General features: G+C 30.9%; 18 protein-coding genes and 1 long non-coding RNA gene across 21 annotated transcripts; 11 read left to right on the top strand and 8 right to left on the bottom strand.

Moving 5' to 3' along the window:
* The first annotated feature begins 6,140 nt into the window (after positions 1–6,140).
* On the top strand, positions 6,141–7,689 carry LOC114177036. The gene is made up of 3 exons (XR_003603096.1): positions 6,141–6,422; positions 7,334–7,378; positions 7,517–7,689. It is a non-coding gene; the product is annotated as an uncharacterized LOC114177036 (long non-coding RNA).
* Positions 7,690–28,473: 20,784 nt separating this feature from the next.
* LOC114175446 (WRKY transcription factor 23-like) lies at positions 28,474–30,646 on the top strand. The gene is made up of 3 exons (XM_028060205.1): positions 28,474–29,101; positions 29,521–29,664; positions 29,872–30,646. Exons 1-3 carry the CDS (start codon positions 28,548–28,550, stop codon positions 30,383–30,385), a joined length of 1,212 nt encoding a protein of 403 aa, XP_027916006.1. The 5' UTR covers positions 28,474–28,547; the 3' UTR covers positions 30,386–30,646.
* A 5,369-nt stretch (positions 30,647–36,015) lies between these two features.
* Positions 36,016–46,741, bottom strand: LOC114179738 (flowering time control protein FCA). 2 transcript variants are annotated; one of them, XM_028066163.1, is made up of 20 exons: positions 46,220–46,740; positions 45,331–45,401; positions 45,138–45,216; positions 43,006–43,088; positions 42,860–42,911; positions 42,291–42,358; positions 42,030–42,096; positions 41,676–41,755; positions 41,533–41,597; positions 40,884–40,940; positions 40,615–40,780; positions 38,352–38,429; positions 38,050–38,259; positions 37,720–37,926; positions 37,209–37,412; positions 36,932–37,129; positions 36,819–36,857; positions 36,632–36,697; positions 36,500–36,545; positions 36,016–36,317 (listed from the first exon to the last, which is right to left on the bottom strand). In XM_028066163.1, the coding sequence occupies exons 1-20, from the start codon at positions 46,449–46,451 to the stop codon at positions 36,310–36,312; spliced, it is 2,076 nt and encodes a 691-aa protein (XP_027921964.1). In that variant the 5' UTR covers positions 46,452–46,740; the 3' UTR covers positions 36,016–36,309. The 2 variants fall into 2 exon arrangements, with proteins under 2 accessions (XP_027921964.1, XP_027921963.1); XM_028066162.1 differs by having other exon boundaries at positions 37,720–38,259; positions 46,220–46,741.
* A 5,470-nt stretch (positions 46,742–52,211) lies between these two features.
* On the top strand, positions 52,212–55,784 carry LOC114177172 (GPN-loop GTPase QQT2). Its single transcript, XM_028062427.1, has 6 exons — positions 52,212–52,414; positions 52,696–52,825; positions 52,933–53,159; positions 53,531–53,821; positions 54,926–55,131; positions 55,235–55,784. The coding sequence occupies exons 1-6, from the start codon at positions 52,343–52,345 to the stop codon at positions 55,518–55,520; spliced, it is 1,212 nt and encodes a 403-aa protein (XP_027918228.1). The 5' UTR covers positions 52,212–52,342; the 3' UTR covers positions 55,521–55,784.
* Positions 55,785–57,966: 2,182 nt separating this feature from the next.
* Positions 57,967–63,149, top strand: LOC114177171 (galactokinase). Its single transcript, XM_028062426.1, has 13 exons — positions 57,967–58,282; positions 58,445–58,623; positions 58,752–58,798; positions 59,201–59,295; positions 59,468–59,550; positions 60,184–60,252; positions 60,778–60,963; positions 61,438–61,572; positions 61,745–61,879; positions 62,090–62,160; positions 62,365–62,442; positions 62,592–62,733; positions 62,829–63,149. The coding sequence occupies exons 1-13, from the start codon at positions 58,120–58,122 to the stop codon at positions 62,937–62,939; spliced, it is 1,494 nt and encodes a 497-aa protein (XP_027918227.1). The 5' UTR covers positions 57,967–58,119; the 3' UTR covers positions 62,940–63,149.
* A 5,543-nt stretch (positions 63,150–68,692) lies between these two features.
* On the top strand, positions 68,693–71,010 carry LOC114177360. Its single transcript, XM_028062670.1, has 4 exons — positions 68,693–68,987; positions 69,175–69,810; positions 69,978–70,122; positions 70,248–71,010. Exons 2-4 carry the CDS (start codon positions 69,285–69,287, stop codon positions 70,291–70,293), a joined length of 717 nt encoding a protein of 238 aa, XP_027918471.1. The 5' UTR covers positions 68,693–68,987; positions 69,175–69,284; the 3' UTR covers positions 70,294–71,010.
* Positions 71,011–72,073: 1,063 nt separating this feature from the next.
* Positions 72,074–72,666, bottom strand: LOC114177361 (cell wall / vacuolar inhibitor of fructosidase 1-like). Its single transcript, XM_028062671.1, has one exon. The coding sequence runs from the start codon at positions 72,664–72,666 to the stop codon at positions 72,106–72,108; it is 561 nt and encodes a 186-aa protein (XP_027918472.1). The 3' UTR covers positions 72,074–72,105.
* Positions 72,667–75,256: 2,590 nt separating this feature from the next.
* Positions 75,257–76,475, bottom strand: LOC114177362 (cell wall / vacuolar inhibitor of fructosidase 1-like). Its single transcript, XM_028062672.1, has one exon. It carries the CDS (start codon positions 76,077–76,079, stop codon positions 75,537–75,539), a length of 543 nt encoding a protein of 180 aa, XP_027918473.1. The 5' UTR covers positions 76,080–76,475; the 3' UTR covers positions 75,257–75,536.
* Positions 76,476–77,202: 727 nt separating this feature from the next.
* Positions 77,203–79,054, top strand: LOC114177359 (peroxidase 40). The gene is made up of 4 exons (XM_028062669.1): positions 77,203–77,737; positions 77,824–78,015; positions 78,164–78,329; positions 78,433–79,054. The coding sequence occupies exons 1-4, from the start codon at positions 77,504–77,506 to the stop codon at positions 78,816–78,818; spliced, it is 978 nt and encodes a 325-aa protein (XP_027918470.1). The 5' UTR covers positions 77,203–77,503; the 3' UTR covers positions 78,819–79,054.
* A 221-nt stretch (positions 79,055–79,275) lies between these two features.
* Positions 79,276–80,517, bottom strand: LOC114178733 (cell wall / vacuolar inhibitor of fructosidase 1-like). Its single transcript, XM_028064792.1, has one exon. The coding sequence runs from the start codon at positions 80,101–80,103 to the stop codon at positions 79,570–79,572; it is 534 nt and encodes a 177-aa protein (XP_027920593.1). The 5' UTR covers positions 80,104–80,517; the 3' UTR covers positions 79,276–79,569.
* A 447-nt stretch (positions 80,518–80,964) lies between these two features.
* LOC114178732 (cell wall / vacuolar inhibitor of fructosidase 1-like) lies at positions 80,965–81,735 on the bottom strand. The gene has a single exon (XM_028064791.1). The coding sequence runs from the start codon at positions 81,670–81,672 to the stop codon at positions 81,130–81,132; it is 543 nt and encodes a 180-aa protein (XP_027920592.1). The 5' UTR covers positions 81,673–81,735; the 3' UTR covers positions 80,965–81,129.
* Positions 81,736–88,373: 6,638 nt separating this feature from the next.
* Positions 88,374–90,473, top strand: LOC114179013 (prostatic spermine-binding protein-like). Its single transcript, XM_028065194.1, has 2 exons — positions 88,374–88,978; positions 89,907–90,473. The coding sequence occupies exons 1-2, from the start codon at positions 88,625–88,627 to the stop codon at positions 90,138–90,140; spliced, it is 588 nt and encodes a 195-aa protein (XP_027920995.1). The 5' UTR covers positions 88,374–88,624; the 3' UTR covers positions 90,141–90,473.
* A 1,982-nt stretch (positions 90,474–92,455) lies between these two features.
* On the top strand, positions 92,456–98,551 carry LOC114179119 (protein REDUCED WALL ACETYLATION 2). 2 transcript variants are annotated; one of them, XM_028065343.1, is made up of 16 exons: positions 92,456–92,820; positions 93,055–93,146; positions 93,616–93,756; positions 93,872–93,928; positions 94,016–94,088; positions 94,625–94,783; positions 95,038–95,187; positions 95,279–95,534; positions 95,617–95,738; positions 95,918–96,004; positions 96,093–96,181; positions 96,280–96,342; positions 96,516–96,572; positions 97,223–97,319; positions 97,389–97,547; positions 98,096–98,551. In XM_028065343.1, the coding sequence occupies exons 1-16, from the start codon at positions 92,788–92,790 to the stop codon at positions 98,099–98,101; spliced, it is 1,641 nt and encodes a 546-aa protein (XP_027921144.1). In that variant the 5' UTR covers positions 92,456–92,787; the 3' UTR covers positions 98,102–98,551. The 2 variants fall into 2 exon arrangements, 1 of the variants encoding a protein (XP_027921144.1); XR_003603432.1 differs by having other exon boundaries at positions 92,788–92,820; positions 97,228–97,319.
* Positions 98,552–100,751: 2,200 nt separating this feature from the next.
* On the top strand, positions 100,752–101,495 carry LOC114179538. The gene has a single exon (XM_028065909.1). It carries the CDS (start codon positions 100,968–100,970, stop codon positions 101,406–101,408), a length of 441 nt encoding a protein of 146 aa, XP_027921710.1. The 5' UTR covers positions 100,752–100,967; the 3' UTR covers positions 101,409–101,495.
* Positions 101,496–102,405: 910 nt separating this feature from the next.
* Positions 102,406–105,002, bottom strand: LOC114176906 (serine carboxypeptidase-like 26). The gene is made up of 10 exons (XM_028062101.1): positions 104,702–105,002; positions 104,506–104,613; positions 104,335–104,427; positions 104,158–104,250; positions 103,977–104,065; positions 103,568–103,849; positions 103,331–103,488; positions 103,145–103,240; positions 102,740–102,845; positions 102,406–102,652 (listed from the first exon to the last, which is right to left on the bottom strand). The coding sequence occupies exons 1-10, from the start codon at positions 104,985–104,987 to the stop codon at positions 102,506–102,508; spliced, it is 1,458 nt and encodes a 485-aa protein (XP_027917902.1). The 5' UTR covers positions 104,988–105,002; the 3' UTR covers positions 102,406–102,505.
* An 899-nt stretch (positions 105,003–105,901) lies between these two features.
* LOC114179350 (beta-glucosidase-like SFR2, chloroplastic) lies at positions 105,902–110,191 on the bottom strand. Its single transcript, XM_028065669.1, has 10 exons — positions 109,826–110,191; positions 109,084–109,396; positions 108,728–108,866; positions 108,385–108,551; positions 107,743–107,964; positions 107,253–107,421; positions 106,943–107,176; positions 106,699–106,848; positions 106,484–106,613; positions 105,902–106,303 (listed from the first exon to the last, which is right to left on the bottom strand). The coding sequence occupies exons 1-10, from the start codon at positions 109,995–109,997 to the stop codon at positions 106,113–106,115; spliced, it is 1,887 nt and encodes a 628-aa protein (XP_027921470.1). The 5' UTR covers positions 109,998–110,191; the 3' UTR covers positions 105,902–106,112.
* Positions 110,192–112,334: 2,143 nt separating this feature from the next.
* On the top strand, positions 112,335–114,966 carry LOC114176144 (transcription initiation factor TFIID subunit 9-like). The gene is made up of 2 exons (XM_028061082.1): positions 112,335–112,747; positions 114,511–114,966. The coding sequence occupies exons 1-2, from the start codon at positions 112,484–112,486 to the stop codon at positions 114,778–114,780; spliced, it is 534 nt and encodes a 177-aa protein (XP_027916883.1). The 5' UTR covers positions 112,335–112,483; the 3' UTR covers positions 114,781–114,966.
* A 13,734-nt stretch (positions 114,967–128,700) lies between these two features.
* Positions 128,701–131,302, top strand: LOC114175015 (gibberellin 2-beta-dioxygenase 2-like). Its single transcript, XM_028059768.1, has 3 exons — positions 128,701–129,068; positions 130,178–130,532; positions 130,970–131,302. The coding sequence occupies exons 1-3, from the start codon at positions 128,701–128,703 to the stop codon at positions 131,216–131,218; spliced, it is 972 nt and encodes a 323-aa protein (XP_027915569.1). The 3' UTR covers positions 131,219–131,302.
* A 305-nt stretch (positions 131,303–131,607) lies between these two features.
* LOC114175014 (alkaline/neutral invertase A, mitochondrial) lies at positions 131,608–136,819 on the bottom strand. The gene is made up of 6 exons (XM_028059766.1): positions 135,727–136,819; positions 134,896–135,061; positions 134,486–134,697; positions 133,340–133,833; positions 133,021–133,069; positions 131,608–132,298 (listed from the first exon to the last, which is right to left on the bottom strand). The coding sequence occupies exons 1-6, from the start codon at positions 136,516–136,518 to the stop codon at positions 131,972–131,974; spliced, it is 2,040 nt and encodes a 679-aa protein (XP_027915567.1). The 5' UTR covers positions 136,519–136,819; the 3' UTR covers positions 131,608–131,971.
* Positions 136,820–143,450: the final 6,631 nt, after the last annotated feature.

The raw sequence follows: 143,450 nt of genomic DNA, 5'->3' as shown, positions 1-143,450 counted from the left end.
TTAAAGGCTCACATGCCCTTTTGGATGAGGCAATGGCCTATATGAAGGACTCAACATGTCACTTTCTTTAAACTCTTACCCTCTCTCTCTTTCTGTGGCTCAGAGCCATTAAGATACACGAGTGCTCTGGTTTCATCGTTTTCGGTGGAAGCACTCACCACCCCACATCCCTTTGTTAGAATCGTAGAATGGCTTGGTTGGGTTGATTTGTAAGAGGACCACACCAAAAGTATTTAAAATTTTTGCATGTCACTTTTCAGATTGTGGAGGGTGATTCTGAAAAATAGTGAAAGAGAAAGGAAGAAAAACCAGAGAATCTTGAGAAAAAACTCGATAGAAATGGAAATGGGTCTTTGTTGTTGTGTGTCCACATCCAGCACTAGCATAAAAGTATGACCATTTACAAAGCAAACGGCAATGGTCACGACTCACCAATGAATCTGGCGTTTCCTTAATCAAACTCGTGTCACCAACTTCCAACACAGATGTTATTATCATTCTGGAAACATATTCATGAAAGGAGAGGAAAAGATGAATAAGTAATAACAAAGTAAAAAATAAATAAAATAAAATCGATTCCCTTTGTGTTGTCCTTTCCTCCGCTGAAGATTATATTCGATTAACTAATTAATTCACCTAACAGTGAAACAATTATTAATCCCCTTTTTCTCTATAAATCACGAGGCCATTGTAAGCTTTAATAATGTGACAGTGGTATTTTATAAGAACAGTAATTTATAATGAGAAAATCATAGCACTTTTTGACATGAGACTGTTGACTACTATCAAACCTTTTTTTGCCACTATGTGTTTTAGTGCTGATCAAGATTTGAGATTATATTATGATGATAAACTTCATAACTCTTTAACATTACTTGAACTATCACGTTTTACTACTTAAATCAATGACTATTTGGCTGAATAGTGGTACATGTGTAATATATATTAGTACGAGTTTTACCATGACATTGATATGTATTTGTAATAGCATAAATATGGATTTGTTATAATAAATCACTTTATCACAGCACGCAAACAAAAAATTAGACTAATAATAATAGAACTTTAACATAGGTCTTTTATCTTTTGTACTTCAATATATCTTAAATGATGATAAAAAAATTATAACAATTACATTAAATTATTATATTATAGTAAATAAAATTTATTTATACAATTGCAGTGATAATATATTAAAATAGTATTATACATAATAAAAATAAACAAAAAATAAAAACAGTAAAAAAATGATCAAATGTGTCTTAAAAATAATTTGAAAGACTTTGCACAAAAAAAAAATAAATCTATAATAATTAAGGGTATGATAAAATGAAAAATACCTTAGAAAGATTTAAGAATTTTTTTTAAATATCAACATAATCGATGATTGAGAGATAATGAAATTTGTTTTAACGAAACAAAAAAGTTATTCAAAAGAACAAAAATTAGTAATAATATAATAAATAAGATAAATTTTTTATATAAATTGATAAATGAAAGGTTTATGCCATCGAATACTTAAATTGATAATGTTAAATATTTTTATGTGAAAAATATATAATAAATAAAAATATTACAAAATATTAAAAATATTCAAATGTAAGATATAACAAATATTTAATTGACACACATCATTTAAACTTGGATGAAAATTGTGATAAGACAAAAAATATATCAAAGATACAAATGAATTTCATGACAAATCAACATAAAAATAAAAAATATGTAGTATATATATATATATATATATATATATATATATGTTATGAATATTTTAAAAATTTAAATGTTCACGAATATCATAATAGATATAGGAAGATGAAGTCGAAACGGATATATACGTATCATTTCCATCCGCATACTTATTTTTTATACTCGTATCTATATTTAATCGGTGCAAAATTTTCTATCCAAACAATAACAAGTTCAAACGATACACACCAAAATAAATTTATTTAACATTAGAACATGATAAACTGAGAGAGATTTATTATTGTGTGAAATAGAGTGATAATTAACGAAAGAGGGTGGGGCCCAGGAAGCATAAAATTATTGATGGTGAGCATGTGACATATACCCGTGCCTCTAACCAATTACACTAATTTATAATCACTAGCTTTGTGGTCTCCCACCCAAAACATCTACGATCTTTCAATTCATTCAACACTTAACCAATTTCCTTATTTATATATATATATATATATATATATATATATATATATATATATATATATATATTATACTTTTTTTACATTTTTTATAATTTAATTAAAATAAGTCGTAGAAAAACAAGACAAATAAAAAAAACAGAGAAAAGTTCTGTTGAGAACTTTCTTATTAATAACAACAATTAACAATTTGACTTTAGAAAGTAACAACTCAAAACAATTTGAAGAGTAATACAACTACTCTATTGCTATCATGGTTGAAATTAAAAAAAAAATGAATGAAAATAGAAATGTCTCACATATTCTAGTGATTGATTAATAAAACGATTGCATCTACTTATTGCATCCTCAACGAAAAACTGATTGAAATACTTGAACAAAATTACCACTCTACTTATTGAATCTAATTTGCTTTTCCATGGTTAACAAATATTGTATAATTATATTAAGACAAGAAAAAAAAAAGCAACATAGAAAAACCTAATAGACATACATTAGTTATCTTCTCACCGTTAGAACTAGGGATATGACAACAGAGTGAGACGGTAAGAGTTTTACTATCTCATATCCATCTGTAAAAAAAATCAATTATCATTCTCATACCCAAACTCAAATCTAACGGGTATCAAACTTTTGTTCCATTCCAATCTTCACCGAGTAACGAATATGATCTCGTACTCTTACCCATTACCGTTTTCTTACTTTTTTAATATTAGTTTTAATTAATTTTTATAAAATAAAAAAAATACGATAAAGGAAACATAATATTATCAAATATTCAATATTATGAGGATGATTGTTTGTTTGATATCAAATACTATGAAATAAATTATAATTGTTTACATTTTATATTAGAATACCAAAAAAAAAATCATGAAAATAAAACATTTATTAAAAAAACATTAATGAGATCTAGTTGATAAAATTTAAAAATATTTTTAAAAAGTATAAAAGGAAAAACAAATATTCAAATTAAAATATATTTTGAATGTTTATTTACTTCAATTTTTTAAATTATAATGAATATCTTTTTTATACAGTAATAAAAGTTATATTACATCACTTGATCAAAATGACGCAAATAATAAATAATAAACATAATAATAAAATTTTAACATAGATCTTGTATCTTTTGAACTCCAATATACGTTGGATGGTGATAAAAAAATATTAATGGCAATTATATTAAATTTTTATATTGTAGTAAATAAAAATTATTTATACAATTATAGTGAAAAAAATTAAAGTATGATTGTAATGAGTTAGAAAATAAAAAATAATTAGATAAAATATATCGAAATAGTATTTTACATGATGAAAATAAACAAAAAATAAAAATATTAAAAAATTAACAAATGTGCGTCTTATAAACAATTTGAAGACTATTGAAAGGAATCGCACAAATAAAAACAAATGTATAATTAAGGGTATGATAAGATGAAAAATATCTTAGAGATGTAAGAAAAATTTTCAAATATCAACATATATACTCAATGGTTGGTTGAGAAATAACAAAAATTGTTTTAGCGAAATAGTTATTCAAATAAAACAAAATTTAATAATAATAAGTACAAATTTTATTTTATATTAACTAGTAAATGAAAGATCTATGCTATTAAACACTTAAATTAAGAGTATTAAACATTCTCATGTAAAACATGTAAAAGAAAAATATACAATAAATAAAAATATTAAAAAATAATAGAAATATTCAAATGTTAGACATAATTTTTTTTAATTGACATATATTATTTTAACATAATTACATAAAGGTTATGATAAAATAAAAAAATATATTGGAGATGCGAATGATTTTCATGACAAACCAAATAATTAAAAGAAATAAAAAAATAGAAAGTATATATATATATATATATATATATATATATATATATATATATATATATATATATATATATATATATATATACGGTTACTTAATTAATTGTGAATATTTTTAATAATTTAAACGATGATGGAGATATGGCGAAGACAAATATTTTAGCAGGGATATGTACATTCTCATCCCCATACCCAATTGAAAAAATCTGGGATTCCTCATATTCATACCCATACTCAGTCAGTGCGAAGATTCCCGGTCAAAACGAGGACGAATTCGGACAATACTCACAGGACAAATTTATTTATCATCTCTAAAATTAAATAAAAATAAGATCCGAATGTGAATCGTGCCCTCTTAACTAGATTTGGGGAATATATTTCTCAAAGATAAGCTAGAACGGCGTGAAAAGTTATAATATCTTTTTCTGTCTCTTAAAACCAAAGAACGAATAAAAAGTTTATAAGTACTATGTTGTGGATAAAGTTAGCATCGGTTTGAAATATTTGATGAGGTTGTAGAAACGCAACACATCATGGTCGCAAATGGAAAACAAAACAAGAAGACACAATTGTTTAGCAATATACTAAAAAAATGTCCTTGTCCCTCACATGATCACCACTATATAGTCGTATATCATATTGAACTACTTTATTTGTGATTAGTGGAGTGATGAAGTAGATAGTGAGTCACGCATCCTTTTGTAGGGATAAGATAAGACTTGTAACTTATTTGAACTTCATAATAGCCCCATTAATGCTTCTTTTTTCCCACTAATTCATTGCCATCGTTTTTCAATCTTATCATTCTTAATAAATCACCATTTTCTACTTGTTCGGTTCAATTCAAAGCCATCGCAATGGACCCAACTAATTCAATGTTCTATATTCAAGGATAATCACATGTTTTTGAGTTTGGAAATTGCTTCCATTTGAATGCTCTTATGAAAAGGAGACACATACCGAAGAGAGTGAAAGAAAGAGAGACATAACATAAGATGGAGAGTGATTCAGAGATTCCTTAGAATGGAAATGTAAGACATAGATTATTAGAGTTAAGGTTGTTTTGAGACATGATGTGGAATTGGATTGAATGACCAGATATTCTCATATATTCATTCACTCAATCCTCCATTTTCATCTCCATGGACCCACACACAACCTTTCTCCTCTTACACGTATATGCTTCATCACCCACCACCCTTGAATCTATGTTTCATTCATTTTCTATTTCGAATAATAATATTTTAACAATTAAATTTTAACAATTTTTTTTTATAATTTGAAATAATATTTTTTAAGTGATCGAAATATAGAAAAAATAAAAATAAAAATCACTTAAAAAATTTCATCAGAATATAAAATAAATTAGTTGTCATTTTCTATCTCTCATTATATTGGGTGGGTGACTCACTTTCACTTGAGACTTTCTTCATATAACAATAACTGAAGTTATCGATGGACTTTTACTGTGAGACTTGTCTTCAAATTTGACTTAAAATATATCATAGGCCCACTAAGAAAACAGACCCAGAGTAAACCCATAATGGATCTCACTGGATCTTCAACCAATATAGTACGACCTTTTCTTCCTGCACCTCCTTCATTACTACCTACATCCCATATTAATATTATAATTGGGATTGGAATTATGTAAATTTTTTTCATATTTTATTCTTAAAAATATTTTAAAGTTACAACGTAAAATTTCCAGATAAAAAATATTAATATAAGAAAATGAAAAAAATATATAATAAAACAAATAAAGAAACAGAAAGAAACGGAAACAAGAGACTCTATAGCAAATAAGAAAGTATCTATCTATATTCAACTTACAATGGAAGTGTATATACAACTAAATTTATAATATTTGATTATCTTATTCTCTCAAAATATAATTTAAGTACGTATAATAAATAATTTATTTAATTATATTATTTTTATATAATAAAAAAATGTGATAAAAAAGGCCAACACAGGCTGATGTGTTTGGTTTTCATAGTTAAAATGATGAATATTTTTCATTTAAAAAAAAAGTGATTATATATTTGCGCAATTTTTTTAAAGTTTTAAATTTAAATATAGTTTATGAAAAAAGCTATTTTATTTTACTTTCCTTTCTGAATTTCCTTGTAGAGAGAAGTTTTTCAAACAAACCCATTATCCTAGTGTTTTTACTTTACTTTGAATGAGTAGATTGCAACAGGATGAGTGTTGAGAGGATGGAAACAGCGAAAGACCCAAAACAAACGAGTTTTGGCATTATATTTTCAATTTTCTGAGTGTGGAGATGAGGTAACAACTCAACAACAATGACTGCTACTGTTGCGAGTTGTTGCTTATTCGCCCTCAGGAGAGGATGTTCGGATTTATCTCACTCATTCAGGCCTTGATGCCAACTTTTCTCCAACAAAGGTTTCTTCTTTCCCCAATAATCAATGCAGTATTGTTATTGAAAATGCCAACTTCATTTCTTTGGCTTAAGAGGACTTTTAGATTCTCAAAACCTTTTTTTTTTTTCAGTAGCTATTTGTTGCTTCATCCCTCAATTGATTTTTGTTTTCCTTTGGAATTTTGGTATTGGATTGATGAGTATGATTAAGGCATTTTGCAAATGTGTGAAATTCTCAAAAACAATTGTCATGCTGTTTTTTAATGTGAATTTTATACTGCATCTGATGTTAGTCTGTTGTGCTTAATTTTTCATTTTTGGGATTCACCAACTGTGCACTTTCGTATATTTTTCTTCATATTTTTATTTCTTATAGAATGGGTCTGGAAACAGTTTCAGGTTATATTGCTCTGAATGATGGGGCCGTTAGTTATTGTACAATTACTAGGTTCATTTCTATTTCCTCGATTTTCTGTCTATCATCATTATTGTACATATTTGTTGCATCATGGTAGTATAAATAAGATAACAGTTCGGTGTCTTTTTTTCACAGAGCCATTAACCTAAGTATAATAGGTCATCCTAAATCATTCTGTATTTACAGTGAGTGAATTTTGCAGCAGAGATACTTGCATTGTTATTATGTTAGTTCTACAAAAAAGTAGGTTTCTGTTTTGAGTACATACTTGCATAACTAAAAACTCATTTTTACTGTTAAATATGCTGTATAGGTGAGTTCCTGTTTCCTAACAGCATAGACTTCATAGTACCAGGTTCTTAAATCATGAAGATAAGAATTTCTACTCGGATCAGTAGCTTCTAAGTGTAAAATTTTGTAAAAATATGAGTTTGTATTGGTTTTCTCAGTACCATTAATATCATAGTCCCTGTCACGAATATAATAAGCTGAAAAACTTTCTAACTTTAATTTCAGGCAATTGCTTTCTCTTTTTTAACGGCATTGGCTTCATATTTCCAGGTTCTTACCTGACTTAAATCATAGAAATAAGAACGACTACTTGAATCTGTAATTTCAAATTGTAAAAATTTGTATTTTGTGTTTCCGTTTTCTCTCCATCCGCACTTACTACACAATTTGTTTGGTTGTGTTTGTCAGGCAAAGATACCAAATATTGATTAGTGCTTACATGTTGCTACATTGCAAGCAAAGAGGGGTACTGGTGAGGTTTAATTGGACCCTGTTTTCTCATAAAGTCGTATATGGCTGTAGTGGTTGCTCAAGTAAAAGATATTTATTTGTATTTTATATCGAGGAAAGAGTTTTATATATGAATAGCAAATTTATCTTTTATCAGGCAGCTGAAATGAAAATGTATGCCTTTTATTCTAAGCATTTATATATCCCCCACCTTGTGTACAATGCTTGGTGTATTTTTATTACATCCTCTAGGCTTCCTCCTGGTTCCTAAACTCCTTGAGTAAAGAAGGCATATGAAAGGAGGGGGTGGGGGAGGGGCATTGGTGCCCTGTGTGGTACCAACCAGCTAAATTAGGCACACTGGAGCAGTACTCAAGCCTCATACGCTTATTAAAATTGGTATGTTTGGTATCTGGTTCGTGCCTACCTGTGAAGATTCAATATGTATTTGTAGGTACAAACATGTATGACTCACATTGATTAGATGGGCAGAGGTTGGTGGATATTGTATGCATCCAGTTTAGCTGTCTTCCATGAAGCAGTTGCGAGCTTGGGTTGTGACATTTAAATGTAACTAGTTCTATTTATCGATTCTAGTAAGATTCAACTTGCTTCATCTTGTAAACTTTTAAGAAATAAAAAGGGTGGGATATTGTAGATGTCCCGTAGTTCCTTACAACAACAATCAAGTCTTTTCCCATTACGAAGGATTGGCTGCATGGATCAAACAACAATCATGTTTATGGACAAACCATCGAGTTTTAAATGATGTTTACCTTGTTGATTTTTAATGTTTGCCCAATGATACCATGGTCAATACAGATTAGTATTTAAGGATAGATATTATGATAGATCCATAAGAAGTGTATGACAAAGAATAGGCATAGAGAGGGATATGGATGTGGGTCGTGAAGGAAATGGGCGCCAACCAGGTTTATGGGTGTGTGAGAGGAGAAGGGGAAAGGTATTGGCAAGAGCAAGGAAGGGAGAGAAAAAGGTAATGGGTAGGAGAGTAACAGAATTACCATGTGGCTGTGTTCAAGGGGAAGAAGTAGGAGTGAGTGGTAATCGTGCAAGTTGTGGTAGAGAATTAGTACTGGGGGGAGGCATTGACAAATTAACAATTGGTATGGAGTTGAGAAGAGAAGTTGGTTCTTTCCCGTGGGAGTGTCATGGCATTTTCACTTATTTTCTATCCATCCATCTTGTAAAGGAGCTCTGCTCCAATCCACCGTTATTTGCCTGATACATACTGTAAGAGGATTCATCCTGTGACTGAAAACTACTTTAAAATTGATTTCAGTTTTCTTTGGTTCTATCTCCTCCTTATCTCTGGTTCTTATCATATTTCTCCCTTGAATGTGTAGTGTTGCTGCTTGTTTAAACATTTTAGCTTTATGAATCTCTGTATTTTGCCTATCTTTTTTTTTTCTGGCTATATTTTTATGTTATGAAGTTTGTAACATATGAAAGAAAATATTCTTTATCTTCAATGATATTAGTCAAATGCTTATCCTTAACATTCTTTTCATCATCTCCAACTGGTAATTGAAAGTCTGCTTTTATGTGTATACCCGGATACCCAGCATAACCACGATGCCATGACTAATTTCTTTCCCAGCAATCAACATGTATGTTAGAGGGGCAAGAAAATACATGAGTGTTATAGATTGTGTTGAGTTCACTGTTTTTCTTTCAAATTCAACCACTTGCTAGATTCTTACACCGTTCTGCACATCTCGCTGATGGAATAGACCTTTGTAGTTGGCTTTCATGGTTGGTATTTGCCAGGAAGAATCGTGCTCAATACTGGTTTAGTCCAAAGGATTAGAAGGTTTTTAGTTACAATGATGTTGATACTCATTTTCATTTTAAAATTGTAACGGGCGTGATACTTTCTGGTTTACTAATACATTTAAAAAGTTTTACACCATCAACGAATGGTAGTTCTGGGTCATTTTCCCCTCCCATATTTGATCAAATTACAATTGGTCGCGTGTATGATTGGGATACTCATCAACAGAGAATTCAACAAGCTGGTGCCTAACCCTTCAAGACTAGCAAACCAAATCTGATACATGCTTCTAAACTTAGGGAATACATACATGTTGGTTTAATATACTGGTATCTATAACGTTTGGAAACACCAGTATCACTGGCATACCTTTTGTTTAAATCAATTACTTCCTGCACCCTATCAAATTTCTTCTCCCACCCCATCAAAATGCTTCTGGAAAATGTCTTCCGTAACGAAGAGATTATTTGCTTTCCAGAAAAAAAATTCCGGAAATGATGGTGCAGGAAGTGATTGCCTTTGTTTAATTTGTAGTACTGGTGTAAATCTTATTTGTATGAGGAAACTGTTATTTGAAATCAAAATCTGGGCCTGCAGGGTAGTAAAAAAGGCCCCACAGAATCATAGTCTGAACGAAATATGTGAGTGAAATAATGCAAAAATGAAGGAAGAAGTCATGCAGTCCAATATTGTAATACAGGGTAGGGCTGAGAAAATCCTTTGGTACGTGATGTAGACTTGAGAAGTGGTCTAATAATACAAACTGTGGAAAGTAACGACGTCATAGGAAAGAGGTTAAACCAGAATCTTAGTCTTAATGATCTTATGTTTTGAATGGTTGAGTTAGGTAAAGTGGCACTGTTATTCATGTGCCTAAACAGGATTCGTTGTTGGGTTCTAGCTTGACACATGGTTGAATATTATATGGTTTGTTTGCAGGCTAATTAATTTCATGGGCATAGACTCTTCACATGGGGGACCCATAAACAACGCTCAGTGTTCTCACAAGTCAAAAGCTGTATCAGCCTTTCGAACAAGTCTTCCTTTTTTCTAATTTTTTTTTCTCCATTTCTTTTTGTTTTTCAGTGGCAGATACAAAACTTTTCGCCGAATATCTGCACCATTGCCTCAGCTTCTTTTCATTGCTATTACTCTTGCCATCATTATTATTGTTGTTGAGAAAGACGTGACTCAACACAACCCTAAACTTTCATGCAACAGAAGATAAACACATTACAAAGTATGCTTTGTCCACATTCATTTCCGTGCGTTATTTCAGAGGCTCATCTCATGATCGAGACACTGAAATTTACGTAACAAGAGGCTGCTAACTGCACTAAATCTGAAAATAATGTAGGTTCATATCAACCTCAACAATTAATTCAAGCTTATTTACATGTTTATAAACCTCTTTGAGTTATTACATGATCGAACACCACATCCTTTATGAAGAAGGCATTGTGTTTAGAGTTTGAGTTGTGTCTACTTTAGATACGTTGAAAACTGGTTGTTTAAAAGTTAGTGCCGGTCCAAGTTTGTCACCTACTTGTATTATTATTTAAGCCGTGAAGTCTATCCTAGATTCTGTGTGGGTGTGATTTGGTTTGCTTTTATGGCTTGAAGCCAACTATTGAATGAATAGTTTGTGAGGTATATATTATTATATTTATAGGGTAAGAAAGTTGACAAAGGCTTCGTGGGCCAATGATATGTCACACCTTATGAACCAAAAACTTATCTAGAGCTTTTGGTTGGTGAGGCTCTTGTACCTTAAAAAAAAATACAATGGTTAGGGTCAATTCCATCTCTGTCAAAGAACCATGCAAGGCATAGGTGTGGTTGACCTTATTAGACGGGACTTTGGCCCATTTGGTGATGGTCCAATCCTTCACAAAAAGTCACCCACCACCTTCCCCTTCTCATCATCAATTTTCCACCGTTTTTTTATTTATCTTTTAGTGCCGTTTTTCTGATTCATTCTGCCCTTCAAATTCAGCTGTTTAACCTTCATAAATGTTAGTGTAGTCCACAACAACCCGATTATGGCAATAACAAGACTTTGAAGTTTGAATCAGTCCTTTAATGTGATTGAGGTTTGAGACACTGAGAAAGATCTTATCACAAATTTGTGTTTATCCCATCAGAAACACTCCAAACTCAGTTTACTTAAATCTTGGTAGCAAGTACCACTCATTCTTCAAGTGGGTCATGAAACGAAGAGGTTCATCAAGTTTCCAAATTGGAAAAACCATATAGATTGGTTAAATTTGTAAGTTTGAGATGTTCATGTTTGTATTTATGCAGTAGTTACATTCAAAGTACAAATCTATATTTTTTATTGATATATCCTGCAACAGGTATCTTGCTCAATAAACAAAATTTCATATCTAAAAAGAGATTTTGAAGGGCATATGCTTCATAATTATGTCACTTTCATTACTATTACAGGAAATTGTTGAGAAGGACAATCTGATTAGCGTGGCTTATTCTGAAACACTAACTATTCTTCTCAGATTAAATGCATTCTCATTACAGGGAAAAAAGAAAAAAACAAAAACAAAAAAGTCGCATACGATACGTACCAATAATGCTACATATGCTAGTGCACATATATCCAAGTTAAGATATTGTTACTCGGAATTATATTTTATCCAAAGTTTGGAATTAACAACACCCACATATTTAGGGTGAAAATAAAAAAACAAACAGGCATGTATATCTTGCAAATAATTGAGACACGAAGTGACACAATATGCTTTTTTAGTGTAAAAAGAAAACAGTGGAATCTTTCTTAAGTTGTAATCAACAATCATATTATTTGGCGTAACTTGTTTGAATACCGATAAAGAACACAACGAACATTAACTCATAATACGCAACGACAGTGGGGTATAAAGTAACCTCCCATATACCGGTATTTGTTTATTCCTAATGTTCTCAAGAATTTAAAAACCACATCTTCATTAATAATCTATATTCCTACCTCAATTTTTTTTTTTGGATATAAATTAGTAAATGGACATTTTGTGATGCTTTACATTCGTAGTAGTTTACTTCTACTTGCAATTATTATTATTGACCAATTGTGTCGTAATTAAGGAACGAATTTTAGTTCAATGTTTCAAAATTGACTGTTCAATCACCGAATTGAAATATGAGTAAATGAGTTTCCACAAAAATTTTATAAATCTTCGTTGAAATAATATCATTAAGATTAATTACTGTATTAAATGTATTGTGTATTTTAAAACGTAAAATTATTTTACGATTTTTGTCTTTTAAAAGACGTTTTAGAGAGTAAAGAGAGAAAAAAAGTACATCTGTTGAATACACTAGAACAAGAGCATCATCTCTTGAAATGATTTCACATAACAATATTTTGTTCTTAAATTTTTTACCTTTTTATTTCATATAAATCAACTTCAATTTATTTTTGATTCACTAAATACTTTTTGCCATATTGCCACCACTGCCAGCAAAAATCTACAAAGAGTATCGGACATTAATTCTCACGTGCTCGATTCATCAATTATATACGAATTCTAGAAGAAGAAGCAGAGTTAGCATGGTTTAAACTACTTTAATGGCGAAGATTTAAGAAAAGTTCTTACTTTTACTTTTATTTCCTGTTTCTTCATTAAAATTTTCTTACACACATCTTTAAACACTAGAAAGTAGATTACAAATATAAGGCTTTATCTTGTAATGATGTAATTAAACAAATAAATAAATAAATAACACTAGTAAACAGCTGAGTTTAAAATATGTTGTAAATGGGGTAGGTCACACTATGTGTACTTAGTTTCTTTTCAATGATTATTTGGTTCACTCTATTTTTTATTTTAACCTATTTTTGAAAAGATTTTTTTTTATATTTTAACCTGTTTTAATATTTTTCAATAGTTGTTATTTCAAAAGTAGTTCTTGTGATTCTTCCACGTCTATGTATGTTATCCTCTCCTTTTTTTAAATACCATAAATTATAATATTTTTATTCTATCCCCCACGGTGGATAATTAGTATGTGCGTACTCCATTTTTTTAATCTGGGTTTTGAATTTCAAATTTGTGTTCCATTTTTTCTCTTTAATTTATAAATATTTTATTTTTTTTCTAAAAATGAATATAAATAAAATTTGATGACAATTATAAATCCAATTTTTCTCTAAAGAATGCTATATTTTAAAATAATTAAAACCAATTTTTTTATTTCAGAAAAACCGAAAACATAAATTTCTAAGTATATATTTTTTTCACGATACATATTAAGAAGGCATACTTTAGTGTTGATAGACAAATACTTGGAGGGGCTAAGGTATAAAATGAATTAGGTTGTTTCCAAGAATCTAATGACATAAATCAAGTTTATTGAGTTCAATTGATTAATTGTTGCTTTTAATTTAAATCCAAATAATTTATTATCATTACAATTATCTTTGAGTTGTTTTTAATCCAAATCAAACTTGTCTTATTTGATAAAACATTTCGATTCTTAAAATTTATACATTTTATGCAAACTTGAAAATTTTGTATTCTTATTTCATATAATCATTTTAAAAATTGAACTTTAATTTTGTTTTTTTATAGGGATTTGTTATTTAAGAAGATGGATGAGGCTTTTTGCTTTCAGACATTAGAACTGATTTGTGTAGTTAGATTCGAAGAAAAATGAAATACTTTTATCCTTAAACATATAGGGAAGGGAAGACACATCACCGATACATATTTACTAAATACCCTTTAGTTTTTTTTAAATTCCAATTTAACAAGTATGATTTTACTTATTATTAATAATAATAGTAATATTAATTATATTAGTAGTAATAATACTGATAAGAATAACATTAATAATAATATAATAATATTAAAACTAATACTATTAATAATAAAAAAAGTTAATAATAATAATAATAATTATTATTATATTTTATTTTATATAAATTTTAACTATATGACTAAAATTGTAATTTAACAATTTTATCTATTAAAATATTATTTTATATTTATTACATCCATCAAATTATTTACAAACTTAAAAATTTAATTTTCAAATTCCTTCACTCTCATCTCTTCATTCCTTAAAACAAATAATTTCAATTTTCTTTTTACATCCCCTCAAATTCATCTATTTTCCTCAAATTCATTTTTAGAAGTAAATACATTGTAAGTTTAATTCAACCCTACAAAATCAAATTGTAAAATAAGGTTCATAGTCACTTATATATTGTAAATTAGTCTTACTTAAGATATTGAGTTTATGAGTCTTCAATCTTATTTGTATATATGAGTTACTAAGACTAACTATCAATTTTAACATCAATATTTTAACATCAATGGTCGAATTTTCGGGTGTGTTCACTTGTGAAGATTTATTTTGAGGAGAGGGAGATGATAAACTTAAATTTGGAAGTATTAATTATTCTTCTAAACATAATTTTAAAAACCGTTTTTTTAAATTATCAAAATTATGCAACATTATTAGTGATTATTTGCATCATTAATTTACACAGATTAAGAAAACATCTTGTGAGTTGACTTGAGTTAAGAAAACAAAAAAAAAAATAATGAAGGGCATTATAGTAATCTTATAAAATCACCTTGAAATCTCTGCACATGAAAGAGAATGAGAATATAATATAATTTCTTTATTTTTCTCTCTCTTAAATCCTTACAAAACTGAATAATTCAATTACTTTCAAATAATTTCTATTTCATCCTTCTGATTAATAAATACTCTCAAGTGAACATAATGTTAAAAAAATTACTAGAAAAATACAACACAAAAGAATCATAATTCTAACTCCTATAAAGAATTGACTATACTTCCGATCCAAAACCTCAATAAAAAAAAATTAGCATACTTAAGTTTGTTATTTTTAGTTAAAATGGAAGAGTTAGATTGAGTTGAATATGAAGTGATAATTTAAGGTATGTATTATGTAAAGATGGAAAAGAAATGGAAAGGTGAAAAAGTGGGTTGGATTTTTACGTTGTAGGCGTTGATGGGATCCGTGGTTTCCAGCATGGGCATGGCTTGAAAAAGCACACATCCACTCTCCAAAAAATTGCAGAGACGTGCACGCAATACGATATCGTTTCTCACTTTCTGCTCTCTACGCGTTCTTCTTCTTTTATTTTTCTTTACCCTCTTTCATCTTCAATTAACGTGCATTTCCCATTTCCAAATACATTCTTTAATAACTCCAATAATATAAAAATATAAATCTGTTGACTTTGACTTCCCAACATCCCATTCCAACTCAAGAACCGGTGTCAGTATTTTAATACTAATTGAAATTGAAACTTTGAAACTTTGAAACCCAACTTAAATTATTGGGCATGAATGAAGACACTATTTAAAAAAAATTTAAAAAACAGAAAGTGTAGTATTTTTTTTTTGGGTTACGGAAAAGAGAAAGATATGGAGAAGAGGTAAACAGAATAGAAAATATTCCATTGCAAGAGGCGCCGCAATCATCGCTGCCGTGTTCTTATTTCTAGAATTCCCCGAACCACTCGTGTTTTTTTGGCACCAATTTATATTTTTTTTCACAAATAAATCCATTTTAAAATAATTATCAAAGAATTTCATATATGAACAATACTCAGGGAAGCATTTGAAATTGATAATTATATCTCTTTTAATTATAATTTTACATATATATTCTTATAATACAAGTGTCATCAATTATTCCGTAACAGAGATCAAGTGGATCACATCACAATTGAACAAATCGTTATGTTACACTCTCAAGTAAAAAAATTGTGGCATGACTTATAGTTAAAACTTTTTGACCAAGTAATAAACGTTCAATCTATCAATTAGTATCAAAACTAAGATAACGAATATACAATTCCTAATAGATAATAATAGAATAATTGCTAAAGAGAAGATTGTTGCTTGATCTAACAATTATAAAGTGACTTTATTGTGATAATTTCTAGAATTTAGATGAACAAAGATAATATTAGACCCCACTAAAGCTTAAAATAAAATAAAAAATAAATAGAATACGGCAAATAAAAACCTTTTACTTGAAATTGTTCTCGATCAACATCATAAACATCTCGCCTCCAAAAATCTTAACCTTGGTTTTTATCTTATACATTTTTCAACCTCCTCTTTTTATTACACTCTTTCATGTTACAACGCATTCTTATTGTAACCACTTAAAAAATTCATTAGATAAATATTTTAAAAGAATATCATATATCAAAATTTTGTACTTACAATTATTTTCCAAAAAAGAAATTAGTAACTTTAACTTTTCATTGTACTTAGAAACGCATAGGAACGTGACACCATCTCTGCCAAGTTGAAAATAATATAAGTAGTATAACATTATTCTCCTATAATAATAATATTTAAAACTTATAAGTAACATATTAGACTAGGGATGTCAAAAAAATTTGTACCCGTGGATATCTGCAGATAAAACCCGCAACGGATAGGAAACGAATATTAAAAATGGATACCCGCTATCCGCGGGTACGAGTATTTTTTTGATACCCGCATGTTAACGGGGCGGGTACGGGTATGATAGTATTCGTACTCGTGGATACCCGTACCTGCTAAACTTTAATTCACAAAAGTACCCTTATATATATATTAGTAAAAAATATTTTGACATAATTTTTTCTAAGTTGCACATCTTGTCTTCTGTCTTCATTCTTCAAATTTCAAGTATCGGTATGTTGTCTTCTTCCAAGTACACCCTTTGACATCCTTCTCTTTCTTGTATTTGAAATTGGGCATATACATCAAATCATATATAGACAACAACGTCTATGGTATGCTTGTTGTCAAATGGTGGAATCAAAATAAGAATACTTGACACGTGGCAATTGAGGTTAATTATTTGTTTATTTTTTAGGAATCAATTAGAGAAAGTGGACTTTTTGATCAAAACATTACTTAAGGAAATTTCATTGTGTTGAACGTATTTTATATCTACTTTTATAATTATTTGGATTTGTATGAACTTGAGTTTATTTGAACTTTATTTAAAATTTATGACAGAGATGTATTTTATTTTATTTGAATTTATGATTAAATATTTGTTTTTTAAATAATTTTGTAAATATTTGTGGGTACCCGTGGATACTCGCGGATATGAAAAAAATAAGCGGATACCGCATAACGAATACCCAACTAATATGGTTACGAGTACAGGACGGATATTTATCCAACGGGTAGGGTACGGAGGAGTTACTACCCGTACCCTACCCGCTCCATTGACATTCCTAGATTAGACTAAATAATTGACCAGGTAAAAATAAATATTTAAAATTAACTTTAACTCTTTTAAGACGAATGTAATAAGATATTAATATTTCCGCATGACTCACTTTTAGATCTTTAATCTCTTTTTCTTTTAAAAAAAATCGATGTTTCTTTTAATAAGTATTAGTAGCCTATTTTCGTTATCCTTTCGTTAAATAAATTTTGAAGAATAAAATTCACAAAATAAATAAAATGTCTTTAATCTAATTTGGGTTACAATAGTTTTTGTGATTACATAATTTTGGTCTCCATAAAATTGTAATTATATATTTAGTTTTCCAATATTCTAAATGAAGTTATTTTTTCCCACCATGACATGTCTAAAATTTATTAAACCCTTACTATTAATATCTTAACATAACTAATTTATATTACTATTACCAATAAATTTGTATTGTTTTCTATTAATAATTTGATAATCACATGTTAATAGTGAACTTAGATTATTTAATTTTAAAGATTTGAATCATCACATTTATAATCAACTTTTTACAAAGAATCAGAATTCTGCATTCCAAATACTACACGAACGAAAAGTACATTGTAGCCCAGACAAGTATATTTATCTTTATGCGAATACAAACTGGATGGCTTAATTAAAAGCATGACATGACATAATTAATAATTAAATCTAGTCTTGCAAGAATATCTAGAAATTACTATAATAGAATTAGCATCAACAAAATCAAATAAATATTATAAGATAATAATGTGGATCATGCATATTGGTTTACAATCCACTATATAATAAGATAATCAAGTTCATCATTCTAAATAGTTTTTTTTTTTTAATTTTTCCAATATTTCATAATTCATTTTAATGTCTAATTTTTTTACGATATTTTCGTTCTTTACTTGTAATAAATAATAAATAAATAATCTTTATGATGGTTTCTTTGTAATTATTATATTAGTAATAAGATACTATAAAGTTAAGATTAAAAGACTGTAAATAACTTTCAAGATTTTCTTTTAATTTACTTTAACTAACTTGCAAACTCGCAATTATGATCACACCAAATCTATTAACTTGTAATTTAACATGTTACTTTTAGGTCAAATATGAATTAGACTAAAAGGAATCAAATTGACGTGCATTATATCACCATAAGAACTATCATATTTAAGGAAAGATTTAATTAAGTTATAACTTTTTTTATAAAATTCGAGTATTTTTAATTAATTTTTTATTAAATCTCTGTTGTTTATTGGATACTTAATATTTACGTATTTTCAATTTAATCTCATCTTATTTATTTGTTAGTTGAATAATATGATTGTTATGTTATTATCATAATTCCTTATTTTCACGTATTTGATTAATAAAGTAATATTACAGTTAATGTTAAACAACAAGTGATGAGGTAAAATAATAACCATATTATCTAATTAATTAATGAAAAAAAATTAAATAACAAAAATTTAATTAAAATTATAAAAAATTTAAATACCTAATGAATAAAAATATTTTTTTTTTAATTTTTTAATTAAAAATATACTTAAAAGTTAATTAGGTATTAAAGGAAATAGTTATTTATATCAATACACTTCTGTGAATATTAATTAGTCTTTTTGAGGGATATATATATATATATATATATATATATATATATATATATATATATATATATATAACCCTAAAAGGAAGCAGACATGACTTTCCAACCTTGAAACTAAATTGATGAGTTTTCTAAATCAAATTAAAATGGATGCCCCCACTTATAATAACATGACGTACGTCTTTTTAGAACACTTTCTGTACAATTTTTAATTCAGTATTAGCTTTGTATGAATTAGTTTTCGTACTGAGTTCTATATATCACTGTTGGTCAAAAGTTGTTGAGTTGACCATGAAAACAAATAAGACAAATTCAACAAGAGAATAAACCTTATTAAGAGATAATGTTCGAAGAAAATGTTTAAAAATATCATAGATTTCGAGATCATCTAAATCAATTATTAAATTAAGTTTTGAGATTAATTTGAGGCACCTTATATAATTAATTTTTAGTGAAATATTTGGAAGGAAAATGGAATCAGAAATATGATATAATCTAGTGTGGAAATCATGGATGGTGACACACATCTAGAACACAGCTTTATATTATTAAATCACAAATGGGTTTGGTTAAGATGTTTGGAAAAAGATTCTGACAAATAAAATATATTCGAATCATAGCCATTAAAAAAAAATTAACCAGTTTGCTTTCACATTTGCTACAGCCTGATCAATATTCAAATAAGAATAATGTTGTTCAATGAATAAACCGTTTCTAAAATAGCACTCTCATCAATAACTTTAGGCAAGTTACATGAACCTCAGTAGAGGAATCACAGAACCTAAATCATCAAATATTCTCCAATGTTTTTTTTTAATAATAAAAAAAACAAGCGAGACTAATAAATTCTATGCATTTCAACAATTACATAATGGTCGGTCATAGAATAAGGATAATGGCAGTTGGAAGTTTTAAAAGTTTTAAGATTGAGAGAATGAAGTTTTGTATTAATGGGTCTATGGTGTAATTTTCTTCCAATATTAGAATTTCACAAATATTTTTTAGTTAAAAGTGTAACAATATTCTAAGCGTTATAATTTGATTTGTGACTCAGTCCACTAACTTCTGTTTTGGGATAATTAATGTTACCTGCAACAATTTATTTTTGGAGAAAAATGCATCATCAATTAAAAATATTACCATTTCTACCTCCAATAATCAGTCTATTACCAGAAAAATAAGATTAACACAAATAACAAATATAACCTGAAAACTCCAAATGTGAAAAAAAAAAACTACAACAGCAAAAAATAATCACTTTGTATAAATTTGTACAACATACATAAAACACTCTCAACCTTTCGATCTAAGTACACTCATACTTTTCACTAATAACATCTTACTACAAGAGTATAAGAAAAGTCAAACACTGACTTAAAATATATTTAACTTTAGGTAAGAAATATCGTAAACTTAAAACTCATTATATAATCACTAGTACCTACTTCCTAACTTATTCAGAGCTATATGAGATTTTTTAAGACATCTCAACATATTTTCACGTCAAAACTAAAACCGGTTAAAAGAAACATTGCAACTACGCATATATGATTAAACTACAACTGCATGTTCCAAGTTTCATCAACCTAAGTCAACACAATAGCTTTTATGTTTGGGGCATGTATAGACGTAAGAGAAAGGGAGGAAAAAAAAAAAGAAAAGAAACCGATAAAAAAATAAAGGTACGAAATTCAGACATTTTTAATTCTCAGCCGAAAAGTGGGATAAGTAAAATAGAATGAAAATGCTTGTTAAATATTTTTTTCTTTTTCATTTGTCAGCAGTTTTGTAGTGTAAGCCAAAAATATTATTTTAAAATATAATTGGTTACGTTATTAAAGTAATAAATTGCGAATATAATTAAAGGTGTTGCTTTCTCTTGTATTTGTGTAGTTGAACAAAGAGAAGAAAATATTGAGAAGGTTGACGAGAAGAAGCGATTTCATATAATGTTTCATTTGGGATTATCCTTTATAGCGACATTTTGGACGGTATCTCATAGAAACCGCGGTCAAACACCGCAAACAGAACTTTAAATCCTATGTCGGTTGTTCCCATGTGATGTACAATCCAAACAAACAACCGTTTGTACACAATCAACAAACCACGCGCCGCCCAAAGCCACGGCGCTGCCACCTTCCCACCCTCCACCAACTAGCACCAACATGTCAAACCAATACCGTTAGAACACTCATATACGTCTTGTCTTTATACATGTATGATAATTTACGGAAAAACTATATTTTAATAAACTAAAATAAAAAAATAATATTAATTTATAAATTGGTATATTTTGAGAGAGGATAAAAGAATGTTGTTGCTTACGGTAATCACGCAGTGGATGATAAATACACGCTTTCTTATCTTATATTATCCCAACAAAAACAAATCACAACACTACTTTTATGAACATGGCATTCAAAAATTTAAAGAAAGAAAAAGGAATGGTGTGCATGATTAAAAAAGTGTTAGTTTATGGACATAAAAGAGATTGAAAACTTTGATAAGATATAATAGTATTAAGAAAAAAGAAGAAAAATACAAAGAGGTAAGGTTAAAAAAATGAAGAGTATAGTAATTGAAAAGAAGATGAAAGCATATATGGGTTGTGAAGAGTGTGTTTGAAGCAATGATAGAATATACCAAAACCGCGTAAAGTGCGTTTCCTTTCGATCTCTCTTTCGCTCAATCCCACCCGTCCATCGAACACGTAAGAGCTACGCACAATCTCCTTCTGCCACGTGTACTTCCACCGCACTCATCTCCGCGCATTATATTTTTTGACAAAATCTTTTATTTACATTTCACGCCTTTTAAATACATTTATAAAATAATAATGTGATTTCGTTTATTTATACTGAATACAATAAAATAAAATAACAATCATTCACCTAATTGAGAGGCCCATTAAATTTTTGAAGAGCATTTATTGCTCTAAACATTGCGCCTCTGTTACGAAAAAAAAAATAAAACTCAAAATGGAGAGGGAAAAAAAAGAGTGAAAAACTAATATTGGTGTATCTTACTATTATGAAATACAGTAAATAAAATAATTCATAAATTTGACATTAAAGTTTGGGAGTTCTATAAATGGAGGTAGTTTTTATGAGGAAAGGGTGATGTGGAAATGATGTCATGGAAGGCACCGAACTCCTATGAGACGACGACGGTCTTAACAAGTCACAACTCACAACGTTGTTGTACGTGTTACATGTTAATTTGTTTTTCCTATAATAACTTTTAATTTTTCATTCTTTTTTTAGAACTTTGGAATTAAAGTAACTCTTTCTCGTTGTCTGCATGAAGACTTCTTTTTCACAGGAATGCCTTTATGTTTAATCATTTTCTTTTCTGACAGTTAAAATTTAAATTATTCGTTCTTTGACTCAGTCCAATGTTTGATTCAAAAGTAATTTAATTTATAGGTCTCTGCTATAGATCTTGCTGCTTCTTACTATCTCATCTTGTAAACGGTTTCTGCTTTATTTTTAAATCTATTTCCCATAATAATTTTTCACTATTCAAGCTTTATTGTCTTTTGAGTATTACTTTCAAAATAAGTATTTAAAAAAAAGTGTTACTCGTCTTCTTTCTTTCAAATATAATGTTTTCTTACTTAGGTTTAGAAAATAAAAATGTTCAGGAAGATAAACATTTTTACATGTAAGCAGATTTTAGAAACAAAAGATATTTTTGGAACAATAAGACGAAATAAATAAACAGAAAGAAAGTGAGATATGTAATAAGTAAAGATGAAAAAGAAAAAACAACAACTTATATAATAAGTAAAAATGAATGTAGTCGTGTGATACGAAGCAGCATTATTGATTTGAATTTTGAGTTATCAATAATGATTACTATCTTTCCTATTATTGACTTTTCTCGTGTCGAATTGTATTTTATGTGTTACAAATTTGGTAGTGCATTTTAGCCAGATGTTGAAAATGTTATCATCTGGATATTAATACCTAAAATATATATAGTATAATGTTATTATTCATCTTTTTAGTTATTTGATAAAGTTTGATGATAACTCTCAATTTTGTTAAAATTTAAGTGTCGGTCTAAGTTTTAGGCTGGATAAAAATAAGTAAATGAAACATCATATAAGGATGAGAATGCATAAACTCATTGTCTTAAGATCTTGAGTTGAGAATAATATTAATATCTTATGTGGTTGAACTTGAATTTTATTGATGTTGTATATCCTTAGTAAATCTCTCCCTCCTTATATCTAACATGTTTCAACGTGTTTTTTTTTCTCGCATATAACTTTTGAATAATTAATTTTACAATTTCTGATATTATAGATTTTAGTACATCCCTTTAAATACCAAAAAAATTTATTGGTCTATATTCACATAAGATATATTAATAATATATTAACTTTAGTTCCTGAATTTTTGTAAGGTTTGTGGTTTCTAATTTTTTTGTCAATGATGTTAGATTTTTTAACTTTTAACTATTCGTGATATTAAAGTTGATTGTTGTTTTGATCTCTTAAGTTGTAATGATTTGTAATTTTGTTAAATTTTTAAATTTAAAAGCTTATTGAATCACTATCCAATTATATTTAGTGACAATTAGTTGTTATTTTTCCGATAATGTGAAAAAGTCACATATTTTTTATTAATCACTTTCTCTATATCATATCCAAAAACCAATTGTCACTAATATTTAAAAAACTAAGAATCAAATTTGTGTGAACAAATGATAATAAATTACGAATAATGCAAAATTAATTAACCAAGATGATGTCAAGAAAATATAGAAATCAAAATTTGCAGATTTTAAAAAAATATACAAGGTTAAAAATTATAATTAGGCATGAAATCTCTTCTTTTCCATAAGATGCAAAACTAGAAGTGTGGTTGGTATTTTCTCGATTATAGGTGACTAAAATGAACACCAAATTAAATTTATATATAATATCATATTTAAGTTAATAAAAAAAGATTAAATATTTTAATTGTCAAAAATCATTTTTATATCAAAGTATACAATAAAATCGATTTAGAATTAAAAAATAATAATATTTAGCGCAATTAAATGATCTTATCTACTTTGATTACAATTTGTGTTTTGCCATAAAGCACATACGCGTCTTTCCGGTGCTGTAAATCACTAACTCTCATATCAACACATATCTATATTATATAAAATAAAATACATAGACTTTTTTATTTACAGATTTTTTTTTTTTTATTAAACAATGTAAAGTATTAAGTAAGTGTGAATATTTTTTTTTTCTACAATGTCGGTTGACAAGAATCCAAGTTAAGTTAATTTAAATTTTTAGTTCCAACAAATTTAATTCCAATCATCCTAAATCAAAATCTCTAATGATTTTCGTGGGTTTGCGATTTACTAATTCAATCAACTCAAACTAAATTTACGCGCTAAAAGTCTCACGTCGTTTTTTACGAAATTAAATTAGACTTAAACTCCATTTTTAAAAATTTATAATATACCTTTTTAATTATTATTATACACGAAGTTTTACGAATTTCTTCTTCAGTTTATGTATTAATTACGATAAAAAAAATTATGTTAATTACTTTTAAGGACAGGCACTCTTATGAAAATAATTGGATCGAAAATTCAATTTCTCCCGCTCAGTCACACTCGTCTTTGTTCTAATCACAACTTGCATAAAGTCTGTAGAAAACTTCAATTTTCCAGTTGCAACACTTTTAAGTGTAACTTTTCTCTTATCTCTCACCATCATCAATTTTCCTGGTTATTGTTCATATTCTTAATACTAGTTTTATTTATTTTTAGTTTACTTCTGTGTTTGTCTTGGATCAATTGTTTATTTATTGAAGTAGATGATGAAACCTATATTTTGGAAACAGAATTAGGGTTACAATAAATTCTGATTCCAATTTCTTTTAAAATTCTTCAACCGAAATATTTTTATTTAATATTGTAAATGATTAATTAATTGCAACTATTTTTTCTACAAATATTGGATGATCATCGTTAGTGTGAATAAAATAATACAGGACAGCTTTCAACAAAGACGTTGTTATAAATATATACGTTAAGTTAAATCGTACTCTCCACCAGTTATTTTTATTTTTTCCACTTCTAGAAAAAAAAATCTCTAAAATTCATAAGATATGTATTGTTGCTTTTTATTGCACTCTTTATCCTATAATAACTTTTAAATAGTTTTTACATATATTTGCTGTTTTAAATGAAAAGAGAGATGACTAAATGAGAAACTATATAACTATTTTAATAAAATAAAAAATGTACCACTTTTTTGTTTTTACAAGACAATCTTAAAAAATACATAAAAGTCAAAGAAATGATAAATGAATTTTCAGATGTCATCATAATTAATATGACAAAAATTCATAGTGATATATAATATGAGTATGTATGTGAATATTTTTAAGAGATATCAATTAAGAAAATAATAATGATTTTTTAATGCAACTTAACTATATTAGTTTAATTAGTGTCTTAAAACGTTTAGTGAGCGGAATCCATGTGATGAATAATTTTTTAGAGTAATACATTTCTTTAACTTTTTCTTCGATAAACATTTTTTGTTTGTTTTAATTTTAAAGTTATTTCATTAAAGTTCATAATGACGCAAAAATTTTCTTTACATTTTCACATTTAAAGTAGCATTTTATTTCTTGTAGTTTTCCCATAACATGTTATGGTTCTCACCAAAATTAAACAGAGTGAAAATAAATGAAAATGTGTTCATAAATGAACTTTTTATTTGGAGGATCTAATATCATATGTTTGTACACGAAGAAGGTAATACAATCAAGATTTTATAATCCAAAACTTGTAATAAAATCAAAATTTCCAGAGCCTTTAGTTGTATTGATCACCAATATTAATATTAATAAATATTAAAAGTATTTACCTATTCATCCTCTATCTCATGGATGAATCTTGATTAAAGTTTTGAGACGAAAGTAATACAATTATTTGATCATTAGATTGAATAATTAGTATAATACTTTAAGATAAGTGAAAAAGTATAATCTATTTTGTTTTCATTTTCATGAATAATTTTTCTTTTATCACTTTTAGACAATGAATCTATTATTTTATTCTTGATCAAATAATGGATTGAGAGATAGATACAATTTGTGAAAAACAAAAAAAATAATGGAAAACTAAAAAAACAATAGAAAAAAATAAAAAATATCTTAATAAATATTTGATTTAATTATTTTGTTTATTTTTATTTTCGTTCAAAAATGTTAAGTTGGTCCTCTACTTTTTTTAGTCTCAATTTGGTATCAAGTTTAGAAAAATTGATGCAATTTGTTTTTTTCGTTAAATTTCTTGAAACAAATAAATGATTTTTCATTAAAATTGAAGTAATTAGTAATTATGGTTTGTTGGTATAATTTACATAATCCTAGTGTTAATTATGTTAGAAGTTCTTTTATCCAATTCAATAAATTTAACTAAAATGATTAATATACATCAATTTCAAAAGTTGAAATGAAATTGAGTCTTAAAAATCGGAGTACCAACTTAATATTTTTTTTTATGAAAACATTCACCAAAAGAGTAATTAAACCTAAATATTTTTATTCTTTATTATATTTTATTTTATTATCTACTTGTGCCTTATAAAAGAATAAAATACACATAATTTAATTTTCATCAATTTCTAAAGTATACTACCCATAATTTAAAAAAATTCAAAAGCTTTTAAAATTTTCAAAAATATATACAAATTTAAAAAATATTTGGGCCATGGCCCTTTCGTGTCCTTAAGATGATCCGTCACTTGCATATCCAATTTATCCCTTATTAAATTCATATTAATCATTCATTACAAAATATGAAGAAAAAAAAAAGATATTGAATTAGATAAAATTTATCCATTTAATTTTATTGAGGCTTCTAGTGATTCATCCATTCTTTTTCAAAATTCAACTTATAGTCCCATTGATACTTAACAAATATAAATGAATTCAACATTTTTTTCGCAATAACGTTTTTGTTAAATTATTTTTTAAAAGTTAAAAAAAGCTCTGTATTATAAAAACCTTAAATTTTTTAATTTCAATATACATTTTAACTTCTAAAATGATCTATTTAATAGACGAATTGAATATCCATTAATGAAAAAAAATATTTAATGGTTGAATTTTTATGAGTAGAAATAGTTTCAATGATTCAAAATCTATCAATAATTTATTTTCATCTGAATCATTTTGATGCAAAATAAAATCTATCTATCAGTTTGTCACCCTAATAAATATGCACACTTAATTTAGAAATAGTTTTCATTCAATGATTATCTAATTATAACTATTCTCTGTACAATTCATGGTGTGATAAAAATAGTTAAGGAGAGCTATCAATACAAAAGTTAGAAAGTTTTCAAAAATATATTTATTTTTCTCCCAACACAGCTTATCTTAAATCCATTAAATCAAGAGTGACATGGGAATAGAACATTATATTAATATATTGCATAACCATAGTTTACAATATTTAATTAGGGTGACACTACAAATCGTAGTTATTCATACTAAATAAAATGTAGTGAAGATAAATGATTTTGGAAAACAAAAAAATTTAAATAAGATTTTTTTTTTAAAAGAAAAAAAAATGAGAAAGGGAAATGAAAGAGGACAGCACCATCACATGCTACATCAGACCCTAAACTCCTTTTACTTACATCCCACGTGTACACTCCCCCGTTCACACTAATTCCGGTTGCCAGTCAAATATACGCGTTCAATGGGACCCACCGCTGTTCCTCTTTCGCAGTAAATGCTATCGCGATCCACTGTGAGAACGAAAACCGCCACGTGTCGGTCACTCCTTAGGTGGGAAACCTCCCCCAGCCAACCTGTTCTCCAAATTCCCTACCCCATTCACACACCCAATTTTTTTAATATTCTTTTATTTAAACAAAACGCCCTTATTAAATTATTAATCTTTATTGAAAATTGAAATATCACATAATTGAAGATTGGAGATTGATTAATTCTTTAATGGTACTTCAGTTTCTTTACATTCATATATACAATTCTAATGATGAAATGAAACTCCTGGTCAAAAGCTTACAAGACATGGTCTGTAACTAATCGTTTTAGGTTTAAAAAAATAATATTTTTGAATTAAGTATTAATTGTGGTAAAAAGATTGACTAAAACGTTAGAGATGAGTGTGTGAGAGCATTGGACAGTCTGAATAAAATAAGGCTAAAAAAGCAAAAAATAATAAATGGGGAACATTGTTTTTGGGGTTTTTGAGAAATATTTTTAAGCAGAGAGAGAGAGAGAAAGAGGGGGAAAATGAGGAATATGTGCAAAGGTTTTTGTTGATATATAGCACCTACGATAGATTAAAAGCAATGGAGGAGAAGAGAGAGAAAGAAGCGAACTCAAAGTCATCATCATCATCATCCACCATGGCAAATTCTGTGGCATTTTCCGACGAGATTCCCAACATGCCCATCACCATGTCCTTCCCTTTCTCCCCTGCTTTCTCCACCCTCTTCGACATCATGCCACCTCTTCCACCACCACCATCTTCATCCTTCGCTCACGATCCAAAAGCTTCAAACTTTCCCTTCATGGACTTGCTGGGTGTGCCTGATTATACCCCTTCCTTATTCGACTGGCCGCAAAACACCGCCGTCACCTCACCGCCACCGCTGCCAGCCCCCACCCAAATCACCCACGCGCTTCCCTCGCCGGCCAGCTCCAATGTCCCCGACGGAGGCTCCGAGGTCCTCAACACCCCGCCGTCGCCCAACTACTCCTCGATTTCCTCCTCCTCGAATGAGGCCGCCGCGGCCGCCGCCAACAAAGCAACTGGAAATGAAGATGAAGCGGAGGAGGATGAAACGGCAACGGATGCAGCGGGAAAAGGAGAAGACCAAGATCAAGACAAGTCTAAGAATCAGTGAGTAATGATGGTGATGAAAGTAATATTAATAATGGAATTAGTTTCTTAATTTTAATCTGTTTCGTAAAAAAAAAAAAAAATAATGGAATTAATTCTCTATGTCACTGAATGTGCTTGTGTGAAATAATAAAAAGTTATAATAAGATTAAACGAGGATAAAGTTTGTTACAGTTACAAAGACAGACAGGGTTGCTGAGTGCTGAGAATTGATGGAGTTTCTCTGTCTGTGTGTGTGTGAGTCTGTGTTTGTTCATTGAACTTAAAATGGGTTTTCGTTATACTGTCATTTCTTTGCTATCTCATCTTCAGATTTTGATTTGTTGTGTTTGTTTGTTATATAAATAAATAAAGCCGAGAAAAGAAAAGAAAAGAAAGATGTTGATTATTTGTTTTGGTAATTAAATTTCCATGGTTAGGCCGAAGCCAAAAAAGAAGCACCAAAAGAAGCCAAGAGAACCAAGATTTGCGTTCAAAACAAAGAGTGAAGTGGATCACCTCGACGACGGCTATAGGTGGCGCAAGTACGGTCAGAAAGCCGTCAAAAACAGCCCTCATCCCAGGTAACACAAATAATTAATTAATTAATTAATTGACTAATATTGTACATGTAGATTTCATTTATCAAATCTTGATTTAAGTAACATTGATTTGTTCTTCTCCCCTAGAATTATTTTGTTCTCTCATTTTATTATATATGCGGTGCTTTGGATATTGGTACTTTATAATTAAAATATTTCTTGCGGTGCACGCAAAATAATCAACAACAGGAGCTACTATCGTTGCACCACCGCGGCATGCGGCGTGAAGAAGCGCGTGGAGCGTTCCTCGGAGGACCCTACGGTGGTGGTGACAACCTACGAGGGGCAACACACGCACCCTTGTCCCGCCACGTCACGGGCTAGCCTCGGGTTCTTGCACTCCGAACCAAATGCGTTCGGACCCAGCGGTGGACTCTTCATGCTGCAACAACAACAACACCAACAGTTTCGTCATGACCAAGCACAAGCACAAGCACAAGCTCAAGCTCAAGTAGCAATGTTATACAACTCGAACAGTAGCAGCACCTCGTGTTCATCATCACCTCTGAATGTTGTTAACTCAGGTAGTTGCGTAAACAAGTATGGCAATACGTCGTCGTTGAATGCGTTCCTTCAGAGGCAAGAGAATGAGCGTGGTTTTGCGGTATCGAGTATGGGAGGTCCTCAGGGTTTGTTCAATGGGCTTCTTCAGGACATTGTTCCAACGCAGATGATGAGTGAAGAGAGGGGCGATCGTGTGTAGGTGATGAGTAGTATTAGTATTAGTAGTATTTCATCATACAACTTTTGACATTAATTACTTCATTTTAATTTTAATTATTTTGCTTGTATATTAATTATATTATATTACTATGATGCTATATTATGATGAAAAGTGAAAAGCTCTATGGCCTCTCGGGGTTACCATAGAGAAACCTCACTTCAACTGGCCCGTGCTCATATATATGTATTCAACTTTTTGTTCTTTCTTTGTTTATATTATCGATTATTAGGGTTAGGGTTTTTCCATAATGTGTTGAATTAGACGCATAGTGTATAGGTATGATGAGGGAAATTTAAGAAAGAAAGATGAAAGGGTATGGAAAAAGTTGCAACATTATTACTGGAACAGTACCCTTTAGCTTTTTGTGTGTATGATGGCCTTTCTCATCATCTTCCCCTATAAGCTATATACAAAGATGGGGTTCAGCCATTCAATGATGATGTGTGTTTCCTGAGAGGGAAATATCTACACCATCCATTCTTTCTTCTTCATACCAAAACATCCATCATGTCAGATACTGGTGTCCACACACACTTACATACCCATTCGCCATGCCACTAACCCTATCCCTGCTTCCAAATTTTTCACTCACTTCTCATTAACATAACACAAATCTGCTACAACTTCATATAATCTCATATCTGTCACGCCTTTTATCTTGTTGGATTCACACATAATCAGTTAATTATCTTCTTTCTTTTATGCTGCTTTATCTAATTCCAGTGATATTCAATGTTTGAAAAATTTATTTATATTGAACCGATCGAATATTTTTTGTGGAGGCTGGGGATAGCAATGTGCTAATTGTTTGTAACCGTCCAGGAATATGATGAAGGAAAAAGATAAATCATACAACAAGATTCTTTACAAACACTGCATGAACTGCTGTATCAAGATTTTATTAAAAAACACATTAATTAATTCCACCTCTCTACCATCTATGACCAATGTATAAGATTTTAATCGCTAAAATCACCCTCTTTTATATTTTCATAATTCATCGATGGGTCTGGAAAGAACCCATGATTGAGCCAAGTTCATGCATGTTAGTTTAGGTTGTTAAAGTTTATAAGTTTTTATCTTTTGTATTGACTGCTTTAGGTTTTTTAATCTTCACTTTTCTTGATCATACCTAAGGGTTATAATTTGTGATACTCTTTTCTGATAGGTTTTTTATTTTCTGACAGGTTTAAAGTGAATTTAATATAATGATGATTTTAAATTTGCCAAAAGTGTGAGAATATTTTAGATTGATCTGCTCTAAGCTCTTATACATATACTTGAAACTTGTTAGTAAAAGATTCTCTCACTCTGTTCCTTTCGTTCATACTAAAAATTATTTGGCAACCTTAGATAAAAACATGACACAGTTACAGTGTTAGCTGAAAAAGAAATTAAGGTTTGGTGGAAGTCTAACATGTGAATGGTTTTGAAATATCACTGTTGAAACTACTGTTTCTTTTGATCTATTCCAGGTTAAATTTTAAGGTTTCTACTTTCTACGACCATGTCATGTTTGCAACTATATATTGTTGATTGTAACATCGTTGCAATCAAATTAAAACCATTGTTTGGTAATTGGCATGCAAGTGGTAGTATGGACACAATAGCAGATAAGGAAGAGGAAAATAAAAAGAAAGCACTTTAGAAAAAAAAAAATGTATACAGAAATTCCATATGATGAAGCTTTACCCATTTTTCCACGATGTCGTTGGTGAATGAATATTCTCTGATCGAAGAAACGAAGAAAAATATTTTTTGTGATATAAATGAAGGTGGATTTAAAGCGAGACTTTTTTTGGTATTACCCAACTTTCCAGCCATGAAAACTTTATGTTATGGAATTGTAAAAGGAAACAGAAAAGTCGTATCTACTTGTAATCCAACTGTTGCAGTGGCAATTAATTTGATGCTTTATGGAAATCGAATCAATGAAGTGAAAAGAGGTGTAGTCATTTGCATCCAACCCATATGATTCGTTGCAAGCATCTCAATTGAATCCAAACTCAGTACAACCAATAACTCATTCACTCTTAATTACTACTTTACAATTTCAACACTTATATTTTTTAAACAGATATGTCTAAAATTCACCTTTTAATATGATATTAGAACTAACATTTTAAAAAATTTATCCTAACAAAATTTTCTTGGATAAATAGTTTCATCTGCTATTTTGGATCACTATCGGATCATCCATTTATTATAGTCTCACACACAATATGTATATATCTCGACATGAGAAGATGGGTTAAAAGTCTCACATTAATTAGATATAAGACAATTTTATAATACATAAGTGAGTGTAAATCTTATTTTACAATATAATTTTGTGGGGTTGAACGACAAAATATAATTTTTTTCAAAAAAACAATATAAAAGAAACCAGTTAAAAATCGAGTAAAATTAAGTAATTTTTATGAAAAAAAAAATCCTTCTACAACAATTTTTATGAAAATTGTGTTCTCATCCATTTTCATTCCAATTCTTAAACTATTCATACCCTCATATTGCTCTGCATTTGAAGCTCTAGAGAGTTGTGTGTGTTCATCAAAATCAAACAGGAATCAGATCCTTATAGCTAAAGATTAAGGTTTGACTCAAGTCATTATGATTTGAGGTCTTAGAGAGGAATAATTTGAATGATGTTTTAGAAATGGGAGGAACAAAGTAATGAGACATTTGACATGGGAATAACGATAGCAACAACAAATCCAAATGAAAAAAGTATATAGAAGTGAAGTGAAGAAAGTTTTTTGGCTTTATATTTTAGTTAAATTAGCGGGTATATTTGGTTAGCTTATATATCATCCATGAACACCCATTAAGATAAGTTTAAAAAATGGTGGAAAACTTGGGTGATTTATTCACCCTTTTACAATTTCTTTATTCCTTTCTTGTTTTGCAAGTTTAGGAATATGTCGGACAGAAGAAGTGTGTGTTAAAAATGTGGCAACCAAGGACTTAACTTCTTCATGGAAAACTCTTAAACTTTGGAACCCTCATTGTCACTTTATCTACTTATGATTCCCGAAGAAAATAAAATAAATAAAATAAAATTCCCCAAACAAGGGAGAGGATGGATAACAATGAGTTCTGAGCAAGAGATTAGACAAAAAGGTGGATGATTCTGAATCATTAGAATATTTTTGTGCCAATCTCCCATTGGTAGTTCGAATTATATATATTAAACTGCTAGGGAACTAGTTGGTTACAAATCATAAATTGTATTAAGCATGTTAACAATGATTAGATAAAGACTTTTCTTGTATCATTATTCAATATTAAATAAATAGATGTTTTAGGAAAGAAGAAAAGAGGTTTAAAATGGATGTTTATAGTGATATTATTTGTGCAAGATGATGGATGTTAATGATGATATTATTTGTGTATTTAATATAGAGATTTAGTTGTAATTTATCTTTCGTCTTGCACAAATATGATGTAGAGAATGATTTTTTAATGTTTTTACCAAGTTTGAAATACAGAAAGTGTTGTTTTAATATATTAAAAATCCTTTTAATATGTTAAAATGGTCTTCACATTGTTAGGTTTCTAAGGAAACATGTTTAATATATTAAAATATATTTTAATCAATAACTTCATTTAAACCTTTTACATATGGAATTTCTTGGTAGAGTAATATCTGAAAACACATTTTAATAAATTAAAATCTCCGAAAGATTCTTCCTTAGTAATTTAAATGAATTCAAACCACAAATAAATTTATTAAAATTAGTCACTTCGGAGTTTGTTTCAATAAATTTAAATTAATTTTATAAAAAAATTTGACATCTTAAAAAGTGGAATTTAAGTTTAATTCAACTTTACAAAATTGACTTGTAAAGTTATATTTGCACTCATTTATATATCGTAAACTTATTTATCTCTATTTCATGTGGATCTCCAACATACTTTTCTCACGTCAAAACATATATATTTTGAGTGTAAGATTAGACACTAATACGTGATCCAATAATAGTTTAATAGCGTGTGACACGATAGGTCCAACAAACAACAAATCTCATTAGGATGAACTCAAACTTATACTCTAATATCAAGTTAAGAAATACTTTAAACCTACCTCAACCTTACAAAATCGAGTTGTAAGGTGAAGTTAGCACCCATTTATATATCGTAAATTCATCTTACCTCTGATTGATGTAGTATCTCTAACACAGTCTTATAAAAGAACTAACTCAGTCTATCTTTAAAGATTGAATTTTGATGAAAAATTTGAATCATTCTAAACATATGAGAAGAGCTTTATAATTGAGGAAAATATTCCATTTGAATTGTTCTATAAAATTAATTATTTTAAGATCACACAGTTAGTGATTCGTATTAGAGATCAATGGAAGGGAATGAAAAAACATTGCCATAGTCCCGCGACATTGTGGAAGAATATATGTTGGAAAAAGAAAAAAAAAGTTTAGTAAGGAATATGATACTTGTAGTGTTGTTGATATGGAGACATAAAAACAAGGTTGTATACTTTAATTATCAACCAAATTTGTGTTGAGACCCTTCATAATCTAATCTTTTGAACCCTACTAGAAGGTTTAAGAATAATATATCATTCATAAATTTTGATGATAACAAACACTTTGAGTATTTTGTCTGTTTCAATGTGATAAAATTATCCGATCACTTTAATGTGTGTTTTTGTAGCAGTTCTATGATATATTAGACAATTTTATTTTTATTCCAGAGTCTCCTCATAAGCAAGCTAATAGACCGTATATATTCTTATTTGAGTTTGAAGTATAATCATGACACTTAAATATTTTTAGATAAATTAATTGTTTGAAATAATTTCTCAACAACTATAAAATCTACAACTAAGGACATATAAAGAGCTTAAGAAAAAGATGAATAATGCAAAAGTGTGTCAAACTTATAGAAATCTTAGTGTTCTTTATGGATGAGACATAACCTTTGTATCTTTTTACTTCTAATTAAATCTCTTAAGTTGTCTGCTTAAGAGAGAAGCGAAAATAACTTGAACTTAAATAAATGAATATAAAAACATGTTATATTGCTTATTCTATTTGCTCCTAAACGGTTTAGTCTGGTTTTTTGCAAAAATAGTCTTGGCTCTTTTCACCCCTTACTCCTTTTTAGAGCCAATCGAATAATTTGGAACAATAAGTATTGGATTATATGAAGTATAATTCTTGATTGTGGCTAAAAGGAGTGATACAAAGCTTTAGAGTCATATTTTATTATTGACATTTCAACCAATGTGTTCCTTAATATCAATCTTGCAGGTCACGAGAGGATGAATATAATATAATAATTATGTATGGGAATATTAAAACGAATGATAGTTCTCTTCTACAAACTTTGGAGAATGGGTTGTATAAATGTATTATGCTACTACTAGATATTTATAAACATTGTAATATGATTTCATGTGTTAAGTTGTGATTTTGTATATTTTGTTCCCCTTTTATTGTCATTTGGAATTTTAATTGATGAATTAAATTGGTATTGAAATAAAATCGAAATGGTATGTATACATGCTTAATAATGGACATAAGATGCTGAAATTTCTTAAATTTGAATTATATACACTTAAATTTTATTAGGAAGTATGAGTGGAAGCATGATTGTAAGATTTGGGAGTTAAAATATATATTTAAGCAAATATTATGGTACAGGAAGATGAGGGTAGGGCATTTCTCTGCCATGTTTAGAATCCCACATCGGCAGTAAGTGATAGTGAAACCTCAACAATGAGGACCAAAATAAATTGTTACATGTTACACATCGGATCAAAATGAAGGCGCTGGTGGCCCTCTGCCTTTAAACATCAGATAACACATTCTGTTCCACACCCGTTTTAAAGACTGCAACATCTTTAAATGTTCAGCCTCAACTCAAGCTCAACCCATCCATCTTCATACTCCTGGAGGTCAAAAACCATACCATATGTTACGATTCAAATTATTATAGAAATATTAATTAATAATCCATACATTGCCTCCTAATCTCGCCATCCATGTCTCCAACATTCACGCCTACTCTAAATCACATTAATTTAACAACAAAAAGGTGACATTGTTCATAGGCATGCATTGTATCACGTACCTGAAGGCTTATTTTTCCACATCAATTCTTGTGTAGAATGAACACCCTGAAATTGAATCAGGAATAATGATAACACATAAGGGTGCATAACAAAATGGATGACAAGTATGTTGAGTGAAACCTATAACATACCTGTGAGTAACGTCCTGGATCACCAGCTGAAATAATAGTTGGCTGTAACTGTTTATAACCAACTTCCTAAAAGCCAAACAATTTTCAATCATACACAACAAAAATCAGACACTTCAAAAATAATATAATGAGCGGGATGCATAGCTCTTATTGTCATTAAACAAAATTTTGACAAAAATAGTGTTACCTGAACATTTTGAGGGCCTGTAACGCCATATGCCTGGAACTAGAACAGAATATGGGAAAAAGAGTCAGTAACACAATCACCTTTCAATGTACGTTAGTGTCAGAGATGCTTACTGAAGAGGACAGAGGAGGCTGTTGTGCTTGTTGCTGGTGAAGAACTTGTCCTTGGAGATGACTCTGAGGCTGAACCTGTTGGAACTGTGGAATCTGATGGACAGGTAGTACCAAAGGCTGTGACTGAGTTTGAGACTGCTGAACAGATACCCTTTGCTGTTGCTGTTCAAATAACGTCAACTCCTCAGGTTTCTCCCACTGAAGTTCCCGGTACAGGTCAGTTCCACAGCTATGTTTATTATAGCTAATATAATGGTAACTCAAAATAAATTCCTACCCGACTTTCACCAGTGACACTATTATAGTAGTACTTGAAGCCCTCAGGAGATATATGTTCTGTCCAATTACATTTGGCGAGAGCCGAGTTATGGTTTATCGCTGGTAAGGCTGAAGTAGCAAGTTTGGATGAAGGGGCGTCTGCAGCAGGTGCAGTTGCATGAGTGCTGGCCACTGTTTGTGCTACAGTCCCAACCCATTGAGACTACATCAATACAAAATTGGCACATAATCGTTACTTTGACATCATCCTCTAACACCAGAAAAATAATGATAAATCCTAGCATCATGACAAAACAACGAAAAATATTTTATATTTACAACTAGTCCAGTTTGACACTAAAAAATCTAAGTCTAGTATAATCAATTTAAGCAATAGAAAAAAAAGTGAAGAAAACTGATTTTTTAGTACAACTAATTAGAACTAAACTTCACAAGATCAGTCCGATCAAAGCAAATGGAGCAACAATATAGATCAAATGGAACAGCTAATAGAATTTAACCAAAAATACCTGCTTTTTAGTAGCTTCTGCATTTTGCTGCAATGATAATGCTTGACTAGAAGGCTGCATCATCTGCAGTTGTTGTTGAAGCTGGGAGAAGGCCTGCTGAGATGAATGAAAGCTTGCTTGCAAAGTCTGTGTCTGTTGCGATAGCATCTGAACTGTGGGAGAAGGGGATTGCTGAATAGCCTGTTGAGGCACGGAGGGAGGAACTTGCTGTTGATTTGTAGCTAACAAAGTATTAGATTGCATGCTGGTGTCAAGAGGAGCCTGAGGAAATGCAGCAGACAAAGCATTTGGTTGAGTTTGCGGTTGAGAAGTTGGAAACTGTCCACTTACTCCATGTATCTGCTGAGATTGAAGAGGACCAGCAGAAGGAGGAAGATGTGGCTGGCCATGCTGTCTAACAGATGTTTGTGGGTAGGGAACTGGTGCTTGAGGGTACAATTGATGGGATGGTGGCAACTCCTGTGATGATTGAATAGGTTTCTGCAAGGGTGATATTTGTTGATTGTGTGGTGGAATTTGTGGCATGGGCTGATTGAAATTCTGAAAGCAAAACAAAATTACTTGTTTCAAGATGCCAAAACAGGAAGTAAACCTAATTAATATCTAATCTCAATCTTAGTACACAGATATACCTGTTGTGACATTGATGGCATAGACTGAACTTGAAAACGACCATCTATGGGGCCTCCCAAGCCAGTCATAGGACCGCCCTATATTTGTTTAAGTTAGGTATAAGCAACAGATGCCGTGAATGTTGTGAAGAGCAACATACAGGTACTAGAAAAATAAAGGTGAAACATCAAAGTTAAATATATTAAAGGAAAAACACTAGCAACACACTATTTACAACATCCAATGGTTAGGCGAAATACAATCAGTCCCACTAAATAATGATGGTTTCACTCTCCCTTTAGCAGGCCCTATTTCCCATTTAGTGAAGTCCTTCTGTATTTAACCTAATATTATGTCAAAGTAATAAAAGGGGAATGGTGGGTGGCCGGCCATCCACAAAAGTACTATAGCAAGATAAGGGTAGTGGGATGACCACTATTTTCTTTTTTGTTCTTGTATTGATAATTTAATTCAATATATTTCTGCATATTTATGACATAAGAGAATAAAAGACCCTAAGACCCAACCTATCATCTGCAATCTAGGGCAACCCATATGGAACACCACGCACATGAAAAGGTGGGAGGTGGGAGGTGGTAAAACAGGATGCAGCAGAGAATCATCAATAGCAAGAACCAAGAATGAGGTTGCAGAGTTTTTGTCTGGTTACAGTAACAAGGCCCAGGAGGAGCAGTGGCAAAGCCGCAAAACTCCTTGTTTTTCTGCGTTTTACCTCATGAATGGTGGAGTGTTAGTCATGTGACCAGGTGCTCTGCAATAAGTGTCTCAGGAGTGGTATGGGGCTGCTCCACAGTGGCACATGATTGTCAAACTCTTAAATTAAACTCCCACTCTTGACAATTTTATGATACTGGGACAAAATACGATAAAACTTGCTATCAAATTCTTTTCCCAACACACTCAAGTAAGCTGGTGTAAACTCAAGAGCTAATAAGTGAATTGGTTTAAAATCAAATGTAAATTTTGACGCCATAAGGACTGTTTTAACAGGCTCAAATGATTTAAAGACAGTGTTTTGCATGGTTATCTAACAAAATGTTCTTACGTTAGTAACTCATGGTTTTAACAAATTATATATGATCTGACACTTATGTTGCTTCATCTTATTTCCTACTAGTAGTATCGCACTTTATTATTGTCGTTTGCTACTACGCTTTATTATGAAGTTGAAATTTAGACTTATTGTTGTGTTAATAGTACTATGATATGCCTATATTGAGCAAGTATATGCAAGCTCCACAACTTTTACACCACCAAGTCACAAGTCTGCACCTTACTGTTGCTTCAAGCTCTCCCTTTTGACTATGTTAATTCAATTACTTAAGGTAAGAAAACAGCAGTTTCGTTCTTCAGAAAGTGGAGTTTTGCGAAAAATAGAAACAAAAGTCAGCCATAAATGCATTTGAAAGTAAAAGTGAATAATGTGCACTACACACACACACATAACATAAAAGTCAAGCATTTAGTTTCTGTAGTTATTCACATTAGTTGATGTTGTTAGTACGATATTAAGTATTTAATAGAAGCTTTTAGAGGATTCTAAAGATCTATTTGTAATCATTACTTTAGGATTAGAGTTCTCTATACATAGAGGCTGATGTATTGTTTCAAATCAATCACTTGAATAAAAGTATTCTTTCATTCAGAATAATCATTTTCAAGTGTTGACAATAATAAATAGCTATGTTCCTGATCTACATGTCTAAACTCCACAGTAGGCTGCAAAGAGCTAACAGTTTAGTAGCAAGAACACATACCATCCACAGAAGAAGCAAAGCTAAAACAACAATAAGAATTCAAAAGAAAATTGTTGAAAGTCCTACATCGATTAGAGATAAGACAATATCATACTATATAAGTGAGGTGCAAACCTCACCTTACAAGCCAGTTTTGTGAGGTTGAATTAGATTTAAACTCTACTTCTAACATGGTATTAGAGTCATTGTTCAAAAAGCCTATCCTAGCGAGATTTTTTGGACATTTTGTTTCACCCGCTATTGGACCGCTAAGGACCACCCATTAATTTTTAGTCCTATGCGAGATGTATATACATCGGCGTGAGGAGGGTGTGTTGGAAGTCTCACATCGACTAGATAAGACATTTCATACTATATAAGTGAGATGCAAACCTCACCTTACAAGTTAGTTTTGTGAGGTTGACTTAGGCTTAAACTTCACTTCTAACAAAAATCTTAAAAAAGAACCGGAGAGGTATTTTGCATTGGAAATTGGGATTTAGGATGAATAAAAAATTGTACTTACCGCATTTGTAGACAATGCCATTTCACCAGATCTTGGAAGCATTGGTGGCCCCATGCCATGAAGACCAGCATTAGTTGATGGCCCCATATTTGGGGGTTGCATTGGTCGCCACGGATTAGGGGGAGGCATTCGATCACCCATAGGATCTGAAACATTGGATGGAAGTCTGCAGAAGGAATTAACAAAAAAAACAGCATAACAAGTCTTGACTAAAAGAATTCAATAGAAGAAGCAAGAGATAAAAGGAAAGAGTAAAGGTGGGAGGATACCTTGAGCCTGGTGTATCAAATCTAGGACCAAATCCTGGGCCTCCAAAGGCCTGACCCCTGAAGCAAACCAAGCATAATTTTAAAAATCTCTTGTTCACTTGAATCATAGCAAATCTAAAAGCCACACGGTCAGAACAAACTTATATTTTGCATCAACATACAGCAACTGATTCATATTCTATCCACACGTGTCAAGAATATCCTTATGTCTAAGCTCCTTATATAATATAATTCAAGTACAAAATCAAAGAAAAATTCCTTCCCAACACGCTGGAACAAAAAGTAAACAATTGTCAAGGAAGAATGAACTTCTAGGTGTAAGACACAAGGAACATGGAAAAATCTCCTCTGTCAACTTATACAGCCAACAAGCCTTGTTTTAGACCACTTCCATTAGAACAGTGCCTCCTCAAAATGTGGGCTAACAAGACTGCTGAGAACAAACGTACCAGAGCATTCAAATTGAAATTGTCAATTAAAAAGAATACTTCTGGCCTGGGCTTGATTTCATATTCACATCAGATAGCACAGGTAAATTTATTGGTCAAATTTAAAAAGTCCATGGTTCAATGCTTGGTTTAATTAAAATTATCATTAGCCTTGGAATGGACTTTTATGATTAGGTATTGTCAAATTAGCAAGGACATACCTGGAATCTCCTTGGCGAGGCCTTTTAGGATCAGCAAACCGAACAATTAGTGCTTGCTCACAACCCTATGCATAAAAGTACAAGATTAACCAGAATGCATTCATAAGAATTATTGAAATGAGAAAAATAATTTTTTTCCATACTCTCATTGTGTAGAGTCCATCAAGTGCATTAATAGCTGCCAGAGCCATATCTCTGTATGAGTATTTGACAAAACCACATCCTTCAAACAATATGGGAAAATATTATTTGTTCAGTATTGCATCAAATCAAACATGAACATACAAAGACACAAAAAGTAATTCCAGAAAAATAAAATAGAATGCTTTCAGACATAGATGAGAACAATAAAAACCACTCATTGCACCAACCAAATTGTACTTCCCATAAGAATTACGAAACAGAGAAGCACAGAAACCAACCCCTTGCCCCCTATGGATCCACACCCATCCCCTAGCTAGTTTACAGCTAATATCAGATATTGGTAGAAAATATACCACGACTTTGTTTCTTTTCATCACGCATAAGATAAACATCTTCAACCCGACCATATTTTGAGAAAATCTGGCGCAAGAGAAAGTAAACACCCCGAATTAGTTTCATGTTAATATTAACCACAAATAATAATACTAGCAATTAATTAACCACAGCTATTTTCCCATGTACCAAAGTTCCCTTTCGAACCACCACACAAAAATAACCATTGAAAATAGTATAACAGCCTCTAATGTAAAGTTTGACAACAGAAAGATACATACTTCCTCAACTTCCTTTACGGAAGCCTGCTTGTTCAGAGAGCCCACAAATAACTTGTACTCAACTGCACCTATTATATAAATTAAGTTGCATGACCATGAAACAGTCAGTACAATCATTAGATGACTAATAACAATGATGCAGTCACAGATACAAAGCCAAATCCATGCATAAATTCTCCCCCCAGAACAACCTAACAAGAATATTGCTAACTTTTCTACTTTATCAACTATTTAGCAGTTGTAAACGTATTTTTGGAAAAACAATATGTGAAACTATACATAGGATGTATAGTACAAATGAAAAGGGACAAGTATTAAGTCCCTAACTTCAATTGATAAACACAATTTTCCAAACATAAAAGATGTTTCAAAAATTTCATCAGATTTCACAAGACCACCCCCACCCCCCTCATGCAGAAGATTTTTGACAATTAATTAGTAAACAGGAAAAATCACAACTATGATTATCATGACATTAGCAGTATTTCTTAAAAAAACCCTTGTGCATGATATACATATGGTAGTAAGAATCAGCAAGCTTAACAATGTCAATAAGTATAAATATTTACCAAGGCGTTCCCGTTCACCGTCAGCATATCGCACTTGTATAGGACCAACACCCTAAATAATAACATACATGCATTAGAAAATAACTAACCAATAACTATAACTTGTCCTGACAATTTACAATCTAGGATTCGTAAACACAACTCACTCCAGGAAGAGTATGTTGATTATGCAGTGCTCTAATTGCCTGATCAGCTTCTTCTGCAGTAGAATATTTTATAAAACAACAACCTGCATGACAAAGATACTTTATACCAGTTTCATTAAATAATACAACACCCCCAAATAGGTGTCAATAAAAATACAGACCCAGAAAGACATTCGGCAGAAAAATAATAGAAAAGTAAAACTAAATGTGATTTTATTTTAAACCCTATTTTGCTTTAAATTACTTAGCTGTTATAAACCCATGCAACTAAAAATGGCCTGTCATGGTCTTTAATTCGTCAACATATCAGAATGATTCTTCCAGTGAGATATGTTACTGTCACAACTATTTGGCTGCCAAGAGACTATAATCCATAAAGAGATAAAACAATAACCAAACTATATTTTAACACCCACATAAACCATAAGGCAGAGATTAAGATCTGATAAGCTTCAGCTGATCCCCAAGATAATATCATCACAAGCATGAGGTAAAATCATCCCAGCAACAAGATATCACAAGATATTTCAACAATAATCTTATTAGAATTTACTTTATTCTATATTTCTCACAAACAAATCTAAAATCAACTGCCAGTTGCAGACCAAACGGCTTCAGTACTCTTACAGCTAGTAAACTTTAAAGGATTTGAATGGTAACGAAGAATTCTGTAAAGTGCAATTCATCGGCACAAACAAAAAATGGCATGTAGCTATAATCTGCTTGAATTTCTGTGTCAATAACCAGTATGATGCTGATTTATGAATCAGCAATAAATGGGGCAGCTTAGAACGTAGCTATGGTTGAAAATATCAGGGTATGACTAGAACATAATCTACTTTTTCTGTTAAGCAAATAAACTCCTACTACTTCAAATCTCCTATCAGAGTTTAGCATCATATTCCCCGTGGGTTTATACTTCCCCAAAGCACACATGGGTGAAGGCTTTACTACAGCGACCACATTATAGAGAACCACACAACAGCATGACAAATACTCACCCCCACGCACTAATGTGGTAACAGCGGTATAATATAAATAAGACTTCTGATACAGAATATGGCATTCATATGCATACAGTTAAACACCATCGTGATATAAAAAACAAACTGCTTTTCTCCTGCAACTGGGTATTGTACAAGCTTGGAATAAATTATTGTGATAAAACACAACAGTAAATCCAACTTTAGTATCAAAATAAATAAAGGCAAAAGCACAACACTACACGATAATTCAGGGCCATGGAGAATCAAGCTTTCCATGATGACCATTTGAACAACCATGTTTCCTAGAATAAAACTTTATGCACCGAAAGGTATCATCAACCCAAATGGCAGAAGATCCAGTAACACATGGAAATAGCTATCCAATACCTGTCACAATTCTTAACATAAAAAGGATTTTTAAAGGGCTGCATCGAATGCAATCACGGTCATCACGTCACCAACACTAGAACTACATACCTATATTTTACACACAAATAAATGCTCATCATCACGTCTTCAGAAGATACTACCACTCACAAGATAGCTACTGACGAATGATTTCCAGTAAACACCACACACTAGTATCAATAATCATCCAATATTTAGTCAACCCAACTTCATACCCATACCACTTCATTAAATCAAAAAAGTCGAATATGACATTCCAAGCCATTTGATCAATAATTATTTCACCAAAATGAGAAACATTAAACCTTCAGAAATACATTGTGATTAACACCATTCAAATGTAACAATCCAAGTTTATCCTCTGTTCCCTTTGTACAATAACCAACTTCTAAAATTTTGAAGCAAAAAGCCTATAGATATGGTAACTGACACTCCAACTACAATCAAACGTTGGGTAATGCCCCCACTGCTGCAGCTACAATTGCAAGAGCAGGATCTTTAGGTCCTCCAAGATCCCATCTGCAATACAAAGAGCAGCTTACAGGTTTACATGTTGTAGCTCCTTCAGGTATCATGGGACGGGGAAAAAGGTGGAACCAATACTAACAAGTCTGAACTTGTTGCAAAAACAAACTGAGAAGATGATGAGCTTATTTTCTCTACCATCAGCCTCTCAAAGGACCTGAAATAAAGTGTATATGAATCAAAATAGCCTCAGAATATAAAAATAACAAATACCTTGATGTTGTCCTGTCTTTCTATCTTTGATGAGGGCAACCTCAATCACATTCCCATGTTCCTCAAACAACGGGCGAATCTGGCATCAACAAATGCAACAAGATAATAGTTATTCGTTAATAAACCAAACTAAACTGAAGTCAATATCATTTAATATACGGAAGATAAGAATTCATAAAAAAATATAACTTACATCATCTTCAACAGCTGTTCGGGGAACAGATCCAACAAAAAGTTTAGCAAAATTTCCACCATCTAAACGATCTGAAAGGGAAGAACATGTAACTTGTTTAAGTTACAGCGATGTCATAAAGATATAATTTATTCTAAACATAGAGAAATGACAGAACAAGATTGCAGAATTAGAGGAATAACTGAAACAGCTTAAGAGCGTGACAAAACACACAACCACATCAAGCCTTATCCCACACACCAGTTGCCACCTCAGAAAAACACATCAAGTCAATCACCCTATATTCTTGGGGTTTCTCCCTCCCCCAGAAGTAAATTATAAAGTAATATTACCCGCCATGCTTCAGCATCCCTAACACCTCCTAAAGTAAACAAACAAATAAGCCGCTGTTCCCCACAGAAAAAGCTTCCAGGAACAGCATTTTAAATATCCAATTATTTACCAAACAAATTAACACTCTTAAACCCTAACGCCAACCAATAGTTTAAAGACTATAGCTTTATTTGGATAAACTCCACTGGATGCCCCCAAGGGGAAAAAAATAACACAAAATGAATTAAACTTCCCCCATAAAATAATCTCTCCCCTAAGCCACAATCAATTTCTCCTTAGTTAAAATTAACTTGGTCCCTTCATTTTCCTTCTCTAAAGGAGTTTCTCGAAACAAAACGCATATGCTACAAGGCGTCAACAATTGACTGCCACGAGAACTATAAGAAAATGATTATTTATATGAAACAGGACAGAAGCAACCCTAAAAGCAAGACCAGTTCCAATAAGTTGCAAGAATTACAAAAATGACCGCAGCCGCGAAACGAAAACCCCATATTCAGAAATCAATATTCAGTAACCAAACACGACAAAGAGAAGTAGCGAAAAGAAAACACACCGGGTGAACCGCCTCCGCGTCCGGCAACAGGAAACCCTCGTTTCTGCCCAACCAGCGGCGGCGGTGGCTGCTGGCCGTTGAATCCGAATTCCCCAGGACCTTCCCCGCCCATCGGCCGGAATCCTCCTCCCCTTCCAGGAGAGCGACGCGGAGGACTGTCGAAGGCGCGGTGGTTAGGGGCAGCGCCAGAGCGGAAACCGGAAGGGCTCCGGCGCGTGTTGTGGTAGCTCATGGGAGAATCGGAGAAGCGCCCCCTGTTAGAGTGACGATAGTTATTGTCGTTGTGGAAATCATTGTTGTTGTTGTAACGGTCTCCTCTGTGCCTCTCCAGCTTGGCGTAACAGAGCGAAACCCTAACGGAAACCCTAGCGAGAGCAAGCGAACAGAGATGTGCGCGCGTGCGTGCGTGGGAGTTTGGCGTTACTTTGCTTTGCTCCGGTGAAGTGACACCTTTTTCTGGTTACGATGCTATGCTACACCAACACAACATAATTAATAAATAACGAATGAGACGACGACGAAGAAAGGAACGACGACTTGACCCGTGTTTGTTTATTGGAATCGATTTTTCTTAATGGGCCACCTAGCCCATTCACTCCTTTCGTATCTCGGCCCATTTAGCTTCATCCAATGTTGTCGTTTCAACGCTTGTGGCCATTTGTCTACCCGTGAAGACAGCATTTCTAAATTAAATATGTTTTTTTTACCTCGATTTTAACTAAATTTTGAAATTAATTTTTTTTTTGAAATTTTATATTAATTTAGTTCTTTATTTTTTTTGAAATACATAGATTTAGTCCTTCTTACTAAATTAATTTTGTTAAGTTTATTTGACATTTTAAACACATTTTATGATAATATTTGAGTTAATATTGAAGTAAAAATATGTTAAACGATTTTAATAATTCAAATAATATCATGAAATGCGCTTGAAACGTCAGATAAACTTAATAAAATTTGGTTAAAAAAACTAAATTCACACATTTTTAAAGATGAATGACTAAATTGATCAAAAATTTCGAAAAGAGACTAATTTCAAATTTAAGTGAAACTTGAGGGATGATAAACATATTTAACTCAATTACAAACAATTTTTACTTTTTAAAGGATAATCTCTTCTTAGACTAATATTTAGTTTTAAAATTTAAAATTTTATTTTTCGAAAAACTTTTCGACATATCAAAAGTATATTTACTGGGTGTAATATTGTTGGATACCTGTTGGGACATCAAAAGAGTATATTAAAAGTTATTAAGATTTGTAATAAATGAAAAATGTTATTTCTTCTTAAAATTTAGTGACAAAAATTTCTAAACCACTTAGTTAAAATATATATTAGTTAATTCAAGGTTCAAATTTTGAATGATATTTGCAGAAGGGAAATTGGACTATGAAATGTATGGAACCCACAATCTTAAGGAGATATAGCTAGATTTGCTGCCTTTTTTAATTTGGCTGTGTGAGGCCATGTTTAAATTTGTTAATAAGTTTTCAAAATAATTAAAAATCATGTTTTAAGACATTTTAAAATTAAATATCTCAAGTACCTGAGTGTATAAAAGTATATTTGTTTTAAGATAATCCGACAAAAAATTTAAAAGTATTAAGACTATAAATTTGGAAAGTTTTTCAAGTAATAGAATTTTAGAGATAATTTTGTCAGTAGAAATCTTACTTCATCCTTTCTTGAATTTTAAAATTATTTTTAATTTCTCGTAATTTAATTGATTTAATAGATTTGTATATATTATCAAAAGGGTATTAATGACATAATAAATTATATTTTTTTATTTTGTTGATATGAACATTATATTCTAAATTAATTTAGACCACAGTTGTGTTAGGATCACATTTATAAGAATTCAATTTTTTTTTTCTTATGACAATTAACATGGTTATTGTGATTTGGGTACGCAGATTATTTTGAGCTCGAAGACAAATTAAAAATACACATTTTATCTAGTTATGTTTTGTTAAGCTGAATGATTTGAGTTTGGACAAAATCAAGAGATGAATTGGTTTAATTAATAAAAATAATACTATAAAAAATTAAAATTTACCATTAAAGTCCCAATTTTTTTAAAGCAAGTGTAGATAAAGTGTAGATAAATAAAGAGCATAGAGAACAATGGCGAAACTTGTACAAAAGATGAAGAAGACCAAGTTATATTTTTTATTTATAATTTTTTTTAATTAAAAAAAATTAATTTCCAAACATAAAATGTATCATCAACAACAATATCTTAAAAAAAGAAAAATAACTTTTAGTCAAAGTGTTGTTCTAAGTTCTTTTAATGATTTCAAATTTTAAATAGTTGAATCAAAACTAAAACTTGTTGCAATATCTCTTTTAATACAAATTATCTTACTACTTGTTAAAAAATCAACCTCCATTTTATTTCGTAACCTGTTACTTATTATTTTTTCAATTGTAATTATAAAAGTTGGAAGAGTCATGATATGACGTTTTCCCAAACTACGTTCTAAAAAATTTTCAAATTCATTATATGTAATTCTAAGAACTTTACGAGGGTTATTTTTCATTTTCTTCACTTATTGGATTTTCATGAAGTTTCTCAAGTTTAGTTGACATAGATACATTTTTTTCATATCCACCACAGGTCTTTCTCTTAAAACAATAATCAATTTTTTTACTCTTTATCATAAAATTTCTAATATGAATTTGTCACTTATCGCCTATTTAGAAAAGAAAAAATTATAAATACCCCAAACTAAATTTTAAAATCAAAACTCAATATTTTAATAAAATTAACAACTTATAAATAATTAACTTTTCTTATCTTAAAATAGATTCTTAATATTATTGTTCCCCCTTGCACAACTATAACAAAAAATAACAAAAGAGGAAGAAAACAAAGTTTTCAAATTCTAAAAAACCTTTTTTCTAAACTAAATTAACATAAATAATAAAATAATATAAAAAATATATTTTTAAAATACATATAAATTATAAAAAAAAAGTTGGGGGAGTCATGGCTCCCCTCGGTCCATTAAAAGGACCGCCTCTGATAGAGAAGAAAATTAACACAAATATTTATACGGATTTAGATCAAAATATAATACGTTCAGATGTTTCTCTTAAACAAATAGATTGAATAGACTGACTCAAACACTAACATAAACACAATATAATCATATTAAGAAAGGAAAGGTTTAGAGAACGCCCATCTTGATGACACAAGAGAGGAAGAAACAATTCATCTGAATCACACAGAGGATAATTAGTTTTCCTAACAACAGTAACAACACCCAAGAACTCACTTAAGAAAAGTTATCACTTTACCCACACTAAATTTTTCAAAGTTATTTTTTAATAGCACTCAGAGAGTTATTTTGCGGTCACAACACTTGATCTTTTGATGATTGAAAAAGTTATTTCAAAGTTTTTAGATAGGGATTTAAAAATTACGTTAAATTTTTATCCCATATATTTCTCCACCTTCCCCACTTTGGATATTTGTCTATACATCGAGAAGTATTGGATAAGAAATCGTTTGGAAGGTCTAAAATGAATAGAATTTCATAATGCAAGTTTTTTGTGAAACAAGGCATAATATGCATACGAAAATGTGTAGTTTCTATTGTTTTAATCATGGTCACTTTATTCTTTAGAAATATATCATTAGAGTGATGCAGTGGAAGTGTGATGGACCCATAATCCACAGATCCTAAGATTGAAACTTGGCTCAACGATAAATCGTTTTTCACCAATATTATTTTTTACAGAGGAAACTTTCTCCTGCCTTTATTTTGTTTCACTAGTGTTTTTTTTTTTTTTAATTCAACCCTTAGATTATATTTATATTTTTCTCTTAAATACTTATCAATTTACTTGTGATTTGTGAAAAAAAACAGTTTTCCTCAATGTAACTTTTACGTTTCTATAATTTATTTACGGATGCTTCTGTCCGTATATATAATTTATAATTAATATTTATAATTCAGCATTACAAAAATAATTATTTTTAGTAAAGATTATAGTTAACGTTTATACTCACTAATGATTTTATTCAGATTTTGCAATTTTCCTGGAATAGCTAACATGACTAACAAATTATTTGTTATTTTTAAGCAACCCAAAATAAACATAACTTATTTGGAATTTTTGAATCCCGCTACTAAGATTTTTGAATCTTATTATATTAAATTGTCTAAACATTTCATAACAATATTTTATTAAATTGGGTATTGTTGTACCGCAGTTTATTTCATTAATTTTGTAATCTTTATTGCTTCTAATTATTTCAAAAAGTTTAAACATTCACAAAACAGGTACTTTTAAAGAAAAAATACTGAAACATTATTAGATAACCCTATGATAAAAATGGTATCAAACACTTCGATGCCATCGAAACAGTTACATTTACAAATTAAATATGTTTCAATCAAGATCGAAGACTTAACTCCAATGCAAGACAAGAAAGAAATAAATTGTTTACATTACAACAAAATTGTTTATACAAATTAATTCAATTTGATTTTAAATTAATCCAGATTTACAGGATAAAGATCTGATGCACAGTGAATAATCGATTCTGATTTGCATTTATGAAAATAGTTCATGTCTTTGCCAACCACAAATTATCAAGATAACTTAAATAAACAATATAGTCGAATTTTCAATAAACTAGTAATCAATTGGTACGGTGTAAACTCAAAAAGTTAAGAAAAGAACTTTAGGAACCTTTTGGAAATCAACCACCGTATAAGAGATAGTAAAAGTAAGAAAACGACATGATTTTTTTTAAAGAAAATTAATATATATATATAATTATTTAAATTTGGAAAAATAGATACTAGAATATAAAGATGTAAATACTTTTTTATAGATTAATTATTTGAATTGAATAAAGTAGTTACTAAAATGATATAATTGAAAAATAGTTTTTTTATTAAAAATAATTATTTGAATTTTAAAAATAATAATTAAGAAGTTAAAATTGAAAAAAAATATACTATAGTGGTATATTCTCTTTATATATAAAGTTACTTATACATATTTATAGATATTGTGTAAATAAATTTTTATTATGAGTAATTATTTAAATTTGAAAAGGTAGTTATTAAAATGATAAAATGTAAATACATTTTAAAGAATAATTATTTAAATTAAAAAAATTAGTTATTAAATTGAAAGAACTGAAAATATATATTTTTTATTTATTTAAAATAATTATTTAAATTTTAAAAATAGTAATTAAGAGAGTAAAATTAAAAATAGTTATATATTACAGATAATTTTATTGTTTTACTCTTCTGATTTTACATTTTCTTTTCAAATTCAAAATTATTTTTATAAAACACCAAATAATGTATTCACTATATATAGTTATATATTATAGATAATTTTATTATTTTACTTCTGATTTTACATTTTCTTTTTAAATTCAAAATTATCTTTATAAAATTATAAAAAATATTTTATTTTTATTTTTATAAATTTAATAATAATTTTTTTTGTTATTATCATGTGTTCACCATGTATTTTATTTTGATTGATTATAATTTTAAGATATTAATTTTTATAAAAATAATATATATTTTGAAAATTTCTCATTTAAATATATTATTAGTTGTTATATAAACCGAAAAGTTTTTACAGAGTAGACACATAATAATTTATAACATTGGTTAAGGATTTTTGAAAATAGTAGCACTATATTGACACCTTTTTTTAGCATACTTTGGTTTAATCATATTTTAAGCAAATATGGGTCTCTTAATTAGATTGTGGCTGAAGGGCAATTAAGTCATTGTAAAGGTGAGGTTTTATTGTTTTGGAAAATGATAATAATATTTTGACTAATTTCTTTGGACTCATTTTTAATTAAAAAAAATCAAAAGTTATGTGATCCTAAAAATAAAAATGTTTTAGGTGTGTTATGATTTGCCCTAAAATCATTTTTGCCCCCAAAATTATGTAAAAGAAAAAAAAAATTGAATATTTCAATTCAAGTAGTAGTGACGCATCTTATATTATGAGTTGGTTCATAAACCCTCACAAAAGTAAAACCCCAATTCTGCTCTTTCTCTGTCTCTTGTCTTCGCCAGAACCAGTTTCAATCATTCCTGCATCGACATCGAGAAGCGCTTCAATCGGAAATGAACGCCGATAATGGTTCAGGAAGTGCGACTCTTGACAACGTACCCACGCAAATGGATTCCGATAGTCAGGTACCAATACACTTATCTTTTTTCACTCTTTTTCTTATTCCCTTTAATAAACTATAAATCTATGAATGGAAACTGAGCTACACTGCTTATGGTGAGTTTGAAGTTAGATTGTGTTGTTGGTTTCATGCTACTAAGTCTTACTATTATAATAGGATTGTTAGATTGTTATTCTATTATTCTATAATGGATAAACCCTAAGTCGCCTCTATTTTTAATTCGGTGACTTAAATTAGAAATTGTGATCGCGGGGAGAATCATATATCCTGTGGTTGGTTTTGTAGGTAAAAGACAAGGAAAAGGAAGAACTCACCGAGACTATGAACAAGCTGCATATCGAAGGATCTTCTTCTGGGAATGGATTTCCTAACTTCCGAAGAAAACCTGTCATCATTATTGTTGTAGGAATGGCAGGTGATTCTGCATTTATATTTAACATGCTTGGTTGGAATTGGTTTTCATTTGTAATGCTATGCTTTATTAATGAAGTCTGGGAATATAAACCTCGTTTGTGTTTTTAGGGAGTGGGAAAACGACACTCATGCACAGGTTGGTTGCCCATACACATATAAAAAACATCCGGGGTTATGTGATGAATCTTGACCCTGCCGTCATGACCCTCCCATATGGTTCTAACATCGATATAAGAGACACTGTTAAATACAAAGAAGTCATGAAGCAGTTTAATCTTGGCCCTAATGGTGGAATTTTGACTTCCATGAACTTGTTTGCCACCAAGTTTGATGAGGTAAAGTTGGTTTGTTAATTTTTAAAACTGCTGAGTTGTGACATATCTTACTTGTTACTCCCTTTTAAACCAAGTGTTACTTACAGTGCTTTCAACCGGCAATCTTATTTCTATCACTAAAAAAAGTAGTTACACAAATAAGGTTGCTGCCTGCTTGTAATTACAATATGATCCCGTCTTTGTTTAAATTATTGAGTCAGAGAGCTTTCCTTTAGCATGTTTGATCTTATGTTTTGGTTTTACTTTTCCTAATTAAGCTTTTGGTGCAAAAAAGGAGATTATATTGTGTACCTGATCATTGACTTACATAAGTCTTTATTTGTTTTAATTATCACTACAATTTTTAATTTTTTGGATCACCTCATTTTCAGGTAATCTCTGTGATTGAGAGACGGGCAGATCAACTTGACTATGTTCTTGTAGACACCCCTGGTCAGATTGAAATATTTACCTGGTCTGCTTCTGGTGCTATCATTACAGAAGCTTTTGCATCCACATTTCCCACTGTAGTGGCCTATGTAGTTGATACACCTCGTTCAGAAGATCCTACAACTTTCATGAGCAACATGTTGTATGCTTGTAGTATCCTCTATAAGACAAGGTTACCTCTCATCCTGACATTCAACAAAGTTGATGTAGCTGCACACCAGTTTGCATTGGAGGTATTGTTTGTTTCTGATGATTTTTCTTGTGCCTAGTTGAGTTGCAAATGATGTGTTGGTTAGATTAGTCACTTCAAATTTTTTTTTTTTATTTACCAAACTATTTTGATCTACCCACTCATTAATATCAGGTTGTGGTTAACTAGTACAATCTGTTTGCAAAGTAGATTAATATATTACTTTTAGTTATAGGCCTGTTTGTTTAAGTTTTTCTCACCAAATAATAACTTCTTCTCAAAGATATAATAATAATTATTTTGGTTTTTTATGTACTTCTTACAACCTTTAGAAAATAAACCGAAGCTGAAAAGAATTAGAAATCTGATTCTAGTAAGTTCTAATATAAATCATTTACTTATTATTATTTTGGTATTATCAACAACATAATGAACCTCTGTTCATTTTAGTCCCTAAATAAGGGTCATCAAAATCACTTTTTTTCAAAAACGCTGTATGTTGACTTTTAAGAACTGGGTCATGTGTTTAAACTTTAAACTACAAGAGTGAGAAATAATGACACATGGACTTTTTCTATGATTTGGCTTGGCTTCACAGTAGAAGATTTTTCAAAACCAGAAATGATAACATTTAAGTTGATGGAATCATTCACCTATGAAGTGGGAGTTGGATATATTTGTTATATTTGGAATATTTAATTATATCACCCTTCTATTGATTGTCTATGAATTTAACCAGCATTGCATGTATCAACACCAATCACTATGCTTAGTAGATTTACATTGCTTTTAATTGATGAAATTGAAGTTAAGGCCAGCAAGTAATTTAAATTTTGAGAAATTGCAGTGAAATGGAAAATAATATTGATGGACATAATTATTAATTTGGCCTCTCGTGTTGGGGAATGTATTGTATAGAGAGATTGAACATATTGCCATTATTATGGGGTTATGGGCTGCTTCCTTTGCCTATTTAAGCTGAATTGTCTAGTTGGCCTCAAAGCTACTCTGTTTGAAATTTTATAGCCTACTTTCTATTCCTCGTTGCTTCTTTTATATCTAGTCTTTTCCTGGCCTAACAAACTTACATGATAGATTGTACCAAATTTATTTTGATTAATTTTTTGTTGTTGTGAAATTCATTTAGTGGATGGAGGATTTTGAGGCATTCCAAGCAGCAGCAAGTTCAGATCAGTCATACACATCAACTTTAACTCAAAGCCTTTCTCTTGTGCTAGATGAATTCTACAATAATTTGAAATCAGTTGGAGTTTCTGCTGTTTCTGGTGCAGGAATGGAAGACTTCTTTAAGGCTGTCGAAGCCAGTGCAGATGAATACATGGACACCTACAAGTACTGTCTTATTTTCACTATTACATTACTATTGATTTAGCATATATAGCAGGGTGCTCGAAATAGCTAACCAAATAACTTCATTGTATCTTACACTGTTCAGGACTGATCTTGATAAAAGACGTGAAGAGAAGCAACGTTTAGAAGAAGACCGTAGGAGGGGTGACATGGATAAACTGAGGAGAGACATGGAGAAATCCGGGGGAGAAACTGTAGTTTTGAACACTGGTTTGAAGGACAAAGAGAAAAGTAAAAGTATGATGGATGAGGAAGATGAGGTTGAGGAGGACGAGGAGATAGATGATGATGATGATTCTGGGATATATACTGAAGATGATGATGTTATAGATGAGGATGAAGATGAGGAGGTTGCTAAGTTTGGCTTATGATGGGATTAATCTCCGTTTGGACCATATAAGAGTTTGTATAGCACGTTTTTCACTTTCATTTGGTGTACATGTATACAACCTTAAAAGTTTGACTACCAATTACTCAACTAGTTTACTTCATATAGCTCCATTTGCTCTAGGTTTATTTCGTTAATGTTTTGGAAATGCTTTCAGAGATAGTTTTTTTCTTTTATGCAACTTGTTTGTGTATTTTATAAATGACTTGAACATTTGCTTCGCCCGAAATCTGTAGTGATTTTGCCTCGTCTGATAAGGGAAGGGGTTCTGATAGGCATTTACACATTCAACAAACCTGAGTAATATTTTCTTTCTCACAATTTAACTGGTAGTTTTTGTTTGGAACATTATTCTATACAATGAAAAATTGGGCCAGATGATTGTATATGGTCTTTGTGTTATTCTGTATTCCTGTTCTTTCTGTGACTTTTCCATAATATTTTTTAATTTCACCAATTAACTGAATCTTTCCAGTGTGTTGAAATGCATCTGGCAGCTATTCTCTTTGAATGCAAATGATACTGCTGAATGTGCAGTCTCTAAATTATAGAATACTCTTGTGATTAGAGTGACTAACTCTGATTAACCTTTTAGATAGAACACACCTTAAAATCATTTTATTTTGAATTTTTCATACAAAACTAAGAATAATAATAATTTTTATTAAAATAATCTTATTCTTTTAGTAAATATACTGTTTTTATCAACTGTAAATGCAATTATTAATGTAATTCATTTAAAGCTAAATTTAAAAGTAATAATCAACATCGTATTTTAAAAAATTATAGTTATTTTAGAATTGAGGTTGAATCGTGAAATCCTTAAATTCACACCTTTACATTTTTTTAAGTGAGAGGATAACATTTTTTTAGAAGAAAGAAATGAGTAGGATGAAAATAAATTGGTAGAGCGAAGATGAACTAGAGAAAAAAAGTGAAAATGCTAGAACATACCTAAAAAAGTGAAGAGGATATTAATTTCATTCGAAAAATTATTTTCCCTGTCAAGTAACTTTTACAGGAAGACTATTATACACAACTTAAAGAAAATTAGAAACTATATATGGAGTAATTTTAAAATAGTAAAACTTATTCAAATTATTTTTTCTTTTGTGCAAGATTAAATGTGTGTACTATGAAAGACATATTCGGCAAATAAAAAAGTTATTACGAACAATAAAACTCTACGAATATTCACTATTCAACTTGGTTATTATAAATTCAATTAAAAGATTTAAACTAATTGATACGTTTTATGGTAATTAAAACAGTCTTAACTTTGTACATCAATTTGGAAATTAGAATGATAAGTTTATATTTTTAAAATTATCGAAATATTTTTTTGTTATTTTCTTTTCTTTTTCTTACCTTTTCTATTATCTCTCTTGTCAAAATGAATCCTAAGAATAAAGGGTCAGAGAAAAGAGGTGGTTTACCAAGAAAAAAGAAGTAGAAAACAGTGCATACTAATCATGTCATGCACCTTTGCATTGTAATAATGGTGGAGGAATCTAAAAACATTGAGGAACACTCTACATAAAATATTCTAACAATAATTGATGTAATCTTGAAACTGTTCGTAGCCCCACATGAATTGAGAAAAGATAGGAAGATATTAATTCGTTAATGATTTCTTAGGAAAGTTAATTAGCCCAACGAATTTGTTGTTTTCATTCACGATAAGACCAAACAACGATGTCAACACGTGGCCACAATTTTATAACACAGTGAATAAAAGCTTCAATACAGAGCCAAAATTCAAAGACAGAAGAATCAAACTCGTGATATGTCATAACTGCAACTTAACGTTGGAGTTTTCTAAAAAACAAATTCCATGGCCAATTAAGGTAAAAAATCAGAAAACCTTAAATTCCATTATATTTGAGTAGTGAATTTTTCTTTAAAACAATATTATATTGGAAATTTTATTTTCCTTAAATTCCATTATTAATTTACAAAAGGAGACAAGTGCCACGCAATTAGTTATTCTGGGTTTTTCTCAAATAGTCACTTCCAAATAACGTTTCCCAGCGCAAGTACAATCACGTCATTTACAGTCTCAATAAAGTTGACGCAACCGATAATAATAATAATTATTGTTATTATTTTAACGTATGATTTTTTAAATATTTATAAATTATTTAAATTTTAAAAGTAGAAATTGAAATAATAAAATTATTAAAATAATAAATAAATACATAGTTTTTTTTATATTAAGTAAGAAATTCTTTGAACTTAAGAAAGTTTTTGTTAAAATAAAAAATTGAAAATTAAATTTTTTATTATAATAATTATTTAATTTTAAAAAAATAGTAAATAAGAGTATAAAATTAGAAAAATAAAAAAAGACAAAAAAAGGTGGATCTTCATCGTATAATTATTATTTGATTGTTAATTATTGAGAGAGTGAATGATGATAATTACGAAATTGAAGGACTCCTAAAAAAGTCTGTTTCTGTTACAATTGTGGAACAGAGCTTGATAGAGATAGAGATAGAGATACAGAGAAGATATATATAAAGAGAGAGAAGAGTTTATTTGTTCGTTTGTTTGCAATTGCTTAGTTGAAGAACGAAAGAGGAATGGCGAAGCACGAGGAGCTTCCGATCCCGATTTACAATAACCTAGAGTTGGTTTATGGGGGTGGTTCAGCGCTCGAAGAAGCTCAGCTTCGTTTCGATACTTTGAAGTCCAAATTCTCCGAAGTTTTCAGTAATCAACCTCAAGTTTTCGCTCGTTCACCTGGTTCCTCTCTCTCTCTCTCTCTCTCTGAATTTCTAGATTTTTATTTACTTTTATTTCTATATTGAGTTTTCTAATGTCGGTGCTGTGGTTGAATTGTTAGTTTGTATGATATAGGGATTAGAGTTTTGCGGTGTTTTATGATAATTTTGGTTTGCGGTGCAGGGAGAGTGAACTTGATTGGGGAGCACATTGATTATGAGGGTTATTCGGTGTTGCCTATGGCTATTCGGCAAGATACGATCGTGGCGATTCGGAAAAACAACGCGGAAAAGGTTCTCAGGATTGCTAACGTGAACGGTGACAAATATTCTGTTTGTACTTATCCTGCTGATCCTCTCCAGGTGGATTAACGAATCTTTTTTTGTTCTAAATTCTCTTTGGCAATGCGTGTTTAGTATTCTTCACAATAAGGTTGTCCTGTTTTGTTGATAATTTGATTTGGTGTTCCTTGTTTGTGATTTTAATGCAGGAAATCGACTTGAAGAATCACAAATGGGGCCATTATTTTATTTGTGGGTAAGTTTATTCCATATATATATATATATATATATATATTTTTTTTTTTTTTCTCTCGCCATTCTTTAGGTTTTTGAAGGAATTATAGTTGCAAGCTTTGTTGGATGTATGTGCTTTGTGTATGTTCTCTTTCGTGAACCCTGCTTAACAGTTAACACTACCAAGATGATGCAGTTTATTCGTCATTCAAGTAATTAGTCTTGCACTAATGTGCATACTGGTTACTATTCAAATCTATTTAAATTATGAAAACTAGTGGTTGCAAGTTTGTTTCAATGATATATTTTACCTTTGGTACTGTGCAATTTGAAACTAGTGGTTGGTTTTCATTTTTTGGGTGTACAAGAAAGAGTGCTGCACTGTTGTTTAATTCAGTATTAATTGGTAATGCAATGTCTGTAGGTACAAAGGTTTCTATGATTATGCAAAACAGAAAGGAGTGGATATTGGTGAACCTGTTGGACTTGACGTTCTTGTTGATGGAATAGTGCCAACAGGTGTGTTCATTAATTTTGAATTAGAATGGTGCTACTGCTATAGACATTCAAATTTACCTCAAAGTGAATGTTGCTTGGCATCTCTGGTTCTCTATTGGAGATGAAATTGTTTTCTGTTGACAGTGTTAAATTAAAAGGATAAAGGGCGACACTTATTTATTTATATTCACAGGTTCTGGGCTATCAAGCTCTGCAGCGTTTGTCTGCTCATCCACAATTGCTATTATGGCTGCTTTTGATGTGAACTTCCCAAAGGTATCACTTTTGGGTTGGAATGCTCATGTGTATGTGGAATAGTTTGTGCTTTAAGGAGAAAATTCTGTTCTTCTCTTAATGAACATTGAATGGATAAATTGTTTCCATATATAATAGCTTGCAAGATTTTAAAATTGTTGTATTAATTATTAGTTATTCAGAATTATGACAAGGTATTTCTGGAATTTTGTGTCATTTAAGTACCAAAGGAAAAAAATAGTTGAATTTTTGGAACTGATAATTTTGCTGTATATCAAAATCGGGTATCAGTTCAGTACCACTGACATTATAGTATTACTGGAATTTCACATATTCACCCTTGGATGATCAGATCTAATTCCTATTTCAAATTATTTGCTGCCATTGAAATTGACGTTTTGTAAATCTCTACGCTTCCATGATTTAGTTGTTTTTCGTGAATTTTGTTATTTTTACCCAATCGTGTTTAGATTTATATATTATTTGTAGACATCTAAGATAATTCTACATTATACCTTTTTAGATGGATGATTTACAACTGCTTTTTGTTGAATGCCTACCTTTATTTTAAAAACATTTTATTCTGTTGTTCTGTTGTTTATTTGATGTTTTTATATTCTGTTTCTGACATATGTAATCATATATTGTTGACAGAAAGAAATTGCACAAGTTACATGTGCTTGTGAACGACATATTGGGACACAATCTGGTGGAATGGACCAGGTTCTTCACTTTTGTCATTACAGATGTTTTCTGTTGTAATTTTATGTGAACATGTCCCAATTAACTATCTGTGTATCTTCTTTTCCTCCATATCTCCTATGTGGCGACACTCGTTCTATGTTACAGCTTCTTGCTGATTGACACACTCATTGACCAATGTTTGTAATTAACACCTAAAATATATTGTCTCAAGTGAATAATTGAACATGAGCATATGGTGTTGCTGCATGAATTTTGAAACTCAAGTGTATAAAATACTGGATTTTTAAAATAGCTTGCTTTAGGGTGGGAAGTAATGCAGATATTTAATTAAATTCCACATTTAGGGATGATCCGGCACCATGCTTGTGGCCACAATTTGAAAACCATAGTCATTTCACTGTAGAAGTATGTTGCATAATTGACCGAAGATGCATTAATCTGCTTCCAACTGCATATGGGTTATTATTATCCAATTTGTGTTTCTCTTCCAACATTCTGACGTTTTACCTTGGCTATTTTTTTTTATTTGGTTTTACTTGACAGGCAATCTCTGTCATGGCCAAGACTGGGTTTGCAGAGCTCATTGATTTCAACCCAATTCGTGCAACAGATGTGCAACTTCCTGCTGGTGGGACTTTTGTGATAGCTCATTCTCTGGCAGAGTCTGAGAAGGCTGTTACTGCTGCGACAAATTATAACAATAGGGTTGTTGAATGTCGTTTGGCTTCTGTGAGTATAATCCAATTTTGTACCCTCTCCCTAATTACTACTTCTGGAGAAAAATATCTTTACCGCACTATTTTATATAACCTGTCAGGGTACATTTACTGGATGCAAATGCATAACTAATTTGGTAGTCCTTTATGACTTCTTGTAAACTACCAAAACGTCTTGTTTGTCACCGGTACATTAATAGTCTTTTTGATTGGTCAATTAGATTTCACTTGTTTAGTTTCTTTCATATACTGAAGTCTGAACATTATTTTACCTACTTTTATTATTGAATCGAACAAGGAACGACCTGTTCATTTCAGATGTTTGTGGCAATTTCATGCTGGACTTAATCATTAATTCATTAATGTGTATGTGCATCCATCAAAGCCTAGTTGCTTCATATCACTTATTCATTGCAGGTGCATGTGCACTAAAAACCATGTTGCTTATAATTTATTCACTAAATATTGCTGTTATAAAAAATTTCAGATTGTTCTAGCTATAAAGCTAGGAATGGATCCAAAAGAGGCAATATCAAAAGTGAGCACACTGTCTGATGTTGAAGGTTTATGTGTCAAATTTGCTGGTACTCGTAACTCATCTGATCCTGTACTTGCTGTAAAGGTAATTGAACCTGTTAGGATGTCATCCTTGGAATTTGCCTTGGGTGACACTATATTTTATCTGAGACACAATTTATATCACTTAATGGATTTCTTTGAATTTTAATATTTTTTCTGCATTCATAAAAATCTCAAGCCTGTTAATTGTTATAAAAACTTTTCATTCGGTACAGGAATATTTGAAAGAAGAACCATATACCGCCAAAGAAATTGAAGAAGTTACTGGGGAAAAGCTGACCTCCTTTTTGGGCAACAATGCAGCTTATTTAGAAGTCTTAAAAGTTGCAAAGCATTACAAGTTGCATCAGGTTTTTTTAAGCTTCATTATGTATTTTACGTGCAATTGTTTAGAAGCTTTTATGTATAACATATTCCAAATAAAAAATTTCAAATAATTTCTCGTGCTTTCTTTCGTATTTCACCAGCCAATGAGATTTTCCATCGAATAGAAATTATTAACAGCCAATGCATTTATCCCTTTTATACGCCGTTGTTTATTTGACACATTTTGTTTCTAGAGAGCTGCTCACGTGTATTCAGAAGCCAAGAGGGTACATGCTTTCAAGGATGTCGTATCCTCAAATCTAAGGTGAGTATTTTGGACTCTACATTCAGTCGGTCTTGAATGTGAGTTGGATGAGGACCACTCTTAATTTCTTTTAACGGGTTTCTATTTATTTTGATACAAAAATGCCTTGAGAACTAATCCCATCAGTTTGCAACTTTGCATATATTGTTATTCTTTTGTAAGTGAGATATGGATTATTTTTATGTAACTACCCAATTTTTTCAGCGACGAGGAGAAGCTAAAGAAGCTTGGTGACCTTATGAACGACAGTCATCATAGCTGCAGCGTTTTATATGAGTGCAGGTACTGAAATAGAGTATTGTGTCTTAGTAGAATAATGTATGCATTGTCAATTGTTTGGTTTCTCAGAAGGATTATTTCACAAGGCATGAATATTTCATGCGAGATTTTCCAACCTTAAAATTGATATTTTCTTTTATCCATGGAATCAGCTGTCCAGAGTTGGAAGAACTTGTAAATGTTTGTCGTAAGAATGGTGCTCTCGGGGCTAGGCTTACTGGAGCTGGATGGGGTGGTTGTGCAGTTGCTTTGGTGAAGGAGAACATAGTTCCACAATTTATCCTTAATTTAAAGGTTTGTTTATAATTATATATATTTAATAACCGTAATTAATCATTGAAGACCATGGATTAACAGGTAGTGAATGGTGAATTTTATATCCATTGCAGGAATGCTTCTACCAGTCTAGGATAGACAAGGGCGTTATTAAGAAGAACGACCTTGGCCTTTATGTATTTGCTTCCAAGCCATCAAGTGGTGCTGCTATATTCAAGTTTTAGTATATTTTTTACCCACTTCCCTTATAATGGCTGAGCCGAAGATATAAACACGGACTAGAAGCAATTTCAAATGGATAGAGTAAGATAAAATGGTACCTTATTTTCGTCTTTAATTTATTTTAATTGACAGATAAAACAATAATGATATTGCCGAATGGCTTTGCAGTTATCTTCTGCAATTGATAAATAAATATGTGATCGTTTAAATTCCTTAGTGCTCTTCAGATAAATTGACGTTATCCATTCATACATACCTTGTACACCTTCAAACCACATCAAAAGTTGTTGGAATCTTTAATCTTGTAGAAATAAAGTATAAACTTACAGTGGACTAAGAAAAAAAGACACCATTGAAATAAAAACCTAAAACGATGGGAGTGCAAGTAGTACGTTTGGGATGGAGAAAGCAAAAGCCTAACCAAGTTTTCACCAAAACTCGCCTTAGCTTGAAGCGTAGGAAACTCACTCACAACCACCCATCCAATTTGTTTGATTTCTAAACTCACTCACAGCTACGATTAAACTCTTCTACTTTTGTTGATTGTTTTCAATTTGTGGTAAGATTTATGGAGGGAATGTGTTTGCGTTTTACCAAGGCCACCTCTCACAATTTTTTAACTGTCGTTGAAGCGAATTTTGGTTTTGAATCTAATAAATATAGACATTAGGATGTTAATTTTATAACATACTGAAATGTGGTTAAGATCGGAGTCTTAGTAATAAAAAAGATGGATTAAATATGTTGTTGGTCAGTAAATTTTGGATTGTATTTGAGTTATTTATATTATTTGACATATTTTTATTTTAATATTAAATCAAATATTGGATTGTATTTGAGTTATTTATATTATTTGACATATTTTTATTTTAATATTAAATCAAATATTATTATGAAACGTATTTGAAATGTTAAATAAATTTAATAAAATTTGATTAAAAAGATTAAGTCCATATATTTTGAAAGATAAAAGATTAGATCAATTTAAAATTTCAAAATAGATTAATTTTAAAATTTATTAAAAGACAAAAAACATATTTAACTAAAACAGTAATATTTTAATATTTTTTTGAAATATATTATTTTACACTTTTTTACAATACTAGTTTTTATTTTTAAAATTTGTATATCTTGTCCATAGTCACATTTGTAGACATGATAGGGTAGGCTTTGAGTAAATTTTCATACTTCATGAATTTTTAAGATTAATTATTATGTAAAATAATGTTGATCACTGTTTACCTTCATTTTTACTGACATGATTTCTTGTTATATATTTATGTAAAAGCATTTATCAATTTATTATTGAATATAGTAATTTAAATAATTAATTTAACATCCTAATTAGGTCACTGTACCAATAAATGTTAGGAAAACAATTTTACATTGTGAGAGATATTTCTTTTTTATGTGTCCCATCATCAATAAATTTTAGGAAAACTCCATTTCTTTCCTTTAATCTTATAATTTTCCAGATTAAGTTGGATATTGTCAACCTTTTAAAAAAAAGAAAAACTCAACTTTTTTTCTATATAAAGGATTTGAGGTCCTACAGGTTGATACAGACCACAATAATAATTTTGTATATCGATGAAATATGAGGAGATTTATGAGAATATGAGAATGTATTATTCTATTTCTTCTCTCTGCTTTTAGCAGCTTCAGAGCACCGCGAAATCCACATGCGAACGTGATTCCTTCCGAGAATCACAATCTTGGCAGCAGAAAACGCGTTGAATCAATATTGAAACGACTCACACCTCTTCTCATTCCTTCTTATTTTTTTCAATTCAATACTTTCTAAAATAATATTTATTCTCAAATGCTTAACAACAATTTCAGATTTCAAATGCTAAATAATAATAATAATAATTTTAGATATTATTATTATTGATGGTAGCATGAGTAACAGATAAGCCTGACAAATCTTGAAATATCAGAAGCCACGTGCTTTTGTACCTTACTTATTGGACGTGGGTTCAAACCCCACGTGCTTCTGCAAAACTCCTTATCACAACTTATTCAATCCTTCCTTATGTTTTCACTCTCTCACTATAATAATATCCAACCAAATCTTTTCTTTATGTTTCTATGTCATTCCATTCTTCAATTCTTATTTTTATCCCTGTGATGTAATTTAATCTAAGATCTTAGTTATGTATATATTTTTTATTTATTCATGGGGCTTGTAATAATCAATGTTCAAAGGTCCACTCACTTATGAAAGAGATTCTAAATCTCACTATTATTCATTCTTTAAGACTCCATTTTGAAAAAAATAATAATAATTTACTGCTACAAATCCATCAATTATTGTTCATGAAAACATGTTGATTAAAGAATTTTCGAATTTCATGACCACGGTGCCTCAGTAAAAGACTCAAAATAAGCCAGTAAATTATAAAATTAAATATCTTTAGTTCATTTTTTTAATCCATAAATGTATCGCTACTTTTACTTTGTCTGTTTACAGTTTCTCACTAGTAACTTTATAATTTCAATTTATTTTGTTCTATCTTAAAACTAAATATTATTTATCAAGTATTTATACGAATTTTGTTCACTTTTATTATGATAATAATTGAAACATTGTTTAAAGAGAATTAAGTATACACGACTTAAACTAATCTCTCGTTAGTTTCTCTCTGAGATAAATCCTTTTAAAAAATGGATGTTGACTTTCTTTTCATGAGATTTATACAACATAATCACATTTTTTTTTAATGTATCTGTGAAAGAGACACTGTTTCATGCATGCACTTTAACAATAGATAATGATAATTCACTCTGTGAACATCGCTTAAACAATAGTCTACCATTCTAGTAATATTAGTCCATAAACATATATTTCACATAAATTATGTCAAAAATATTAACTACAACACATCAAGTATATTATAAATACCAATTACACTTAAAATATTTATATTTTCTACTTTAAGCTTTTATAACAATACAATTTTCAACAGTATTATTCACACATGTATATAATTACACTCCAATATATATATATATATATATATATATATATATATATATATATATATATATATATATATATATAAACAACATACATCTCTTAATCAATCTCATGTGACGAATTTGTTCCAGTGCTTATAAATCATACGACTAGATCTCTCAAAGCTTATAAAACTTCTCCTTATTTAAATCCAAAAGAAAGAAGAAAATGAAGTATAAATATACGTTTTATTAATACAACAATTGAACTTATAAATTCCTTTTTTTAGAGAATTTAGAAAATAAAATTCTAACAAGATGAAAGTGAAACAAAAATATTATAATATATTTAATACAAAATTATACCTTAACAAAATTTAGACATTACATTATTGGTTCAAATAACGACGGAGAAGTAAATATAACGTAGTATATATTTTTATATTGTAGTTTAATTCATTTCAATTTATTATTTTTCTACGCAAATATATATACTTTTTGATGTAATAATGTTAGAACTTATGATTAAGAATGAGAAATAAATTCGTGTTTATTGGTATTATTATGTATATATTCGCATTTTACCTACTTTCATTTTCGTTCCAATAACCATCCTGGTCTTTATTAAGTTACTATCACATCATTGTTTAAATAATTAAGTGTCTGGTTAATATTTTGAAATACTTAAAATTTTAGTGTTTTAATTATGGATTACGACGATTTTCATGTTTATGTTAATTTGAAGATATTGAATAGCTTACCAAAATTTATTTCTCACCCAAAAATAAATGTTACATATATTTGATTTGATTTTTAATAATTATATTTTAATTATGGAATAAGCTATGTTACAGGATATTATATATAATTACAGGATATTAGCATCAATAATTATTTTCCTTCGTAAATAGTGTAACATCCAACAATTTTAATTGCATTTGTATAAGTTAATTTTTTTACAAATTAAATATTTCAAAACGAAAAGTTTCAAATAAAATCGAAAAGGCTAAATAAAATACTATAAACGTAATTCAAAATATTTTTTTATAATTATTTAAATCAAATATATTTAAAATAAATTTCTTATTGATTGATGTTCAACTAACTGGTGTATTTAGTCACACTAGATCAAATTCATAATATTGAATCGAACATTTATCTTACAAAACATAACTTATAATTAAAACTTAAATCTTTTATAAGTAATATATCATGGTTATAGCTTGATTTTTATCACGAAATAATAAATACACCATGATAGTATATCTTTAACACGAAAATATTATAATATTTAATACATCAGTAGAACTTTGATAATTAAAATTAATGTGTTGTTTATTTCTCATTCTTGAACATTTTTTAATTTTTAACCAAATCTCAATATTAACTAAGTTTAATGATTTATTTTAATTATTACAAACATTTTTTAAATATTACTACGTTTTAGACTATTAATTAATTTATAACTATATTTTAGTTTTTAAATTATTTATAATTTTTTTAAATCATCATTTATTTTCCAGGTAATTAAACTTTAATTAATAATATATCAAAATGAAATTCAAAATTCAATTTACAATATCAAATTTTAATTATAAAAAGTAAACTGTACTGCTACTTAAATAAATATTATGAACAGTATATCATCTAAAAAAAGTATTTTTGAAAACATGCTATTTTGGAAAATACAAATCTCCGTTGTAAAATTTAGTGAATATATAAAACGGAAAAAATAATGATATTTTAATTTTTTTTTATGTACTTTTAATTCATTATTTTAATTATTATTAGATTATCACATTATAATATTAAAAAAAATTAAAATAGATAATTTAATAATAATTAAAATAATAAGTTAAAATTTAATAAAAGTAAATTAAAATATTATTATCCAAACATAAAAGTCAACTATTGCGAGTATTTTTTCTTTTAGATTTAATTCAAAGTTTATTGTTCAATCAAATATTAAATTATCACATCAAAATTTTAATCAAAGTATTTTAAGAAATAATAAATTTAAAAAAACTTTTCCATTTCAAAATTAAACGCATGATCAAATAAAGAAGACTTATTATTATTGCGAGTGCTTTTTCTACACAAAATCTATCTGTCATTCATGAATTTAGTCTTTTTTAGAATTTATCTCAATAAATAAATAAATACCCTAAAAGAAGTGTCGGTGAAGAAGTATTCATAAAACGAACACAACTGTGTCTAAATCAGCATTAGGTAAAAAAAAAAAAAACCGTGAACAACGCTTGAACAGAAAATAAAAATTACATTACTAATTCATATATTTATTATTCTAATTTATTTTACTTACACGTCACTCTTTTTTCTTCGTTTTTTATTATCCACTCATCAGATTCATAATTTTTAATAACTTTTCTTTCTTTTTTATCTTCTTTGCACGCGTGTCATCATCTCACACCCTATGATTAAGAAGAGTGGTGGTGACACTGACAGATAAAGGAAATTCCATTTAAATTTTAAAATGTCATTAAAATTAACGCGCTTCAACCATTGAAGTAATGAAAATTCTTAGTATTCCAGAAGTTAGAATAAGTAAAAACGAAAATTTAAAAAAAAAAAGAAAAGAAAGTGTACACATTTATTCTTAAAATAATAAAAAAAAATATTCACCAAAACAAGATAAAACAGAGAATTTGAACCAACTAAAACCGTGTTCTGTTCTGTGAACAGTAACACAGCAGACATTTATTTTAAAAGCATGTTTTTGAGACAAAGTTTGGCGAAAACGAAATCCGTTTGAAAAAGGTTTAGAAAAGTGATTAGATAATAATGAAAACAAGAAAAAAATGTGAGAAAGAGGGTGAAACACAGAGTTGCCAACTGTCGGCGCGGTTCTGCTTTGCTCCTTCCTTCCTAGTATTTTCGCTCTGTACTATAAATCACCAGTTTTTTTGTTTCGAAGACATCACATGGAAATGGCTCTGTCAATGAAAAGAAAGAGAAAGATTTTAAATTTCATTTGAAATCTTTAGTTTTCCTGTGATGTTGTTGTGAACTCCATTTCTCATGCTTCTTGTCCCTCATTGGATCTCGCCTTCTTTCTCTTTCCCTCAAGCAAGGTATTCACTTTTCCACAAAGCTTCGCGTAATCTACTTTCAAAACCTTAACTTTGTGTTTTTCTCTCCGGTTTTCCTTCGTTCGAGTCCCCAGTTATCTACTTTTCTTCATTTCTCTTTGGCTTACTGGTTTGAACCTTTTTTTTCATGTCTGTAACTGATTGAATTATGTTTCTTGTTATGATGCAGGGCTGGTCCATTCCTGGGTTTACTTTCTTTTTCTTTTTTATCCCTTTGGGGGTGTCCTAATTCTGTAGGGTAGGGTAACAAGCAGGGAGAAAAGTTGGATTAGTTTTGTGATGGATCATATGAGTCTCAAGGATGATGACTCTGAAATTGATCTTGAAAGTGGGTTGGTAGTGGTTGAAGATGACTCAAAGAATGTGTCTTCTCCAGGTAACACAAAACAAGGGAAGATTTTGTTTACTGAGATTTCTTGTATAAAAGGTGATGATAGGTATAGTGGATGCTGCAATGAGTCAAAGCTAACAGTAGTTTCAATGGACATGGTGAAAGTGAGTGGGAAGTTGTACTCGGTAGAATGTGTGGAGAATGATACACCAGAAAAGGAGAAACGAAAAAAGTGCAGTAACAAGAAGGCTCCCAAACCTCCAAGACCTCCACGAGCTCCATCACTTGATGCAGCTGACCATAAGCTGATCAGGGAAATCACTGAACTTGCCATGTTAAAGCGTGCGAGGATTGAGAGGATGAAAGCTTTGAAGAAGATGAAGGCTGCAAAGGCATCATCCTCATCATCTTCCAGTAGCAGCATTTTTGCTATGCTTTTCACTGTTATCTTCTGTATTGTGATATTGCTCCAAGGTAATAATTAATGCTTGTAATCAAACTAGTTCTTTCTTATCATGCATATCACATTTGTTTCCTACTCTTGTGCACTATAACATGGTTGGGGTTTAAGTTTAACTTTGAGTTATCAAAATTAGCAAATTCAGATTCAGTCTTTAGTTTTTGACATGTTCTCTTAACAGGCATGTCTTCTGGGAAAAGTTCAGTTGCAACATTCCAGGGATCTCCAGTAGCCACAGGAGTAACAGAGGGTGGTCTGGTTTATGTTCAACAACAACTCAATCCATCTTCAAGTCACCCAAATGCACCTGGTTTTCAGTACCACAAGTAAGTTGAATTGAAGCTCCATCTTTACACCTTTTTTTTTTTTCTCTCTTTGTTCATAAAGAATACAACACCGGTGTGACAACCTTGTAATGTAATCAATCATGTTACTTGATTGTTCCCTGCAGAATTGTACAGCAGTTCACTGGTTCAGATTTGCCTGCCAAAAAATAGAGAAGAGATGCTGGTTAATTAATGCCAGTGTGGTGACACCAAGAATGTCATTGTCATATGGTATTGTACCCATGTGCTTCTCACCAAAGATTTTTTTTTTTCTTGTCTTCGAAACTGTATTTCACAACTATCATGAGACTGAATGTGATGGGCAATTTTTCCCTGTATGTATAGTGTTATTAGTCAATGGTGGTGGGGTGGGGTGAGTTAAATTGCATAATGGTGTTGCTGGATGTTACCTCCTCAGCAACTGCTTGTTGCATGCACGTTCAAACAAATTCAGAGTTCTAGGAGATTTTGCTTTTCAAGCTTCAGTATTAATCAACTTGTGCATTTGGGTGAGCAGATTTTTTACTAACTCATAAACTGAGTTAACTTAACCAAACAAAGATGGTTGCAGAAACATCAAAACGGAGGTAAAATTCAGAAAACCAAGTAAAATAAATATGAAGATTCAGAAGCAACACTGAACGAAAAAAACTAATTGTCTTTATTTGTTTTGTTACTCCTCCAAACATACTGAATGCAAACTCTGATATCACATTCAATAACATGGTGTAGGGTAAAGGAAGCTGGCAAGAAAGTGCTGATAGAAAAGAAAAAAAGAATGCAAAGGACAATTAATTTTGTCGGGGATTTCACGTGTACTAATTATAAAAAAGATTTTTCTTTTATAAATTATTGTTTTTTAACAATTAAGAAAATTACAAGTTTAAATTATTTGTGTGTGGAAGATGTTTTTGAATTATAAAAACCCAAGAAAGAAAGTGAAACAAACAAAAAACTCTAATTTCCACATCCCTCATGGATTGTAGTTTTTACAATATTCGGATACATAGGGACTACCTCTGAAAGAGAGTGATTTCTCAACATTCAGACAAAAACAATAAGGTGTGTAGCACCAGTTGTATTTTTAGACAGTGACGAGTGAAACATAATAAAACTAGATTAAATTACTCTGCTATCGTTATTTAGATATATTGTGACAAAAACATGTAATAAAATTTTCATTTCATTTGGAAATCCATTTCACTTTCCCTCACTCCATCTCTTTCAACCATGAAAAAAACAATGCATAACTTGAAGATAGGTGTGAACTCTTGGAAGCTTGGTCTGAGGTTGAAGCCATTATGGCAGTTTGGACTCTACCTACTATTGTGCATGTTGAGAGGAGTAACTAGGCATGTGATTTCACATGTGACTGCTTCTCTCAATCTTGATCCGACAAACAAAATTAAGAAAAAGTTGACAAAACAATCTTCATCACAAAGGAAGTGGACACCTGCAACAGTTTCCATTTCATGACTACAGAGAGTTTGGATGAGTGAAACAATTCAATGCTGTTTGCTGCTCCTCAATGAATTTCATTGTACCAACACCATGATTATTGATGAAAGGCTACCACCTAGCCCTGTGAGAAAACCAAACCAAAACCACTACCACTACTGCTACTTAGTCTGTGGTCAAATCCAAGACAAGCATATTCTTAGTCCTAGGAGCCGTAGGTTGTCTAATTTAACTCAATTGGAGTTAGTAAGTAGTAACCACTCTCTTGATTTCAATTGTTGTAGAATAAATTAAAACCAAAGTATGTAACAATGTAACAATCAACTATGATGAAAAGGGGACCAGACTGCTAAAAGTGACACCAGCAAGGTTGTAAGAAAAGTATGGTTTATAAAGAGCATCTTTTCAGTACACAGAATTATAGCATACCACTATTTGTACAAACTCAATCATCTAAAGCATTTATTCATGGAATAAGAATAAGAGCTCTCATAATTACTAAATGCTACAAGAAATCAAAACTAATCAACCATTTAATAGTAGTTTAACTATGGCTGCAGCCACATCCACCAACTTCTGCATAATGTCATTTCTATCACTTAAGGGTGCCTGAGATGAGCCAGAAAATTTCTTGTCACAGGCATTTACTTCCTTCTGAGCATCAACGATGCAGTAACTGGCAAACCCAAATCGACCTTGGCTTATGGCATCAGCTGCTTGTGGGAGAATGTACTTCACAACTGGGATGTATGACTCTGCGCAGAAAGCAAGTTGTTGCTCCAATTCTTCATCTGAGGTTTGCTTGATCAAGTCTTCAATGTAACTCAGTGTGTCAGTAGCATTTGCCTGAATGTCATTCACCATTATGAGGGCCATACCCTTTGGATCACTTTTGGGGGCCAAGGGATTTGAGTGTAAGATGGAGCTGCAGAGATCATAAAATGGAGTCTTTCGGCATATCTGGTCCACCAAATCACCATCATCGTCACCATCTCCATCAGAGGAAAGTGTTGGTGTGAGAAGAATACAGGATAGAAGAAGAATATGGACCAGAAAAAAAGACACAGAGGGTAAGCTCCTCCTCATTTTCTCTGGTAGGGGAATGAATCACCAATCTTCTTTCTTGGCTGCTATTTAAAGTTAGGTTGGTCCTTGGAAAGTTAAAAAAAAAAATTGAGATTTGTTTGCATACAATTGAAAAAGAAGAAAAAAAATTGTTGGACTCCTTTGATTGGGTGCATTTTATGCCACTTGAGTATAGCACGAAAGTGATTAGTCATTCACGACATGACAGATTAAAAATTGAATCTTTCCTTACAAAAATTCAGAAAAATACATTTTTTCTTTTGTCAGATTCATGGTCTGCATCCCCTTCAACCTAGTCTAGTTACTCGTTGATGAACACCTATGTCAAGCTAAATCAGTAATAAAAAGGTTTTGGTTAACATCAACAACACACCATCAAAATTCATACAGATAAAAAAACTTACTAAAACAGTGTAAGTAAGTGGTGAAAGTTATCTAGCTTGTCCAAGGGAAAAACACCTCACACCAGAAAAAAACAGATTTAAACAACTTAAAGAAAAACACAGCAACATTTTATATACACTAAATAGTATTTTAAACATGATTGTGTATGTGAAAGAGAATTTACACAAGAAACCAATAAAACAAAAAGCATGAGTCTTTTTCATATCTACAATAATTGGTCACAGGTGTGCTGTTCGCTTTTTGTAACCATGGGCTACCAGTGCTCTTGCAATTGCGTCTACAGCTTGATTTTAAGGATAAATCTTTCCTTGTATCACGGATTTCTTGTTTTCAGTTCCACAGTTTCTTCTGCTGTGTTCACGCTCTTCTGTAGCCTGTAAGATGACAAATCAGAGATCTTTCGAGATGATGTTGGCTTCATATCCATAAACTTTCTTACATTAAAGACAAGATCTTGATGATTGCATGTGTTTGAACTTTCTTTGTTTTTTAAAGGTCACAAGAGAGAGTCATCAATTATCCCTTCAACAAACACACACTAACTAACACCAAGCATAATTGGCATGGCTTCAACTTAAGGAATCATAGTTATCCACTTTTGTCTTGTTAGTAATGACAAGCATAGCAGTTATAGTTTAATAACACCCAATTTTCAATTGCTTTCAACTCCCAACTTGCTTGAACATTTTCCCTATTAGTCCTGGTCCTATATCTAGTGAGAGGCTTCTAAGAATTGTTTATGAGAATCTAGTACATTTTAAATCCCAAAACCATTGTTTGATATGAATTATTCAATATTATAGTGTGGTTGGGTATGTTCTTTTCTTGAGTTCACATTCAGCCTTGCTTTCAGAGCCAATCAATTTTATAACAGGGTGTTCAGTTCTTGTGGTGGGGATCCCAAGAGGACAAAATAGGAACTGTTTTTGAGGTTCCAAACTAAGGGGTGCCCCTGGCCAAGGCATCCAGAGGGTCCCCTACATGGAAATTGGACCAAACATCTTTAAACTGAATGAGGTCATACCACCCTAAATCTGTGTTGAGCCACAGAAAGAAAAGGGCCAACATATGATATAAATTATGTTAACCTATTTTTTCACCCAACCTTATCATTTTTCTAGCAGGTTCTGCAGAAATGAGTATTATGTCAGTAAAAAAATAAAAGTTATCAGATGATGATGGTGCACGCTTTTTTTAGCTTAGAACCTTGTGTTTATATACTGTACTTACTCTCTTGTAGTGAGGTTTCACATTCATGTGACATCGGAATTATCTATGATCATTTTTCTTCTACATTTCTTGTTGATGATTTCTTGATATATGCAGAAGATTTATCTCCTTTTGGTCGTTTTTTTCGTTCTTTCCTTGACAAAAATCCCCCTTCTGATCTATTTTTGTTTGAGATACTGTTAAAGATTAAACATGTGCTTCTTATATATAACTTTTAGAGTAGTTATTGTGAAGTTAAACAATATTTAAAATTAAATTACACTTTTATACTATTATTAAATTTTAATTAATTATACTTTGATCAGTACCTCAACATCATTTATTCACTTGTCTAACAAATCTTGTAAATTATATTTAAGGACCAAGCATTTATATATATTTTATTTATATTTATATTAAATACAAAATAAAAAAGAAAGAAACTGAAATGTTTTTCATCTTATTCCTTTTTTCGATTGTTGTATTTGTTTTTTTGATATTCATATAAATAAACCGTATTTTCTCCCAAACACCAGTTTTGTATTTTGGTAAAAAATTGTTCAAGTGTGATTTATTTGATAGGGGAGATTTAGGTAAGTGAAAAAATAAAACAAGAATAGGTAAAAGTATAGAATACAATTTTTTTTAATTTGAAAGAAATGATTCAGAAATAAAGTGAAAATAAAATTTTTTCTTTCCAGAGTAAAGAAGGTAATATATGCAAATTTTTAGTAAAAATATAATTTTAGTAAAAATATGAGTTTGGCATAGAGTTGGTATATTTTCTTGCATACCTAACCAATCATATAGCATTAGCATACTGACAAATTAATTGCAGAGGGAATCGTATAATCAACTATACCCACACAGTACCATTTAAACAAATATTAAATTAGCATACAATCAAAATCATATCAATAAAATACTTAAATTGAATTTAAGAAAGAATTGAAGGACCTAATATATAATACCAAGATAACTAAAAGATCTATCTGACACGAAAATTGAATTAAAATATGAACAAGTAACGCTTTTACATGGACCGTCCGATTGAGTAACACATCGTCGATCGGTGTGAGTTCGTGTTTCAACGGCCAAGATCAACGCTGCAGAGCAACCGGTGGAAGCGAAGGGAAGAAGCTGGTAACTTCGCTGTTCTCTCCATTCTCGCGTGCTCGGTTTTCGATCCATTTTCGCTGAGAAAGAACTCGGAAACGGTGTGTCAAACCCGTTGGAAATGGGAGAAAAAAAAAAACTCAGCCATTTAATAGTAGTTTAACCATGGCTGCAGCCACATCCACAAGCTTCTGCATAATGCAATTTCTGTCACTTAATGGTGTCTGAGATGAGCCAGAAAATTTCTTGTCGCAGGCATTAACTTCCTTCTGAGCATCAACGATGCAGTAACTGGCAAACCCATATCGACCTTGGCTTATGGCATCAGCTGCTTGTGGGAGAATGTACTTCACAACTGGGATGTATGACTCTGCGCAGAAAGCAAGTTGTTGCTCCAATTCTTCATCTGAGGTTTGCTTGATCAACTCTTCGATGTAACTCAGTGTGTCAGTAGCATTTGCCTGAATGTTATTCACCATTATGAGGGCCATACCCTTTGGATCACTTTTAGGGGCCAAGGGATTTGAGTGTAAGATGGAGCTGCAGAGATCATAAAAGGGAGTCTTTCGGCATATTTGGGCCACCAAATCACCATCAGAGGAATGAGTTGGTGTGAGAAGAATACAGGAAAGAGTAAGAATATGGAGAATAAAAAAGGACGCAAAGAGTGAGCTCTTCCTCATTTTCTCGGGTAGGGGTATGAGTCACCAAGCTTTTTTCTTGGATGCTATTTAAAGTTAGGTGGTCCTTGGCAAGTTAACAAATTGAGATTTGTTTGCAACCAATTGAAAAAAAAAAACAAGAACAAAATTTTTTGGACTCTTATAGTTGGGTGCATTTTATGCATACTTGTGAGTATCACATGAAAGTGATTAGTCATGCATGACAGATTAAAAATTGAATCTTTTCTTAGAAAAAGTTCAGGAAGTAGATTTTTCTTTTTTCAGATAGAGCTGTCCCCTACACCTCCTTCAACCTGGTTACTTGTTGATGAACATGTAGATTATTAAACAGGGCAATTAAATCAATAATCAATATGATTGACATGAACATACCAAAATTGAAATAGAGAAAAAGGCTTGTTAAAATAGTATAAATGAGTGATATGGCAAAAACATCTCACACACATCAAGAAAAGAAACAGATTTACTCAAGTTAAGAAAAAAAAAAACACTGGCATTTAATGCTAAATAGTGTTTTAAACATGATTGTCTATGTGAAAGAGAATTCACACAAGAAACCAATAAAACAAAATGCAGGAGTCTTTTTCAAATATACAATAATTGGTCAGGTGTTTTGTTTGCTGTTTGTAGCCATGGGCTAGCAGGGCCATTGGAATTGCGTCACCTTGATTTTAAGGAAAAATCATCCTTGTATCACGGATATCTTGTTGGCTTTTAGCGCCAACGGTTCCACAGTTTTCCAATCTATCAATTTGGACAAAATTTTCATCCTTCATGCACTTCTCTCCCTTCCTCTTTTGTGCATTTCTCAAATGTCGATAATTTCATTCAGGATTATAATGCTCTTTCAATTAGGAAGGACATGATAAACAAGGTATAACATAATTTATAATTTGATCAATATCATATTATATTAATCAAGCATAGCCTTGTTGGCAACTTGTCATTGGTGAGTGTTGATTTGGTTTCCCGGAGAAGATGATCTTGCAAGAGTTGGCCTAAACAGATGCATCATCAGCACCTTCTTCTGTGATCTTGGGGCCCCCTTCCTGCAGAGCTGCAACTGCTTTTACCATATCAGCTTCAACAATTGCTTTGTATCTATTAGCACACCAACATGCTTCCTTTTGACCGGGTTCAAGGATTCGAAAGTAGTTGATGGGTTTTGTCTAAGGGATTCATTCTTTTCTTTGGTTTTGATTACGTTGGTACACTACTGACTCGACTAACTACTTATGCTTGACTTTGTCTTTAACAACTCCCCGTTAACACCTTCCATTAAAACTTTCCTTTTATCACACAACATTCTGCTAGTAAGTTCCTATATATAGAAGAGCTGTGGTAGGCACTTATATCCAATAAAACTTCCTTACTGTTCAGCATACCATAACATTTAGAGTAATTACCATCCCTAAAATATAGCCATGCAAATAGTACTATTGTGTCTAATGATACTTAAGCTCACTCCAGCCTTTGCAGCCACCGTGAATGATGCCTATGGTGGTGATCCTGGTTGTGCATTAGGGAGTGGCATATACCGCCACACTTGCCCAGAGGCTGAGGCCATCATCTTCTATTGGGTGGAGCAGGCTGTTGCTGAAGACTCAAGAATGGCTGCCTCACTGCTTAGGCTACATTTCCATGATTGCTTTGTCAATGCAAGACATTTTTTTTGCCTCCACACATTATCTTTTGAAGGTTCTATAAACCCCACTAACCCTGTAATATATTGTTGACATTTCAGGGTTGTGATGCTTCAGTCTTGCTGGATGACACACAGGACTTTGTTGGGGAGAAAACTGCAGGTCCAAATTTGAATTCTCTCAGAGGATTTGAAGTGATCGACAAAATCAAATCTGAGCTGGAACTACTCTGTCCACAGACTGTCTCTTGTGCTGACATACTGGCAACTGCTGCAAGAGATTCAGTTCTTCTGGTTTGTCACTGCTGCATGCCTTCTTGTCCCAACCTCATTCCTTTCTTTCTCATTCCTTTTTATTTTATTATTATTTTTTAATTTTCTTGCTCAATTGTTTAATCTGTGACTATCATGAAGCATATGAAGTTGAACTACTATGTTACAGTCAGGAGGTCCAATTTGGGAGATGCAAATGGGAAGGAAAGATAGCATTACTGCTAGTAAGGATGCAGCAAATAGTAACATCCCAGGTCCAAACTCCACTGTTGACGTGCTGGTAGCCAAGTTCGAGAATGTAGGCCTTACACTTAAAGACATGGTTGCCCTTTCAGGTTAATCACTTTACAATGCTATTAAAATGCTGTAACAATTCTTCTCTATCAATCACTGACAAACAAGAAAGATTACCATTCTTTTCTGCATTCCACTTTTTAGGTGCACACACAATAGGGAAAGCACGCTGCACAACATTCAGCTCTCGATTACAGAGTAGTAGCGACTCAGAAAACATTGATTTCATCGCATCATTGCAACAGTTGTGCTCAGGATTAGATAATGGTAACATAGTTGCACATCTTGACTTGGCTACACCTGCTACCTTTGATAACCAATACTTCGTTAATCTTCTCTCTGGGGAGGGATTGCTCCCATCAGATCAGACTCTTGTGAATGGAAATGATCAGACACGACAGATTGTGGAAAACTATGTGGAGAATCCATTAGCTTTCTTCGAAGACTTCAAGCATTCAATGTTAAAAATGGGAAGCTTGGGATCACCAAGTAATGGCCAGATTCGTAGGGACTGCCGAACGGTTAATTAGTCTTAGCCTTTCCTTTTTAACCAAAAATAATAATTCTAGTTCTAAAGCTGATATTGCCCTATGTAAAAGCAATATGGTTGTTGCATACTAATTGATCACTAGAAGGGGCGAACTATGTTACTGTTATGGGATTAAATATTAATGATTACTTGATCCGCTTTTAGTAAAAGTTTTCCAAGCACTGGTTAAAGCCATTAATTGCTTCTGCTTCACATTATGTCAGTTCGTCACAAATATTAGCATGTAGCAGAAAATATTTCAACTTAAAAACAAAAGTAACAACGTTGCTTAGACGCTTTCTTCAAATAACTGCATGATTCTATTGGGAAACTATCATCCCTACCACCTAAGATATAAACAGTAGTACTTAAATTGCAAGTTAGGGATGTGAATATCAAATATAAATAATAAAAAGAAAAGTTAGGGATGTGAATAGATGAATTAAAAGGTCAGTAACTTCACTCAGTAGAAAACTGTTTTTCTTATTAAAATATCAAGGATCTTCTGCTTACCAAAGAGTTGTTGAAAAGACGAAATAGCTTATACATCAGAAGAAAGAAGTACAACACAGAGAGTCATATCAGGTCTCATGGTACAACTTCAAGCTCGGCCAATTATTTCCCAATAATTGATCAATACAAATGAAAATCGAAACAAAGAAAGCAAAGAAGAGGGGACAGTGAGAATTGTGGAAGTGGCAAAAGCAATTGTGTTTCCGAAACAGATGAGACCAACAGACATGAGTAAGTAACTAGAGCAATTGTCTAACTATAGCTCCTGTTGTGACTGCAACATCATGCGTGGCACTGTTCTCATCAGTGAGTGGCGATTTCCCAGAGAAACTGTTCTCACAAGAGGTGGCCTCAACAGCAGCATCATTCACACCATCTTCTGCGAATTTGGGGTCTCCTTTCTGCAGAGCAGCAATGGCTTGTGCCACGTCAGCTTCCAGAATTGCTTTGTATCTACCAGCACAAGAACTCAGTGATTCCTTTTGACCAGGTTCAGGGCTTCCCTGAAGAAGTTGGTGGATCTTGTCCAAGGCATTATTTGCTTTGGTTTTGATTACATTGACCATGATCAGAGCTAGCCCTTCGATATCTGCATCGGCGCTGCGAGGGTCAGAGGAGAGGTATTGGATGCAAAGGTTCTGATGGGGTGTCTGCTTGCATGTTTCTTCTATCAGATTGGCCTTGTTTAGCAGAACGACTCTGCAGTTAGTTGCTGTTGGCACCGAAATTGTTGTTATAACAACAGCGTAAAAAATAAAAGATAGTGGCTTCATGTCTTGGAAAACGAGAAGAAAAATGATGTGGGGATGGATCAATGTCTTCTCAGAATTCTCAGAAACGAAAGATTGTTTACCCTTTGCTTTTGTAGTTATGAGGCTGTGCCGTGCACGGAAGTGATCACCGTTGTGGGTCTCCTTTGTCTTGCTTTAGGAGCAGAGAACATGAAATTATTCTAGTTATTCCTACCATTTTCTAGAATAAATTAGTACTTTGTTTGAGCACGGAATAGACCTAATTTAGAGACCAAATTTGTGATTAAGGACTAAATAATCACAAAATTTGTACATTACGTGGCAGCCATTGGAATAGGAATCAAGGTGGTGAGAGATTGTGGTAACAAGAAGGCCAAAGTGAAAGGTTCATGAGGCGTGTTGTCTCTTTAGAGTGACCAAATGTGATCCCTTCCCCCAATAGATGCTATAATGAAGAGCCGTGTTTGGATATTTGAATGGAACATGATCTCCAACCACCTTAAAACAGCAATAATAACCACAAAAGGACAAGCCACACCCTCAGATTAATCTCCTTCACTTATCCTTATCATTTCTTCCTACCCTACCCCACCATTGCCAAAGAAGAATGAGACACGCATTAGTGAGGAGGGAGGGAAAGAAAGCATACACAAGAATAATATAGCAGTTATGCCTATCCTCAATTCCCAATAATTCATAAATCATGTTCATGGGTCTCTCTCTTTTTGTTAACATTCATAGAACAATAAATTTCTCGCAAAAACGCAACTTTGTGTCATTCAACAATAATGTTAAGGTTTCACAAACGGATTTGATCTTATGAAAATCAGAGCAAAGAGGAATTATGATAATAGTCACAATGCATATCAAGTGTTTGGGAAATTGCGAGATTAACGAGAGGCTTGGATTTTATTACATATAACTTATTATAAGAGCTTTAAAATAGATAGCAGCATTTTTTTTTTACATAACAGGTAAGAGCAGGTTCCAAGACACCTGCAACAATCAGTGAACACAACTAAGCATAGGTTTGAGGAAGTGCAAAATCTAGAGCAGCAATCTAACAATAGCAGCAGTAATAGCAGCAACATCGTGCATAGCATTGTTCTGTTTGGTGAGTGGAGAATTCCCAGAGAAACCACTCTCACAGTTGGTAGCCTCATTAGCAGCATCATTGGCTCCATCTTCAGCAAACTTGGGGTTCCCTTTCTGCAGAGCCTCAGTGGCTTGAGGAACATCAGCTATCAACACTGCATTGTATTTACTAGCACAAGAACTCAAGGCTCTTCTCTGTTTAGTTCCTGCTCCCGCCCTCTGCAAGTCATGGATTATTTTCAAGGCATCGTTTGCTTTGGCTTTTATCACTTTCACCATGATAAGAGCTAGCCCTGAAACATCAGCAGTGGAGCTTTCAGGGCTTGCCTTCAGAGTTTGAACGCAGAGATTGTAGTTGGGGGTTCTCTTGCAAGTGCTCTCTATCAGATTTTCATTGTTTGGAAGAAAGCTTCTGCAGTGGCTTCCTGGTATTGTAACCAGAACAACAATGGCTTGGAGAAAGAAGCACAGAATCAGTGACTTCAAGTTTGTCATTGTGAATCTTTGAAAGAGATTGGTGATGATTGATCACAGTAGCTTGATTCCACATTATGGAATGCAGCTATGCCATTTTATAGGTGGAAAATGATTTTTACTACTAAATTTTGACAATTTTCTCTTACAACTTTAAGTGACATATTCTAAGTGGTTCTCAAGATGACACTTCATGTTATAAGAAAAAGTTGTCCAAATTTAGTAATTAAAATATCATTTTTCTTTATAATTAAAAGATCATCACTTTACTTTTTAATGAGGATATCTTTTCAAATTAAATTTTCACAAATTTCTACTGCAAGATATTTTTCAAATGATTTTAAAATATAAAAAAAATCACCTAAAAAATGTATATAATATTATAAGAGAAATTTATTAAAATTTAGTCTTTAAAAATTCATTTTTCTTTTCATAAAAACACTTCTTAACTTTTTTTTCTTGTTACAAATCTTCTTTCTAAGAAAATAAATATTATTCGTTAAATTTATTTAAAATTAAAAAATTCTAATGTCCAATAAACCTTGTTAGGATAGGCTTGTTAAACAATGATTCTGATACCATATTAGATATGTATATATTATTAGAATGAAAGATATGTGTTTGATGAAAAATAACTCGAGAAAACTTTTTTATTTTGCATATTAATCCAGTAGAAACTTGTTCAATACATAAAGTACAATATCTTATGATATAAAGAAAAAAATTAAAACCTAAGATATCATTTTAATACATAATATTCGATAATAATAAAAGAAGATAAAATATATTATATTTTCATCAATACAATTAAAACTAAAAGATATATGATATTTCTAATTTATTTTTTGTTTAATAAATAATAAGTGCTATTTATGATTTCTATTTTTTTAATAAATGTAATCAATGTATTTAGGAAAGCATTGTAAGAAAACGTAATTGTTTTATTAATGACAAATTGATTAGTTAACTTTACTATTTAATATTAAAAAATTAACGTTACAATATCTTAGGATATAAAGAAAAAAATTAAAACCTAAGATATAATTATAATATTCGATAATAATAAAAGAAAAGAAAATATATTATATTTCCATTAATAAAATTAAAATCATGAGATATATAATATCTCTAATTTTATTATTTAATAAGTGTTATTTATACTTTCTATTTTTTAATAAATTTAATCTATGTATTTAGGAAAACATCGTAAAAAAATGTAATTGTTTTATTAATGACAAATTGATTCGTGAACTTTACTGTTTAATGTTAGATTAGTTTAAAACAACAAAAAGTTAGTTTCGAGTATCATCTTTTATATATTTAGAGACATACAAAGAATTTACAACTCTGAATAAAAAATGTGCAACTATCATCTTTCAAATTATTTATCATCTTCATTCAAATTTGCTTTCTGTGATTAAATATCCACCGTTCTATGTTGGCTCGTTAAATTTACTTTTTTGGCTTTCAAATTCAATCCTAAATTACGACAAAAGATCCTTGTAATTAGTAATTGAAAATTAACTTTAATGGCTACGTCTTAACTGTTATTATTATATCCACAAAATAATGTATATTTAATTAAAAATGTTGGTGTTGTTAATTTGCGACTCTATTTGCATGCGATGATTGGGTGGTGCTCCAAGTAGTAATTATTTTACAAAGTAAAGTGATAAAGCACAAATGCATGGTTGTATTGCATTCTTATTTAACCCCTTATTTCTTATATATATATATATATATATATATATATATATATATATATATATATATATATATATATATATATATTATCTTATATTTTGATTCATTTTAATTTATTATTTAATTATTTTTAGATCATCGTATTATATTATTAAAAAATTAAAAATAAATAATTAAAAGATGATTGAAATAATAAATTAAAAGTGAGTGAAAATATATTTTTTTATGTTTCTTCTTTCATTTCAAAATTAATTGATCACATTCTAAGAAAATTAAATACGATTTTTTTAATAGATTCACATTGAACGAGGTTGAATACTTTCTTGAAATATATTTATTTAACCTTTAATTTAGATAAGCTAAATTCAGTGCATGAACTTTTTCTTCCACTATGTATATCTTAATTATTATACGCACAGAAAAGGTATTAGTTAAAAATATTTTAATTTGCAGCTGTATTTGCATGTAATGATTGGACGTGAGATGCAAGTAGTAATAATAAAATAGAATAATTTTAAGTAATTTTAGGAAGGAAAGTGCTAAAACCACAGATGCATAGTTGCATTGCACCATTCACCTCACTCCTTCATAAATAAATACTACAATCTGAAGCTAATTTAATTTAACGTATATACTATTTTTATTTTTCTAAAAACAGGTTCCATAACATTTGAAACAACTTCTGAAATCAGTCATATATATAAATGTTTAACTATAACTGTCAAAATGGGTTGGAATCCGTGAGCTAATCCGACTCATCACGAGTTCCGGCCGGATTGGATTGAAATTTTTTTACAAATTTCAATACGGATTGATTTTTGACCCAGCTCATCTAGAACCCGACTCATCCGGGTTGAATCCGTGATGAACCGGGTTGGCTCACCAGTCCGCAGATAAAATGGTCACACAAGTGTTTTTTATTAAGTTGGACTTTACATTTGGGTCATGTCAGATTTTTTTTTTTAGCCAACACATAAATAATTTGTGTTTTTTTATTTTGGTTTGTATTTGGATTGTATTAAAGTTTATTTAGATTTTAATTAGAATTATAATTTAGTTTTGACTAAAAAATAAATAAAAAATTGTATTCTTTTTAATTAAGTGAACCCGTGAGCCAACTTATTTAACCCGCCAAACCGTGATGGGTCGGGCCGGATTCAAATTTTTTGACTCACTAAAAAATGAGCCGGATTGGGTTGGGTTGGCTCACTAAATTATCAATCCATGATAAGTTTACCCGTTTGACCAGCTCTGTGTTTAGCTATTTGAGTAAAATATTATAGAAACAAAAGAGAAAATGAAAACGATGGAATACCATGGAATAATCTAATAAAAGAAACATTCAAGAGAATTATTAAATAAAAAATAAAAAATATAGCCTGTAGATTGATACTTGTTAGGTAATAATTAAGCCTTTTTTCATACAATATTAGTCAATAGATTCCTCCCAAACACTCCACTTAACCTAACAAGCTGAAAAACTAAGCATAATTAGGATGATAATTAATGGATAATATTGGCATATATACCACGTTTTTAAAAAAAAAAAATATATATATATATATATATATATATATATATAGAGAGAGAGAGAGAGAGAGAGAGAGAGAGAGACATCTGCCCAAACATATTAGGTAGAAAGTTCGATATATGTGTATACCTTATCTACAAGATATATTCCTACATCCAAATTCATGACTCGTGTTAATTTAAATATTTCATTACACATTTGTTTAATAAACTGATAAAATATTAAATTTATACTAATATTAATGGTAAAGTTTAAACATGTCTTATAGTTATGAATGCATTTTTGTTATTGTATACAAAAATATTTGTCATTCTTTAAAACTTGAGTTTTTTATTTTTAGTTCTTATTAAATGAATAAATTTATAATTTTTATAGGATATTTGTGTTTAATATATTCTTTTAAAATCTCACATTACCCTTTTTTTTTTCTTTTACATTCATTTTATGATGGAGAAGGAATTATTTTTGATATCTTAAAAAAGTTTAGAAGTTGTGTGCTTACTTTAATAACGATGAAAAATAAATACATAAAAGTTAAAGTATAATAAACTTTTTTTCATTTTAAAGTGTTAAGAATATTTTTATATTCATTAAAAAAAACTAGTTAAAAAAAAAAAGCACACGTCTAAACCTAAATTATTGAATAAAATACCCAATTATCATTTGTGGTTATTGCTTCTGCACCACGATAAAGAAAATTTGTGTTTTTTTTTGGATAAATCACGTTTGCAGTGTGCATGAAGGAACCTTTTTTTGAAGAGAAAGGAATAGTTGCAAACAGAGGTTTTGTTGCATGATGCATTTCTTATGTGTGGTTTTATCAGAGTTCATAAAGATGAAAGATGTCTCGTCTCAGCTTCTAGAGATGTTGACTTGGATGATCAATCCATGATGTATCATATAATATGGAATGCTTAGCCGTGTTATCACAACATCTCTATCCAGTTTTCAGTTTCACTGTTTCTGTAAATTTCATATTTTAACATAAATAATATGTTACACAAAACTTTTCAATAATGAGAAAGAGACTCACATATCAAACTTTCCGCACTTAAAAGGAAAATAATGCACAAAATGTCCAAGAAATCTTAGAAACAACTACCACGTTTTTAAGATATTGTCAGTTTTGGAACGTTTTAGTTTCAGTTTTGTCCTTAAAAGGTATCTCGGAGGATGAAGGAAAGTAGAAGGATTTAAACTTTACTTGACCTCGACTTCTAAACGAGATGAGACTTTATTGAATGTAACGAAACAAATAACATATGAACAAATAAATATATTATTTTTATATTCTATTTAATAAAATTATTTCTATGTTTATTATATTTCTCACATATTTCTTTCCAGCCAAATAACCTTTTTTTTTTCTTCTATTTTCTCTTTCACCATCTTTTTTTCTTCTTCTTTCTTTCTTTACGACAAGAGTCTTAGTAAAAATATTAACGTAAACTGACACTAAAGTGTCATGACATGATAAAATTTAATTTAAACAACAATATGAAATCATTGTATATAAGTTTTGTTGAATAGGTGGAAAATGTGATATTTTTATTTTTTAAAAGAAAAAAGATACCAGCCTAGTAGCATTTTATCATATATTAAATTAACATATAATTAAAATCGCATTAATTAAATACTGAAATTAAAATAAAATAAAATAAAATCTAAAAAACCTGATTTATTTGGTGTGGTTCTTTCTTTTTGCATTCATATGGTTTCCTCCTACACTTTGGATATATGAAGTGTCAAAAATATCCTATCACACTATTTTATTGGAAAGATTCTAGATGATTTAGAAAGATTGTTAAATGTACATTCTTGAAATTTTGAATGTTGTCTCAGATTTCGTAACTTATAATTATTTATTTTCAACGTTGTTAAATATTTTTAAATTTTACAAATTGCAAAATTTAGAAATACATTTTAGATTCTATAATTCGAAATAATTTTTTTTCTTAAAAAAGTGACAAATCCAAAATTAAACTTTGGTTTGCTAAATAATGCAAAAGTTTATTTTATTATTTCAGAGTCAATAATCATGTGTCTTGCATTGTATATGTTATTCCCAATATAGGAGGAACTTTTCTAAAGTTATCACTATCACACTTTGCAATTTTAAGAATGTGTTTTGGGAACGATCTATTGTTGAGATAGGTTTTTGTATTTGTTTGTAGTAATTTAGAGGCGATGACAAAAGTGGATTTGCGTGATTACTCATTAATGTTATTTCGCTTCGTGCGAAGAGATTTATGCGCGATAAATCTCATTATACAAAAATAACATTAGTTTAATACCATGTTTATAGCATGCGCAATACTGTTTTATTCTAGTTAGGCTTGTTTTATTTCAAGAGTTTCTCAATTTCTTTATAAATACTAATGTAAGTATGTGTGTATGATTTTTTAAAGGATTAAATATATTTTTGTTTTTGATTTTTCAAGTTTCAATGAATTTTGAAATTATTAATTTTTTTTTCAAAATTTTTAACTAATTTAGTCATTTATTTTTAAAAATGTGTGAATTTAGTGCTTTTAACTAAATTTTGTGAAGTTTATATGACGTTTCAAGCGCATTTTATGATAAAATTTGAATTGTTTACACTGTTTGACACATTTTCACTTCAATATTAACTCAAATATTATTATAAAATGCGTTTAAAATATCAAATAAACTTAACAAAAATTAGTAAAAAGGACTAAATTCACGCATTTTGAAAGATAAATGATTAAATTGTTATAAAATTTCGAAAAGGAACTAATTTCAAAATTCATTAATTGTTGATGAATAAAAAAGAAATAAACAATTTTATAAAAAATAGATAAAGATAACCGTTAATTTTAAAAAATTTAATAAATAATTATATTATAAAAAATATAATTGATATTATAAAATATAAACACAAAAAATTAAATCTTTTTTATATATGTTATAGGTTATTGTCTCGCCATTCTAATAATTCACCGTGTTAAATACACTTATGAAACAAACCACGTTTTTTGGTTTTTCACCGTGTACTTTGCGACATTAAACAATATTCTGAATAACACAATCCAAAATACAAATTCAAAAGTTTAAGTTGTATTTTAGATTATATACCTAAAATGTTATTTTCATGCTTCAAATTACACAACTTGAAATAAAACACTAAATTTACTTATTTTCTTATGAATTGTTTAATATAAAAGATTTTCATATAATAAAATTATAAAAAAGAAAACTCCAAAACAGTAAAGATTAAAAATTTTAAAAGTATAGAGGTGTGAACAGGAATTAGAGGATGGAAAAAGAAATTGTCTTACTAAGCTAACTAAAAGTCCAACTAACGTGATATTGAATTAAAATTATGGACACGTACGGGTCCGGGTAGGAAACTGGGAATCCGAATAAATGATCCGGAAAAGAAAACCCTAACCCTGGATTGGCTCATTTCAGTAGCACGTGACACACGTGACTGTGAAAATAGGAGTAGTGAGCGCCGCAAGGCGCAATCACACTATCTCCGCTGAAACGCAAATGCTTTTACGTAGACCGTCCGATCGAGTGACACGTCATCAATCCGTGTGAATTCGTGTTTCAACGGCCAAGATCAGCGCTGCAGAGCAACTGGGGAAGCGAAGGGAAGAGGCTGGTAACTTGGCTGTTTTCTCCATTCTCGCGTGCTCGGTTTTCGATCGATTTTCGCTGAGCAAAGAATTTGGAAACGGTGTGGCAAACGTGCTCGGGTTTCTGGATTCGAAGATGAAGGTCAAGGAGGAATTGAGCGAGCAAGTGGAGGAGAACGAGATCACGCTTTTGAGTGAGGATGACGAAGAGTACAACTCAGAGGATGAAGTAGACGACGCCGAAGACGATGAAGACGATGACGAAGATGATGACGACGATGACGATGAAGACGGCAATGATGACGACGAAGATGATGATGAAGACGATGCTCCTGATGCCGGTAACGACGACGAAGATGACGAAGAGGAAGAGGAAGGTGATGTCCAGCACGGTGCTGATCCTGGAGACGGAGACGACGACGACGATGACGACGAAGATGACGACGACGACGACGATGACGAGGAGGAGGAGGAGGACCACGGTGAAGAGGTAGCTATCTCTGATTTAATTTCTTAAATCCCTAATTTTCTGAAATTGTTACGGTTTTGGTTTCGTCGAAAGTATTTTATCCTGGATTGTTTATTATATTTTAACTTTCCCTGATTCGTTTGATTTCTCCTTTAGTTTATGTTTTCCCCAAATTTTATTCTGTTTCAAGCTATAGTTTAGTAACCAGGGATTCTTCACTAACTCATTCATTTAATCATTTACGAACCTTACATGTTTCTGAGTTTTCCTTTTTGTTTTGGAACAACCTTTTTGCAGTGAAATTGGTTGTTGCTGTTGTGTTGTATCGTTACCGTGTTCTATTTTCTTTTTTATCTCTATTGTGCGGGATCGGTCGTAACATTTCCCTGCTGCAATGTCCTTTTCCCTTGCTTCAGAAATACACGGATCAGTACGGTTTGTACTGATTGGAAAAAAAGGAGGGGGCAAAGTTTGTTATAGCTCCTATTTAATTTTAGACATACATGAATTTTACTATGCTTTATGTTTAACAATATATTAATATCATTAAATTGTTCATTTCCATTTGATCTTTATCTTTTGATAATTTCTTCATTTATATTTTGATATGCTTGCGAATTTGGTCTTGTTGTCTTGTTTGATGCCAACCATATGGGGGAAACAATGAATACACTTTCACTTCGAATAATGGACCGGGGTCCTTCATTTGGCATTGTTTGGATCTCTTTATTTTTCCCCAATTTAGGCGTCATGGTTTTTTATGGGGGAAGGGATTGTTGAGAATCTACTTAATAGAATGATGTTTTTGCTTAAAGAGCATGGTTCATGTGAAATAAATTTTAGTGCTGTATCTATTGTGTTGCTCTATAGTCCATGCTTATCTTTTGCAATAATGTATAAATATAATTTTCTACTTTGCCATGGCCTCCTTCGTTTGAATCACCTGTAGGAGGATTTGGGAACAGATTACCTTATTCGCCCTTTAGGCACTGCTGAGGAGGAGGAAGCATCTAGTGATTTTGAACCAGAGGAGAATGGAGAAGAGGAAGATGAAGATGTTGATGACGAGAACGGTGAGAAGGCTCAGATTCCTCCAAAACGTAAGAGGTCGGGTAAAGATGGTTCAGACGATGACGATGGCGGAGAAGATGATGATGATGATGAGAGACCCTCAAAACGGTAGAGTTGGGTCCCTTATTTGCTTAAGGGATTAAACTAGTCAACCATAGGTTAACTTATCTCCCTTTGACCTTTAAAAACACTGCAGAGAAAGGTTATGGGAATTGTTTCATTCTCTCTTGTATCATTATGGTGCGACATTATTAGGCTTATTACTTTCAAATGCTTGGTGCATAGTCAGTCTATAATGGGTTAAACATTCGGTAGAACAAATTTTGCACATTTGAATGTTTTTAAGTACTTTGTAGCTCAGTAGATCTCATGTTATGTATTACTGTATCTGTTGGTAAATTTCTTCCTCTGACAAAATGTTTTTTCTTTTTAAAATCTATGCTCATTGGTTTGTATTGCATTTTAATGTTTGTTTCATCTTTCAGAAAGTGAACTCCTCATTGCTTCCATGATGATATATTGAATCTACTTCGAACAGAAAATTGGTACCCTTTTTTGTATACTAAAAATGTGCCATTTTGTTTGATTAAGAGTACCTATCAATCAATCCCTCCCACTGAAATAGGTGTTGAAGTTGAAATTATTCATACATGTTTGTTTTAGAATCTAAGTTAAACTATTCACTTCTTTAGAATCTCTTTTACAAGGTTCCTTCATAAAAAAAGGCTTTTACATTCCATAAAAGGAGAAACTCGATGGGGTGAACGTGAAACTGGTCGTACTTGGTTTCTTAGAATCTTAGGTGTTTGCTGTAAAAAAAAGTGTATATGCCATAAAAGTAAAATCCGTGCATAATTGTTTTTGTTTGAGTGCTGTACGGTTGAGATGGCTGGCCACTATACTCGATTGAAATGAACTGATGGCCTATTGTGATGTCTGCCACTGTTCGGGTATTTCTCCATAATGATAAAATTAAATCAAAATTGCAGGCAGGATATAAAAGAGTGACAGAATTAACCAATCAGGGTAAGGTTTTTCTAGCACCTCTAAACTTTCTTCTTTCACCTTTATAACCCTTTTGAATCTAATGGTAGAACTAAGTATAGTTTTCTACATTACATAACATCAAATCTATAAGTTCGATAAATTAAAGGAATCTAGTTTTTTAATTGAATCTTATCTCTTAAAATCAAAATATATAATAATTTTAACTTCTGCACTATATATTTAATACTTTTCCGAAACAAAATTTTCACTCTGAATCATAAATGATAGTTATTAGAATGAGTTTTTCTAGACAAACTTTTTTTCAAAACAGATTTTTTCTCTTTTTCTTCTTTCTGTCAAAGATCACAGTGAAAAACAGAAGTGCAGCGACACCGCGATGGTATAGGATAGCAAGAAAAGATATTTTCGTTTTTGATGTTAGTTTGTGGGTGCAATTAATAATAATGAGGTTACATGAAGAAAAAAAAAGCCTTTACAATTGTTAAAAGAGATTTGAACTTTTAGGTTTGGGCTTTTATTTTAGACTGTAGCAGAAAACTAAATAAAACAAGAGGTGAAGTAAGAAGGTGTGGGGTTGCAAAAGAAATTTCTTCTATCATGTAAATGAATATAATGTGTAACTTCAAAATAGTCACATGATTTGAATTAAAATGACATGTTATACAAGTGGATAATCAAAATTATACTTCTAACTTCTTAAAATTTTGTAAACTAAGTATTCAATAATTATGTATGTATGTAATATAGGCACGTGAGTTATATTTTATGTTTTTTAAGTTATACTCAATTTTAATAATGGGATTGCTGTATAAAACACCTTTGTACTAAATTTACACGATCAAACATAATGTAATATATTAGATTTTATCTAATTATTAAACATCCGTTTCCTTTTTTACATATTTAATTATAAATTACATTCAAATACTCAAATAACTATTTGACAACATATTTTTAAAATCAATACTGGTGTCGGCGAAGCAAATACCAATCCCTTTCGCACCATTCAATTCTCTTCCCACCATATATGATGGGGCAGGTGTAATGCCATTATCCATCTTTATGCATATTTAATATTTCTGTCAATATTTTTTAATTCACTTCAAATTTCAGTTAACCTTATAATTATATTTAATTATTATATTTTAATTGAAGTTAGGTTGAAATTAATTAATTAAACACACTACATTTATTGGAACTAGACCCACCCCATTATATGACCTGGATTCAAATCAAACAAATTATTACTACATTCAATTCAATTGTCGGTCACTGGGTACACACCGTGGAGAGAGTAAAAAAAGAAAAACACAAGTCAAAATCCCTTTTTTTTTTTATGTATATATAAAATGAGAAGAAAACAATAATGCAATGGTTAATGACCCCCTAAAAAGAAAAAAATAATAATGGAGAATTTTGTTTCATTTGTTTTTATCTGCTCGACACTTTTTTTCTTCTTCTCCAACAAAGACGCGCAGTGAGTTCTACTGTTATCACCTACCGTCGCTCACTGCACTCTTCTTGTATTTTACAAACGGAACCACATGAAGCATTTTGCGTAGTGAAATTTCTCTTCAATTGCCCTTTCATTCTCGCTGAATTAGGAAATAGCATTTCTCTCCACCAGATCCGGTGGCGGATCACCGTCGAACCGCTCTCATTCTTCGAATGCCGCTTCGGTTCCTGTGATTTCCGCTGCATCGGCATTCGGAACTGTGCTGTGATTCTTCTGCATCTTTTGCTTCTCCGAAATGCTTATCTTCAGTCCTGTTACTCCCGGTCAGGTACGCCTTCTGGTTCGGCCTTCTAGAGCCATCAGATCTTGCACCGACTCGTATTTTCTTGCCGCTAGTTACTCATTCATGTTTATTTCACCTTGGAATTTGATGTGTTGTGTTTATGCGAGAGACTGATTCTTGTTTTTTCGCCGCTAGTTAATCGTTGCCTATTTTTAATTTGAAGTGTCTGTATTTGTGATTAGTGATCGCTGTTGAATCTTTGGTTCGTGATTCTTGCAGGTCTCGTTCTTGCTCGGGATCACTCCGGTCGTTGTGGCATGGATATACTCGGAGATATTGGAGTATCGGAAAAGCTCGGTCTCGTCTAGAGCGTAAGTTCGACTGGATCGGTAACTCTTTGTGGCGTGAGTTTTTAGTTGCGCCTGTTGGCACAATGTTTGCAATTTACGGGAATGTAGCTTCCTCGAATTTCGAGATAACTAGAAAATTAATTGATCACTTACAGTTGCTGTGTTATTGGTTGAAGTGTTGAGTTAAGTAGTTGGCCACAATTGGATTAACGGACGTAGATATATGTCGCAGTAACGGGTTTTAATAGTTATGAATTGTGATGCTACCGCTATGCAACTTCTTTTTTTTTTTAATCCACCACAATTTTTTAGAATAAAGAATGTGATAATCCGATATGGATGAATTAATTAAGTGGCAGAGTCAAGTGTTCTGTGTGAGAGTTATAGTGTGAAGGTTCTTCCAAAAATATTATATTATTCCTACGTTTAAGAATGGAAGTGAATTAGAAAATTGTTGCCATGATTTCTTATGGTAGTTGTTCTCGTTTAGTGGTCACTCGGATATCAAATTGGTTGAAATGGGTAGTGATGCTGTTAAAGATGAAGACAAAGCAGTTTTATTGGAGGGAGGAGCTCTACAATCAGGATCCCCGAGGGCGCGGAGCATAACTGCCTCACCATCAATTATCCGGTTTGTAATCCATGTCGCCCTTGTTTTTGCTTAAATTATGGTTATATGTTTTGTTATTTTTTTGTCTTTGCTGAAACTTGCACTTACACGCTTGGTGTTTTCCTAATTTCTGCAGATTCCTTTTGATGGATGAATATTTCCTTCTTGAAAACCGTTTGACACTCAGAGCGATGTAAGTAAATTATATGAAATGAGAATTATTTCTTTATGTGGATCAAACTAATTGTTTTTCATTTCACCTGTTTTTCCTCCATGATAGGTCTGAATTTGGTCTCCTTTTGGCTTACTTTTATCTTTGTGACCGCACGGATTTCTTTGCCTCGTCAAATAAGGTTGATCTTTAATCAGGATATTTATCTTCTGCGTTTCATTTCTTGACGAGTACTATTTTGTGCTTGCATAGTCAGTTCAGCAAACAAAATTGCTGCATATCCGCATGCTTATTAGCTTTAACAGAACTATTACCTTCTTATTTTTTCAGCGAAATTTTTGTGGCGCTTCATATTTCTTTTGTTTCTTAACCATGACTTCCTTTAAGATACGTTATAACAAGTCAAAGTGCGAAATTATGAGAATCCAAGAAAGGTTAAAATCTCTCGAATAAAAAATTGACAAACGATTGGAATCAATGATTAAAGTAGAAGGAAAAGAGAAAGGATATAGGAGGGAATACATGTTGCATCAAGACACACACAAAGCACAATGTACCACCTTAGTCAGTGCCCATTGCTGTTGGTCATAGGTTAGAAAAATCAGTACTCTTAATTACCGTGAAAGCAGTAATATATATTTAAAAATTATCTTTGTCATGTGACTACTATCTGTAAATGATACAATCTTTGTCAACGACGATCATCTGTTTTTGCAGAGTTACAATAGGGATCTCTTCCTATTTCTCTATTTTCTCCTCATAATAGTTTCGGCAATCACTTCCTTTAAGATACATCAAGACAAGTCACCATTTTCTGGGAAATCCATCCTTTATTTAAATAGACACCAGACTGAAGAATGGAAAGGCTGGATGCAGGTTTGTCACTTTTTCAGTTGATGTTGCTTTTCTCTTTCCATATATGCTGGAAAAACTCCCTGAAACTTCTGAATTATGCAAGTGCAGACCCCCTGAAATTAATACATTTAGTAATATGGAAATGCAGTTCAATTTGTTTTTGATTTTTTCATCAGATGTTCTGATTATTCAACTCATGCCGGTACTTATAATTAATAACGTAAATTCTTCAAATTTTAACATTTCATATTTCTATCGTTTGACATCCATAACAGGTTTTGTTTTTAATGTACCATTACTTTGCTGCATCTGAAATCTACAATGCAATCCGTTTGTTCATTGCCGCATATGTTTGGATGACTGGATTTGGGAACTTCTCGTATTATTATGTTCGTAAAGATTTTAGTCTGGCCAGATTTGCTCAGGTATGCAATTTTCTTGAACAATAAAAGCCTTCTTTTTCATATTTGGTCTGTACTAACTGCAGCAAATTTCTTAATTTCTCTGGTTGAGCAGATGATGTGGAGGCTTAATTTCTTTGTGGTGTTCTGTTGTATTGTACTCAACAACAGTTACATGTTATACTACATCTGCCCCATGCACACACTTTTCACTCTTATGGTTTATGGGGCACTTGGTATTCTCAACAAGTACAATGAGATTGGGTCAGTCATTGCTGTGAAAATCATTGCTTGCTTCTTGGTTGTTATCTTAGTATGGGAGATACCTGGAGTCTTTGAATGGCTTTGGAGTCCATTTACTTTCCTTCTTGGTTAGTAACATTTGCGATATTTGACTTCTCCCCTAAAAGAACAACAGATCATGCTAACTGGAAGGTTTCTTTAAACTTTCAGGTTATACTGATCCAAATCCTGCCAAATCACATCTTTCCCGCTTGCATGAATGGCATTTTCGCTCAGGTCTTGATCGCTACATATGGATAATTGGCATGATTTATGCCTATTATCATCCAACTGTAAGTTTCTCATTTTATATTTTTGAAATAATTCAAAAAAATCTTATCATCCTCTCTGATTGAGTGATGATTATGAAGCTGGAAAATATGTCCAAATTCTGTCTCCTCTTTATTTATTTATTTTTTTTTTCATTTTCCCGTGAGTTGAGTATCTTGTTGACTGTCACATGATATATAAGGTTGAACGATGGATGGAAAAATTGGAGGAAGCAGAAATCAAGCGCAGAGTATCAATCAAAGCAGCTGTTGTGCTGATATGCTCATTGGTATTGTATTTTTTTAATAGCATTATTATATTAGTATACCTGTACTCTGTTTTATTTGATGGCCCTGACCATTTGAGTTGATTTCTAGGTTGGTTATTTATGGTTTGAGCATATATACAAGCTGGACAAGCTTTCATACAATAAATACCATCCTTATACCTCGTGGATTCCCATAACGTATGTTTAATTTTCCTTAATATTCCATTTAGGAGGAGGGGGAGGAACCTGACGAGAGACCTTTTCAGTTACTAATGTGACACCTTTTTATTTGACAGGGTTTACATATGCTTGCGGAATGTCACACAAAGTTTCCGTAGCTATACTCTGACACTTTTTGCGTAAGTTGTCTTTGTAGAAGTACAATCTTTTATTCTTCTTCTCTTCCCATGGACATGCCTTCATATGCTCAATGACTTAATTTACTGCTAAATGCTGTCAAATTTAACTTTCTTTACTTTGTTTTAAGGCTGGTAATTTTTTAATTTATTTATAATGCTTCTACTTTTGCTAGATGGCTTGGGAAGATTACACTGGAGACTTACATCTCCCAGATCCATATCTGGTTAAGGTACTTTGAAGCTGATATACTGCTTTTAGTATTTATTAATTCTTTACTAGATATTATGTATTTTTTGTCCTAATATGAGTTGATTGAGAGGTCGTTTGGTGCACATGTAGTCAATGACCCAACCATATTCGATTCCTAGGCATGACCTGGATACATGTTTGGGCATGTAGGATTTCACTTGTTTTGGCATGGTATAATAGATTTGTAGATTTGTTCATACATTTGTTTCGTTACACTCAATGATGAGCATTTAATTTTGAATTATTTTGATTACTAATTTTTGGTGGGGTGATAACTTTGAATTTAGAACATATACTGTGTATTAACTAATAGATAGTTTCATATATATCAATTTGCCATATAAAAAAACATAACAATGAATATGCTTTGCACTAGAAATTGGGGCAAATTGGATATAAACTTTTGGATGATTACCTCGTCCTTGAGAAAGAGATTTTGCTAAACTAATTGGTTTTGTTGTTCTAAAATTTGGTTTTTAATGCATACCGAAAGGGGAAAATGCATCATAATATACATTCATTACTTTCGTGCTTGGTGCAACTTGTGTACATGTGTAGTGTAAATGTAATTATTATTTTTTATTTATCTGAATATATTAATTCTTCCTTGATATAATTGGCTGATTTTAGGTCAGGTGTTCCAGATGGACAACCCAAATTGTTGCTTTCCCTGATCCCAGACTACCCAATGTTGAACTTCATGCTTACTACTTCCATATATGTTGCAGTAAGTAAAAAAACTAGTTGGATTGAGTTTTTTTATGTTGATTGGTTCTGATTTTAACGTTCTTCGCAGATTTCCTATAGGCTTTTTGACCTGACAAATATACTCAAGGTGGCATTTGTACCCAGCAAAGACGACAAGCGTCTTGTACACAATTTAATTACAGCAACAACAATCTCAGTTGTTTTATATTCTTTGTCCCTCGGCTTCCTTTGGGTACCTCAAATGTTGGTAAGTATTATTGCAATAACATGATCTGGTCCGAATCACTTAAATTATCCTTAGATATAAGCAACCTACAATCTACCGGTTAAAGCTCATACTTCCTTCCGTACACCACACCCGATAACATGCATGTGTATGAAAGTACCCAAGATAGGCATGAGGTTTTCTTACATGTAATAACATAGTTTGTTGATAGCAGAAGATGATAACGAGGCTGGTAAGAAAGACGGTTTTTTGCCTTTGCATGCCCTATGGATAAATTGTCTTCTTGACAGTCTTAAAACTAGACTACTGTAGAACTAACGTACCATTATAGAGCTACATAAAAGTTAAAATAAGCTTTCACTTTTTGTCATGGATCCTAACACCTCTGTTGAATGCGACATTGTACGAGTGAATAATATGTAGAGATACATCATGTCAAATTAGGAAGCTATGCCACCACCACAAATGAAATGCAGCCTACCTGTGTAGAACAGTTGAAATTTTATCGTTTACATTTGCATTTTATGTCTCATACATTTCACTAAATCTTGATATGCAAAAATTCGCAGGTTTGAAAATTTGCATATGTATACTGTTGCAAGCTTCTATGATAGTTTCCTGTGGAATGGAAGAAATACCAAGCCAGCTGCTACCATTGGTTTGTCAGGCCTTCTCTTTTACAGAAAGACGCATTCATCTCTTTTGAGTCACAGGTAAAAGTGAACTTGTACCCATAAGAAGCAAAATGGAATTATTCTAATAGGCTTAATAGCTCTCCACTTTTAGGGGTTTGGAGGTTGTATAGATAAGAGGGTGGGTGCATCACGTTGCAATTTTATTTTTTATTTTATTTTATGCAACCTCACTTTGTGTCGTACACAACTTATGTTAGTATGTTAGTGATTTCTCATTGAATAGAGATGAGATAAATTTACATAAATGCAAACATCATCTTACAAAATCAATTGGTTTTGTAGAGTTGAATTTAGATTAAAGTCAAATTCTTAATGAGTATTAAAGTTATTTGAAAGACTTATGCTACACGATCTGTTATTTATTAGACTTATCATACAAGATTTGTTATTCATTATACTTATCATTATCATGTTATCCAATTGTTACTGGACCATTCATAAATATCTCTAACTATTTATAGATATTCAATTTGACGGTGGAATTTATGTTTCATCATGAGAAAATGTGTTGGGGTCCCCAAATAAACTAAAGTTTTATATTATATAAGTAGGTACAAATATTATTTTATAATTGTGTTAGATTAAAACTCTATTTCTTAATAAAATCATTTTTCACTAAAATGAACTCAAATAAAAAATTAATCTTAAATTACAATTCAAATAAAATTATATCATGAAATGTTATTATGAGAAAACTAATCTTTTTAAAAAAAAGTTCAAAACAAGTTGTAAATACAAATTTTTTAAAAAACAACTTTAGTTTTATAAATTTAATTTCTTTGCTTAGTTTTAGAGAATATGTAAATAGAAATTATTAACTAACAATGGTATCTACATACTCTAATTAATATATATATATATATATATATATATATATATATATATATATTAATTATATACAGCAGCATATAGGTGTGCTAATGAAATTTTGAATAATATTAAACAAAAGAATTAAATAATTATATTATTATGTAGTAATATATAATGCAAAAGTATGGTCATATTAACAAAGTAATAAAAAATAAATGTAATATAATATTTTATCTTGCCCGTGCATGTTTTAGTATTATAATTACCAACTAATCATGAGTTGATGAAATATTACAAATATATTTTGTTAGCATAGTAATTTTTGTTAATTTCGTGTATGTATGTCGTGTCATGACATAGAAATTTTAATTGGGTGCTTGGTTTTCATTTACTAATATTATTATATTGTGAGCATCATCATTATATTTGGACAATATGTATGCAGTCCATCCCTTTATCATTTAATGTAAAGAGGTGTTTGGCAACTTACCTGCAAGTTCAGTTACAATCTTGGGTAGGTTTGGTTGTGAAAAGTTTCTGGGATAGAATAGACTTTTACTCCTTCACTTTAATTTTTTGGTTTTAATTTCATCTTTTCAAACAAAAAAATTAAATGAGATACCAAATATAATGAAATATAAAAAGTATATAATTTCTTAATAGAAAATAATTGCGAATCGACAAATTTTAATCTTAATCTTATTTATTTAGTTATAAGATCATTACGATAACCAACTAGAATACACATTCAAAATGACTAGCCATTTCTTTATTACAACTTCCATAATAACTAAACCCAGAATGTATGTTCAAACTGAGTACTATTAAACTGTTGTTTCTACCCTTTAATCAAAGGATTAAAGGAGAATAATTGAATTGGGTTGGTTTTAAAATGGGCAGCTTCTTTCTGCACCTCCATAATTGTTTTTTTTTTTTTGCATTTTGCCCTTTTTGGATTGTTTATCAAAGTTATTTCTTGACTTCTTAATTGTGTAATTCAGAAGTTTTATAAAAGTTTGTAAGATATAAGTCAAAAATTATTTTTCGAATTACATAATTTGAAAGTATTTTAAATGACTTTCGAGTTATATAATCTGGAAGGATAGAATGGGAAAGCAATTACGGTGGTGCAGAAAGGAAGATATGGAGGTGCAAGAAGAAACTGTCATGATGTATCTACTGCCAAAACATTGAACTGGCCCAAGCCCATTGTTTGCAAAATTCAACTTAACTTAATTGCCCCTTATATCAAAGAAAACGCACTATTCTTTTACAAATCTTTGAGAACAAAAGATAGACGAAAACATAAAATGATAAATTAGTAATTAACAATATTTTTTATCTACTAGCTTTGGAAAAAAATGTCTAACTGTAGAGGCCAAAATCAAATAAAAACGAGGTGAAAATTATAAACTTAAAAGGACCAAAACCAAAACACATAGGAAGTAAAAAGTTGTTTATGTTTTTATGTTTCCAACGATCACATAAAATTCAACCTTAAATATTAATAGTTTTCAACCAAAACTTTTGAATTCACTATATTTATTTAGAATATTTTAATTCTTAAAAAATCATTGTTCCTAAAAGTAAAATAAAATTCAGTAAAAACTATTAATGCAAAATAAACATATATTGAACATCTAATCATACAAAAAAAAAAAGGCAATTGTGTATTTATATATGAAGAAGATTGGGGAATTTAGAATTATTCCTAGAATTATGTGGAGACCGTTTGGTAAGTGTGGAAGAAGCTTCAACTGTTTCGTCGCGTATTTATATATATATAAACCTGAATATTCGAGCCAAGCGGTGAAAAAGCCTCAAAATTATTCTCTGATATCTCCAAACTCATCTATAATCAACACCATATATATAGGTGAATTTATACAAAAACTTGTAGGAACAGCATCAGCACCGGATTAGAGATCTTTCAAAAATGCAGAAAGCAAAAGCAAAGTGTTTATTAACAGAGGAATTGAAGTCGAAAGCCGAGGTTTATCACGGGGACAAAGTTTGCAGGGAGAAGTTCTGTTTGTTGCTGGCAGAAAAAGGTCTACCTGAAGGGTTATTGAGCCTTGAAAACATTGAGGAATGCGGGTATGTGAAGGAAATAGGGTTTGTTTGGTTAAAGCTTGAGAAGAAGAAGGAGCAGAGGTTTGATAACATGCATGTCTGTTATGATTCAGTGGTGACTGCTTATGTGGAGCCAAACAAGATCAAGAATCTCACTGGGGTCAAGGCCAGAGACTTTCTGGTTTGGTTCACTTTGAATGAGATTTGTGTTAGGACATCACCAGAAGGACCTGTCATCACCTTCAAATCTTTGGTTGGTCTTTCCATGTCTTTTCCATTTTCGTTCTTCAAACCTGGGAAATAAACCAGGGATTGTAATTATTCAAGAACAAAAAAATAGTATTAATTACATGTTCTGTTAATGTTGTGATATAGAATTATGTTTTATCAAGCACTCGATTTTCGATCCCTAGAATGAATCGATCCTAACAATATCATGAGATTATGGTGATGCATGTTTTTATTTTTGAATTTTTAAATGATTAATTAGTGGGTGTAGTTTATTAAGAAAAGTGATTTAGAATATGCGAAGAGGTGCTTATTATTGTCTCTTTTCAAATGGTTTACGTAATTGAGTGTTGGAAGAGGCGTGTGCCTTTCATCTGCATGGCATGGGTTACGTGAGAGTCACCGTGTGAAAGAAACATTTATGTTAAATAATTAGAGGAATTAATCTACTTATTATCATAATATAATATTCACAATTACTATATATTTAATTGTATGATGATGGGTGAAGATATCATTAATAAGAAATGATTATGAACTTTGAAGTAGTGAAGAATAATAGGGCAACACTTAAGAGCATGATGTTATTATGGTAAAGAGATAATGGATGAAAATGTTGAAAGAAAACTAAAAAACAAATCACTAAAGATAAGCGTTGAAAATACTAAGAAATCATGATGATGGACACGTGCAACGGAAGAAGTTGCCAGAAAATGCAAATTTAAACTGATATAAATACGTAATAAATCAAATGAGTGCTTTAGTTAAGAAAAAATAATAATAAACTCTAATTTTTCTTCACCCTTTAGATCCAGTCGTTTCAATTGGAGAGTAACATAGAAGGAAACATTTTACTAATCATAAATAAATTAATCTTGCTATTAGAAAATATAATTTATACATATATCATTGTTTGATTAAATGCATAAATTATACATATCTTACTATATTTGATTAAAATTTCAAGTTTATTGCCAACAAATATTTATTATTTTATATTCTTTATAGGAGTTTGTTTGGATGGGATAACTATAACACAATGAGATTCTAATTATTAGTTAACGAAAGGGTGGTGAGGTGAAAATCAGACAGAAAGCTTCAAAAAGAAGCTTCTGATTTATTCATATTCATACATAGGATTTTGATACATAGTTGTCAGAAAAATGGGCAACATTATCCACGAGTAGGAAGATGGTCCCCTGTTAAGAAAGAATGAATAAGAGTGAGAGATTCAGTGGGCTTGTTCAGTGGCACCAAGTGACCAGCTCCTCTCACTGTCACATACGTTAATCCTTCATATTCCACTGTTCTTCCTCCAACCTGCTTAACTCAATTATGTTACAACCAAACATGTCACAGATAAACAAATAACATCATAATTAATCACAAATTATGTGCTATATATACCTGATTATCATGGTACCAAGTTCTCCACCTAGACTTGAGAGGCAATCCAAGAGCCTCAACGCAATATCTTGTCCCTATCACTGGCACTCTCCCATCTGCGTCTCCACTGTACCACAGACAAAACATCTCTTTAATTTGTTTCATGTTTGAGTCTTAACTTTCCTACCCAACTAATCAGAAATGGAACCTAATTAATGCAGTCATGACATAAGAATGATGATTGGAAAAAGGGAATCACGGTAAAAAGCAGAGATTGTAATCCCTGCATGGATAGCACATGAGTGAGTCACCCTTTTGCTCAAACCAAGTAAAAATTCCATCTTTTCATTCAATAGTACCTAAAGTTAACGATCATGTTAGTGATGAGACACTTTTTTTATCTTGAAAGAGAGTGAAAATAAATACCTGTATATCCATATCTTAAGCCCACCCTTTATGAGTTTGGTGTAGATGGGTAGGACCGAGAACACAGAGAAGTTGTAAGCCCTCAGTATGGAATTACTAAGAAATCATCAAACACTGACATTAATGTTCAATGTTCATTGCTAAAAATGAATAATGTAGATTCAAGGAACAAATTTCAGTGCTTACTTGCAAACCTTCCATGCCACGTTAGTGGCTCTTTTAGTGTCTGCATGAAACGATGATTGAACATCTTTTCTGTTGAAATATTCTTCTGCATAATTGGAATAACAAGGGTCATATCCCCCAAAAATTCTCATCCTCTTTTCTCTATAATCATTTCTCACCTGCAAGAATTAAAAATCCTCCCTCAACTTAAACAACTTGACATGGAACAAATTAGAATCTGCGATGTTATTTATGAACCTCGGTAAATGATTCGGGGCCGTTACTGTTGCTATCATCAGCTACTGAGGATGTGGTGTTTGAAAGACATGCCGGGGCATAAATGTTGTATATGTCAATTTCTGAGTAATCTTGGAAGACTTCGGTCATGGCCTTGTTGCATTCATTAGACCATTCAAATTGTTTATAATCGCATACTTGTTTTGCTTTCTCGTATTGCTGGTCCGATATGACCGCGTGGCTCCATGCATATTCCAGAAGGCCTTTATAGTCATAGTAATCATCGGTCTCTGGGTTACCTACCTGAACATGTGAATCTATTTAGAGAGCATATTCAGAAACTGTACTAAAATTTTGAAGTTCAGACAAAATGTGTGTTGTTTTCTAATCACAAGTGAAGTTCAGAATAAGCTGTGTCTGATTTACTTACAATAAAACCTTTAAGATTAATAAAGGGGTATTTGTTGCTATCTCTGTTTCGATCAAAGATTAACTCTGCAAGCTGAGGGATATAGTGACCTGAAAAATATGGAAAATGGAAGTATGATGATGCTAGTAAGGTACGTGACAGTGAAATAATAATCACGATCACAGTGAAGTTAAACACTGACCAGCGTAGCTTTCTCCTGATATAAAAAAGTCCCGGGATTTGAACTGTGGGAATCTTTGTAGCCAATTCACCAAGAAATTGTAGGCATCTTCAGCTGATTCAAGTAGTTTGTCAAATATCACCACTTCAATCAACAAAACAACGAGAAGAATTTATATCATTTGTGAAGGAAACTGACCTACTAAGTTATCCTCTAAGATGGTGTCAGAAGAGGTGTTGGTATAAGAAAATCCAACTCCAACAGGGGACTCCACAAACAACAAATTTGCTTCTGCAACAAAGGCTTTCAAATTTTTAAGCAAGTAAGAAGAATAACTGAAAGCAAACAAAGACAGCACAAAATTGAAACCTTGATTCCAGGAATATGCGTTGAAATGTAGTCCTTCCCCGTTTTTGGTGACTAAAAGAGGTCCAATCTCAACAACAGCACCATACCCAATAGAGGAGCATCCAGGTCCTCCAAATGCCAACCAATGAAATGGTTTCAATACATGAGAGGAATTATTAAAAGTGAAAAAGTACGTAAGAATAGGAGAAGAAGAAACCTCCATTGAGCCAGAGAAGAAGAGGCTTGTTGGAGGGTTGAGACTGAGCTTCGAAGAACCAGTAGAAAAGGGCTCTTCCATGGTTTTGATTGACAGTGATGTAACCTGAAAAGTGTGAGAGTGAAGGGGTTGAAGGTTGACCAGGAAGATCGATTATTCTATCAGACTCATATGCTGCATTTATTGCAGATGCTTTAATGAAGAAAGTACTCAAACATAGGAAAGGGAGAATGAGAATAACATTGATGGTGTTCATCTTGAAAATGGACCTCTCTGGCCAAACCATTGAGTTGATTATTGTTCTTATAGTGCTAACATTGGTGACTCTCATGAAATCACTTGGAGTTGTCGGAAATGTCCAATGTACACGTGTAACTGTTTGTTTTTTTGTGCTTCTGTCTTTCTACAGTAATTTAAAATTTTTGCATGTTTTATTATACAGATAATGTTTTTGTTTTTGTTGTGAACAGCTAAGTTTATGGCCAGTGTTGTTCAGCAACTCTTGTGGTGGTCCCTTCTTTTCTGCACTACGTCACATCAATATTCTACCCCAAAATTTACTGCATGTTTGGCCTCACTCACATGTTTTATTTCCCCAAATTCATGTCGATATGCTACTTGCAAAATATGTCTCTATTTTTCTTAAATGTTCAGAGGTTAAATAAATTTACATAAAAAATAAGGGTGATAAGAAAAAAATGGCAATATAAAAATAGTGGGAAAGTCACTATTGTGTTTACAATAAAATAATAAAAGTTTAAGAAGTGATTCATTTTGGTACGAGCACTAAACTTCCTCATATCTAGTATGTTCAGAATCCACTACAAGGGTTTATCTTTTCTTATCTAACAATAAGAAAAAAATTAATTCTAGGTCTAGAAGTGACATGCTGCTTCCGGTAACTACACTAATAAGTAATTTGTATAAAGTTGCGGTATTTCATATAATGAATAAATTATATAAAGCTTGCTAATTATTTAGTTAGTAAAATTATAGTAATTAATAAATGTTTAATGATTAAATTATAATTATCTAATTAATAAATTTTCAATATAGTAAGAATATTAATATAAGTCAATCTATATCATATATAAGAATGTTATATTAAACTTAACAATAAAGTAATATGAATTTTCCTTTCGATGTTGTTTAAATTATACATTTCTAATGAATGTGGCACTCAAAAATTTCTAACGAAAATGAATTCCTAACAAAAAGTGATTTTGAGAAATAAAGTGATGAGATTTCGTTTAGTATACAGATATGGCATGAGCAGTAGGAATTAGGAATACTCGGACATAAAACATCTCACTCCATTCAACTAAGATCTTGTGTTGAATAGTGAAATTAAAAGTGCTTAGTGCTCAAAATATAGATTTCAGAACAAGAGAAATAGGTAACTTGTGAAATGTTAAGTTTCAAGAGGCTGAAGAATTAATTTGGGATTTTTCTCTTGAGATTTTGTTTTCCTTTTGGTGGAGAAGGGTCGAATGATGAATCTTGAGAAGCGGCTCAAGTGATCTTGAAGTCCTTCCATCTGGTAATGACCAAACCGCCAATCTCGTTCGATATAAGGTCGCTGTACAGGCTCATCAAGTCCACCTGTCACCAGAAGCAAGAACACTTCTTAATCACTTTTCTGTATAATAAGCTTTTAAATGTTTCATGTAACTTGTTGTCGAAGTGCTAACCCATCTATTATATTAACAAGGCGAGATCATACTAATACAGTTAAAGAACAATCTCTGAAACTTTACAATCATATCATGAGTAAATAATTACCTGCATACATTAAACGGTGTTTATTCACAGCCCGATAAAATGGTCTCGTTTTCTTCTCTTTGGCAGCTTTTTGGAGTTCATCCCATGCTCTTTCACGATCTTCACGTGTAACTTTGCCCGTGTTCACAATCTGCAATCAAGAGTCCATAGAAAGTGATTCAAAACTAGACAGCGCAAATGTCACGGAAAAGCAAATACAGAATGGGAGTTCGAACTTTAGAAAATAGATGGTAAGAGGGGCGAGGGATCCGTGCAAGATTATTTGCCCTGTCAACTGCAACAAGTCCGAACTTGGGACCATATCCATCGGCCCACTCCCAGTTATCAGAAATAGTCCAGAACAGGTAACCAAGTACACGTACACCCTGTACAACAATTACAGAAACTCTACAATCAAATTGGTGTTTATGAAATAATAAGTTAATTTTAAGGAAATAAAATTTAATCCACTGTCAAAACCATTTTTATGGCAGCATAAACAGCTAGCAAATGCTCCAAGAGATATGGCCGTCGGATCAAATCTGTCTCATCCGAAACCCCATTTTCAGTAATGATGAAGGGAATTTTTAGATGTCTGTATCTTTCATGGAACTGAAGCAACATGCGGTATAAGCCATCAGGGTATACCCCACGACCAGATTCACTATACTCGTCATTTTCCACAAGCTTCAGGCCTGCACCCGAAACCACTTCCTGAAATAAATGTCAGAATTGATAGTGTGTAGGCCAGATATCATGCATAGTGCATGTCAAGGTTAATAAAGCAAACCTGCCCATAGTAGTTTATGCCTATATAGTCCAGCTTTTCAGATATTCCATCAATGTATGGGAAGAGAGTCAATGAATTAGCCAGTGACACAGCAGCAATGTCATACAAACCATAGGGTCGCATAAATGACACATGATGTGCTACACCAACTATTGAATTTAATGGGTTACTGCCAAAAAGATATTATAGTTCAGATAACTAGAAACATAAAAGTAGAAAAGAGCCTAAGTGGCAACTCCAAATGTTTAGCTTACGTATATGAAGGGATAAGGCATAAAACAATTGATTGCAATAGAAAGGTATAGTAGCCAAGAACTCAAACAGAGAATGGACACGGACATAAGCTAATAGATAAAGTTTAATACAAATGAGCCCAAGAAAAGTGGATAAATATCATGAACAATTTTAAATTCCATAATCAGGTCTATGATGATCTATATGCGCAATATAAACTTGCAACAAATCTAAAGCTCCTACGAGAAAGAAAAACCTTTGTCCGTGGATGTAATCATATGCCTTTGAGTGTGCAACAGACATCCAATGCATGGCCTGCTGAAAAACACCAGTTGGAAGTGCTGAGGTTGCGACCTCAAGCATATCAGGATGACCTCCAGGCCAGGCACCAGCACAGTAAGTAAGCATACAGAAGACATGGGGCTCATTAAATGTTACCCAATAGTCTACCAAATCTGAGACACTGTCTACAACAAGCCTAAATAAAAAGAGAGGATATGAGAAAAAGTTTCATGAATATACTATCATACGATGAGTAACTCAATAGGACTACACAATAATGTGATCTAAACAGGAACATTGATATTCATGAAAGGAGCAAATCGTATATAGAAACAGGAATTTCAATCTCTAAACTTTCCCAAATATGCATTAAATAAAGAAATGCATGGATTAGTCATAAGTATTAAGTAACGAGATGGAATGATGGTTAAATGTGACATTGGAAACTCAAACTAAAATATTATAATGGAGTCTAGATGGAGAATTCACAGAGGAACACATTATCAGCTTTTCATTTAACTTTCAAATGATTTTCTTAGCAATTAGCACGGTTCGATTGCTGCTTTGATAGGAAAACAATAGCATACAGATAACATAAACTAAAGGAAAAACTAACCTGGTAAAGTCCATGAAATAATCCACTGTCTTTTCCAGCTTCCAACCGCCATATTCACCAGCCCAGGGTGGAAGTGAGTGATGGAAAAGAGTAAGCATCACCTTCATTCCATATGATCGAACCTTATTGATAATCCACTTATACCGTTCCAACGCAGCATAGTTAACCTAAGAAAGAACAACACCTGAGTTACTCATAATTCAATTGGTTGATGAGGTTCAACATAAAACTGAGAATTGAAAAGCATATTCATAATCTCCACTAAAGCTGTTGACTGACATAATCTTCGCCCTGAATGGCACCGTAATTCATCATCATTTTGAAAGGTCCGCTTCTAACTTACAGATTCATTAAGGCTGTTTACTGGCTCCACTGGCATGATTCTTGTCCAATCTATTCCCATGCGAAAAACGGTAACACCAGTATCCTTGGCCAAATTTATTTCTGTTTCAGGATCAGACCAAAATCTTAACCTCTCCTCCCTGAAAATCAGAAATTTCTTACTAGATAGCCATAAAACTACAGCGTTTTTTTATTTATGGAGGTGTGGAGGGTAAAATTCTCAATTTTGAATTGAGAGAGTTACATTATGTTTACAAAATATAGGAATCTGCGCATGTTTTGATTCTCAAAATATTATGTTGATTTTGAGGTAATTACTATAAAATAACGTCAAAACAAAATAATCACAGGGCTTACGGGCGTGGAACATTATGCCAAGCAGTTACATTAGGACGAGGTTCTTCTCCCCCTTCTTTTCCTTCCACTTCCAAGTACTTGTCAAATCCCCTAATCATGGCTTCCATAGCCAACTTAAGAGGCTTCCTGCCCGGCGGAGACGTCACGGCCCGCTGGGAACCACCGTCGCCAGAAGCAGAACCCATAACAGCATCCACTGTCTGCCTCCCCTCGGAGTCACCACTCTTTTCCTCAGCAAACTGGATCCAAGCATCATCAAGCCTGTCCTCGACATGAGCCGGTGCAGTAGCCAAACCAAAGAAAAACTCTTCTTCTGAAAAAAAAAAAAAAACAAAAAACGTATCCTTATCCGTATGCTTTCAAACAAACACCTAAAGAGCTCACTTTTCATACACCTTAAAATTTACACCCTCTTAACCTCATCGTAAGCTTTCAAACAAAAACCTAGAGAGCTTACAGGAAGTTACGGCTTATAGACCATTCTACAGAAACCTTGAAAACGCTGTCGAAATTATCCCAAACACGAATTTCATCTACAATGATTAGATGACATTTGTAACTGCAACTTTATTAAATTCGTAATTAATGCACTCAATCATAATATAGAGTTTCTGTGTAATTGAACTTATGCAACCGACATGAGCCTTAAAACGCTCCCTTTCGCTAGGTCGTTGAGAACAAAGGCTTTTGACGAGGAAAGAAAAAACGTTACTGATGAAGAGAGCGTTTTATTGTAAGTTACCGGCGATGTTAAAGTCAGCGAGAGTGTCGGAGGATTCGTCGATAGGGGAGCGGAATCGGCGGAGGTTGTTCTTGCGGAAGCGGGAGTAGGAGAAGGCGTTGGCGGCGACGGTAAGAGTAAAGAGAGCTCCGGCGAGCTTGGTGGCGGTGAGGAAGAGCGCGACCAACGTCATCGGAATGAAATGCGTGTCTCAGTTGCTAAGTAACCCTCCAAGCCATGAAAAAATAGAAGAAGATGACAAGGTGCGCGTGATCTCCACGTCACTTCACCCAAATCAACGACGCTTCTTTCACCGGCGTTTTCTGAACTTAGTCCCTCGCTGCGAAAGAGTGAAAGTGAGTGTTGTATCCACGTGGCGCTAGGAGTGTCTATATGGAATTTTTGTTGGATAACTGTCACTTTTTATTTGTCTTCAATCTACCAAAAGCAAAGATGCATGAATATTAAAACACAATATTATGTTATGTTAATCTTAACAACAATATTTTATTTTGTGATTTTTTGTTTATAATAAGATACTGTGTAATATCACTAACTACAAATTCGAAGTTAGACTAAAGTTTTAAATGATACATATACATCCTCATAAACTCAACTCTTGTCCCACTATAACATGTTTTTAATACAAAATATCTTGACAATTTTCAATGCAACGAACAACAATGAAGATAATAAAAGAAAATAAATAAGACCATAACAAAAAAGTGTGAAATATGTTTTCTTTTTACAGAATATCTAAGATAGTTTTAATTTTAATTTTTAATATAGAAATTAATCTATTTAACAAAAGGATTAGGGCCTTGAAGAGTAACGGTATTAGCTTTATTACGATATTTTTTTTTTAGGCTTTTGGATGAATGTGTCTAGACAACAATTTCATTTTTTGAAAAACTCTTGACAATTACTATTACTTTGTAATGATTTTGAATGATACACATAATTATACATAATTATATATGTATTTTAGGAGTTATTTAATAGGTTAAGTATTAATCTTTCTAAAGGAATTGTACGGATGTTACAAATATTATTACTACTCATTCTCCACAAAACACATGTCCGTCACCAATGTGTGTTTACTTTCTTTATAATAATAAAAAATAATAAAATTATTATTATAAATTTAAATATAATTTTTTTTATAATTTTATAGATCATTTATTTGAATATAGCAAAAATAATGAGATGAGTCATTTGATATATTGATGTTGATTAGATTAGTCTAAAAATATACATTAGACGATTTTGTTCATACATTAATTATATGGATCTAGCAATATATATTAGATAAATTTATTCATATATGTATTATATAAGTTTATCAATAAACATTAGACAACTTTTATCTATTATCTGATTAGACAAGTCTTGCAATTAAATTATATGAGTATGTCTATATACTATTTAGACAAGTATATCAATACACATTACACAAATATCTCTATATACTGATTAGACAAATTAACTAACAAATATATTATACGAATTTGTCAATGTATTAATTAAACATGATTGACAATACACATTAGACTATTAATACACTAATTTGTATTTTCAACGAGTTCACTTCATGTATTTTTAAATATTATTTATATTTTTAGAAAGTCAACTATATATTTTTTAAATATTTTATCTTTTGTATTTTTACAAAGTCTACTATTTATATTTTTACATACATATTAATTTTCTAAGCCTATAAATCATTTTTCATATTGATTATATTAAAAAATTAATTACAAACCTAAAAATATTTATTATTATTTTTTCTCAATTTTTATATCTCTTTTAATAAACATAAATATAAATTCCAACTCACGGGTATATATATAAGTTTAAAACTAATAGTTAATTAAAAATATGATCAAATCAAGAAAAATGATTAAATTTAAAAAAAAAACAGTTACTTAAAATATATTGTTCATAAATTAACATCTAATAAATAGAAAGATTGATGCAGATAAATTTTACATTTGAATAATATAATTGGTGAAATTGAAAGTTCAATGTATAGTTCATAAAATTAAAATGTCAATGTTAAAATCTGTTAAATTGAAGTTTCAGTAATAAAAGTTCTGAAATTGAAAATTCAATAGTAAAAGTTATAAAATTGCAAAATTCAATATAAAACGTGTAATTTAAAATACGCAAAAGCATAAAATATATATACTTTTTTTTAATTTCAGATAATAATATTCACAAAATTTAAAATTGAGGGTGAAATTCACAAAACTGTGTAAAAGTTCAATGATAAAATATTTAATTAAGTATTTTTTTTTTCTAATATCAGTATGCTCTCTTAGTTTGATTTGTTTGATACTTTCTTCTAATTTATCATTTATATTCAACAATTAAATTTTTTTAAAATAAATAAATCACGTGCTTAAATTAACTAAAGCAGTTAATATCTTATTTTCAAGTTATTAAACGTATTTACAAAATTTAATAAATATAAAAGAATAACAAAGCCCATGGGCCGCAGTGTTATCATTTGAGCCTATAAGTCACGAGGCCCACGCAAAAGGAAGAGTTTTCGTGCCCTAGCCTTCTCCCAAAGTCTTTCTATTCAAATAACCAGCATCCGTCCGACACCGTCCACGGTGATTCCGGCCACCGTGCGTTTGAATTACATTTTGTCTTCCGGTGGAGCAGTAGAGAAGTATGGGTGACAAAGACGAAGAGTCGGGAATGCCAAGGGATGCAAAGATTGTGAAGTCTTTGTTGAAGTCAATGGGCGTGGAGGAGTACGAGCCTCGCGTCATTCACAAGTTCCTTGAACTGTGGTATCGATACGTCGTCGATGTATTAACCGACGCACAAGTCTATTCAGAGCACGCGGGAAAATCCGCAATCGATTGTGACGATGTCAAGCTTGCGATTCAATCCAAGATTAACTTCAGCTTCTCGCAACCACCACCTCGGGAGGTAATAGCAGTGATTAATAATTCGCCTTTCCAATTGTTCAACTTTGTTTCATGTGAATTTATGATGATAAACACTTCTGAGGGAAAAAAGCAGGGATTTTTTTTTTTTTTTGCCTGAGGTTAAAAGTTAAGTGTGTTAATTTTGTTGGCTCAATTGGGTGTGCTGATAGTTTGTAGCAATTTGCTGAAGTTTGCAAGAGTTAAGGTAGTGTGAGAGAGGTTGCCTTGTTTATGTGAAGTTTAAATTTCTGCGTCGCAACTCAAGCAAAACCCACCCCAGGACTTGAAATAGTGGGGTTCTCTTACTTCCAAAGATTAATTTTCTTTTTATGTACTAGGTTTGGTAATTGTGTGTCAAATGATGACCACACACATTTATGTTCAATAATGAGAATAGTGTGTTCTATGATATCCCTGACATAGGTTAATTTGTTATCCAATCGTATAGATAATACATGTGCTAAAACTAATATCTACAAGTGCTGCGTGTTCTATATTTAACACTTCCCCTTTAAACTGGAGCTTATGGATCACTTGCATCAAGCTTTTTACGAATGTGAGAAAGGTGAATTTTGTTGTTCGACATATGGTTCGATGCACCAGAACAGAGAATTTATGAACCAAGAGAGGAGGATTGGAGCACAAAGGTCACAGAACTACCCATGTCAGCAACATATACGTCCTGTCCTGGCTCATTTATGTCTTTTTTACCTCCTGTGCTGGTGCATACTTTTATGGAAAACTGAGTAATTGGGCATCCATATGACTGTCTTGTTGATCACTGTGTAAGGACCTTATAGCTCTGATACACTCCCCAATTTTGGCAGATCTTGACTTGTAGCTGTAGGCAGAAACCATCTGGAATTAGAAAGCAAATCTGCAATTTTTACATTGTTGGGAACAGTAGGCAACCGTAGGATCCGCTTGCCATACATGCCTCCCAACTTGGTTTCATTGGCAAGAATCATGTATGGTATATCTTGTAGCCAACTCTCTAACTTGTAAAAGTTTCCTACAAACCAGGATAGAAGGACTTTTTAGCCAGAACCCAGACATGCTGCTTCACAGCAGCCGGCTTTATTCCACTCCATTGATGAAGTCTGAGCTCCTTCTTTCAAAATGCATCAAATTTTCAATCAACATTCCTTTGGACTCGTATCAGGAGGACTAGACCTTGAGAACCATCTGCAGATCTTATCCACTGTCTTCAAATCAAAACCTGCACTGGCAGTATGAACAGAGTACTCCAGTAAACTTGCATGACCAGTTGTAGAGCATATTGGATGGAAGGACCTAACACCTAAAATGCTGTTGTTTTTCTCATGTTTTGGAGAAGATTATTTGGTTTGTTCTAGACTTTGACTGACCAAGTTTGCATGAGACTATGAATGAATCTAGTATCCACTCGAGTCTGTCAAGTTTTTCTAACGAGTTCATGTTCTTTGCCTTGAATTGTAAACTAGCACAATTATATACATTTAAATCTGACAACCGTGGCACAAGTTCCTGTGCTATATAGTTTTGATAAATTTATTTTTTAAATGATCAAGCTGGATTAAGTTAGAAATTTGATGTAAATTATTCTTGTCTTCTTTTCTTTTCTGTGTTGCTGTTTTATTACTAGCTTGCAGATATTAATCAACTACTAATTTTTAATATTCATTTGTTTGAGAATTATGGCTGAGATAGCCTTTTGGTGGGACCATATTTTCACTTAGAATCTAAATTATATAGAAACATTTTGCTAATATAATCACTTGCCAGGTGCTGCTGGAGTTGGCTCAGAACCGTAACAAGATACCATTGCCAAAGACTATAGCAGGACCCGGTATTCCTCTTCCACCTGACCAGGACACATTAATCAGTCCTAACTACCAGTTTGGAATTCGAAACAAAAGGCCTGCTGAACCTTTAGAAGAAACAGAGGATGAAGAAACTACCATTCCCAATCCCACCCAGGAAGACAAGGTAGAGATGCAGCAGAATCCCCATCAGAGAGTGTCCTTTCCCCTGCCCAAACGCCAAAAGGATTAATTTTAATTCCCTTATGTCACCAATGTTTTAGTCTAGCTTTTGTGTAATTGTTGTACAACAGTATTATTAGCTACAAAATCTCTATAAACGATACCATGTTTGTTTTATTGTGTAACATCCACTAGGTTCTGACATTAAAATGAAATGAAAAAGTTTCCAAACGGCTCATTCTGCTTGGAATATGTATATGTGCTTCGTTTCAAAGTCCTTGTGAACACTGTCTCTTGGCTGGTTTGAACTGTGAAATGACATTCAATTTCAAAAATTTGTGTTGGGTTGAAGTGTTTTGACTGTATTCGGTTAGGTTTGTATATACAAAATTTGAGCTGAGTATTAAGTGCATTTCATTTGGTCAATTTGGATTGAATAGAAAATAATTTGTTAAAACTAATTGGACCAATTTTATAAAGAAAACGACTATTTTTTTTAGAATAAATTAAATATGAAAAAATATTTAAGAAAATTATTAATTGTTACACTGACTTTCTCTTTATATTATCCCGTTTAATCTCATGTAGATGGGTGGATTCAGAAATTTCTGGGTACAAGTAGAAAAAGTTGCAATATTATACCACACCACATCAAAATTATTAAGCATAAAAAGTTGCAATATTATACCACACCTCATCAAAATTATTAAGCATAGTAAACAAAAATCTTTGAATAATGACCAATTGTAGTGACAAAAAATAATTAATCATTGACAACTAAAATAGTTCAAAAAAATTTAATAGTTCAAAAATAATTAATATAGTACACATTAATTTTTACTGACCAATTTAAAAACTAAAAATTATTGGCAACTAAAATAATTCAAAAAAAATTATAATTGGTCTTTAAATTGATAATTAAAATTGTTTTCATTATGAATTGGTTTCTGAATTCATCACTAACATTAGCTACTATGGTTTTGACTACCAAAATAATTGGTCTCTAATTAGAAGATTGGTCTCTAAAATATTTTTTGTTATTAAAACTGGTCACTATTTGAAAGTTTTGTTATAGTAGTACTTTTACGATAACAATAATTTATATATTTGTTTATGTTGACAACTTTAGTACATATAGTTTTAATTTGGATTCACACAATAATAATAATATATTTCTTATGTTTTTAATAATTAATGTACATTTTTCAATATTCATATATCGTGTATTTATCACATATCGTATCCTATTATTTTCAAAATAAACATATCAACGTGTCGTATCATATACAAGTATTGTATCTGTGTATCATAGATGGACATGCGGTTGATACATGGTTAACCCTAATATTATGTGGTATGGTGAAATTCTATAAAACTATTTAAGAAAATACATTTTCTCTAACTACGTTTTAATTAAACCCAAAATTAATGCAAAGCAAATAAAATGAATTGAGATATTTAAAACAAAACGTGTGAATTAAGAAAAATGCGATCTTGTAAACTAAATTATTTTATTTAATAGAATATTGTACTCATGAAGATTAATACTTATTACCTTAGAGAAGAGTCTGAGTGTTTATAATGTGACACATTTAATTCCTGGGTAAGCATTTCTTTCTATAATTAATCACGTTTATTAAAGTTTTCTTAAACAACTAAAAACAACTCTCTCTCCAAAAATTGGTTTAACAAAATATAACTACCATCAATCACTTCTGTGTCCATTACTTCAAGCATACCTATCTGTTCATTCTTAGATCCATCCTTATTATAAAAATTAATAGTTACAAATACATAAAAAAGAAATATATAAGCAAAACATTAAAATTATAAATGTTTACTTGTAACTTTATCAACTCAGAATATATTTAAACATTCATGTCCTGTAGGTTTATTGGTTAAACAACATATTTTCATGTAGGTTCATCACTGATTTTCTCTATTTAAAATAAATATTTAATACAATAAAATCTCCATATTAAGTAACGTGATAAATTTTCAAAAATGTTTTTCTTTTCTTACAATTTCATCTTAAAAAAATATTTGAATAAAGTTTTGATATGCACTCGACATAATCTTTTTAACAACAAACAAAAATAATTCAACAAGTTAATCTCCTTGTGAAGTTGTTTATTATTTTGTGTAGTCCATATTTTATTTTTTTTAATAGTTTTTCATGTGATAAATATTATGATAGATATGAAGATGAATATTTATATCTCTATCTCTATTTTCATTATCGTATTCAATTGGAAAAAAAAAACGACAAGTTGATCAACAATTTAAAAATAAAAAGACAAAAATATCAACCACATTCTTCCATCGACACTAAAATTATACAACAAAGTATTTAGATAAAAGAAATTAAACATTCAACAATTTTTTTAACAAAATTTTTCTTCATATACTTTAAGGTACATACAAATTAATTAAACCTAACTTATTTCATAAGTCCTGATCATTATTTTAAATCTTAAGCTAAAGTGGAAAAACTTGTCCTGAGTTTAATTTGTCACATACAGGATTGATCGATTACACAACACCATTTCAATGTTTTTGACTTCTTAAAAAAAAAAAAATTGACAACAAAGACACCACTTGACAAATCACTCTTACAGATAATTTAGTTATTAAATAGTGAACTTTAATTAGTGTATACAAAGAAAAAAATATATTGAAGAATGAAATAGTGAATATAAAATAAATGCAAAAATCTGTTAAGTGTTAAAATATAATAGTATTTTTTTTAAATTGTAAAAGACTTTAACTTCTTAATGGCATATTGTTAAATCAGATATGTCTAATATAACCCAACCAAGAAAGGGGTGTGAACTGGTTATTGAATCTTTCACTGATTTTAATTGAATCTTGAAAGTTTCTTTAACTCTTATGACCAAATTTACCAGGTTTACAGTTTTGTGTTAATGGACTGTGTAAAGCAATTAAGAAAGGTGTAAAAGAAGAGAGAAACAAAGAACACAATAATTTATACTAGTTCGATTCAATATGAATTTACGTCCAGTCTTCTCCTAAGCAACCCACTTAGGAGGATTCCACTAAATCAATAAAGATACAAGAATTACAAGAGATCTGTATAATTCAAGACCCTAAAGACTAAGGAGCTTGATCTACAAATCAAGAACTCCCCCTAGATGCAATGCATCCACACAATTGCACCTAGACCTTCACTTTACCCAGTAAAACAATATGTAAACAGAAATACAACAAGAAAAGAACCAAGGAACGAATACACCTAGTAGTTGTGGAGATTTGTCACTTGATTCCTAGATCCAAGCTTGACCCATCAAGGTTGAATCCACCATCATTCTTCTTGAATGTCCAATTGAATGATCTCCCAATAAAGCACAAGAACTATATGAATCTTGATCTCAGTAAAGAAGTCTTTCAGTTCGTTTCTCAATGATTCAGTTATTTCTCTCTCTGTTTTAAAACTGATTTCAAAACTGTTTTTATACCAGAGTTCTACTGCAGTAATTAATGGATTAAGTATTTACCTAATAGATTATCATGAGTGTATTTTCACTGCATCAGTGCAGTGCCCTCATATAATTTATTATTTAAGTATTTAATCCATTTACGAGTTCTGCTTTTGACACATTCAAAATTTTTGATAGCTGATTTAATCCAATTCAAGTTTGTTTTACATGTAATTCTTGATCTACAATATCTAATGCATAAGCTAGAAAATCAGGACTAATCCTAAACCAGTGATGCACATGATGCATAGCCTTGGACATCATCAAAACCATCTTCACTTGAGTTGAACAAACTCCCCCTTTCAACACATATAAGTGAAAGAAAGAAAAACATAAATTACACAATTTCTACGATACATGGTATATGAAAAAGCTAAAAATACTTAAAAGAAAATAACACAAATATCCTTAAAAAGTAAACAAACAAAAATAAAGGAGACTTAATTTTTAAGGTTAAATATATTTTTAATTCTTAACTTTAAGTGAAAATTAGAATTAGTCACTTTTTAAAACTTTAACTTAATTCATTTCTCCAATTTTAGAACTATGTCGATTTAGTCAATTTAATAAAATTTTGTTAAGTTGATTTGACATTTTAAATGCATTTCATATTAGTTTCTTAACTAACATCGAAGTAAAAATGTGTGAAACAATATAAATAATTAAAACTCAAATATCATGGTTAGATGTGTTTCAAATCTTGGATCAATGCAACTTTTAAAACAAAAACAAAAATTCAATCTTCCTATCATTATAATCCACCAACTAATACAAATCAAAGCATTAAATAACATATTCACAACAAATGTATTCATCATTTACAATAAATCTCAAATTTCTTTTTGAATAAAAATAAAATTTGGGAATCTATATATACAGAGAGAAGAAAAGAAAATCAGGTCCACAATGTAGATGGTAGCCACAGGCTGGCTACTAGCAGCAACAAGACGGTGCAAAATTTTATTTGTTTAACTCTTTCATATAATATTTATTTTTCATGTCAAATTCAATGAATTTAAATTTTATTTGTTTAACTCTTTCATATAATATTTATTTTTCATGTCAAATTCAATGAATTTTCTTAATCCATTATTATTATGCAACACGTAAGCATCCTTCAATCTCTGTCAAAACTCGTATAAAAGCAGTTGCGTCCTCTGAAGTGTTACAAATTCTTGCATGTGCATCAACAGTCACTCCACTGTAAATTATTGGAACAAGCCAAGTCATGTAAAATACACCAAAACTTTCTTCAATTATTGTGTTTCAATTTTTCATACAAACATTTGTAAACCCTTTTGAGAAACACACACAAATGTTTTGTCCTTTCTTGCTGGGTTTTTTCAGATCAAAATTCATTCTAAAAGTACACCATCAATAAAACACAAATTCAATTTATATCAAAATTCACATAACTTCTAACCTAAAACTTAACTAATAGATTTTTAGATATTTCTTTTTATAAAGCACTTAATGTTTCATCATATATTGTATTTAAGCTTAATAAACAAAAATACAAGTTAACCATTTTCCGAACAACCAAAACTCACTATTGTAACATGAAAAATAAATAAAAAAATAGAAGCTAACCTAATATAGGTATCTAGAAAAGGCACATAGGATATTACCCCAAAATCTTAAAGCACTTTTCTTCTTTGACCCCTAACTCTTTTCTACCACCTTCCACATTCTTCATCCATAAACATAAAATGGCCACTTGCATTTTCATAAATTTTTTATTTTCTTTCCACTTTGTTTTTCCTTGCCATCTCAATCTATGACTATATATATGTTAATTTCTTTTATTTTGTTATCTTGAGTTGCCTTAATAACAAAGAAAAAGGACAACAAAGGCCATAATCATTTCACACAACTTTTTTTCTATTTTTCAACTGCTATATTCTGTAATTAACTTATTTGTTATCATCACCTCCATGAGAGAAAAAAAAAACCCAGGTACTTTATTTTCCATGGTCCTACATATATTCCATTTGATTGACTTCTCACCTTATTATTCTTGGTACAATTATTTGTAGATTTTATAGAATGATTTTTCATTTTATTTCACCTTCCAACACCACTCATCATTATACATATCTCTATCTTATCTAAATCTCCTTTTTTCACACCGATAAAATTTTAACATTAATACAATTTTTTTTGGAAGAATTTACTATGTGAAATAGAAAGAGAGAATTAGCAGGTATATTGTTTTTTTAAAGTATCAAAGATGATATTGAACGATGATTAGAGAAATTTATTTCAAATACAATCCCCTGTGTATGATGAGATTAGATAATAATGCACTCTAATATACGAAATTACTCTCTCGTATTTCAGTTTCCTTACACGTGATTTATTTATTTCTCCTTATTATGAAAACAACATAATAAAAATTAATAACACAAATAAAAATTTATTATGGTTATAGAAAAAAGTTATTACTTAAAAAATTACTACTAAAAATAAAATATAATCTCCATGTAAATAAATTATTTTTCACCTTATATATTAAATTTATTTTCATACCAAATATATTCTATTATTCATTTTTTTTATAAATAATCTTTTTTATAATTTCAATCATTCAGTAAAATTTATAAAAATAATTTTAAATAGTTTATATATAATTTTATATTACTTTTAATAATACACACATTTTCGTAATCTAAATTCCTTAATGTTCTGTTTGGATTTGCATGAGTACTGTTCATGCGGATGGGATGGAAAGTGACTTGAAAACGTGTCTGGATCTGCTTGTTTGCGCTGATTTGTAAGAGTGAATTTGTAGGTGAGTTACAAAATTTGACACTCTTTAAAATAAAGATATGTGTAGGAAAAGCTAGATCATCGTATTAAAATTACTTTATAGTCCATCTCTTTTAACAATTTAATTTATTATATTTATTATACTATATATATATATATATTTATAGTAACTATAATTATAATTATAATTATTATAATAATTAGTATATAATAGTAATAATAATAATAATAATAATAATAATATTATTATTATTATTATTATTCAAATAAATATATTTTGTAAATAAATAATTTTATAAAATAAAATATATTTAAATAAATGTGGAATTAAAATTAAACAGTCTATATTATAAATTATTTCAGGTTATAATTGAGAATAATAATTATTATTTTAAGTTATTAATTTTAATATGAATGGATTATATTTTTTGTAATTTTAAATAACATTTTTAATTTTATTTGAATATCATTTTTTCTATTTACATTAAAGGGTAAAATGGTAATCATACATTTTTATTCTATTAAAAATTATAATTTATTAAATTTTATCAATTATGTCATACACAAACTTTCATAAGCTTTTCACTTATATCTATTCAAATCATATCATCTTTCCTTTAATTCAAACAACCTCATCTTTACTTGCAAATCAACTCAAATCAACGCAAATTCACTCTTCCAAATCCACACCACAATCCAAACACAACATAAAAGAAATAATGTCAACTTCACCCTCTAATCCTTCTTGTGTATTCTTCTCTCTCCTTCCTCCCTCAAATAATTCATTCCAAAGAAAAACAAAGCCAATAAAATTAATTTACAAGTTATATATATAGAGAATTTTTTCCTTAAAAGATTATTTTTGTGAGAATAAAATATTCTAAAACGTACTTCTCAATATAGAACCTTTGGTGATGTTTCTCTCATTCAAACAGTTTTCTTCTCCATTTCAAATTTAACTCACTTATCGTCCACCCACACGAGTATCTTATACATTTCTTCTTACTCTTTTGTTGATTGAACAAAAGAACTTTTCTCTGTCTCCTACACATTCTTTTAATAATATATTTATGAAAAGGGAATGAGGTATACTGTATGAAAATTAAAGTTGTGGGAGTAGGAAATGAATACTGCAACACAATCCTCACTATTATTGATCGATAATGTTTTAAAACGTTTTCTTCAATTTTTTTTTAATATTTTTGTTAACATATTACATATTTTAACCTATCGTCGTCATTTTTATTTTCTACATTTTGAAGAAAATATATCAATAACTAAAAATAATCTTGTATGATTACTTTACTTTTAAAATATAATTTATATATTTAAAAAAATTATATGTTCAAAAGTATTTATATATTGTAAATTTAGTTGTACAAAGAAAACAATTATACTGTGTATTGTACCCATTATTAAAATATTAGTACACTTACACTATTAATGTAAATTGTAGCATCCACTTAGGGTTATGTAAAAATGATCGTTGACATTTAGGTTATATTTAAGTGGTTTTAATTTTTCATTTTACCTAATTTTTAAAGTTTCTAAAATTGAACTGGAAATGAGAAAGTTGAATAAACAAGAACAGAAAATGTATTGTCTTCTTCAGTTCGTGTATGGCCCCATTGGCCATCCTCTTCAAACCATGCTGCTATTTTCATGGACCACAAGCATTTATGGAGATTTTGGAAACACTCGAGGACCTTTCTTTCATGTTAATCTTTTTTCTTATTTCTTACATGATAAAATGGGTTAGTTTGATCCGTATGTGACCCGTTAAAAATAGAAGGTATTGGACTGATCCATCAAACAAAACGAGCTAATGATAATAATTTGTCTTTCACAGGATGAGTTAACAAATTGGACCGGACTGACCCATAACTTTTTTATTTTTATTTTTAAATTTTTTTAATTGTTTTTTTAATTTTTAATTTTTAAATTTTGTTTATATATACATATAAATTATTACATTTTTAGTCTCATACAATAATTTTTTAACTTTTAATTGATTAGTTAATATTTTTAATTAAATAAACTAAAATAATTATTACATTTACATGTTATATTACACTATTATAACTAATAATTGAAACTTAATTTGTAAGTATTAATGATTTAAATAATATTGTTATATATCTACACATTTTTTAAAAATATAATATAAATAAATTAACGTTTTTAATTATTTTTTTTACCTTTTAATTAAAAAAAATGAGTTAACAAGTCGAGACAAATTGACCCATATTTTGACCAATCAAATGGTCTTTTGGGTTATAACAATTAATATACTTTTTTAAATTTGTTAAAAAGTAAATTTTAAGTTTAACTAAATTTTACAAAATCAATTCTTTTTCACACTGATTTATACACATATTGAGTATAAAACTAAATATTAATGAATGATCTTTGTGTTGAAAATAATGTGAGTGTAAGTCAAATTTCTACTTCATGACAATTAAATACTATATAACATAATTGATATTATTTTAAAAGGAAAATTTTAAACTTAATGAACTTACACATATTTATATATTATAAATCTCTTATTTTTATATTATGTGGTATTTCTAACAAAATTCATATATATATATATATATATATATATATATATATATATATATATATATATATATACACACGTATGTGTTTGTGTTTATAATATAATTTTTTTTACGATGAATGTCATATAATAAAGTTATGAAACACTAGTTTATGATTAACCAATAGTATGTTATTGACATCTGATTATCTGATTACATGAAAGAATAAATTTTATAAGATTGAGAATAAAAAGAAAAGTTAATTAGGAGAAAGAGATGGTATAGAAAGAGTGTACTAGGGTTGCAATTATTAGGGTGATATAATACACAGTGTACTATCGCTTTTGTTGGATAATAATTGTATATGGTGTATTAATAATTGAAGGGCAAAGGCAAAGAGGACTCTATCTGGACCCCTATTTACCAAACCATACCCTATAACTACAAGGACGACCCTAACTCCCTACCATCTATCTACCTCCAAACAATCAACCACATTATTATATTATTAATCTTCATATCATATATCAAAACACCCATTCAATTCATGTCCAATGGAACATCACGTATACATCTCAAAATAAAGGGTTAAATATGTTTTTGTCCCTCAAGTTTCAGTGAATTTTGAAATTAGTTTCTCTTCGAAACTTTATACCAATTTAGTCCTTCATCTTTAAAAATGCGTGAATTTAGTCCTTCTTACCAAATTTTATTAAGTTTATTTGACATTTTAAACGCATTTTATGATAATATTTAAGTTAACATTAAAGCAAAAATGTGTCAAACAGTGTAAATAAGTCAAATACTATCATGAAATGCGCTAGAAACGTTAGATAAACTTAACAAAATTCGGTTAAAAGGACTAAATTCACACATTTTTAAAGATGAAGGACTAAATTGGTCAAAAGTTTTGATGAGAGACTAATTTCAAATTTCGCTGAAACTTGAGGGACAAAAACATATTTAACCCCAAAATAAAAGATTTAGATTTTCTATAAAAACAACTTAATTAAAGAATTTAAGTATAAATCAAAATTTTATATTATATAGATAAAAGAATTTAAAATATTATAAAATAGAAAATTTATAAATTTATTATCTTACGATTTTAGATTGAAAATAATATTAACCAACAAGTTAGATAAATTAGAGAAACAAATAAATTAGGTAATTAATAAGTTAAAAAAAATTAAAACATAAGTTGTAACCATATATATGCGGTAAAATAAACAAAACATTCTTACAAGAAAATATAAAGAATATAGTAAACGCTTAATAGAAATATTTTAATAAAATAGGAATTATAAATAATTCAAATGTTCTGATTTGATACAAGTCTATCTAAAAGTCGTTAGGAATAATATTTCCAAGGTATTATTGTTCGCTTTAGAATAGCGTAAATTTCATCACAGTTTTATTCATAAATAAATGTTTTGAAGAATGAAAGGTGGTAAAAATATTTAAACTATGCTTGACTTGGACTTCTAAATAATGTAAGACTTATTGGATGTGACGAAACATTAAATTTACAATGTAATTAAAACTTAATGAAGTTAAAAATTAAACACACAATAATAAGGAACAACAACGTATGAATTATTTTTTCTTTATCTTGTTCTGGTTTGTATTTGTTCTGGTTTGTATTTGTTTGCTCTTTATGAAACAAAGATGAATGTTTAAAATTAGAACTACAAAAAAAGGTAGATAAATAGTGCATGTTGTTCGAAGATTAGACTCATCGAGATGAAGCTGGAAAAGTGGAAAAGGAACTTACTATAGTTTATATGAATTTTTGTTTTGTAATAGCTTTTGACATGGAAGTATGGGATAATCTTCTCATTCACTGCATGGGAAAAAGCAAACCTACCACAACCTCAACAAAAAAATTAAATTAAAATTTGGTATCTCAAACTTTTTTTTACAGAGTTTGATCTTGGTTCAAGATATCCTAATTAACATTATTAGCCGCTGTTTTTTTTTAATCCGGCACTTGGTCAATTATTGTTCTCTTCGATAAACCTAACATTGCACTGTTTCAAATTTAAAGTATAAAACATTGATAAGCGATTCATATAAGTATACATCGCACGGTCTACATAGTTTGATTGTTTTAATATACATAATTTGTTGAAAATATTTTTATATGTGTTTGTTTTTTTATAAATAAAGAAAATGAATATAGTGGTATTAATGTTTAACTTAAAAAGTATATTTAATTAAATTATGTAAAAAATACAAAATACTTTTTTTTATGTTGGAAAAAACACATCATTAATTAAGAATATTACCGTCTTTTATTCTCGATAATCATTCTATTAATAAAAAAATAAGATAAAAACAAGAAATACAAGAATATAATGTGTAAATTCTAAATATGGAGAAAAACCACGAATAATCACTATATGCAAATTAAAACACTCTCTACCCTTTCAATCTAAGTATACTTACACTATTCAGAGCAAAAATTTAGTTACACCTCACAACATCATACTATAGGAGAATAAAAAAGTCAAACACTAGCTCAAAGTATCTTTGACTTGAGATAAGGAACATCATAGTCTTAAGATCCATTATATAGTCACTAACACTCATCCTATAAATTATCTTCGATGAGATGAAATTTTTCAAGATGTGTTATTTTCATTAGTACGATATTTTATCTCCAAAATTTAAACTTAATTTGATTTTCACATGAATGTCATGTGTATCCAACCAGGTCAGCTTGTGATTGATGCTTAATATGTGTATACTCATTAAAAAGAATAGTGTTCTTAACGAAAAAGAATGTTTTTAAAAAGAAGTTATAAAAACATATTTCGTTTTTAAGAAAAAAAAAAATGAAACAAAGAGGATGTTTTCCCTCTTATTTCGTATCAATTTAGCAATAAAGTATTTTTTTAGCAGGCTCCACGAAATTAAATTCAATTATTTTACCTTTCATATATCTTTTCTATCCATTTCTACTCAAAAACTTATACCAGAACCAAATAATTCGTTTTTTCTAAAACAAAACTAAATGAAGACGAAGAGCATAATCCAAAAAACAAATGTCTAAGTTCTCTTTCATAAATTGTTCAACTTTTTCTGTGTAATGAGATTCAGATATAAGAATTACTTAATTTTTTTTAAAACTAAGTCAACCTCTTCAATGTTTGTAAGTACAAGTCATGAATACATTAATTGTTTAGCATTTGGTTTATCTGAATGGTACTAACGATTCTTTCTGAGATTAAGCTACTAAACTAATATTAAACTTAAATAAATAATTCTTGCATATTCAAAGAATACAATAGCTACATGTCCTAATAATATCATATACTTAAATTGTACAGCTACAGGTCGTACTCAGCTTTAAAATATCTTCAGTACTTTACACAAATAATACTGTATATTTATCATTTTTAAATTCTCACTCACTTACTCCTTTTCTACAGTATCACATCATAACCACACTTTATGTATTAAATAATTATTACGCATTCCAACACTGTTATAAGTCAAAGAAGAAAATGAAAAAAAAAGACCAGTTTTTCTGCCATTTTTAGGTCTAATTATTTTACTATTTAATCATCTTAACAAGTGTAAATAAACCCACATGTTTGGATTTTGTTTTTTAAGAAATTAAATAAGAAAAGTATTAAAAAATAAATTTTAAATTTAATTCAATCATATAAAATTAATTTTGTATTTGTGTATATTATAAACTCATTTTATTTGTAGTCATTATCAATAAAATATATAATGCATTAAATTAGGTTAGTTTATTGATAGAATGAGTGTGGTTGAAAATGGGGCCTTTAACATTGATAGTTGAGTGTGATGACCTGGTGATAGCACACTGAATTGGCAATTCCATGATTGAAATATTCAAAAGAGGGAAGAATGATAAATGAAAAGAAAAGGATTTGGATACAAATAGGGCAACCAAGAAAGGGAAGTGTAAACAAACAAATGAATTGAAAGTGTGTTGAAGTTCAGAAAATGGGTACCCTTATCACCCTTTTTTGAGGACACTAGGATTTGATAGGGACGTGTAGGATTATAATGTTAGCTGGCGTTCCTATATAATTAGGGTGACCCTAAACAGCAAAGCCTTCGTCCTATGATATCGATTCTGTGGGAACGTGAAGCCCTGTTTCTAAAGCAAGTGTGCATGGAAACCCTAAACCTAAACCTAAACCACCTTATATATTACTTTCATTTTCAAACCCATCTTCAACAACCCTAAACAAATATTACTTACTAGTGTGAATGGATGAAACATTAGTGTATAGAAGGTTAAAAAAATTGAAGAATCATTCTTAATTTTTGTTCACTCTTGGCATAGATTTGGCACGTGAAGTGAGCAATGAAGAGAGAAAATGTGTATAGGAAGTCAAAAAGAGAATAACAAAGGTTGATGGGGGAGTCAACAAAGTGTGTAGAAAGTCAACGTTCTTTTCTGGGAATTTTCCTACTTCCATGTACTTCATTTTTTAACTATAAATTTCACCCACATCCACATGAAGTACACATTTCATCCATTCCCCTTCAACGATTTTAAATCAGATGAATTTCAATTTCGATATCAATATATTTTCTATAATATTAGTTAATTAAAAACTATTAAGTTTATAAATATTTTATAGTATTAACATTTAATAACAAACTATCATATATAATAAATTTGTTCAGTCTTGTCTTATAATAATTATCTGAATAAATCATATCATAATTTATGATTAAATAAAAAAAAAAAAAACTCATCTCTAATTGAAATACATATATAGCATCAACTCATGTTAAACGAACGAATTTTACCACACTATTCAATAAGAAATTACAGCAGTTATAACTCTTTTAGATACTATAATAATAGTTTATATAATTAAATAATAATATAAGCAATCTTTAGGTTAGAATTATTTTGAGTATTAGATTCTGAGTTCATATATCATTCTCGCCATTTTTATTATACTTATAAGAACTAATATTATTTGTGTATCTTTTTGTATCTGTAATTTGAATTTTAAATTGTGTTTAACATATAGATTATTATTTTAATCTCTTCCTCCATTGATTCTCTCCTATCCTTGGTGCATAAATAGGCCACTATCTCCACTCACAATTCACCACCTTTCTTCTTCTTCTTCTTCTTCTTCTTCCACCTTCATTGAGTAACAGATATATCTATCTATAAAGATGGTGTTGGCTGCCCCAAAGGCAATGAAGAGCGAAGGGATTATCCCCAGTGAGGTTCCGGTGGTGGACTTCTCAGGCGAGAGGGCGGAGGTGGCGAAGGTGATCGTGAAAGCGTGCGAAGAATACGGTTTCTTCAAAGTGATAAACCACGGTATCAGCAACGAAGTTATAGCGAAAACTGAAGAAGCAGGTTTCGGTTTCTTTGGGAAACCGATGTTGGAAAAGAAAATGGCGGCACCTGCATATGGGTGCAAGAACATAGGTGTGAATGGAGACATGGGTGAGGTGGAGTACCTTCTCCTCAGTGCCACCACTGACTCCATTGCTCACATTTCCAAAACCATATCCACTGACCCATTAAATCTCAGGTATATCCATCATATGCATCATCTCTCTCTCTCTCACCACCATTTATATATTTACTGCATGTTCCTTTTTCATATCATATTTTTCAACAATTTCTTCTGCCAATTATCTCACCCTTTACCATTCCACAGATCCTAACTTTGCTCATTTCTGTTATCTCAAATACTATACATATTTATTAGCTGCATGCTATACTATACACGAAATTATCAGAACAGATTATAGTATCACATATTTAATAACATCTGCTCAAGTTTACATATTCAGACTTTAATTCATAATCTCGTAATAGTATTGAAGTGGTACGTATATTTATTTTTAACTTTAATATAATAACAAAAATCTGTATACACATGCATTACATAATACATACATATATAAATTCATCAGTTTATGCCATACACCAACCAACAATGTAGAAGTGGATTCGTTGTTCTTAGAGTAAGGTCTGAAGCTTAAATATCATTATCATTTGATGAATAGATATGATTAAAATAGAAGATCTTATTAAAATATTAGTTAATTTTTACTTAATGGATATCATGTATTATTTAATTTAATATAATATAGAAAGAAAAAAAATTGAAGCAGACAGTGTTACTAGCAGCGTTCAATGAATAAGTATAACGCTTTTGGAAGTACAATGGTGTGAGTTGTATCTGACTGGCCAGCAAAGAAGGGAGAGAGAATAATGGTTGCAATGTTTTCCCTTTGAACGTACAAGTCATAAAACTGAGTCAACCAATAACCAGTATTTCAAAAAATGGCATGTTGCAACTCATTATTCTGACATAATGCTACAACTTGAGTTGGTATTATCAGTGTTTTGACGATGGTATTCCCCTTAAGAAAGGGACAATTATAATTTTATTCTTGGTAACTAAAAAATTATATTTGTCTTCCTTACACAACCTCCAACTTGGGTACTTTTAAGGGAGTCGTCATGTGTATGATTATTCCTTACCTAAACACAATAAAAAGAAGAAGAAGACATGTTTATAGTTTTATAAGAAAAATAGATGTGAAGTGAATGTAGAGGAAATGTAGATATAGTTTTTTAAAGGGAAAAGTTAAAATAGAATTAGTGTGTGATATGAATGGGATGATGCAGGAAAAGGTTGAGTGCATACACAGAAGCAGTGAAAGAGCTAGCATGTGAGATATTGGAGGTGATGGCAGAGGAGCTGGGGGTCCCGGACACTAGGGTTTTCAGCAGATTGATAAGGGATGGTGAAAGTGACTCAGTGCTGAGACTCAATCACTACCCACCTATAATTAACAGAGATAAGGACAAGTCATCACAAATTACCAAGGTTGGCTTTGGGGAGCATTCTGACCCTCAGATCCTCACCATTCTCCGATCCAACGACGTCGGAGGCCTCCAGATTTCTCTTCCAGATGGGGTCTGGATCCCAGTCACACCTGACCCCTCTGCATTCTATGTCAACGTCGGTGATGTACTACAGGTACCTATCTCTATCTCTCTATCTTTCTCTCTCTCTCTCTGCATCTATCTATCTATCTAATCAAGAAACTAAAACTAACTCTAATGCATTTTCATTATAATGATGAGTTGTGAGAATAATAAGGTGAAAGGTTTAGTCTTTTGAACCCCACAGAAGAGAGAAGAGAACAGAACACAGAGGGTTGATTCGATTTGCAAAGGAGAAAAAAAAGGGGGAGTGGGGGGGCCTGCTTTGTATGCTGGCACAGAAAGAGAAAAAAAAATCTTAAAAGTTGATGGGAAGTGAAGTGAGGTGAAATGACATGGGAATCAATGTATTTTTTTCTTTTCTTTTCACTGAACTGAATTTGAGTCAAGGGGAACATTTGAATGAAATTAATGACAAGTGTAAGAAATGAATGATTGATTATGTTATGTGGGTGTTGGTGTTGTGTTAAGGTTATGACAAATGGAAGATTTGTGAGCGTGAGACACAGGGCAATGACGAACTCACACAAGTGTAGAATGTCAGTGGCATATTTTGGGGCTCCACCTCTGCATCAAACCATCGTTGCTCCCTCAGTTATGGTGACACCTCAGAGCCCCTCTCTCTTCCGACCATTCACTTGGGCCGAATACAAGAAAGCCACATATTCTCTCAGGCTTGGAGACACACGCCTTCAGCTTTTCAGAAACTGCAAACGCTGACCACCACTCACTCTCTTCCTCTGCCTCCCCATATCTGTCAACATTTTTTTCCACTCATTAACCCTACTAAGATAACCTACCTCTCTGTACTCTTTTCCACCAATCATCATAAATTCTCTTTCTCTTCTTTCCTTCTAACAAAAATTATCAATCTCTTACTTCTATGTATCTGCTATGCTAACTTCAACTACTACATTTTTTTTAACGATATTAATCTCTTATTTGTCCGCCAAACAACGAGTATCAAAATGTTTATGCAACAAAAAAATTGACATCAAACAAATACTGTCACGATTATTTGGACATATGGACAACCACGCTTCTGATGGCTATATATTTGATAGACAAACATTTCCCTTTTTCTATTAACTCTTCAGTTCTAAAGAAAGTTGCCAAATAGTTCAAAAATATTTATCTCACAAGATATATCAATCCTTCAATTAGCAAGATTTACAGAAGTACTTTGGTGGTACAATAACGGTTCTTGTAGAACTAGTGTAACTACAATTCAAATATATGAAACACAGTTATGCCATGCCACACATAGCAGGTGCAGTAAAAGTAGAACACTCCCAAGGCAAAGATATACATGACATGGAGTGAGTTACCCCGCATAAATAAATGATGCAATATAACTGTTATACTGTTATCTGTTGTCACCAAACAATATAAATAGTTAACATGCTAGTTCTGAAAAATGGCATCATCAATTATTGCAATAAATTAGTCACCAAACAATGGAGATTGTTGACGCTAAACAAGAAACTGAGACCTTGAAGCAAAACGGGAACACTTCCTTCTACCAGTTTTGCTTAGCATGCAGACACAGTTCTGAAGAAGTTCAAAATCCTCCTCCCAAAACAACAAGGAAGCCTTTTCTGGATATTCTAGAAGCATCTTTGAGGTCAAGAAACCAGCAATGGTCCATGTCTGCATCAACCGTGATTGCTTCCCAATGAACCTTCCATTTCGTGTGTCGTAATATTCGGGCCATTTATCCGATGAAAGCCTTTTCCCTGCTGAATCAACAGCCTTCTGTGCCAAGTCGGGCCTTCCCATCTTCATGCAGGCTAATGTGAACTGAAGTTTAAACATATCACACTAGTTAGCAAAAATAACAAAAGTCGATGTTAAATTTTCTGCATTGCCAGCTAATTAGAAATTGATTCAAATATGACTTTTAAATCCATGTTATTGGACGACATAAACATTCTGTATATGTTAAATCGTCATCGAACCAAGAGTAATTTACTTTATATATTTAGCCATAAAATTATCAGAAAACAGGAAGTAAAGAACTGTAAATTAATATAAATACCAAATGATATGTTTTAAAAGATAAAATTAATAATAGCTGTCATGCTAACTAATGCTAACTAGAAAAGTGTAAATATGTACTTCAATTTATCTTATAGGTATATTTTAGATTGAATTTATAAAAAAATGAAAACCACCAGTAGAAATCAGTTGACAATTTTTTTTTGGAGTCCATTACTCTCTTCCTTTGTATAAGAAATAAATAAAAACATTTTTTTATCCTATTATAGCAAACATATGTGTTAATCGTCAACGTTTAGTGTTTTTATACCCTTAATTATTGTGAAATCTATTAACAAGACATTCACTCGTTTACGGTGAAAGTGGATGCATTCATATTAACCAACACGCACGAATTGGTTGAAAAAACTATAAATAGAATTTGGCCTTGATGAATTAAATATTATTAACTTCTTGTACATAAAACCAGAAGAAGTAATAAACAATCACAGGGATGACTTGATCCAAACAAATATACAACTGACCTGCCAGAGAAGCGTTGGCCAAGATCCTCCATTATGATATGACCAAGGGCTGCAAGCAGTTTAACAAATTATCATTAAAGTTTGTAATCTAGAGCAGGAGACATAGGAAGAGATAAATAGCAAACAAGAGTAAGGTAACAGCCAAAACCTTTACAATACAAGGAAACACAACTATCTCTGGCAAGATATTGATATTGAATCATTGACAATTTATTTCAATGGTTTGCATCACACAAATTGTTGACTTTTGCATCCAAGTGATTGTGCCAATAAACACTGCGAATTTCAAAAAAAAACAAGAAATTTAGAATATCCTTACGTGTTCTTGGGGTCACATCCAGTGATGATACGCCATTCCTCACTCTCCAGAGCTGGATAACAAATCTTGAGAGGCATTTGAGCAACAATATCATCCCATTTTGCTTCAATTAAATTTAAAATGCCCTGGTTTTGGCTTGTTGTTCCTAAAGAAGAAACAATGGCCCAAAGGTTTCCAAGTGTGAAAAACCTGAAGTCCATATGAGCAGGTTGCACATTACCAATGAAGTATCCGCCATCCTCGGATATCCAGTCCACTAGCCATGAAGGAATTTGCTCTGGATAGATGTTAAACTTGTTTACAGCATCAGTAGAGTACTCTTCCGTCTTATACCGGTAGATTTCATTAATCTTCTTCATATCAACCCAATAATACTCTCTCATGTGAAAGCAGAGTGCACTCAAGCGATTACTAACAGCAGCCACCAGGCTCTTGGTTGCATCATTGACTATCAGCATCTCCCTGGAGCAGCGTAAAGCCGAGTAAAATAACGCCTGCAGATGTGCAAATCCACCCAAGGGAAAATTTATAAGTATAGAGACATATATTCAGACACCCGGTAACCAACATGAAAAAGGAGGGAAAGAGGATAGAATATTGAAGAGTCAACAAGGCCGCAGCCCAAAACTGATTGTAATCAAATTTAAGACTAATTGTACAATGATGTAGCAAACACTAGGTAGGTAGTAGATATTGAATAATGCACGTTTTGAACGTCAAACGCTGAATTAATTTTAATTTTCAATATGAAAAATTACATCAGTCTGTGCCCAACAATGAGTAAATGAAAATTTATACATTTCATACTCTCAACTAAGAGTTCTACGTCAAATAATTAGGTTTTGTTGAATCTCAATGACATCACTTGTTCTTGCTCAAATAATCTAACTGAGAATATGCTACTCTGCTCCAAATACAAAGCAGAAAAGCACATTCATATATTATCTATCAAGGAAAAAATTCCCTCTTTTAGTACTATACATTATGAAGAACAAAATAACTGATAATTCCTTACATGAATAGAGATAGTTAATATATTATCAATGAAAAAAAAAATCCTCTTTGAGTACCATACAATAGAAAGAGCAAATTAACTGATAATTCCTACTTGCTTATATAAATAGAGATAAGTAGTTATCAGCTTGCCTGGATCTCAAGAGGGTGACCATGAATGCCCATCCTTCTATCAATCATGCAGGAACCATCGGTGACTAATAGAGAAGGAAACATGTCAAATCCATCAGTCAGACACAGCTTAAGGATCAGTCTTATGCCTGTTTGGACATCCACTCTATCTTGCAAAGTATAGTCACCCGTTAATTTCCCGTAAGCTCTCAACAATATAATCCACCACAGACCTGTAACGGAGAATGTAGCATAAACTTTAAAATGTTGGCCTAAATATGATTTGAAAAATATAGATGTTAAGCTAATTTTGAATAAGAAAAAATATAGCAAGACTATATCCGGAAAAGGAACAACATAATAATGATAGTGTACGTTACATTTAATGCAATAGAAAATGTCTTAAGCTTCCACAACAACAAACAAGTTACCTGAATCGACAGGTGCAACACGTCCAATAGCTGATTCCCCAAAATCAGGATCCAAAACTTCCTCAAATGCTTCATTGCTACCGTCAAGAGGCACAGTTCTAACCTTAAAGCTTGCTGGCATCAACCCTTGACCTGGGCTGTAGCAGTCAACAGTCTTCTCCCAACTCTGGCAAACATAAACTTTTAATAAGAAACAAGTACACCAAAAGAAATTAATTCAAGTCCAATAAGAACATCATCTATATGTTTGTCGACAACACTTTAAATAATAGTCCTTCCCTCCCATTCGTTGGTTACATGTTAACTTAGCTTGTGAGTAGTGAAGCATTTACAAGGATTCTTTGTTTCTTAAGTTAAGAAAAACTGAAATAGGTTCAGTAGATGAGAAGCATTTAGAGAATGTTTGGCTTGAAGTTGAGAATCTCCAAACCAACGTTTGAGAAAAAATTTCAAAAAAGGGAAGATTTTGGCCAAACCATGGATTAGGCTTTTCTAACGTCAATCCCAACATGCGCTTTGACATTTCTTATGTAATGTCTAACATAGGATAATTTAAAATAAGAGGGACAATGAGAACTAGAAACATGACGTCTTATCTTTCTCTCGTTCACATAGAAGAAACAATCTATCCGTAAATTCCTTTGAAATATACAATATTGATGGATAGAAAAGAACATCTGTTATTTGTTATGCAGCATTAAAGCTAAATGACATTATCTCAACAGAGTATACACAACATAAATAGCGGTGTAGACATAACCATTATGTAGAAGAACAGAAAACAAGTGTATGCAGAAACAATCTAATTGAGCAATTAAGGCCAAAACATACCTGCAATTGCAATGTGTGAAGTAGAAAATTCTTGACAATTTCCCCTTCACCATTGAGCAAAAAGGCAAGCGCTGATGGAACAAAATCACGGATAAAGACTTGATCATAATTCAGCGGTTGTTTGTCAGCGGAATCATTAGCTGCAACGGTCCCAACTGGATTCCCACAGTATGTGACGACAGCATCCCGAAGCAACTTCCAAGCTTCCCTTTCAACCTCAGAGTCCTTGCTCTGAACCTTATTCTCACTCAAATCCTTCAAATTATCTAAATTGACATTTGACTCACCACATGTTTCTTCAGATACTTCCTCCAATACACCTTGATCAGTCTCAATTTTTTCAATTACCAATGGCTTCACATTCAAGCCGCTCTGAATGTAAATCTTCTCAAAGCTCGTGTCATGAGCGTGAGAATCAACCGATGTAGACTGGTTTCTAAAATCCGACGCTACATGCGGTATCAAGGACACAACCCTAGGCCTAAAACTACCAATATTGATACAAACACTAGTGCTAAAATCCCTAGCAAGACCCCAATTCGAACCGGAAACACTAAAATCTCTCCGATTCGGTTTGATCACATTTATGTACCCTACAATCTGAGTATCACAGGTATTATATCTATAGCGACGGGTTGATTTGTGATGACCTGATCTGAACAACAAGCCCCTGATCGCTGAATCACTGAACTTGGTTGGAGAAAACCCAAAAACCGATGGACTTTTGTAGTTACAAAAGATTCTACAACAAGGCCTCATGGTAGAGATTCCAATAGAACTACCACTAGTCATTTGGTAAGAGCAAACACCCACAGCCCAGAAAATGAAACCACTCTAAGCTATTAAAAATCAAGACTTTTCCTATGTTCAACACCTTATGTATATCCCAATAAAACCAACGTATATATAACAAAGAATGATTACAATTATAAATCTAGAAAGGGAAGATTCTAAGTTAATAACTAAAAGAATGGTAATGGTAAAATTTACAGTGATTTGTGGGTTTACTTACTGTTTGAGAAGGCGATGAAGAGATCGAATGATTTGAATTAGAGCGAAAAAGTGTTTGAGATATGAAGAAATGAAGAACGGAACTCACAACAACCATTTATAGGCACTTAAGAGGAAAGTTGGGGAGGAGAAAAAGGACAGCTTCCCAAATTGACGAAAAGTGTAATTACGTCACTGTCCCTCGCACGTGCTGGGATTACCCCTTTGAGTTACCACACATGATTTTACACTAATACCCTTGTTCGGTTCAATGAACTAATCCGATGTTGGGATGACAACGGGTCGGGTCGGACACGGATATTATGATACCCGTACCCGACCCGTTAAAAAAAAATTTGCACGTTACCCGTCCGTTTATTCGCCGGGTATCCGTTTAAAAAATATCCGCGAATATTTTTAAAACCCGTGAGTATCCGTGGATACCCGATACCCACAAATATTTAAAAAAATATGTATTTTATAAATTTTTTAATATAAGATTATAAAAATAAAATATAAATTAAATTAAATTATAATTAAATTTAACATAATAAAATGTACTGTTACTTCTAATTTTAATTAAATTTAACTTAATAAAATATAAATTAAATTTTAATTTTAATTTTTTGCGGGTAACGGGTACCCGCAGGTACGGATAGTATGATACCCATACCCGACCCGTTTATAACCGGGTATTAAAATACCCGCTACCCGCTACCCGCGAGTAATAAATACCTGCGGGTAGTAATTATCCGTCGCGGATTTTATCCGCAGATATCTACGGGCACGGGTATTTTTGCCATCCCTAGTCCGACTCAGGGAAAAACAGTTAAAAAAAATCAAAAAATGGGTACCCTTCTGGGCATTGACACGTACTAGCTTAACCAGATGAACTAATAAAGAAATATATATACTTATATGGATTTAATTACTATAAGTTATGAAGGTAAAAAAAATATATAATTTTTAATGCTTTTTATTTTAAAAAATTGTTACTAAAATATAAAATAAATTTATGTTACTATTAAAACATATATTGAACTATTTTCTTTCTTCTTCTTTTTTTCTCTGATGAGGCGTGTGTATTTTGGTAAGGATATCTGTCATCTACGTTGTTTCCTTTGTATTTACGTATTGTGATTTGTAAGGTTAGATTCCCTTTCTTATAGAAACCAATTTAAGAAGGTAAAGCAAGTAAGAAAAGGGACAAATTGGGAAATCAAAGAAAGTGGTGACGCGGCGAGGATAAGTATGGAGGGTAAAACCGTCTATTCGGGTATTCAAAAACTGTAGATATTTGAATGGATGAGGCAACAAAGAAGTTCTGACCCTACAACGCTGCAAAAGCACATGTTTTTCAACTACACTTCCTACGGTGCACGCCGCGTAAGTCTACGTGGCAACTTTTTACACGGTAAGATAATAGTCTTCTTCACTGTCTCAAATATCGCGATATTGTTCATTTTCACTTTCCACGTGCAAGCTATTTTGTCGCACGTGACAAAACGCCTTCGTTTACGGTTTTTCGGTTTCTGGACAAAAAATATTTGCGCACGTTAAAGTTGCGTCAGTTTACACAAAATCCGAAGAACAGAATCTCCTTGCAACTTGGAACGGATTATATGGCCCAAATATTCTTTATAAAGATTTTGTTACTTCACCCCCTTCCTCTTTCTAAGTTCACTCTATCCCTTTTTTATTTTGTATGTGAAATATCTATAACTATATATAAAGGGGATTCCCTCTTTTGTGTCCACATTTCATAATTCCAACTTTATCCTTTATAATTTAATTATTTATTAAATTTTTAAAAATTAACGGTTACTTTTACAAGTTTTTATAAAATTATTTACTTATCTCCTTTTTCTTTTTTTCTCTTACTATTCATCAACAGTTATTTTTCTCTTATTTTCTCCGTATATTTTATTTTATTTTTTATAAATATACTTTTATTTTGTTATTTTGTTTATTAAATTAATAACATTACAATATCATCAATTATTAATATAATTCAAAAAATGCGAACACACAGGCGCGATAGCGCCTGTGTTTACACTAGTTTTATATTAAAACAATACATAATTAACTTTTAACTCTGTCATAAATTTTAAATTTTTTAAATTAAATCTCTTTTAAATTTTTAATTAAATGTCTATAAATATACTTATTATTCAAAATTTTATATTTTATATTTTTATACCAACTTTTTATTATTTATTTTATTTTTGACGAAGTGATATATTATTATTCACATCTTGATAAATATGAATTATTGTGTTTAACATAAATATGACTTGTTAAAAATGTGTTGACTAACAAAAATCATGAACATTTATATTTACATTATTAAAGGTGACATCGATAAATCCTTAATTATTGTAGATAATGACGTAAACGTTATTAAAGAGTATGACAATTTGGTTATCTAACACACATTTAGTGAAAATAATCAAACTTGTTTGTCATTCCAAATTATATATATACATACATATATATATATTTTTCCGTAAAATTTATTTTAACTTTTTTTTTAAATAGACAACTAATTAAAGATTATGTGAGAACGAAAAAGTTGAAAACGAAAAAACAAACATAACAAAATATCTCTCGCCTAATAAATGTTGAAAGCTGACATTAAAAAACAACTTTGAACATAGTTAAAAGTGTGCTTAAGGGCACATGCCAGAAAAAAAATGATGTAAGAATTTGATTTACGGTTTAATATAACTAATTATTAATTTATTTAATAATAATAATAATAAGAATAATAATGAAATTAAATATCATATAGAAATCAGTAAATTTAATTAACATCAAACTACTTGTGACTAATCTGACTCCTATAATCTCGTATCATCATTCAAACAAATTAAATGATTGATTTGACGATATTGAAATTATATCTTATACTGTAATTAAATTTTTTCAATTATTTTGTTAAATACATTTTTGAAAAACTAGGAAGTGAGTGTAGAAAAATCAGGGGTGAGAATAACAAGATCTTATTAATTAGCAATTTGCAGCCCAATGACGAATTTATAAACTAAATTCAAACTATTTCACTGATTAAAACTCGGCTTTACTTCCTACATCCTTCTATTTTCTTTCTGCACCCTTTTTTTTAAGTAATTGTGCATTTTATCCTTTTTTGATTTATAATTCATTTAACTTCCAAAAGCTCCACTAATGATATCCATTCGTTGGTGTCCTTATTTATAAGCTTTTGTTTTAAACATTGGATTTAATGATAAGTATTTTTGGAGCCAAAAGTTTTACAGAGGTTAAAATTAGCTAGTTTATTGTTTTTTTTCAAAGCATTTAAGCAACAAGGATAAATATGGAACTAATTTTCAAGTTCTATCATAATTGTGTAATTTATAATAATAATATCATATTTAGTATAGTTATGAGTTATATAATTTCGAGACCAATGGTAGTTTTTTAAATTGGTAAAACCTGTGACGTGTAAATAATTAAATTACTAACATGTAAATGTGTGATTTATGTTCGACAATAATTTCGTGTGAGCAAAGACCAAATAGATCTTATATGTTTGTGATATTAGTTGTGATAATTAATTTCGTATTTGGGAGATTATCTTTAAGCAAAGAAAAATTGTTTGATCTTCTATGTTATAGCATTGTTATATATTGGGCCTTTGGCCCAGAGTTTGTGGTGGGCCGTTCTTGCTGGTTTGTTTCTTCTATAGTTCGACTTATGAGAGCTTCTTTTAATTTCAATACTCTCCCTTCATAATTTTTATTGATATTTTTAAACTTAACTTTTCAATTTTTTTAATATCTCATCAACTATTTTTTTAAGGCACTGATATTTAGAGACTGTCAACTTTCTCTTACTTCCATTTAATACTTTAAAAAACTTATTTTATTATAATATTTATTTATGTTTATTTTTATAATGTTAATATAGTATATTATCATTATTCTGGTGTCAAATAATTATGAGTTGTTAATATTTGAAAACAATATAAATTTAAGGTTGAATCTTTAGAGCAAGAGAAACGCATGCAGCCAAAGGTATAGAAGAAAAAAGTGTTCACATGATTTTAATTTTAATAATATCTTACGTAAGCAGTGATATGGTTTTAGATAAACATTTTACGTTATATAATTATGCACTCTACCTCACTCGTGTTTTATGTGTTAAAGTTATTACGCCATATTTTCTACTCTTTCTAGTCAAACCACTAATATCTAATTATTTGTTTAGTAGACAATTAGTAATCTTTAATCATTGGATGAAGAATTAATACTTCAAATTTAACTGTTACTTCTTCTTCTTCGTCTTCCAATTATTTTAACTTCTTTACATCATTTGTGTGTCAATTAGTTGTCGTGGCATTATGTAAAGGTTAACTAAACAATAAAAAAACCAGATGTTTAATTCAATTTTTTTAAATTATTATATAATTCATTTTCTTTCTATGTCAAATTTAAATTTTACAATTTTTTTGCTGAAGCCTAATTCAAACACTCTGCGTTAATTAGGAATATATGAACCGAATACATTTTATTCAATCTTGGTCTCTTATAAACTAAGTTTAGCTAGAGAGCATGCTTTTCTGTATTATAATATAGGATCATAATTTAAATTTATTTATTTTTATATATATTGAATGTGAGACAACAGTTGAGAAAACAACAACAGTTAACCACGCATTAACTAAAACAAATAGTGATGAAAAAAAAATTGATGACGTAATAGAAGTTTATGTTTGATCTTATCTAAAGCTTAAGAAGACGAAAAACGTGTCCCCTGCTGCTGTACCCAACTAACACGCATACCGTCGTGCCCATTATATTTTACATTAATAAATAATTAGGGATCATTTTTTTTTCTTTTAATTATGCTCCACTAATTGTACGAGTAATTCAGGATTGTCTTAGAATAGGAGAATAACGATTCGAAAACACGTTTAGTGCCGAAAAAAAAATACACCTCGACGCGTGAATAAAAATAAGATTTGTTATTTTGATATCACTTTTTTTTAATTACTATTTTACACAGTTTTTCATTATTATTCTTTATTTTTTCTTTTAAAAATACAAAAAACTAAATTTTATTAAAACTATTTTATTTTTATATAAATTATCAAATGATAGTAAAATAATGTTAAATAAATTTTTTGTATAAAATATGACATTAATTAAACAATTAGACTTGTTATCCGACCACAAATATATTATAATCCACAAATATATTATAATCGTATCATTTGAGAAATAAACTCATTATTCACTAATATACACATGTATGGGTTAATAATGAAATTTATTTGTAATGGAAAAATATTTATTATTCAAAGAGGAGCTTCAATAGGAAAATATATCAATGAGACTCAAATTCAACCCACATAAGTAGTTGAGATCACTCTTAACTCAAAATCTTAAAACAATAAATTACAGGTCTTCATACTTATATGATGTTCAACTTTCTTATATTTGTAGAATGTGAAACTTATACTCACACTTGAATTCATGTCAATCTCTCCCTTAAATGTGAGACTCTTCCACACTGATACACTTCTCTTTTACTAGTACCCCTTTCTATATTATTGTTCATCTTAAGAGAATGTACTTACCAATAATCATTGTGAGTAAAACTTTCGATATAAAAAACATATTCTACTTGTATGAGTCGGTTATCAAGACTAACTATTAACTTTAATACCATTAAGAAGACACAACAAAAATAAAACTCGTGTCTCAATGATTTGTAATCCTTTTATAAATCTTTCTCAAAAGACGATTAATAATTAATTTATAGGAAAATTTACCCGGTTATAACTTATTATTTACCGAACTCATTTCTGTTTAATTTGATATTTCAAACTCCACACCTGAAAGTTTTCATCACATTTTTATTTCTTCAAAAAATGTTGTATACCTTACTGATGTTTGAAGCTAATTAATGAGAAATTCTAACTCCCTACGCAGTGAATAAAATGATTAGACTTCAATTAGCAGGGTGTGATGATGATTAGAAATTTGCATTTATGTGATTTAAGCATTAGACATACTCAAAATCCTAGTTTCTCATCTTAATTAGTAACAAAAAAGAGACGTTGGTTTCATTTGTGTTGGATAAGAATGAAAAAGAAGCAGAAAAGGTGTATTTACTCTAAGTAGAAGGACAAAAGAAGCATGAAGATTTTAGTTACGGATTGGAAATAAATTATGTATATTTTCGAGGCTAATTACAAGATGAGCATTCACTTTTGTACACAACCAACATGTGGTTGTGAGGAGTTAGCCTTTATAAAAAAAAAAAAAAAAAAAACTTGCAACCATGTTTCTCCAACCTATTTTCAACAATGCTTCACGCAATCAACGACCAATGAAAAGGACCCTTTTAGTATTTACTTTGCACCAACAATGTTTATGAAAAATTGTGCTGTTTTACTCTGGCTCCCACGTACCACTCATTATGGTTAAAAGAGGTGTTGGGTTTAATGATGTTGATTTGTTAGTGTCTCCCACAACAAAAATCCCAACACCACTCAATTAATATCAACACAATAATAATTATTCTGTAAGATTAGTTTTAATATATCATTTTTATGCAAAAACATTATAATTCATTATTCACAAGATTAATCCCATTACTGTTAGGTCCGTCTCTGCTCAGGGAGCAAATGGTAAAGACTTTTTCTTGGTCTCTCTTGGCCCAATTTTCTGAAGCAGCCACCAAAATAGTTCCGAAGATTCAAATAA

The sequence above is a fragment of the Vigna unguiculata genome, chromosome 3 (genome assembly GCF_004118075.2).
Source record: "Vigna unguiculata cultivar IT97K-499-35 chromosome 3, ASM411807v1, whole genome shotgun sequence".
Classification (NCBI taxonomy): Eukaryota; Viridiplantae; Streptophyta; class Magnoliopsida; order Fabales; family Fabaceae; genus Vigna; species Vigna unguiculata.
The sequence above is the reverse complement of the archived record's forward strand: the minus strand, read 5'-3'. Positions and strand labels throughout refer to the sequence as shown.

Coding starts and splice junctions, on each gene's coding strand:
- LOC114175446 (XM_028060205.1), top strand. CDS start 28,548: ATGGAGGAGAAGAGAGAGAAAGAAGCGAACTCAAAGTCATCATCATCA. Junction 29,102..29,520: donor CAAGACAAGTCTAAGAATCA/GTGAGTAATGAT, acceptor TTCCATGGTTAG/GCCGAAGCCAAAAAAGAAGC. Junction 29,665..29,871: donor AAAAACAGCCCTCATCCCAG/GTAACACAAATA, acceptor AATCAACAACAG/GAGCTACTATCGTTGCACCA.
- LOC114179738 (XM_028066162.1), bottom strand. CDS start 46,451: ATGAGCTACCACAACACGCGCCGGAGCCCTTCCGGTTTCCGCTCTGGC. Junction 42,359..42,859: donor CGGTGAACGGGAACGCCTTG/GTAAATATTTAT, acceptor TTTATATAATAG/GTGCAGTTGAGTACAAGTTA. Junction 41,756..42,029: donor TGAAAAGAAACAAAGTCGTG/GTATATTTTCTA, acceptor TATTGTTTGAAG/GATGTGGTTTTGTCAAATAC.
- LOC114177172 (XM_028062427.1), top strand. CDS start 52,343: ATGAACGCCGATAATGGTTCAGGAAGTGCGACTCTTGACAACGTACCC. Junction 52,415..52,695: donor AAATGGATTCCGATAGTCAG/GTACCAATACAC, acceptor TTGGTTTTGTAG/GTAAAAGACAAGGAAAAGGA. Junction 52,826..52,932: donor TATTGTTGTAGGAATGGCAG/GTGATTCTGCAT, acceptor TTGTGTTTTTAG/GGAGTGGGAAAACGACACTC.
- LOC114177171 (XM_028062426.1), top strand. CDS start 58,120: ATGGCGAAGCACGAGGAGCTTCCGATCCCGATTTACAATAACCTAGAG. Junction 62,443..62,591: donor AGCGTTTTATATGAGTGCAG/GTACTGAAATAG, acceptor CCATGGAATCAG/CTGTCCAGAGTTGGAAGAAC. Junction 62,734..62,828: donor AATTTATCCTTAATTTAAAG/GTTTGTTTATAA, acceptor TATCCATTGCAG/GAATGCTTCTACCAGTCTAG.
- LOC114177360 (XM_028062670.1), top strand. CDS start 69,285: ATGGATCATATGAGTCTCAAGGATGATGACTCTGAAATTGATCTTGAA. Junction 69,811..69,977: donor TATTGTGATATTGCTCCAAG/GTAATAATTAAT, acceptor TTCTCTTAACAG/GCATGTCTTCTGGGAAAAGT. Junction 70,123..70,247: donor CCTGGTTTTCAGTACCACAA/GTAAGTTGAATT, acceptor TGTTCCCTGCAG/AATTGTACAGCAGTTCACTG.
- LOC114177361 (XM_028062671.1), bottom strand. CDS start 72,666: ATGAGGAGGAGCTTACCCTCTGTGTCTTTTTTTCTGGTCCATATTCTT.
- LOC114177362 (XM_028062672.1), bottom strand. CDS start 76,079: ATGAGGAAGAGCTCACTCTTTGCGTCCTTTTTTATTCTCCATATTCTT.
- LOC114177359 (XM_028062669.1), top strand. CDS start 77,504: ATGCAAATAGTACTATTGTGTCTAATGATACTTAAGCTCACTCCAGCC. Junction 78,016..78,163: donor CAAGAGATTCAGTTCTTCTG/GTTTGTCACTGC, acceptor ACTATGTTACAG/TCAGGAGGTCCAATTTGGGA. Junction 78,330..78,432: donor AGACATGGTTGCCCTTTCAG/GTTAATCACTTT, acceptor TCCACTTTTTAG/GTGCACACACAATAGGGAAA.
- LOC114178733 (XM_028064792.1), bottom strand. CDS start 80,103: ATGAAGCCACTATCTTTTATTTTTTACGCTGTTGTTATAACAACAATT.
- LOC114178732 (XM_028064791.1), bottom strand. CDS start 81,672: ATGACAAACTTGAAGTCACTGATTCTGTGCTTCTTTCTCCAAGCCATT.
- LOC114179013 (XM_028065194.1), top strand. CDS start 88,625: ATGAAGGTCAAGGAGGAATTGAGCGAGCAAGTGGAGGAGAACGAGATC. Junction 88,979..89,906: donor AGGAGGACCACGGTGAAGAG/GTAGCTATCTCT, acceptor AATCACCTGTAG/GAGGATTTGGGAACAGATTA.
- LOC114179119 (XM_028065343.1), top strand. CDS start 92,788: ATGCTTATCTTCAGTCCTGTTACTCCCGGTCAG. Junction 94,784..95,037: donor AATGGAAAGGCTGGATGCAG/GTTTGTCACTTT, acceptor CATCCATAACAG/GTTTTGTTTTTAATGTACCA. Junction 96,182..96,279: donor ACCTCGTGGATTCCCATAAC/GTATGTTTAATT, acceptor TTTATTTGACAG/GGTTTACATATGCTTGCGGA.
- LOC114179538 (XM_028065909.1), top strand. CDS start 100,968: ATGCAGAAAGCAAAAGCAAAGTGTTTATTAACAGAGGAATTGAAGTCG.
- LOC114176906 (XM_028062101.1), bottom strand. CDS start 104,987: ATGGTTTGGCCAGAGAGGTCCATTTTCAAGATGAACACCATCAATGTT. Junction 104,251..104,334: donor CTTAGAGGATAACTTAGTAG/GTCAGTTTCCTT, acceptor TACTTGAATCAG/CTGAAGATGCCTACAATTTC. Junction 103,489..103,567: donor GCCCCGAATCATTTACCGAG/GTTCATAAATAA, acceptor TAATTCTTGCAG/GTGAGAAATGATTATAGAGA.
- LOC114179350 (XM_028065669.1), bottom strand. CDS start 109,997: ATGACGTTGGTCGCGCTCTTCCTCACCGCCACCAAGCTCGCCGGAGCT. Junction 109,397..109,825: donor CGCTGACTTTAACATCGCCG/GTAACTTACAAT, acceptor TTTTTTTTTCAG/AAGAAGAGTTTTTCTTTGGT. Junction 106,614..106,698: donor CTTACCATCTATTTTCTAAA/GTTCGAACTCCC, acceptor TCTTGATTGCAG/ATTGTGAACACGGGCAAAGT.
- LOC114176144 (XM_028061082.1), top strand. CDS start 112,484: ATGGGTGACAAAGACGAAGAGTCGGGAATGCCAAGGGATGCAAAGATT. Junction 112,748..114,510: donor CGCAACCACCACCTCGGGAG/GTAATAGCAGTG, acceptor ATCACTTGCCAG/GTGCTGCTGGAGTTGGCTCA.
- LOC114175015 (XM_028059768.1), top strand. CDS start 128,701: ATGGTGTTGGCTGCCCCAAAGGCAATGAAGAGCGAAGGGATTATCCCC. Junction 129,069..130,177: donor ACTGACCCATTAAATCTCAG/GTATATCCATCA, acceptor GGGATGATGCAG/GAAAAGGTTGAGTGCATACA. Junction 130,533..130,969: donor ACGTCGGTGATGTACTACAG/GTACCTATCTCT, acceptor TGTTGTGTTAAG/GTTATGACAAATGGAAGATT.
- LOC114175014 (XM_028059766.1), bottom strand. CDS start 136,518: ATGACTAGTGGTAGTTCTATTGGAATCTCTACCATGAGGCCTTGTTGT. Junction 133,070..133,339: donor GGATGTGACCCCAAGAACAC/GTAAGGATATTC, acceptor AACTGCTTGCAG/CCCTTGGTCATATCATAATG. Junction 132,299..133,020: donor GGCCAACGCTTCTCTGGCAG/GTCAGTTGTATA, acceptor TTTAAACTTCAG/TTCACATTAGCCTGCATGAA.